The following is a 144,179-nucleotide window of genomic DNA, read 5'->3' on the forward strand; positions in this document are numbered from 1 at the left end:
CTCTATTTTGCACTGAGCTTATGGGAAACTGAAGCCTAAACAATTTAATTATGGTCATAAAATGTCACTGAATAACATGATAACACAGCTAAGCTAACTATTATGGAAATCTAAAAACACTATAGATTATGATACCAAAGAGATAGGGTGGTGATCTACATCAAACAAAACAGTCACTGGTTAGAACAGTTGTATTTTGATTCAGATGTTTTCATGGAAAAGGCTGGAGTAAAAGGAGACCACCTAGATTTATCAATGTAGAATCAAGAACTTAGCAAAACTCAAGGGAGGTTGCCTACATTAAGTGAATAAACACATTAATTTCCTACATTCTCATCTAACTTTGTGAGACAAAACCAACCCCCAAAACTAAACAGTAACTGGCAGACATCCTTGTTCAGAATAATACTTTTAATATCAAGAGGAACAATAAACGTTTGGATCTGTGGGCTGCAAGAGACAGAGTGGTGTTATCAGACCCCACTCTCTTTCTCCAGGAAAAGAAAACAAAAGAGCTATTTCAGCCAAATTGGAGTTAAACTCCTTGCCTAAAACAAACAAACAAATTAATTAGTTTGATATAATTAAAGTAAAAAATAGACAAAACTTTTAAAGGACACCTGTTAGGATATCCTTCCTTTTATCTAGTTTCCCATATTGGTTATAATATCCCTGGTTCCTGCTGATACTTTCACCCCCAAAATGGAAGCAGGAAGGAGACTGTAAAAGTGTATGGATACGGATATGTCATTAGAACTGATGCACTTAACCTGAGTTACAGAGACGAAACTCCTGAAGAAAATGTGCTCACACCACAGCCGTGACCTGGACAGAGATGACTTACAGGCTCAGCTCTCAGCCTTGAAAGCTCGTAAAACTGATTTGTCAGCACACCATGCAGCATCTCACTCATCCAGCTCACAAAAACTGACGTATAAACTCAAATTCAAGCATATACCTTTGTTACCTATAGGAACACTACATGGGAAGTTAAATTATAATCCAAAGTTTTCTTGGCGACTATAACCTTGGAATGAATGGTGTTATTTTTATGCAATCTCTAGGCCCAGGTCCCTTGTCTCTAGGCACAGTCAACCTTTGCCCCTGTGATTTTTCTCTTTCTGAAATTTCAGGGCTAACCAAGTCCACACACCATCTGACTGACACATTCTTTCTTTAGCTACCATTCAGTCACGTTACAGTTCAACGTTACCTGCTGGGCAACTGTGCTTCCTCTTTAGAGAACATTACCCCGAAATATTCACAACACATAGTAATCTTAAAGTTCACAAATTCTTCCTTCTTTAGCCTTTGTTACATGTCTCTTTAGTATCATTTGGACAAAATATTGCTTTAAGCAGAACTGCATTTGTAAGGGAAAAGGGAGGTAATTAGGAAGCATTAGTAACGATGTGGATACAGTCCCCAGACCAACAGGTCAGAAGCTCAGTTAACATACACAAGGAAGTAAGGATAAGAAAACCAAGAAGAGTCAGAAACTAGAGAAGCAACCAGAAGTCATGATTCATGAATAATGAAACCAGAACATAGAGTCAGTAAGAAAATTGGTGCAAGCAGGAACCGAGTCAGGGTAGGACTAGGGCTGCCCCATTGGACAATTCCAGGGGGCACCTTTCCTCTCACTGCCTATGCGAATTGTGCCTGCGGAAGTTTTGCCTGCACTTGCATGGTATTTACAGAGGCCCTGAACAGGAGAGTAAGATCAGAGATCTAGATAGTCAGGAACAAGGACAGCAAAGGGGATTGAAGAGGAATGACAAAACAGGCAGGACAGAAGATGTGACGCCACGGCACAAAGAGGACTTAAAAATTCAAATTCTTTGTCTTAGTTAGGGAGCTTTTCTATAGTTCTGCCAATGGAGGAAAGGCATTCCCTAAGTATGATTGGTCTGTAACAGCAAATTGAAGCAAGCTACATAACCTGCTGTAGTGAGGAGAGGTTGGATGAGGAAGACAGAATATCCCAATAGGAAGAGTTGTTCCAGTTAAGATTTCACTCTAAGTTTTACGCTTGATCTAGAGTTGTTTCCAAACATATATTCTGATCCAGCCGGATGCACCATTGAGAAAAAGCTTCTGCAGATGAGAAATATTTGAGAAATGAGTAGAATGTATTCCCTTCATGGGAATTTACAATTCCCAATAATTTACAATTATTTGTACATAAAAGGTTAATCTAGTTTATGTGAGTATGGAATAACTTTTTAGGAGGTAACATTAATATTCCGTGGAATACACCTTAGGAATAGTAATTACTGTCATGTGAGATAACTACTTAATTCTCCCTCATAGGATTGATAGCACACTTAGGTTTAGAAATACTGTACTCCTAACCAGACAAGATGAGAGAAAAGGAGATCAGGGGAAGTATTATCAGTTAGGAAATGGTTTGGGCTGCTGAGGCTCAACTACAATGACTTAAACCCATTAAGATCTGAATCTCTTTCTCACTCCGTCTCTCTTTTTCTCCCTGTCTGTATCTCTCTCTCTCTCTCTCTCTCAGACACACACACACACACACACACACACACACACACACACACACACACACACACACACACACACACACACACTCTCTCTCTCTAGAGGTATATTCAGAAATGCTCTGTGATTCTATAAAGTTATAAGGAACTTAAACTTTGCCTTTCTATTTCATCATACTTATCTCAGGGCTTTCATTTGTGATGGTTAATTTTATATGTCAGTTTGACTAGGCCATGGGGTGTGCTCAGATTAAACATTATTTCTGGGTGTGTCTGTGAGGGCATTTATGGATGAGATTAGCGTTTGAATCAATGGATTTAGTAAAGTAGATTGCCCTTTCCAGTGTGGGCAGGCATCATCCAGTCTATTGAGGGCCTGAATGGAACTTGAATTTACCCCATCTGCTCCCCTGGTTCTCAGGACTCTGGACTCAAAATGAATTATAATAGTGATTTTCTGGGTATCCAGCTTGCAAACAGCCAATCGTTGGTCTTCTCAGCTTTAATAATCACATAAACCAATTCTTCATGATAGATAGACAGATATAGATAAATCATCTCCTACTGGTTCTGTTTCTCTGAGAACCTTAATACACATCTTCAGAGTTAAATGATGGTTGCCAGAAAGAAAGGCTAAAATTTACATACAGTGAAATGTACAAATCTTACATTTGCAGTTCAGGGGTGTACTGTATAACTAACATGCCAATTAAAAGATAAAGTATTTTCATAATGGCAAAGCAAGTTACTGTCTCCTTCCACTAAATTCCAGCCACTGCTGATCAATTAGCATAGTTTAGTTTTGCTTATTCCTGACCGTCATATAAATGGATTCATGCAGGGTATTCTTGTCTGTATTTGGATTATCTCATTCAACACAAAGATTTTTTTTTTTTTTTTTTGGCGGCCAGCCAGTAGGGGGAACTGAACCCTTGACCTTGGTGTTATAAGGCTGTGCTGTAACCAAATAAGCTAACCAGCCAGCCCCCTTCACCATAATGATTTTGAGATTTATCCGTGTGGTAGTATATATCATTTGTTCTTTCCCTTATCTTTTTCTAAAATTTTTTCCTAAGCAGTATTCCATTGTATGAATATGTACAATTTTTATGCACTCTCCTGTTGAAGATATTTGTGCTGTATCCAGCTTTGAGTTTTTATGAATAAAGCTGTATAACTAATCCTTGCACAAGTCTCTTTGTGAAGATACATGTAAAGTTCTTTGCATTGAGAGGGCTTGGGAATAGCGACATCCCAGTAGTAATGACAATACCTAGTGCCTAGTTCTTTATGTCTAAATACCATTCTCCACTAAAAGGAAACCAGGACTTCTTGGAGAAATGACTGATTCGAGAAAGTACAAGATGAGCCTGGAACAAGAGATTTGTTTGTTTGTTTCTTTCTTTATTTTATAAATAGCAATTTAAAATTTTATTTTATAATCCATAAAAAGCCATGAGTCCATTTTTTAAAATAAAATATAGTTTTATTTCTGCCTCAAACAACATAAATGTGGAAATAAAACTACAAAACTTATAGAATAAAAATGTTAAGGAATATCTTTAGGAACCTAGGGTGGAGAATGAGTTCTTAAATAAAACCATGAGTCCATATTGAACTAAATGAATAAATAAATGGAAAGGTCTGTTAAGGAATGGGATATTTACATAGTCCCAAAGAATTTCCCCCATAAAATTTATTAATACAGTGAGAAAAAAACTTCACAGCAGAGGCATCAAATGGTCAAAGTGAACATTACCAAAAATGAGTACGGTAGGCAGAATAATACTCTCCCAAGATGTTCACATTTTAATTCCCAGAACTGTGAATATGTCACCTCTTAGGCAAATGAGACTTTGCAGATGTGATTAAATTAAGGATCTTGAGGTGGGGAGACTATCCTGATTATCCAGTGGGTTCAGTGTAATCACAAGTATCCTTAAAAGTTGAAAAGGAAGGCAGAAAAAGGAGTCAGAGGAAGGGATTTAATGAAAGCAGAGTCTGGAGTAATGTGATTATTGGTTTGGAAGATGGGGGCGTCATGAGTAAAGGAATGCAGGTAACCTATAGAAGCTAAAAAAGGGAAAGAACCGACTCTGCCACAGAGCCTCCAGAAGGAATACAGCCATGCTGATACCTTGACTTCAGCCCAGTGAACCCATTTCAGCCTTCTCATCTCCAGAAGTATAAGATAATAACTTTGTGTTGTTTTAATCCACTCAAGTTGCAGTAATTTGTTTACAGCAGCAATAAGAAATGAATACAATGAAATAAATCACAATCTTGTGCCACCTGATAGGATGCAAAGAGAGAATTGGCATTATTCCTACGATATTTCTGACAAAGGCACAAAACCTAAATTTAGTCGTGAAGACATGTTAGAAAATCCAAAAATGGAGGGATGTTTTACAAAATAACTGGTCTGTATTTTCTTAAGTGTCAAGGTCATGAAGGTCAAGGAAAGACCAAGGAGCTCTTCTATACTGAAGGAGACTAAAGAGACATGACAACTAAATGCAACACATGATTCTATATTGGATTATTTTTCCTTAAAGGACCTAGTATGGGACAATTGAATGAGATCTGAAGATTAGATGGTAGTAATGTATTGATTATATTATGCAGGAAAATGTCACTGTAGGAAATATACACTAAAGTGTTCATGTTTGACACTGCATTACCTCAACAACTTATTCTCAAATGGCTTAGGAAAAAAATTCACTATACTGTAATTGCATCTCTTCTGTAAGTTTGATATTGATTCTATTTTGAATTTTAAAAACACCAGTACTGGGAGAAAACCTACATACACAGATTATGTTTAAGTCTTCAGACCCTTATGAATGAGGAAACTGACTTTCAAGTGTGAATTAGTTACCTACCTAAGGGCAGGTAACTAGTAAATGACAGAATGTAACTTCAAATAACAGACACAAACTTCTGATCCAGATTTATAAAGATTTTTTCCCTACAGGAGACAATTCTCTTATATTATTTTGGGCCATTTTAAATTGTCCAGTTCTTCATCTCAAATATTTCAAATGTTTCTGTCTTCAAAGCTGAGTTTAAATCTAGTTTTTGATTTTATCCTCATTGTATTGTTCAAAGCAGGCACATAGAGATCTTTAATCTTTTGGGGTTAAGGTCACCCAAATCCAGTTCTCCAGTGATGGTGGGGAGAGGCTGGGGGGGTGGGTGAGAGATGGGAAGAAAGGGAAGATATTCTTTCTCTATAATTTAACTCTGTCTCTGCTCTGCTTTTCACAGCATTCTTCCCACCTTCCTTTATCTATCATTCTCCCCAAATGAAAACCCCAAGTGAAGGAGGTACCAAAATGTTTGGGGAATGTAGAGTATTGTGGGAGAAAGAAAGAACCATTACATTTCCTTCTCCCTAACCTAAGAAAGTGTAATGACATGGCCCATATATCATTCCATACTCTTTTCACATACTGTAAAAAGTAATTCACATTATGACTTTTCCACTTGAATATTTAAAGTGCCGGTATTTCCACAGTATTCTCTAAGTGCATTCTGCAAGATCTTGGTTCTAATTTAATATCCTTCCATTTTTATCAACAGCTCATCTAAATACTGACAGCTCAAACACACAACATATGCTCTTCATTCATTCTTGTCTCAAACAATTATTTGAGCAAACTATTACTACTAATTTACCATTTATCAGAAGCTATTCTTATTCATTTATTTAATTGACAAATCCCTAGTCTGGGGCTTTCGAGATATTGTAACTTCTTATAAGTACCCTTTTTATGGTTCATGGAGCTAAATCTCCACCTTCTCCCTCCCTCTTCCAAAGTCCTCCATGTCTGCCAAGCATTTTACTAGTTCCTTCCGTTGCATTCTATTGCATCTCTGTTCAGTTGTTAAACTCTGCACCCTCAGACTTTTCTGAAAGTGTTCTTTCAGTTGCAATAATATACTCAAAGTCTGGATTTTCCCTACTGATGTCTTTAGCCTTGAAACCTGCTATAATGAGATAATTTTTATCTCCTCCAAGTCATATAAAAAGAGGGTTAAGCCTTTCCCTGCTTCACACTGCCCTTTAATTGCCCTCATTGATTTCCTCTTCTTACCTTCCATGCTTTATGCCACCTGCTCCTTATACTTGTGTTGCCGGGCTTTCTAGGCTACGTGATCTATGTACTAGATTTTCATGATCTGGGCTATATCTAGGCCTATGATTATAAAACAATGTCATGATAACTCTGGATATGCCCAAATTACAATAGTTTGAACCACTGCTACTTTGATTACTGGATTTCATTTTCCCTTTGTAAAATGTTCCCCAGTTAGTTATTTCGTACATGCCTACCACTCACCATGACTGCTACAGTTACCACATCATGTCTCCCATATTCTTCTATTTTTCCTTCTCTACTTCTCCCCAGGAGAGATATACTGCCCTTGAAACTGCTTAACATGACAATATTTTCCAGTTCCTACCTATGAAGTTTCTAGGAGAAAAATCCTGGGATTCATTTAATATTATGGACTCATATCTTGACCACCAAATTCCACTCTATCCATAAGCACAACCATATCAAAAAAGTTGCCTTTTAGTGGAATTTCTCTATTGCTACAATCTCGAATTCTGAGTTTCATCTCACTGACCCTTCTTGTCCACTCTTTCGATTCATCTTTATTCTCTGCTTCCCAAGAGACATTACGTTCAGGCAGAAAATTTAATTACAGATGAAGAGGTCTCAAGTTCAAAGTAAATTATTTCTCCCTTGCCTGAATTTTTATAGGAGACTGAGATCTTCAAGGACAGAAACTATACATTTTATTTTTCATCTTTATATCTACTCTTTACTCCTTGAAAGATGATTAGCACATACTAGATGCTCATAAATATTGGATGAATGAATGGTCACTCCTGAATTATTAAATATTGGACATTGTTGACAGGCTTGCTAGATATCCTTCACAAAGCATTGGACAACCCTTATAATTGGCAGGGGAAGGGGGCAAAGGAGGGACAATAAACAAAATCTTTCTGCAAAAATGTTCCCTCTTTTCCTTTCTCCGTGAAATTTATTTACATTATTAAACAAAATCTAGTGCTTGCTTTGGCAGCACATATGTTAAACAAAATCTAAAGCATTAGTACCTTAACACTTATGTGTAAACTAGTGCATGATCAGTATTAATCAAAGAAGGAATTCAGAGGACAGAAAAGCATTAATTGGTGAAAATAAAAATGAGGTAAGTTATTAAATTCAGGAGAAATTATACAGGTCAGTGAGACCCTGTGGAGAAAAAGACAAAAAAATTTAAAAGTTTAAGGCAGAATTGTATGGGGTTTTTCTTTTCTTTTTTTTTATTTTGCGATAATCCTAATATATTACAAAGCTAGAACAATTTGACCAAGAAAACAAAATAAACTAGTATCGTATTATAATAATGTATATGATGAATACCTATGAAGTTAAATTGATATAAAGTGATTGAATATATTAATAAATGGGAAAAACAAGTTTTTCATGTAGAATAATTCCTAATAATTTAGGTAGAGACTCCATCCTCATTCCTTAAATGTGGGCTTTGCATAGAGAGTTCTTTCCAAAGAGTACAGGAAAGGGAAAGAAGTGTGTAACTTTACAGTGGACAAACCTGACAAAAACTAGCTTGGCTAGGTGATCAATATTTACATTAACAGTGGGGAGCCGTATGGATAGTATGTACCTTTGACATGATGTGATGAAACTGGCACTTTACCTCTGTGGTCTTCCTCCTCCAAACCCATAATCCCAAGTCTGATCATGAGAAAAACATCGTACAAATTCCAATAGAGAGGAATCCTTTAAAATATCTGACCAGTACTTCTCAAAATAGTCAAGATCATCAAAAACAAGGAAAGTCTGAGAAACTGTCACAGCCAAGGGAAAACAGGGTACTGTATATGAGGGTACTTCAAAAAGTTCATGGAAAAATAGAACTAAAAGATAATATGAATCTTTCCGTGACCTTTTTGAAGTACTCTCAATATGCCTGGATGCAAAAATTAGAGGAAGAGAGAGTCATGATAATATGAACCCTGAGATCTTGCAGAAGACCATGGAAAGCTTTGAGTGTAACTGGATTTTGAAATTGGGCATTAAGAAAGTCTAACATTGATTTCGTGAGATAGGACATAGGAGACCCTAGCTGCCATCTGAGTACTGCTAGCTTCTTTTAAAATCCACAGCATTCAAACAAACAAAAAAGGTGCTAAAAGCAGGATTAAGCATAGATGAAAAAAACATGGCTTCTTTTTTTAAGAAATCAGTGTAGAGTTCCTAATCGTGCTTCTTATAGCAACCACAAAGTTAGCAATTTGAGACCTCTGTAGTTAAGCTTAACAGTGTTAGTTTTAGCTACTGGAAATAGACAAGAAGTATGAATCACTTTCTTAACTGAAATGTAGGCTAAATGTAACCATCACAGATTTTAAGAATGTCACCTAAATTTCTTCTTGGCCACATTTTGTGTACTGAAACTGAGGTATCAATAAAGGAGACAGAATGAACTGGTCAATTTTCAGTCTTTCCAAAAGAGCCCAAATGGACTATAGTTCATAAGGTTAGTGGAAACTACATAACAGGTGGACAACAATGCACTTCTAACAGATTGCAACATGCCTTATTACAAATAATTCATTGCTGAAAAGGCCTCATTACCAGTAGAAGCTCTCAGGAGGAAAGTTTATTTAGAACCAAATAAATATAAACTGAGAATCATCAGGAAACCCTAGGTAAGCCTCAATGTGTCATCTTTCACAAAAAGTGATCTTTTAGATATTAACCAGGCACAACACAAAGCAACCCTCTTGGAAAAAATTCCTTGCTGAACAAATTAGTCCATGTAAGCTGTGGGAGAACAGAAGTTGAAAATATCTGGCCAAGTAGGAAATGCAGGACATTACTCTCAGTCCTATTTGAGTTATTAGTGGGTACTTTCGTCTTCTGTCCAGATATTCAGGTAACCTCTGTGTTACTAATTACTGACATATAGAATTCACATAATTTCTATGAATATTTTATTTTATTAGCAATATAATAAGTATGAGATTATCTATTACATTGACAGTATTCCCTTTCTGCACACACAATGGTTTGCAAGAGCTTGTGTCAGTTATATAAAAATATGTTGTACTTGGGAGAGCATGGTGCTGATAACACCAAGGTCAGGGGTTTGGATCCCCATACCAGCCAGCTGCCAAAAAAAAAAAATATATATATATATATGTTGAAAGTAACATGCAACAAATATTTTCAGCTTCAAAATATATAACATTTGCAAATTCTAATCTTTTTAGCTTGTTCATCTCCTGTGGGAGGGTTCAACATCTCTGAATTGTGCACTATAACTACTTCTGGTCTTGTCTCTCCATCACTGTGAAGGACTCACGTGGATCCTCCACTTCTAGTCCTTTTGGGACCCAGCGGCATCTCTATAGTCTTTGGAATACCCTCAGCTGTGTTGCTTGTCTCCTAAAATTATTGGTAATTTTAAGGTATATGTTTTCTCCAACTTCCATTTCCTATGGCACAATGTTGTAAACTGGAATTCCAGTCCTGGGTATCCATTCCATATCTCCCAAATTCCAAAATCTATCACACACACACACATATAAAAAAGATAATGAATTATAACATACATACATATGTAGTGGATTGAATTATGTCCCCTCAAAACACCCTGAAGCTTGAATTGTGTCCCCAAAGTTTTATGTATTAGAAACTTAACCCCCACTGTGACTGTTAAGAGGGTGGGAAATCCTATTATGGTAATTGAAATGTGGAGCCTTGGGCTGGCCCGTGGCTCACTTGGGAGAGTGTGGTGCTGATAACACCAAGGCTGCGGGTTTGGATCCCATATAGGGATGGCCGGTTAGCTCACTTAGGAGAGCATGACAACACCAAGTCAAGGGTTATGATCCCCTTACCAGTCATCTTTAAAAAAGGGGGGGGGGCCAGCCCCATGGCGCACTTGGGAGAGTGCAGCACTTGGGAGTGCAGCGGAGCTCCCACTGCGGGTTCGGATCCTATATAGGAATGGCCAGTGTGCTCACTGGCTGAGCGCCATGCGGGCGACACCAAGCCAAGGGTTGCAATCCCCTTACCGGTCACAAAAAGACAAAAAAAAAAAGGAAGAAAGAAAGGCGGAGCCTTGAAGAGGTGATTGGATTGTAGGACCGTGCAGTAGTGAATGGATTCATAATGGTGGTCAGGTACATGGTTCTGAGGGCTTTAAAAAGAGAGTGAATGAGGAGTTTACTTTCTTGCATGCTCTGCTCCGCCATTTTCACAATGTGATAACCTGCCATCACTGAAGCCACCACCAAAGAAAGCCTTCACCAGATGTGTTCCCTGGACTTAGGACTTCCCAGCCTTCAAAATTGTAAGCAATAAATTTCATTTTCTTATAAATCACCCAGTTTTGTTATAAGCAACAGAAACAGACTAAAACAACATACTGTTCAAACTTTCATTAATTATGTAAAACCAATTACTACTTAATATAAATGCTATGTGTCAAATATTCTTTTAGCATAGTTATATATATATATTTTTTTTAATATTTTATTTTATTTTGTCGATATACAATGTGGTTGGTTGTTGTGGCCCATTACCCATACTTCCCTCCCTCCTCCCACTACCCCCTCCCTCCCAACAATGTCCTTTCTGTATACTTGTTGTATCACTTCAAGGAATAGCAATTGTTTTGTCTTCTTCCCTCCCCCCCCCAAGTTTGTGTGTGTGTGTGTGTGTGTGTGAATTTATTTATTTATTTTTAGCTCCCACCAATAAGTGAGAACATGTGACAACTCTTTCAGTGCCTGACTTGTTTCACTTAATGTAATTCTCTCTAGGTCCATCGATGTCATTGCAAATGGCAGTATTTCATTCTCTTTTATAGCTGAGTAGTATTCTATTGTGTAGATATACCACATTTTCCATATCCACTCATCTGATGATGGACATTTGGGCTGGTTCCAACTCTTGGCTATTGTAAAGAGTGCTGCGATGAACATTGGGGAACAGGTATACCTTCGACTTGATGATTTCCATTCTTCTGGGTATATTCCCAGCAGTGGGATAGCTGGGTCTTGTGGTAGATCTATCTGCAATTGTTTGAGGAACCTCCATACCATTTTCCGTAGAGGCTGCACCATTTTACAGTCCCACCAACAATGTATGAGAGTTCCTTTTCCTCTGCAACCTCGCCAGCATTTATCGTTCAGAGTCTTTTGGATTTTAGCCATCTTAACTGGGGTGAGATGGTACCTCAGTGTGGTTTTGATTTGCATTTCCTGAATGCTGAGTGATGTTGAACATTTTTTCATATGTCTGTTGGACACTCATATACCTTCCTTAGAGAAATGCCTGCTTAGCTCTTTTGCCCATTTTTTAATTGGGTTGCTTGTTTTTGTCTTGTAAAGTTGTTTGAGTTCCTTGTATATTCTGGATATTAATCCTTTGTCACATATATATTTTGCAAATATTTTCTCCCACTCTGTTGGTTATCTTTTAACTCTGTTGTTTCCTTTGCTGTGCAGAACCTTTTTAAGTTTGATATAATCCCATTTGTTTATTTTTCCTTTGGTTGCCTGTGCTTTTGGGGTCATGAAGTCTGTGTCCAGTCCTACTTCCTGAAGTGTTTCTCCTATGTTTTCTTTAAGAAGTTTTATTGTTTCAGGGCATATATTTAATTCTTTAATCCATTTTCAGTTGACTTTAGTGTATGGTGAAAGATATGAGTCTAGTTTCATTCTCCTGCATATTGATATCCAGTTCTCCCAGCACCATTTGCTAAAGAGGCAGTCTCTTCCCCAGTGTATAGGCTTCGTGCCTTTGTCAAAGATCAGAGAGCTGTAGGTGTGCGGGTTGATTTCTGGATTCTCTATTCCATCGATCAGTGTGTCTGTTTTATGCCATACTGTTTTGGTTATTATAGCTTTGTAGTATAGTTTAATGTCAGGTAGTGTTATGCCTCCAGCTTTATTTCTTTTTTGCTCAGCGTTGCTTTGGCTATAGCATAATAATATGTTTAAAGCTATTGCTTGCTGTTCCTTCCTGCATTTTCTTGTACCTATTATTTTTCCCCCATCATAAAGGCAGCTTTTATAATTTTCTATACATTGCCTCAGAAGAAGAGCATACATACAGGCTAGAACAAAAAAGTGAATTAAATTTTCAATGGATTTTTATAAATTTGTATGAGACAATAATATTAAAATTCAGAGCTTGTGATCTTTAGGAGCTGGGAACTATGGAGAAAAATGGGATTTGGGGATTCTAAAACCTTTTATGTAAAAACTAAGAGAAGGGCTTAGACCACCTAAATCAGAGTCTATATCATGAACCAGAGCACAGGGAGAATGCTAATTACATAAGAGCAGTTTTCCCAACCAAAAGCAAATGAAAATTTGACAAGCTAACAAGTACTAGTAGGTACCTGAGAAGAAACCTTTTTATGTAAAAACTAAGAGAAGGGCTTAGACCACCTAAATCAGAGTCTATATCATGAAACAGAGCACAGGGAGAATGCTAATTACATAAGAGCAGTTTTCCCAACCAAAAGCAAATGAAAATTTGACAAGCTAACGAGTACTAGTAGGTACCTGAGAAGAAACCTCCATATGCTGCTCCTCTCTTGGAGTCAAAATCCTAGGATGAAGGGAGAGAAAGGAATAGAAACCCCAGGTATGTTTATAGGGATCCCAGAAAAGAAGTGACCACTTTCTGACTTTTCAGGATTTTGTCCAGAAGACTCCATGTTCTAGTTAATTAGTGCTAGGGGGAAAAAAAATTCCAAAACATAGTGGCTTCAAACAACAATAATCATTTGTTTATTGCTTATAGTTTCTGAGGATCAAGATTTTGGGAAAAGCTGGGATAAGCAGTTCCAACTAGTGAACTAGTGGGTCCCTCATGCCTTTGCAGTGAGATGATAGTTGGAACTGTAACAGTGGGTGAAGGGTGTCCACAAATCCCTTCAAAAGATGGAGCCTAATCTCTGTCCCCTTGGCTATAGGCTGGCCTTAGTGACTCACTTCTAACGAATAAAGTGGAAATGACAATGTGAGGTTCTGAAACTAGATCATAAGAGGCATTGCAGCTCCCTCTTTGCTCTCTTTCTTGGATCATTTGGTCTTAGGGAAGCCAGCTGCTGTGTTGTGAGGACACTCAAGTACTCCTGTAGAAAGGCCCATGTGTGAGGAATTGGGACCTCCTGCCGACAACCATGTGAATGAGCCATCTTGGAACTGGATCTTCCAGTCTCAGCTAAGTCTTCAGATGACTGCAGCCTCAACTGACATCTTGGTTGCAACATCAAGGGAGTCCCTATGCCAATCACACAGCTAAGCCACTCCTGAATTCCTGACTCACACAAACTGTGAGGTAATAAATGCTTTCTGTTTTAAGCCACAACGTTTTGGGGCAATTTGTTATGCAGCAATAGATAAGCAATATGGAGGGGAAGATGGAGCAGCTAGGTTCTCTCCAGTCAGCTCCCTCTTTTCATAAGTCTCAGGGCCTCTCATGTGGTTTTTCTGCAGGGGCTAATTTGGGCTTCCTTCCAGTATGGCAACTGGACTGTGTATATGGGGACTGATAGGCTTTTTTGACCTATTTTCACAAGTCACATAGTACCACTTCCTCCACTCTCTTTGGGTTAAGATAGCCACCAACACTGTCCAGTTTCAAGAGTAGGGAGTCAAACACCCCCATCTGTCAATGGTAGGAGTGAGAAAGTCACTCTGTATAAAAAGCTTGTTGGATGGGCAATAATATTGCAGCTATCTTTGGAAAATACAATCTGCCACATTGCAAGCCTCATAGGGACGTTTCAGATCCAACAGGGCATTTGAATAATAGATTAGCAGAGTTATAAATTTAGGAGTCATCAGAGTATAGAGGGTAACTGAAGCCATTGGAATGGATATTACTTAGGGAGAGAGAGCAGAATGAGAAAGAGATATAGGCCTATGAGGTCATCATGAAGAACTTTGAAATTTAAAAGCCAAGGCAGCAAAGAACTGTTTAGAGAAGTAGAGTGCTGTTTCACAAAGCCAAGAAAAAGGGTATTCGAAGGAGGGACAGGTGATCATTTCAGGAGCAAATGCTGCTGACTAAGTAAAATGATCACAAAAAATTATTCATTGGATTTAGCAATGTGGAAATAATTAATGATCTTCAGCGGCAGGTAAGGGGTGGAAACCAGACTACAGTGGTTGAAAATATGGAAGAGATAATAAGCACATTGAGGGGTGGGGGTGTGGAGGAGAGATGAGCTCAAAAGTACAAACGAAGGGATTAAGCTTGAATAAGAGAAGGAACATCTCTAGTATTGGAGGGAAGGAGTTTAGGATAAGCACAGATGAGTGCATAAGTGTTGCAACAGGCTATTGAGGAAATGTATGTTTAAGTCTCTGTAAAGGTCTTTTATTGAGAGAGGTAAAAGGAATAGCCATCAAGGTCTGAGGAGCACACTGAAGGCTCCTAACAAAAGAGAATACAGATATATTCCTTGCAAACCTATAGTGTATGATCCATGACTTAAGATTCCATAGGAACCAAATTTCACCTTTTACTTGCTTAAACAACAATAAAAAGAAATAGAACCAACTATGTTGCTTTCTATTTAAAATGTGATAAAAATAAAGAATTTAAGAACATCAGATTCTAATACCAAGTGAAAATGGGAATGGTAGGAAAACTGTGGTCACTTGTCACATCCTACCATCAGATACAAGCCACCTACTCTAGGGAAATCTAATTTTTAAATTTTCGTTCAATTTATTATTTTAGCAAAATGTTTCTGTAGTAGAGAGAGGTAGAAAAGGCCAAAAAGTAAAAGGCTTCAGATTTATTTTCATATTTATTTTCAGTTTGCAGGGGACAGATTTCTTATAGAATACTATATTTACTACAACCTTTCCAAATAACATAGTTATTTATACTACTATGTATGAGTCATTGTTGTACCATATGTTTCTCCTACAATTGGTCTATAAAGGTAAAGCGGCATGGGTTTCTTCTCAGGGGAGATCCTGGTGAAAATTTATTATAGGCTCAAGATCAAGAGTGTTCTCTGTAGAGAATGACACCATGACAGATGGCTCTTTGGCAAAGGGAAAAAAGAAAACACTGTAGCATCATGTGAAAAATGGACTCCTGTTCAACAAAAATAGAGTTTATCCAACTATAATGGAAATAGAGAAAAGAGATTCATTCACCTTATTTCGGACAGTGACTGTAATAGCCTTATGTATTACTATATATAGCAGGTTGAACCAACACAGACCAAAGTTCGGCAGAAATGTAAACTTCTGGTAAGAAACGTAAACAGACACAGAAAAAAAGACATCAATAATACTGTCACTGCTAAAGTCACATATCTTCCTTACCCTAAGTTTGCTAAAATAGAACTGCTGCTATGGCTATAATTACAAGATACGATTACATATAGTAATGTTATCCTCAAGTCTAAACAGATGACCCATAGTAACTTCTGCTTTTCTAATCCCGTCAGTCCCAATTTTATTAAATTAAAAGTTATATATTACATGTCTTCACTAGGTCTGCCCACTTAAGATGCAGTCATTATAACAAAAGTATTATGCTCTGGAATTTAATTTGATATAGTTATATTTAATACAATATAGATATTCTTAAATTAGATAGGTATTAAATGACTGAGTTGATATTTCTGGCAATTTGGGGAGAAGAATAACCTGTCTTGACAAATAGTGGTTTCTGTTGGGTTTAGATTTTAACTCTAACAATTTCAGGTCAAGAAAGACCTTTAGCGTGCATGTGTTTATATAAATCTGTTGCATATATATTAAGGGTATCCAGTGAACCCCAGTAGAAGGGGATTCCTTAGCTAAGAGGCCATATCTCTTTCTCTAGTGCATAAAACACCTTGTCCAGAAATGTGAAAACAGGGCAATTTCCAAGAAGAAACAAAAAAAAATTTTAATGAAATTTATAATATCCCCTTCCACTGCCATTTTGAAATGCAGCTTAAAATAAGTTAAAAATATATCTAGACATAGACTGTCTATTATTATTAGATAACTGTCTATTATTAATACATTAAAGAAATTTTTGATATCCCAATTCTCCTCACTGAAATAGAATTGTCCCCTAACAAATTACACACAGTCAAAAAAACAACAGTTCTCTTTTCGTGTTATTCATTCTTTGTTGTTAAGGGTAAAAATAAGTAATATCTAACACTTCAGGGCACTTACTATTTGCCAGACACTGTTCAAAATGCTCTAAGCAAAAGCAATGGCTCTTGGTCCATCTTTCCTAATATTTGCAGTTTAGCTTAATCTGCTGATACCAAGTGATTTGATTCATATTTTATCTTCATCCCTCATTAAGTCATTAATTACAGGCAAGTTTTAAGGGCAGTTGCCAATAACTGAGTAAACTGGTGCTTTAACCAAAAAAGTTTGGTACAAAGATACTTTGAATATACTACTATAAAGTAAGCTCCTCCACTAGAATATATGTTCTTTGACAGCAGAAATCTTGTCTCTCTTGATCTCCACCATATTCCATGTGCCTAGCATAGTGATCAGCACGAAGTAGGTGCTCAGGAAGAACTGATAAATGAAATGAATAAATGAGTATCACAAATGTGGAAACTCCTGAAAGTTATAAAGATTACAGGGGTTCCTTGTTTCTTTCTCTGTCACTGCATTTTCTGTGCAAGGGAATTAGATGTATACTGAATAGAAGATAAGGGGATTAATCTATAACATCTTTTAAATGCAAGAAAGCTTTTTCATATTTGAATTTTAATGCATAATTCCTATATCTTTGGTTTTATTGTTGTTGAGACTTGCCTTTGATCTACCATAACAAATCAAAATTTCCATCAACTATTGGAAGCTACTACTGTAGAAAGAAAAAAAAAATCTTGCTGAACAATAGAGACATCTACTGGTTAAATAACGTGCTTCTATCCTTAAAATAATGCATCTTAGATGGACAAGATTTGGGCAGTAAGGTTTAGAGTAACACTGAACATGTGGCATTGTGTTAAAATAAACTCTTCCCACTTGAATAATAATAAAAGGTAACATTTGTTTGTTTTATTCCAGAATTATACAAGTAGTGACACTATCTGAAAAAAGGCTGTGGCTCTCCTGTAGTCAGTAGTTATTGCCAAAGTATTGAAATGGCTAGCTTCCATATCTCCTGTCTTAAGACAATTATCTTAGATATCAACAAATATTTAAGAGTCTCCTAAGTTAAGGTACCATGCCATATGCTAACTGAAGGAAACTGAAGCTGTGACATGGCAGAGGTGGCAGATGGCCCATCTCTGCTCTGTCTGGGCATGTGCTGAGCTCCGGCCTTAGACTGGTAGAAATACTATCCAACCTTCTTTTAAAAAAAAGGGAATTCCACAGTATGCAATAGCATGGATGAATCTGGAGGACATTATTCTAAGTGAAATAATCCAGTCACATAAAGACAAAGACTACATGATTTTATTTATATGAGGTATCTAAAATAGTAGCATTCATAGAATCAAAGAATGGAATGGTGGTTGCCAGGATTGGGCCACAGAGAAATGGGGAGTTACTAGTCAATGGGCATAAAGTTTCAAGCAAGATGAATAAGTTCTAGTGATCTGCTGTACAACACTGTACCTATAGTCAACAATAATGTATTTTACCCGTAAAAATTTTTATTGAGAAGGTAGATCTCATGTTACGTGTTCTTACCACAATAAAATAAAATTTTAAAGAATATATATTCAGTTAACATCTGCAAGGGACTTAGCCTACCACTTGGCAGTGCTGTACTTTCACCATTCTATAAGTATTACATTGACCTACTGCTTTCTAAAATTTCACTCCTTCCTGCGCTAGCTGGAGAAATGCCTTCCCACCTCCCTCTCCCTACTATGGTGCTGTCTTCTCACCTTTGTAATTTCTGCTTAAATATCTCCTCAGACTTGCTCTGCACTCCCTACATAAAATTCATTTTCAGAGCACCCAATTTGTATCTTTCTTGGAACTTATAAAAAATGGCAATTATTTCTTGGCTTACCAATAAATTGTTCCTCTCTCTTCCATACTAGATTATAAAGGAACAGGTCTCTGAGTCTGGGCCCTATTTTAGTAAAGTAACAACCGTTTTGCTTTGCATACCAAAATTCAAGGGCAAAATGAAAACTTCTATCCTCGTTAGCTGGAAGTAACTGAAGCTGTAGCTTCCCATTCCCCTAACTGGAAGAGGAACCAATTTTTGCTAATATTCCATTAATAGGTCTCAGGAAAAGATCTATTGCAAAAGAAAAAAAGTGAAAAGAGTATGGAGAGATGGTAACCAGGTTGAGGGGTTAAAAAAAAAGTGTGGAAATGAGACACAGACACAAAACGGAGAGCGGGGAAAAGAGATAAGATAGAGTGCTGTAAGGCCCAGAGGAAAGCCTACAGGAAGAATCTAAAACAGGAGACACATGGGAGAACCTGGTGTGTGGGTCTAACTAGGGACAGTTTATTCATTCCTCTATAAGCATAGGAATTCCTATCAGCTCTCCAGAAGTTCTGGAAGAACTTCCAGGGTATACTTATCAGCTGTATTAACAGACTCAGAGGCTGTGTAGAAAGAAAATTACTCAGTAATCATATTTTTCTTTTACTTTGAACAAAAACCTTTACATATTTTTTTCTGAATCATACCATTTAGTACATGAGATGCTCATGAAACAACAGAACCTGCTTCTCAGTATTTGAAACACTTTCATATCCATATATCAACCTTTCATAAAAGAAAGGTAATTTCATCAATATTCAATCACTGATGATGTTACTGAAGGTGTTATAAAAAATCTTGAGTCCAACAGAGTTAATCATAACCAGAAATGCTATAATTACTTTTCTAATATAATAACTTCTGTTTGGGATAGAAATGTTTCTCATTTTTTTTTCTATAAAACATTTGATTCCTAATTAGGTAAATCCTATGATAATATTCAAAATCTCACACATTCCATAGATACACATTGACTTAGTAAGGCAGGATAATGTAGAAGTATAACTGCAGAAATTTGCTCCAGGATTTAATTGTGACATGGATAGGCTGTACGTTGATTATTCAAGTTAAAGGTATAGAAGTGTTATTATGACAATAGATTTACTTTTCAAATTATATATAATAAGCTAATATTAAAATATACTTGTCTTCCCCAAGTAAATAACAACTGATCATGGGAAAAGTTAGTTAACAAAGAAACTCTCCCTGAAAGGGAGAATTTAATTATGAGGATGCAGTTGACATTTTTAGGGAATTAACAGCACAGTGCAAGCTGTTTAAGATTTTGCAGAAGAGAATGGGTAGCCAGACTATAATTTAGTTATCACTATTTTACGCCTTAGTGAAAAGAATCCTATAAGGTTATGCTTTATGAAAAATGTGGCTAATTAGGAATTACTTTCTCATAAATGTTAACATCAGCAATTTTGCATATATATTATTTCATTAGAACTACTGTGAGTAGCTTTATTGCTTTCCTTGTTTAGGGGTTTATTAGTTTCCATTTTTAATGCTTACTGTGTATGCTGTGCAAAGCATGTTATCTATTGTATTCTGAAAAGTAGATCTTATTACTTTCTTTTTCCTAAGGTAAATAAAGTTTGAAAAGGTGAAGAACCATACCTACTCTTAAGAAATGGAGCAAAGATCCACACTCGGGTCTGACTCCAACGTTTATACTGTAATACTATCCTGCCTCATAATCTTGCTTACATAAACATTACTTATGTACTCACTAAAAGACTGAATATGTCATAACTCCAGTTGGATGCAGAGACTAACACAAATTGGTAATAAAGTTACCAACACAGTAAAATGCTGCTTCTATCATTTATTCTTGAAAATCAGTCAGACATGTCCATCTTCTAGTTAAGAATTGGAAACTGGTTGTAATCATTTGTTTTCTTTATGAAAATACTATTACCAAAGTGTATTTTGTGAGCTGCAACAGCATACTTCAGAACATAGGCTCTGGAGCTGGCTTCAATTATGATTCTACCACTTACTGTGTCCTCTTGAACACATTCCTTCGCTTCTCTTTGGCTCATGTGTAAAATAGGATTCATTTGTAATAACTGTTGTGATGCATTTGACACTTGAGAACATTAAATGAATTTAATATATGTAAAGCATTTAACTGAAACATAAGCACTCAAAGAATGTTGGCTCACATTGTTCAAAATCCAAAGTCTTATTTAGCCCTTTCATATTTATTTTAAAATAGAAATTATTTTTTAGAGCAATTTTAGGTTGGCAGCAAAACTGAGCAAGAAGTACAGAGAAATCCCATATACCCTCCTGACCGCACACACGCACGTGGTCTCCCCCACTACCAACATCCCCCACTAGAGTGGTACATTTGTTAACAATCAATGAACCTACATCAATACACAATTAACACCTAGAGTCCATAGTTTACCTTAGGGTTTACTCTTCACGTTGCACATTCTATGGGTTTTGATAAACCTATAATGGCATGTAACCACCTTTATAGTATCACACAGAGTAATTTCTTTCTTTCTTTTTTTTTTTTTTTTTTTGTCTTTTTCATGACCGGCACTCAGCCAGTGAGTGCACCAGCCATTCCCATATAGGATCCGAACCCGTCCCTGCACTCCCAGCGCCGCACTCTCCCGAGTGCGCCACGGGCTCGGCCCACACAGAGTAATTTCAATGCCCTAAAAATCCTCTGTGCTCCACCTATTCATCTCCCCCTACCCCTAACCGCTGGCAACGATTGATATTACTGGCTCCATATTTTTGCCCTTTCCAGAATGTCATAAAGTTGCAATCATATATAGCTATTTCAGAATGGCTTCTTTCACTTAGTAATATGTATTTAAGATTCCTCCATGTCTTTTCATGACTTTATAGCTCACTTCTTTTTTTAGCGCTGAATAAAACTGAATTGTATGGATGTACCAATTTATCCGTTCACTTACTGAAGGATATCTTGGTTGCTTCAAGTTTTGACAATTACGAATCAAGCTGCTGTAAACATTGCGTGCAGGCTTTAGTATGAACATAAGTTTTCAATTCATTTGGGGAATAACAAGGAGCAACTGCTGGATCCAAACTGTCTTCCAAAGTGGCTATACCATTTTGCAGTCTCACCAGCAGTGGATGAGAATTCCTGTTGTTTCACAACCTTGTCAGTATTTGGTGTTTTGGCTTTTGGCTGTTCTGATAGGTGTGCAGTGGTATTGTTGTTTTACATTTTTAATTTTTATGAGATGCAACATTGGTGAGAATGTTACTCCCAAAGAATTGCATGGACTGGTGGAAACTATGTACATTTGGCTGAAAACCTAAGCAAACACTTATTTTCCTAAACCTATTTGAATGTGTAGTTTGCTTATTTTTCCCCAGTGTGTGTGTGATGAATTAGTGTCACTTACACTTAGTCTTACAATTACACGTTGTATTTTTTAAAAACCAGGATTGCACAAAACAATCCAAACTGCTAAAACAAGGCAAAAATATCCTGTCTTAATTTTCATCAGTTACTTAAAACCATTTTAGGATGTACATATTCACATATTCCTGACAGTCTTCGTTTGACCTACACAACTGATACTGACTAAAAACCCACTGTGAGTCTCTACACAATCGTTGGATGCAAGAATATTAGCCAAGTCAAACTTTTAAAACTTGTCACCCGAGTAAAGAAAGGAAAGCTGAGTACAATACATCTAATTCTATAAACAAGTAAAATGAGGTTGGAATCATAAAAGGAATTGTAATAGGACTCAGATCACTCATCTTCACACTTCCAAGGCCTGCCGTGGAACTCCAAAAGTGAAAGCAAATGAAATCTCCGCCCGTGTCTCAGAAAGATTTTGGAATATTGGCCTGGGGATGGGGCCCGAGCACTGGTCTTCTCTAAAAGCTCTCCTGGTAATCGAACCTGTACGTTAAGAGACTGGACACAACAGAGTAGCATCTTCCTAGTACAGTAGCGAGATCATACGCACAGAGGATACTTTTCACCAAGAATTACATCACACGCCCAACCAGAAAACGCCTCATTTCAAGTGCCTTGGGCAAGGAAGACCAAGCCTGAAGAACCAGACACACTCTCCCTGTTTTCTTCTGCATTCAAGAGCCCGAGTTCAATGCCTTCCACAACGCGGCTCCCTCCTCTCCGATTCAAGGGAAACACGGCCCTCATGGCCTAAGTATTCCCAGAGCCAAATGGACCATAGTTGCACCCGAGGAGAAGGGCCTTCTTTATAACGTTAACAGCGTCATAGTCGGTGCCAAGATTCCCTAATAAGAATAAAGGAGAAGAGCGGCAAACATCTACGGCCACACAGACGAGGTCTGACGCGCCAACAACCAAGGCCCTTTTTCACCGTCCGACTTAGCCGGAAGTGACACCACAGCCGGCGCTTAGGACCGCCCCGCGAGAGAGAAGGGCGGGAGGGGGAGCGTGCGGGGACCTGGGGGCGGGGCGCGGCCGAAGCTCCGTTTCCGGTGGCTTGTCGCGCTCGCTGGCTCCAGCTGCAGCCACTCTTGCCCGTGGCTGCTTCCTCCATCCTGGTATTTTTTGGAGCCTCCATCCTGGTTCTTCCAAAGTGCCCGGACCCAAAACAGGAAGTAAGTGCGATGGAACCTTCAGGTCCCAACTGCCGCTAGGGCCGCTCCGCCCAGTGGAGCCTGTCCGGCCCCCTTGTTGCCCGCTAGCTCCCGCCGATCGAAGGAAGCTGTCGGCGCTCGGGCACCGCGGGTAGGGTCGGAGCCGGGCCTTCGTGACGCTGAAGCTTTCGTCCCTGCACGCTCAGGCCAGGGCCTTTCTCTCAGGGCCGGACTGGCGGCTGTAGCAGAGCAGGAGATCGAGCGGCAGTCGACGCACAGCGGCGAGCCGGCGGGGGCGGAAAATGGCGGCGGCTTTGGAGGAGCTAAATGGCGCCAGGACCCCTGGGGGGTGGGGTGGGCCGGGTGGGCCGGGCGCTTTGGGAGAGAATTGGGTCGGGGAGTGGGGATAGGGAGGAAGTCTCTCTTGTTTTCTTGTGGGTGTTTTAAAAATTTTTTTGTTACCTTTTTCGGTTTTGTTGTGAGGGTCAACGAAAGAGAGGTGGGATTGGGTGGGGTTGAGAAGTAGGGGCGGGTCTCGCCCCAACTGATCCCCTGCCCTGTTTTTTTTGTTTTTTAACCTCGTTTGCGTCTTAGGCTACGCTTCTCCGGTGTTTTGGGGCTGAGACTCGCTCGGCGATTCACCGCCCAGGCTGGGGAAATCGGGATTGCTGGCCGAACCGTCTCTGTCAGCAGGAGTCTCTTTAAAGGAGTCCTCACCGGGCGGAAAAAATGTGTCTGTAAATTAATAGTTGTTGTCATTGTGCCGAGTTCCGAGGAAGTTTTTACATTTTAAAAATAAAGTGGACTTTGCTTTGAGAATCTCTTCAGGGACGTAGGTAGAGTGTTTTACCCCAGGCTTCAGAGTGGATTTGAGATAAGTGGCCAAGTGCTGCTCTGTACAATTGAATGATACAGCATATGTTTTTATAATGAAAATATTCGGTGTAGATAAGGAAAGGGTGATAATTCTATGAAATGTAAGTCAGGATTCCTTCTCCCTTTCCCTCATTGAATTTGTGTGGTTGCTTCTCTCAGAACTTGATTGATCGTTGTGTACCTCCTTTCCGACAGTAGGCGAGGCTGCTTGTTGGAACATCCGACAATATGCACATTCCGTAGGATTACTTTATAATATTATGTCTGAGATTAAAATAGTGCCACTTGGAAATTTTTTCTTTATTATACCTATTTTTTAATTCGTGGAAGAAAACCATATGTAGCTTTTAGGCTCCATTCCAAGTGAAAATATTCTTCCATTATGTTGAAAGTTTTACAAAGTCGATTTTTCTTCTTCAGTTAAGGATTTTCATATATTTCCATTACTTGAGATTTCTTTCTTTATACTGGGTTTAAATTTGTTCCAAGCACCTTTGAGGATTACTGTATTGTAATTATTTTAGTAATTTGAGTAATTTAGCACAACTTGGCGTTTAAAGATCCGACGCTTAGCTTTTTTACTTTGGTATGGAAGCAATGATTTCATGTATTTGGTTAAAATTTAGAAATTTAAGATTTAGAAAATAAAAGGTCACGTTTACATTAACCTTACCATAATTGTCATCCTGAGAGAATACAACTTGGCATGAAAATAAAATTTTTCTTACAATCATAAAGCACAAAAACAGCTTGATTCTGTCAAAAACAAACAAACAAAAAAACACCATTACTCGCAACAGTTACAAAGAAAAATGCATCTCATGATTTATAATAAATTTATTATTTTAACTCCCACATGCTAGGTGCTTTTATGTGCCATCAAAAAAGCTAACTTTATATTTTATTTTATTTTGCTATTTTAGTTGATAGGCTTACCCAAAAATATTCTTTTGGGGACTGATCTAGAACCTGCATAATTCTATGTGAATCTCTTTAACTGATTGCATTTGAGCTAGATGGTGGAGCCAAATTGCTATTGCCCTATCTTCATCAGCATTGAACCAGTAAGTACTGGGTATTGCATAATTCTTAGAACTTTTAAGTACATACTTTCAGTTGTTAGGTGAATAAATAGATACTATGGAAACACTTTTTTCTAGGTGTTCAAGTTTTAGAAGTATTTTGAGGGGAAGAAATCACAAAGCTTTGGAGTTAGGATTTGAGCTTTCAAAGCAGAGCATGGTTGGGAAATAGGTTACCGGTAGAGAATCATATCAAAAGTAGGTAGGTGTGTTTTTTCCAGGTGCTTAAGAAAAAAGACAGGAAGGTTATCCAAGTCCACCCTAAGAGTGCTTTCAGGGGGTGGGGATGGAGGACAAGTGTTTATATAAAGTTAGTTAGATACCACTAGTTAGTATTTAAATAAGAACAAAAAAACCCTAGCCCTTACCGTCCCCATGTAATGCTTACCCATTAGCTTCATTTATCTCCCCAACATCTACAGACTCTAATTTTTATTAACGGCATAATAAACTTTTATTGTCCTAAAAATAACATCTCATTATCTTTTGTCATGCTCCATTAAATACATTGGCTTAAATTAATACTTGTGAGGATGAATAGGATAATGCAAAACAAGTGTTCCTAAGGATTTACAGCTTCACACGTTAAAATATCGAGAGTGCTTAGTGTTTTCAAAAGCATTGAGGTCCTAGATCACTTGTATTAAACACACACATCTGTGACAAAGACGTCAAAACTTTAGTACAGCAACGAAGTTTAGGAAGGGTTTATTCCACTTTTTTTTGTTGTTTTATGTATAGAGGCTGCCTATTTAACACAGATGTCATCCTGCCTTCTCAAGATAGACTTTAATAGTCTATTTTCTCTTAGTGTTATTTTCAGCACTTTTTTTCCCATATAAAAGGATTCCCTAGGAATTGGTACACTTTTAAATGCTTTGCAATTTCAGCTCCAAAAGCTTTTTTTAATTTCTAAATGATATATGATGATCTGAGAAAGTGATAAACCTATTGCCAAGTGTTAAATATAAAATACAGGCTGGTTGGTTAGCCCACTTGGTAAGAGTGGTCCTGGTAACACTTAACGTCAAAGGTTCACATCCTCAGACCAACCAGCCACAAAAAAATATATATCAAATGTGTGTGGCATTTGTTTCCTTTCATGTCATTTCTCCTTTTGTCTTTATGGTGTTTGTGTTTTTGTTTTGTGAAAATTCTTGTAATAGAAATTACAAATAGGTTTTGTGTCTCTTTTGATTCCGTAAAGGTAAATGATAAGTTTAAATAAAAGGAATAACCTGTTGATTGTGTCTGTTTTTTTAAGTTTGTGAAAAGATAGCCCATTCCGTGACTGAATACCAGAAAGAAGTTGTCAAGAAAAAGCATACTGGAGAGCTCTTTGTGAACAATCTTTTTTTTTAATGCCATCATTTTTTTTTTTATATCACTTTATTATATGCACTGTTGTCAGGCCATTCTTCCAAGCACTGGTGGTCAAAGCTACGTATTAAGTTAAAATCAGGTTTATGCAGCAGAAGAAATGCTCATTAGGTTTATTTACTGCCTGTGTATGTTTTAGTATCGGCTGAGGAAGTGTGCTTTAAAAATTAACTTCAGTGTAAATCAGAGGAATATAGTGATAATTTTTATTTCCCTTTAAAGATCTGATGGTGCCATGCATGAAAGTGCTTAGTTTTGGATGGATGAAATCTTAAAACACACAATATAAGCTCTTGAATCATGCACTGGGTGAAAAATAACATATTTGCTTTATAACATAAGCTAAACCTAATGATATGACTTTATTGCCAAAGCAGGTATGAAATGCTGCACCTTAAAATGACACATATTACCAAGTAATTTTCTTTAGTCAAATAATTGAAATCAACACTTTAAGCAATTAAAGCTATTAGACTCCATTAACAGCTTTATTGGCATGGTGTACAGTCATATTTTTCAATCTTAAAACGAAGCCATAATGAACATTAGTTAGGTACCTTAATTCATTGTGCTTTATTTTAACTTATAGCTCTGCTTTTGCAGTTTTTCCACAAAGTATAGAGTCCTCAAATCCCCAGGGGCCTGGGACCATAGTCCAAAGCATTCTACCTCAAGTGTGAGGTATCCTATTCCCTGTTCCTATATTGAATAATATCAATGCCTGTGAAGATGTTGTTATGTGGCCTTGTCGGTCTGTTATCTGACATCCCTTTATGTACGCATGTTCAAGATGAAGGAATTTATTATCTTCCACTAAGATTTTCTGTTTAGCAAAGAGTTTCATTCTTTCAAAATAAAAATATTTTAAAACATATCTTTCAAAGTTTTTATTATACATTACTAAGCAAATCTCCTTTTTAGTATTTCCTAAGGCATTTGTTATGGATGTATGGTGGTGGTCAATATGGAGTTTTTATAATAGCATAACCTCAAAAATGTTCGGTAATAGTTACTGGTTAGATAAATTTAGATACTCTGTACCCATTAAAACTGTGGAATAAGTAGTAATATTTGGGGCTGGCCAGTTAGCTCAGTTGGTTAGAGCATGGTGCTGTGACACCAAGGTCAAGTGTTCAGATCCCTGTACCAGCCAGCTGCCAAAAAAGAAAAAGAAATAGTAATATTGGAAAATGCTCCTGATACAGTAAATGTGAAAAACAAAAGATGTGACAGTATGATCTCAATATTGTAAACACAATAAAAAGTAGGTGTATTGATATATGGATAAAAGACATGGAAGATGATCACAAAAAAGTTCAAAGATTATTATACTATATTGGGTCAGGAAAAAAGGTATCTGAAAATTAAATGTGTCCTTACTGCCTTATTAGTTGAATTATGCTAGAGACTTTGCCTCTAAGTGTTTCTCAATCATTAACTCCCCAATAAAATAGTGGTGCTATATGTTCAATAACTTGCTAGATGTCCCATTATAAGAGTATCTTAAAATACTGAATGTTTTTTGTACTGTGTAGTCTCATCACATCCTCCAATTTAGAATCACAGCTTCAGGCATCTAGAGTCAGCAAATGTGGGCTCCTGTGCTTCTCATGATCACAACTGATGGCATCCACTCTTCCACACTGTACTAGTGCTGTGCTTGGGAACTGACAGAAATCTATTTACAGAATTAGCACCCCCAAACTAGGAAGTAGTGTAACTTCTTTCCTTGGTTTGCTCTGGCTTTTAGAAGATGCTTGACAATTAATTGTCCAGAAAATCAGGACAATATGTAGACTCAATTGATGGAAATACCAATCTAAGATAACCCATTGAATAAGAATTTTACATCAGTACTGGAATGGAGACTGGCATACGAATGACTGGTTTAAGTTCTGTGTTAGATTCAAGAGTGGTTTTTTATGCTTACCCTTTTCTTTTTGTTCTAGCAGGTTATTGTATATTAAATAGGGTCATCTTGTTCTTTGGGAGCTATAAATGAAAACAAACGTATTTCTTATTTGAATGCAAAGATATGTAAGAACTCATAAATGTTTTGTACCACATTTCAGGTATTTTAAAAGATTTCTTAGTGTATTATTGTTTAAAGATATCCACCAAATGATGGAAACGTGCCACAAGGCTACTTCACCGGTTAAAATGGCTGTTAAAATTTTATTTTTCTTTCCTCCATTATATCTTCTTATTTTTAGTAGGTGTAAAAATAGTAACATATTGTATAACCCATTACAAAGGAAGAAGGGAAAATGGAAACAGGTTGATGGTGTTATATTTGTTCCAAAAAGGACCAAAAACTTGATGGTGTGGAGTTGGAGATCATCTTGATGTTTCCCTGATAAAGCAAATGGAGAAAGGCTCCAGAAGTTGTTCAGCGTGGTTTCATGTATAATGAATTAGAAAAAAGGCACTAAATTACTCAACTTTTTGCCCTACTGTCTTAAGTTGATTTATGCACCATTTCTCAGTCTTAACATCAGAATACTGATATATTCTTCTAAATAACTGTCTTGACCCCACTTTCTCTCATTCTACTTATCTTCAAAGCTAAACCTTGAGAAAGAAGTGTCTGTGGTTTGTCTTTTCTTCCCTACTTTAAATTGTATATTCCAGTAGGGCTTTTGCCCCTACTACTACTATACTGAAACTGTTTTTGTTAAAGTCACCAGTTTTTCTCCATATTGCCAGATCAAATAGTCACTATCTATCCTCTCAGCAGTATTCAGCACAATTGACAACTTAATGCTCATTGAAAAACACTGTCATCCTTCTTAGTTAACATGGCTTGGTTTTCCTCCTACATCACTGGCTGGTCCTTCTCAGTATTTTGCTTGTCTTCCTGTTGACTTCTAAATGTAATAGAGTGTTCTCCAACTGGAATCTAGACTATCTTCTCTAACCTCTCTAAATAATCTTTAAAAACAGTTTGCATGCCACTGACTCTATAGGTCTGATCCTTACCTTTTGAGCTTCAGTTTATATATCCAACTATCAACTTGACATCTTCATTTGGATGGCTTATATCTTATATTTAAGTAATATTAAAAATATTTAATAAAATATCTCTAGGAAGTACCTCAAAATTTAACTATTCAAGCCAAAAGCCTAGGAATCATCTTGAAATAGCTCCCCTTCTCTTCATCTCCAACCTTTAATTCAACAAATACTGTGGGCCCTGCCTCCAAAATGTATCTGTCCAGCCTCTCCTCTTTGATTGCTGCTACCTTTCCAAACCACAATCATCTCTTAGACAATAACATGTCTTCATAACTTAACTCCTTTATCCATTCTTTCTACTGAAGTATAAGTGATCCGCTAAAAAGGTAAATTATATTTCCCAGTTTAAAACTCTTCAAAGATTTGCAAGGCCTCGCATCACCTGCCCCTATGTCTCTGACCTTAACTTCCCTCTTGCTCAGAAGGCTTTGCCATGCTGGCTGTGTTTTTTTGCTCCAGCAGGCCAAATCAGGTTCTATCTTAGGGACTTTTGCTATTATTTATCAGTAAGCTGACTAGCAGTTATGTGCTTGGAGTGGTATCTCATCATCTTGCTGTTGAGGCAATGTAAAGTAGCCAATAAGGCACAGTTAAGTGTTTATTAGTACGATGCTATTTCTATAAAAAAAGTGTGTGTAACAGGGAGGGATATATACATATGTTGTCTTATGTACGTATAAAACAACTGGAAGGAAACCTGAGAAAGTTATAACCATTTACTTCCAGTGAGGAGAACTGAGTGATTGAGAAACTAGAGTAGGAAGTAGATTTCACTGTACAAACACCTTTACCTTTTGAATTTTGAACCATGTAAATGTGTTACCTATTAAAAATAAAACTAATTTCTTAAATAGATGTACTGACCATATAGCTTTAACTACAGAAAAAAAAGAGTCAAGCATATCTAAGATGACACTGGAAAAAAAAAAGTGGCCACTATATCCCCAGTGCCTGGCACATAGGAGACATATGATATACATTTGTTGATTAAACAAATATGCTTGTTAATTTACAAAGCAGTGTAGAATCATTTACTAACCTATTATTTCATGTGTGTGTGTCAGTGTGTGTGTGTGTGTGTGTGTGTGTGTCAGTGTGTGTGTGTGTGTGTGTGTGTGTCAGTGTGTCAGTGTCAGCTGGCCAGTACCGGGGTATAGAGCCTTTACCTAGGTGTTACAAGACGTGCTCTAACCAACTGAGCTATCTGGTCAGCCCAACCTATGATTTTTATAGTTTTTTTGTTTCTTTGTTTTGTTTTGTTTCATTTACTAATCTCTAACATGAGTTGCAGAACTTTAAAAAAAAAAAAAAGGAACCAAGGATTTCTGATTTAAAGCTGCAAACTGCATGGAATCACCTCTAACCAATGCAAATTGTCATGTTTAGGTATTTCATTCGTTTTTTCCTAGTACTTTTAAATGTCTCACCACATCTCAAATCTACCTTTATTTTTCCATTTTCCCAGAGTTTTATATTAACTTGGGTCCTGAGATGATATTCATTAAAATGCTGAACCAGTAACTATTTTGCCCCTACCAAATGAGAAGTTGTGTTGTTTTTTGCTTAGAAGTTTCTTTTTAAATAAAAATGGCAAGGTTACCAGGAGTAGAGTTGACACCTTGATGTTTGGGATATAAATTTGTACAACCTTGTAAAATAGATTGCAGTATGATTTAAGAGTTTTAAATTTTGTCATATCCTTTGGTCTAATTCACTTATTAATGTTGCTTCAGGAAATAGATTGTAGAAGTATATCTCAGTATGGTTTTTAAAGAAATTAAAAACTGGAAAAAACAGTGATGAGGAATTGATAAATAATGTCACATTTTTTATGTAGCATAAGTTTAATGATACAAAAAACTGCCTAGCTTGGTTTCCGTCATACTTTTCAATGTGAGTGAACTCTAAAAAGCAGGATATAAAATTGCATATACATTATAGTCACACACACCCCCAAGGGTGTAAGACTGGAAGGAACCACATGAAAGAATGTGAAATTCATTTTTCAGTAAGTTAATGGATGATTTTAACCTTTTTTAAAAAATATTTTTCACACCTTTTCCAATAGCTATTACTAACTAGTTTTTTTAAAAAAATTTAATGGATTTAGAAATAACGTGAACTGTAATAGCTGACTGGAGGTTTCTCTAGCAGGATCTCTATCTCTTCCACTGCAAATTTATTTATGTACAGCAATTCTTAAATATAACTTGGAGAGGAATTCTAATTAATACTGAAAAAATGGGGATTTTAATCCCTAATTTTTGCTAAAACATCATTTTGAACCTCAAATCCTGTGCCTTTGAGATAAAGATGAGAAGCTGGTTGAAAAAAACTTTTAAAAACCAATCATTTCAGATTTTGTAAGGTTTCACATTGCATTCAAGAGCTTTTTTGTGATTTATCTTTTCTGTCCTGAATCTTCTTCCCCCCCCCCCCCCTACAGATTCCTGGCTAGAGTTGTTCACCTGTCATCTTAAAATGGTTTCTGAATAGATACTATATAATTTTTTTTTTTGCAACTGGCCTGTACAAGGATTGAATCCTGGACCCTGGTGTTATCAGCACCATGCTCTAACCAACTGAGCTAACTGGCCAGCCCTAGATATTATATAATTCTAATGCTTTAAGGTAAAATATAGTATTACTAAGAGGTGTTAATAAATCATTATAAAGAAAAACTAGTTACTGGTGATATTTATGGTACTATATTGGTTGATGTACACACCAGATTATTTTACATAATAGTAACAAGGCCTACAGTTCATAGAACCACTAGCATAGCTGAATCTGTTTTTTCAGAGAAGGTTTGCCTGATGAGGGACACCTTGGGATGGGAACTGCCTATGAACTTAGTACATACAGGATGTCACCATTTCTCTCCTTTCCCCATTGGGGAACACTTTTACAGGCCCATTTCTAAAAGGTCTACTTAAAAAAATTCTGGTTTTGTCTTACTCTTCTAGTTGAGACATCATAGAGGCTTGAGGCTAGAGTGTCATCAGCATAATGCTAGCACTTAATTGTTTTGTCTTATTAAGCCTAATTGTGTAATGCTGTTACTTTTTCAGAGTGTTGCAGAGATAGAAACATGGGGGAGAAACAATCTGGATAACATGAAAGTGATGCTGGTGGCCACGGGAATGCGACTTGACTCTGGGAAGGGCTATAGCTGATCCATCTGTTGTCTAGGTAAGCCTTCCTTTGTTTCAGGGACCTCACCTCATGATTTGCCAATTTTAGTCTTAACTAGATCATGATTTCCGTTTATCTTTATTTTGGGAATGGCGTCATTACCATTGTAAAGTGAATGATGTCCTTTTCAAACAGTAATTTGTATCATAAAATTTTAATGAATCATTGGATCTTCATTGTGTAAATGTTAATATATTTAAATTTTTCTACCAAAGGAAAATATATTGATTTAAATGGTAGACATATGAATGTCTTGTGCATAAGAGTCAAATAACTATTGAGCGATTAATTGAATACACATCAAAGCCTATGTTCTCTATATTATTTAGTTGGAATAAAGTGTGTAGACAAGACCAAAAGTGAGTATTGAGATAAGGACTTCATTGAACATTATAAAGTGATTCTGAAGACTTCGACTAGGCCATTGATTGTAATCCAATATATTTCCCCCTGCCAACCATGAGATATTGTATTCTAAGACTCTGATTATTTAGTCTGTCTGAACAAGAGGAAAGCAATACTCCTATATGTGTAAAGTAGCAGAGAAAGGCGCTTTAAATGAGATCTCTATTTCAAAAGAAGGCCTAACTCTGTATCTGTTAGAAAAGCAATCTGATCAATGACAGATGTATACACTTATTTAATATTATGAAAAAAACAGCAAGAAGAATGACTTAGTGTTTCTGTGTTTCAGATAATAGAGCTTAAATACCTGTAAAAAGTGTTTTGGAAAAGTAATTCTTAGATCAAGATAAAAATTTTGATGAATCTTCTGCTAAAGACCCCTTATTTGAATATATCATGAAGCTGCTAGCAAAAACTTAACCAAAGAGTAGTAAAAGATTTGCTGATAGGACAAGTAACTTCAAACAGATTTTTTTTCATTGGATGTGGTAAAAACTACTTTTTAAAAAGTAAATGCAAGCTGGTCATTTAGCTCAGAACAGTTGGATTCTTGCAGATTATTAAATCTAATTCTAAATAAAGGGTATAAACTTATGAAAGGCAATTTTTGAAATCTGAACTCTCATTGCAATTTCAAATTTATGAGTTACTGAGGGTCAGGCAGGTCCTTTATGTTTATATCTGGAAGTAAGTTTTTTAAATCCTAATCTGAAATCTGTTCTTGTACAGATTTGAGTATGAGCACAGCTGAAGAGGATTCTGATACAGTAACAGTAGAAACTGTGAACTCTGTGACTTTGACTCAGGACACAGAAGGGAACCTCATTCTTCATTGCCCTCAAAATGGTAGGAGAACTTGCTGATGTATATATAATTGTGACTCTTTTTGGATTTCTGAATTCCATGTCACCTTTGACTCCTATTACCTAAACAGTTTAGGCTAGCACAGCAGAAAAGGAGGTTATCTCTGGATCATGAATTAATCTTAATTAATATTCTTTATTTTTATATTTTTAAAATATACTTTTATGTTTGTAAATTTATTATAAATTTTAGCCTTTATCAGTGTCATTGCTCTTATAAAAAGGATCTGTGGAGCCTCCAAAGCTAATGATGAAATAATTATAATATACTTTTTCTTTTATAGCATTTGGTGCCATCAGTATATTTAGTACATTAGAAAATTGGGGGCGGGGGGGGTTGGGGAACGATGGTAGACCTGTACAAAGTAACAGTTAGATAGGAAGAATAAGTTCTGGTACTCTAGGGTGACAATAGCTAATAATATTGCATATTTCAAAATAGCCAGAAAAAAGGATGTTGAATATTATAACCACAAAGAAATGATAAATGTTTAGGTAATAGATATGCTAACTATTCTGATTGGATCATTATACAATATATGCATGTATAGTAACAACAAACTATACCTCATAAACATGTACAGTGAAAGAAATTTTAAAAAACAGTGTAGAAGTAGTCCTGCCAATGTAAATAGACTTTTTTTGTGTGTTGGAACCGGTGTTAGAGAATTTTACACAACTATCTGAATAAGATTTAAAATGATCATCTGTAATGAATTAAGACTCAACTGCCTTGAGGCTTGTGTTTTTATTGTAACTCCTCTTCCTACTCTATATTATTTATTTTGCTTTTATCTTTACTTCACCTAGGTTCTGTCTTCTCTTTTCTCTTTGTACATAGTACCTGGGTTATTGTATTCAAACTTGTGGTTTTAGCTATCATCGCCTATTAAGATGTCTTAATTCTGAATTTTCTGTGCTTCTTGTAGGCACCTTAAATTTCACATGTCTCAAACAGTTCTTTCACATACTTCCTAAACCAAGTTCTCTGTTCTCCTTTCTCAGTTAATTTCGTTAGAGAGTGTTCCAGATCATAAATGTGATTAGGAATAAATTCCTTCTCTTATCTCCCATATTCATTCCATCGGGAAGGCTTGTTGATAGTACTGTTTCTTAAATCCATTCCTCCCTCTGTTTCAAGTCCTGCTTTCTTAGTTCGGATTCTCTTTTATTATCTGGGTAGCTTTAACTCGTCTCCCACCTCTAATCCATCTTTCAGACTGCTGATGAAATTGGTCATACTCAATAGCATAAGGTTTTTGTTTTTGTTTTTTTAAAGCTTCCCATTGTTTTCAGAATACAGTATGGGTGCTTTAAATTGGCACATAGGCCTCCCTTCATTTCAGCTTTCTTCTCAGCCTCACCTTCTACGACATTTTATATATCTTTGTTCCATCAGTTTACAGCTATTATTTTCCTAACATACCTTGAGCTTTTCATACCTCAGGACCACTATACATATTGCTTCTATGTCAGGAGGAGTAATTAATTTTCCTCTGGCTTCCTTTTTCTTGCAAGTTTAAGACACCTCCTCCAGGAAACCTTCCCTCATCTAACAGTCTAAATTAAATGTGTGTCCTCTAAGCTCCCATAACAGCCTCTTCATTCTGCTATCATATCTCTTATTACACTATATAAAAATTGTTAGTTTAGTTATCTCCATCCACTACACTTGAGCTTCTTGACAGTCAGGGTAGCCTTCGTTATTCTGATCCTAGCACTTAATGAATAGTAGGCATTAAATAAATATTTGCAAATGAATCAAATAACCAGCCCTTGTCTTTATATGTAAAACATTTAGAAAGCCAAGCCTGATGCTTTAAAAGGTGGCACCTTGGTTCGTAGTTCCTTTTCATAAGAATAGGAGCTGAGTACTGCACTAGGCATAGAGAACACAATGTCCTTTTGAGTCTAGTTTTTACAACTGGGTTTAGCTAAATGAGCAAATGGGTAAGGAGATTGTTTTAATGGGTAAGAAAATTGTTGTAGAGTCATTACTACTTTTAGAGATTTCATTTTTTTCCTCATTGGTTTGAAGTTCCTGAGATTTTTGTTTAGATTTGTTTGTTTGTTTTTTCTTCTATTAGAAGCTGATGAAATAGACTCAGAAGATAGTACTGAGCCTCCACATAAAAGGCTTTGTTTGTCCTATGAGGATGATCGGAGTATTGATGATTCTACTCCTTGCATATCAGTTGTTGCACTTCCACGTAAGTCACTATGTATTAAGAATATAAGGTTCTCCTTTGAAATCAAATTTTAGCTTGCAGGAGATTCATTTGGCATTTCTAGGTAGCCTTGGACTCATTACTTTTCATTTAGCCAAAAAAACTCTTTTTTAAAAAAAATTTTTATTGAATCAAAATAGATTATACAAATTTTGGGAGTTCAACATTGAGATATGTTGATCAAATCAATATTACCAATATATATATTGTTACAAATTATAATTATTATTTATGCCCCTTGTTCAATCCCTCCCCATCCCCCTTTCCCTCCCCCCCAGTCACCCTAGATTTCTTTTCACCCTCTCAAAGAATAATGGTTACTCTGTTGATTTGCTGCCCAAATGATCTGTCCAATGCTGAGAGGTGTGATGCCAGTACTATCATAGAGCAGATGGCTCTTCCATCATTCTGAAATGGGCTCTGTGGAGGGAGACATCCTCCTCCTTTCTTTATCTCTGCTGGTGACTCTCCTTGTGTCAATGCACTCCAGTGGCTGGTGGATCGTCTGCGTGGTGGTTGTGGTGTCTAGCTGCTTTTGCGGCAGCCATGGTTATTGGGGTGGCTGTGGTGGGCCACCCACATGGAGCAGATGTTTTTGGCATCCTCCTTGGTGCTGGCGGTGTGCCTGGTTGTGAAGAGTGTCCAATCCCCAGCTCCATACCCCAGGTCCCCAGGTGGGCCCCAGGGTGCTGATGCAGCGTACCTGGTTGTGGCAGGGGGGTCCAGTCCCCTTCTCCATACCGTGGGTCCCAGGTGGGTGCCAAGGCACTGACAAGGTGTGCCTGGTTGTGGGAAGGGGTTCAGTCCCATTCTCCATGCCCCTGGTCCCCAGGTGGTCCCCAAGGCGCTGGCGTGGTGAGCCTGGTTGGGTGGGGGGAGGGTCTGGTGTCTGGCTCCATGCCCCGGGTCCCCGCGCAGGCCTCGAGGTGCTGGCATGGTGAGCCTGGTTGTGTGGAGGGGGTCTGGTCTCCTTCTCCATGCCCCAGGTCCCTGGGTGGGCCCCGAGGTGCTGATGTGGTGAGCCTGGTTGTGTGGAGGGGGTCCAGGCCCCAGGTCCCTGGGTGGACCCTGAGGTGCTGGCGTGGTGAGCCTGGTTGTGGGAGGGGGGTCCAGTCCCCTTCTCCATGCCCCAGGTGCTGACATGGTGAGCCTGGTTGTAGGTGGGGGGTCTGGTCCCCTTCTCTATGCCTTGGGCCCCCGGATAGGGCCCTGAGGTGCTGTCATGGTGTGCCTGGTTGTGATAAGGGTATCCAATCCCCAGCTGCTAGCCCTGGGTCCCTGGGTGGGCCCCAAGGCATTGGTGGTGTGCCTGGGCTGAAACTATTTTTTTGTCCTTTGCTTATTTCTAACATGGGGGAACTTCCTGTATGAACCAGTACTCGAGCTGTGTGGTTGACCTAAATTGCTGCTTTGCTCCTGTTTCCCTAGGGAAGACTTTTTGTGCAGCTCAGGGTTTAATGGTTGACCTTATAGGTCCTTCTGGCTCTGATACTCGGTGCACCTGGGTATCTGATCTGGGCCTGAGTTTTTTCATTTAACCACACCCCATGCAATTCTGCATTCCTGACCAGTCTCCTCTGAGTGGTCCTGCGCTGATTGGGGAGCAGATCGGCTGTCCTTGCTGTGTCCCAGTGTTCTCCTGGTGGGACTGTCTCCTCCACTGCCTGTGCTCCAAACACTTCCCATGGGACGGGCCTTGCACCAGTCCCCTGCGTTGACTCACTGGCCTCTGAATGGCTCCCCTTTTTCAGCTATTCTCGCTCCTTGCTCCTGCGTGGGTCTAACAGGAAACCTATTAGTGGTCTTGCTGGGGGGCAACCAGAGTCCTCTTCTCCTCTTCCGCCTCCAAGTAACTCCATCTAAAGGGCACAGCTGCGGCTTCTGCCTGCTCCTTGCGCTCCAGCATTAAAGCGGCTGTGGGCCAAAACACTGAGAGCAGTTTTTTCTTTCTCTCATTGTGGTTTCTCCTGCCTTTATGAGTTGCATAGGTCTTGCCTCCTCGAGCCCTGAGCTCCAGCCGCCCCAGCTTGGCTGATGTTACATTTTTATAGTTGTAAATTCGTTGATTTTTGGGAGAGAGTGACGCTGGGGACTGTCTATTCTGCCATCTTGACTGGAACTCTCCAAAAAAACTCATAAACTAATACTTATTACTGTTTATTATGTACAAGGCATAACTCTAAATGCTTTTACATATACTGCCAAATTTAATATTCTCAACCTTTTTTTTTTATTATTATTGCTCCATAAGGAGCCTTTTTAGACATTTTTTCCTGATTATACTCTCCCCCATGAAAAAATACAGTGAACTTATATAAGGTCATGTCCAGGCATTCTGATTCCTTTGTTACATACTCTTAACCCCAGTGCTGTACTGCCTCTTTGATGTGGTATATGACTACATGGAAGTTAGATAGAAGCCTAATTAATTAGTTGTTCTCACTAAGAACCTTCTTAACGTGCTTATATTCCAAGGTCTTTTAGAGTAGACTGGATTCTAGAGGAGGTATAAAATTTCAAGTGGACTACTATTGGCAAAAGACTACAGCATACCAACTGCAATGTTAGGTTGTATTTCTGATTTGCTTAGCAAAGAATATGGAATCTTGTTGAGTGGTGACCCACAAAGCCGAAGTTAATGTCTTAGTCCATGGCAATAGGCCTGGCACATGGTTGGTGGCACTCTTAGCATGAAGGAGAGTTTTCCAGATCTGAGAACTTTGATTTTGCATTCAGCATCAGGCAGAATCACATCTTCATCTAGTGAAGGAAACTAAGACTGGGTTTTCAGCATAGAAAATCATGTCTTAACATATAGATATATACTCAGTATTTAAGGTTAATTGCTTGTTAAATTGAACAGAAGCAAAACTTTTGTTTCAGTTTACTATGAGACTTCATTAAAAAATAGTGTTAATGTTAATATTGCATCCAGTTATGGTGTATGCAAGCATAACATATTCCTAATTAAATGATCTTTCCTCCTAATAATGATTCATATGTTTTTTAAATCTTTCCTAATTTGATTGTCATTATGTTGTGATTCAGTGTTAAAACCTGATTGGCCTATCTGTAAAGATATAATCGTATATGGACATTTTCTAAAGTAAACTTTCAAGTCTGCTCAAAATTATGACTGGTTAATTCATTTGGTTAAAGTAGAGTGCCATAAGTTCAAACGCACTTGGTATTTTGTTCTATTTTATGGTGCTAAACCAAATCCTTCATACCCTCATTTACTTAAACTGAGAATATGAATATGTTAACATGAAAGCACATGAGCTACTTGATGTTGGTTCATAGCATCATCACATGTTCAAGACATTCTGGAGCCTAATATTTAGCAATAAGACTGAATTTATAAAAAGTAGGTTCGAAGTATTTACATGTTCCCTGGATTTGTGAAAAGTGTATTAATAACATCAACTTAGGAAAGTTTCTACATGAAGAAAAAACAGTCATATTAAAAGCATCAAGTTCTACATGCAGCACCATCATGTAGAACTAAGCAAATCATTTGCTGGACAGTCACTTCATGGAGGTGAATTTGTTTTTTAAGATTTAAGTATGTTTAATTTCAGTGTTCAGGTTTTCTTTACATGTTTTATAACACTGATAAAATTTATCTGTCTGGGCCTTAAAAATTCTCTCAGCATCCGACCTTAACTCTCATGTTTGTCATTCTAGCTCACTTACTGACCACTTTTTTTACAGTCATCTACCACTACATTTATTCCATCCCCTGTTCATAGTTATAACTATATGATGATGATATTCATTTAGATGGTTCTTTCAGTACTTTAGCTTCTTATTCCTTTTGTTCTCTATCACTCCCTTTACCACTCTTGCCATTACCTATTACTGGAATCCATTTGTGATCTGTTTCAGACTTACCATTTTCCTACCACTGTTTATCTTTTCAGCTCACTTCCTCTAGTACTCTAACTCCTGAAATTCTTTGCTCCACTAGGACCCGTTGACCTTATCACTTTTTCCTTCTCCACTTGTATTTTTTCTTTCCCCTTACCCTGTTTCAATTTCAGTTAATCATTATAATCACAATCTTGCATTTTCCTTCAAATTCTTTTTCCATCTCTCACTTCATTGTTCTTTGGTGAAACTATAATCCTATCTACCTACCAGTTCAGCTAATTGAAGAGGATTAGAGAAAAACAGCACAAGCAAGCTGACTGGTCTCACTTCAAATTCCTAATTGTTAACCTGAAGTGGACTCACAATGTTGCCCACAAATCATACCATATTTCTCCAGTGTTTTTTCTCCCACTCTGAGATGACTATTTTGTATGTTCTGAAACCTTTAAGACATCCTCCACCTTTCTTACTCTCAACTGGTAACTTTGTTTCCTACTTCACTGAGAAAATTGAAGTAACCAGAAAATAATTTCTACAAATTCCTACTACCACAACTACACACCCTCCTGCATCTGTGGCCATATATTCTGTACTTTATCCTAGCTGAGGCCTGCTCTTCTGTTTATAAGATTTCATCCCTTTTACCTACTCAAGGACACTGTTCCAATAATTCCTTCCCCTCCCTCCTGAATCGTTAATTTTTCCTTCTCTACTGGACCATTCCCCCTGTATTACAGACATACTGCTATTTTTTTCTTTAAAATTAAAAGTCCCTTTAGTCCACTTTTTTTGGCTCCTGTCCAATTTCTCTCTTTGCCTTTAGTGGAATACTTTGAAAGAATCACCTGTGCTTGCCTCCGTGTCTTCTCCCATTTTTCTTTAAACCCATTGCAATCAGGCTTTGACCCCTTAATCAAAATTCTTTTTCCCAGGTCTCCAGAGTCTTTCTTGTTGCTAAATCCAATAGTCATTTTTTTAGTCTTTGTCTTACTGTCAAAAGTTGCTGGCAGATCATGTATTTATCACTCCCTCTCCTCTCTGAAACATTCTGTCACTTGAATTCTAGGAACACATTCCTCTGGTTTTCTTTCTACTTTTCTGTTCATTCCTTCTCAGTCCCTTATGCTGACTTGCCCACATTACCTGAACCTCTAGACATGGAGTGCCCCGAGACTCAGTCCTTGGACTGCTTCTTTCTGTTTTTACTCACTTCCTAGGTGATCTCAATTCATGGTTAAAAGCTAACTCTAGTGATGACTTCCATATTTATTTCAGCCCATACTTCTCTTAGATTCCAGACATTTAGTAGATATCCTAAACTAATGTGTTTAATACTGAGCTCCTGAAACTTTCAAATTTCCTTAAATTTGCTTCTTCTACAGTCTTCCCTATCTCACAAATGGCAGGTCCATTTATCTAGTAGTTCGAATAAAAACTTTAGTGTTATCCTTGAGTCTTCAATTTTTCCCATACTTGGTTTGTCTGTAAATCATATTGGCTCTACCATCAAAATAGGGCTGGCCAGTTCGCTCACTTGGTTAGAGTGTGGTGCTGATAACACCAGGGTCCAGGGTTTAATCCTGTACTGGCCAGCTGCCAAAAATATATATACATACACAACACACACACACAAACATATATATATTTCCACGATTTGAACTACTTACCACTTTTACTTGCCTTCATCCTAATGTAAGCCACTGACCTCTCTTATTTGCATTATTGTGTTAGCTTGTTAACCGATCTTACTCCAGCCCATGCTGCCCTTCAGACTATTTTCCCCATAGCAGCCAGAGTGATCCTGTTAAAAGTCAGTTTATATCACTCCTTTATTCATAATCTTTCAATGGTTTCCCACCTCAGAATCAAAGCCAAAGTCTTTAAGGTGGCCTGCAAGGCCCCACACAATCTCCTACAGTTCTTAGTCTATTCTAGCCACACTGGCCTCCTTGCTATTCCCATGAACACTCCAAAACATGCCTCTTCTCAGAGTCTTTGCACTTGGCTGTCCTTGAAATGCTCTTCCTTAAGGTACCTGCATGACTAGCTTTCTTCCTCACTTTGTTCCAAGTCTTGGTCATTTTTCTTAGCCTCCTATTGAAAATTTTAAAGATCTTCTCCTACCAGCAACACATTCCTTTTTCCTGCTTTATTTTTTTCTCCTTACTACTAATCACCATCCAACATAGTAACTTGTTCATTTTGTGTCTTTTCTCACTAAAATATAAGCTCCAGGAAGGCAGGATTTTCATTTCTTTTGCTCACTGCTGTATCCTCAGCACCCAGAGCAACATCTAGTATTAATTACATGCACAATAAATATTTGTTAAGCAAATGAATATATACATATGGAGATGTATTGACAAGGAGTATGTTAGGAAATTAGATGTTCACATTCTTTTTTCCATGAATAATTTTAGAATAATTAGAACTTGCCATTATTATTCTGGAGATAAACTATTCCTTTTCTTGAAGTTTCAGAAAATGATCAGAGCTTTGAGGTGACCATGACTGCGACCACAGAAGTGGCAGATGATGAGATTACTGAGGGAACTGTGACACAGATCCAGGTATAGTAAATCTTTTAACTGGCCTCAGGAGGGTGATCCTTTACACATAGCTTAGGTGATAAAATAATGAGAATGTATTTTGTCTAAACAAAATAGCAACTACAAAATTAAGGTAAGACAGACTTCCGGTCAAGATGGTGGAATAGATGGCCCCAGTGTCACTCTCTCCCACAAATCAACCAATTTACAACTATAGAAAAGCAATGAGAGCCAAGCTGGGGCGGCTAGAGCTCAGGGGAAGAGGAGGAGAGACCTACGGAGTGTATGAAGGCAGGAGAAGCCACAATGAGAGGGAAAAGAAAAAAACACCCAAACCGTTTTAAGCCCCAGCCATGTCCAGGCCGGAGCTGCTGAGCACATGGAGCAGGAGCCAGCAAAAGCCACATCTGTGCCCTCCAGATGAAATTGTTTGGAGGTGGCAGGGGAGAAGAGGGCCTTCGTGGTCCCCAGGCTAGCAAGACCAGTGATAGGGTTCCTGTGGACCCACATAGGAGCCACAACAACTGAAGAAAAGAAGCCACTCAGAGGCCGGAGAGTCGTTGCAAGGGACCAGTGCATGGCCTATCCCATGGGCAGTGTTTGCAGCACACGCAGTGAGGGAGACAGGCCCACCAGGAAAACACTGGGGCACAGCAAGGACAGCTGATCTGTACCCCTATCAGTGAAGGACCACTCAGAGGAGACTGGTCAGGAATAAAGAATTGCATGGGTTGCAGTTTGATGAAAAGACTCAGGCCCAGATCAGAGTTTCGGATCTCTCGAGAGCTGGAAGTACCTATAAAGTCAACCATTAAAACCTGAGATGCACAAAAAGCCTTTCCTAGGGAATCAGCAGCAAAGCAGCAATCTAGCTTCCTGTGACTCACACAGCTCAAATACTGGTCCCCACAGGAAGTTCCCCCATTTTAGAAGTAAGCAAAGGACAACAAATTAGTTCCAGCACAGAGTTTAAATGGTGGGAACAGAAAATAATCCAACACAGAACTGAAAGAACAAAACAAAGTACCTGCAAGCAGAGACAAAGTTTCATATTAACTAGTAAAGGTCTCATTTCACCAAAGAATGCCTATAACACATAGAAGAACCAAAAGTCCCTTGGGATACCAAGCCAGAAAGGGGGAGGGCCGGGGGCGTCAGCAATTCTCCCCAGCATCCGCAACCAATCCCAAGGGTGGGGGTTGAGGGCCTCAGCCACGCCACCCTGACACCTGCAGCCAGCCCAGCAGTGACCACTGAGCCACCACAGGAGTATCCCAGTCTCTCCTGACCTGGGGTGGTGGAGGGCCGGGGACTCGGCCACTCATCCCCAATGCATGCAACCGGCCCAGTGATGACCACCAAGCCACTGCAGGAAGCGCCCCAGGCTCTCCCTTAGCCACCGCCCCCCCATGCAGTCAGCGAAGCTACAAGCGACAACCACCAAGCTGCAGCAAAAAGGGCCCTGGGTTCCCAAGCTGGGACAGTGCAGAGTGAGGGCTTTTCCACACCCCCCTGACATCTGCACCCAGCCCAGCAATGACCAAGCCATGGCTGGAAGCTCCCTGGTCTCCCCTGCCACCTCCAAGCAATTTCATCTGGAGGGCACCTTCCTCTTTCCATCCCATTTCCTTTCCCTTTCCCCTGTCCCCTCCCTCCCAACTGTTCCGCAACAACATCCTAGAATGTAAAAACTGATATTAATGAAATTTCATTTTCTTTAAAAAAAAAAAAAAAAAAATTAAGGTAAGACTATTACTTCATTCAGGTTTCCAGTCCCCACATAGGAGTCTCAGTTGTAAGCAAAGATAGATTTTTAAAATTCATTTCCCGTAGAGTGGAACTGGAGATGATGCACATGTATTCATTATCTACATGTTATCTTACTTGAGCTGTTAAATAACAGTAGTTGTAGTTGTGGTAGTACTCTTCATTTTGGTGCTTGTAGGAATAGATACATTTTACCACATGTTGAGAGGTTGGATAGAAATCGGGCCTTACTGTTCCTTAGGCAAACTTCTTTAATGGTCTCATATAAGCCCTACCTACATTACTTCTGCCAAAAGTAATCAGAATTGCTTGCGCTGTTAGATACCCTGAAACTTAAATTTATTTTACTTGTACATTTTTCTCTGGGTGATTCTGCCTTTCTTTTTTAGTAACTTCTCCTAAAGAGTTGCTTCATCTCTTCATTTAATACAATATTTAATAAGATATTTTTGAAGTAGAGCATTGTAGCATTTTTCTTTTATGAAGCATCACAATGACCCTTCATTTAAAAAGTATAATAGTTGCAAATTGATATGTAACATCAGGGACTTAAGGACTCCTCAGGGATGGGCATTATGAACCTTTGGCCAGTAATGAGCTTCAAAATAGTTCCAGAATCATAGGATTTATAGAGGAGTGAGTCTCAAATGTGGCTCAGACAGGTTTGAGCCAGGCTATAGATCCTCATAATCTGCCCTTGGATTTCAGTGGGTAATTTGGATGGGAATTTTTTCCAAGCTGCTTAAAGCAATAGAACATATTTTTCCTTCAAATTGGAGCTTGCCAAAATCATTTCATATTCAAAGAGTATGTAGTCTCACTTCTATTCAATTTTCAGCACAGTTAAAAATAACTGTAAATATATGCAATTTGGTTTACAACGTAATTATATTGAGCAGTGGCAATGTTAGTCTTTATTATAAGTTAAATTTTAAGTTTGTTTTTGTTATTGTGAAAGAGTTAATGAATTATAATGTAATATTTAGCCTCTTAGTTTGTTATTACCATTTTAGTGAATGAAAAACTTAATAATATCTAATTTTCTAACATTCGTTGCATAAGATTAACATTAGGTTGTGAATTGAAAGTTAGCATAGTTAAAAAGCTCAGAAATACTCTGCTTCTTACTGTACTTTTTAAACCAGGTGCAGCTCTTTGACATAGTTTAGTAGTTAGTGTACTACGTCTTATTTCAGTGATAGGAATAATTTGAAAAATAATTAGAAACCATAAAAAGTCCCAATACATGCAGTACCTTGTGGTTGCAAGAGATCTTTAGTGGATTGAATATTTGCTTTTGGATTTCTAAACCTGTATATATTACAGACATGAAATCCTGCAACGGGTCACAAAAGCTTCATTTAAAAAGCAACAGCAGGGGCCGGCCCCGTGGCTAACTCGGGAGAGTGCGGCGCTGATAGTTCTGAGGCCGTGAGTTCGGATCCCCCGTTAAGATCCCCTTACCAGTCATCTTTTTAAAAAAGAAAAGGCAACAGCATACTAAATAAAGCCTGAGTAATTGTAAAAGATGTACACATAAAGTACTGAAAAGGGGTTAAATACTGTAAAATGTACTAAGTATAGATAGGTACGATTTGAGGTACCTAAGTGTCCTGCTGTACTCATTAAACTCATGTTATCGGTAGTGTTTAATATTACTGCTACCACTTAATTATTTGCTCATTTGATGACTATTTACATGTTTGATACTATATGACTAAAGTAATAAGTGTTTGCCCAAAGATAGCAGTTAATCAGCATGATAGGCTTAACTCCTAAGGTTCATGGAGTGGGCTCTGCTGTATAGTTAGACACATTTTGGGAAATGGTGATTTGATTATCTTATCTAACTGATTAAAAGATCATCTGAGAGTATTTTCTACATTACAGTTCTTCAAAATGGATATTGTATGTATCAAGGTCATTTAATAGCTCTGTGTTTTACCTCTTACTGATATATAACTCCTGTGTCAAATTTTATAGAATTGTGATCTTCAGAATACAAGGGGCCCTAGACATCATCTAGTCTGTCTCAGTTCTCAGCTTTGTAAAGGTCTCTCTTGATCTTTTTTAAAAAATAATCTTAAAAGTATGCCATATAAGTATAGGTCTATAAAATTCTTCAGACTGATACCGGTGATTTCTAGCTTTTTGCCTCTCGATTTAAAAACACTTTCATAAATACATTTATTGCCACCAGATATAAAAATAAAGTAGGCAACAATAGAGACATGGCTGTTCACATGCTTTGGTTTTTCACTGACAGCTTGTCTCTTTCCAAGTGTGATGGGTTTCATTTCTTTTTCAAGTTAGAACTTCAATTTCTGCTCTATTCAGGAAGTAGTCCAATCTTTTTTTAGGACTTATCTCCAGTCAGTGATATTGCTTAGTAGTTTATCCAGCCCTAAGACTAAATTAGGTTGAGTGGTCACTAAACATGTGACTCTCCCCTAACACTGGTCTATGATAGGCTCATACCTGATATAGTAGCAATACGGCCAAGTCTTCCTCATTTACACTATAGCTTTCTTTTAAGTGAAAGGAAGATACATTAATAAGGCTATGAATCACCTCTAGAGGTTGGCTAAAACAAAGTTGTCAGTAAACAGTAAGCAGACCATGATTTTGCAATAAGATCTTTTGATTTAGCTTGTTAATCCTTTAAGTTTAGTAAGAGATTACATTACAGATGACTGTTTACTCAGGCAGCAAACTATTTGTGAGGATATTAACCAGTCAGTCCTAACAACCAACCCTAGCATTTCTATTTTCCTATCTGGAACTGATTAAAACTGTATGAGCTCAGTTTACACATATAAATATACAAATGGCTTTGAATATCATGTATTGATTTAAATACTTAATGGAATCTTAGCCCATATTATATAAAATTGAAGCCACTAGTACAGTTACTTGCTTAAATGAAAGTCATATTATGTTAATGCAGATAATTTTGTTTTTATAGTGCCATAGTAAAGATAGGAGGAAATACTGTCTTTCTATAAATTGAATATACTTTTACTATATCTAAACCAAATGAATTTGATATTACTATATTAGAGTTTTATAATGCTTAGCATTATAAACAAAGATGAATTAGGTTGGGTATTAAATCAAGCTGCTACTTTTTTTTTAACTGTTACCTTTTCAAGATTTTACAAAATGAGCAACTAGATGAAGTATCTCCCTTGGGTAATGAAGAAGTTTCTGCAGTTAGCCAAGCATGGTTTACAACTAAAGAAGATAAGGATTCTCTGACTAATAAAGGTAAGATATACTGTGAATTTTAGTGTCCAGTGGAAAAAATGAAGATAGAAATGGCTTGTAGTCATCAAGATTCTGAGTTGGACCTTCATCGTTGTGATTTAGTCATTACAGTAATTGAGCTTTTCTAATTGAATTAAATTTGACCCTGAATGACTTTGAATGAGGCCATGAAGTCAACATTTGTTTTTCAATAATTAGTAATTATTTTTCTCTTTCTGATATGAAGTAGATTTTGTCTTGTTAATTTTTGAACAAATGAATACCAGCATTTAAAAGACAATAGTTATTGCCTATGAGAGTAAGAAGTCAAGACTTTTCAAGGGTCTGCTAACTCTGGTCTGATAAATGGCCTTAGAGGCTTAAAGAAACATAGTGTTTATGGTACTTCCATGCTCATAAACATATCTGGGGAAGCTGATACCAAAATAGTGGGAATTCATATATGCTATTCTGAAGTAAGGAAGGGAAGTAGGAATAAATTGTTTTCAACTGCTGTATAGTAAACACTCTTTAAGAATACATTATTCTCAGAGCTGGTCTTTTGCTCATTTGGTTAAAGTGTGGTGCTGATAGCACCAAGGTCCAGGGTTTAATCCTTGTACTGGTCAGCCAACCCCCATACCACACCCAAAATACATTATTCACTTAGTATTCAATGTATTATTCTCGCCCTAGAATCTTTTGTACGTGGTCTTTTGAAAAATTTATTTTTCATTGGAAAAATTTTTCAAACAAGTTTTGAGCATGATTTGGCTTTTCTTATTTTTAGAAATTTCTTTCTAGCAGTTCTATACTAGAAAGGATAAGAGAAGTAATATTTTTTAAATCTATTAGTCACCATTGTCTGTCTTTAATATTCAAATATATTCTTACTTAAAAACCATAGGTTACCGGGCCGAACCCGTGGCTCACTTGGGAGAGTGCGGCGCTCAGCGCAGCAGTGCTGGGAGTGCTGAGGCCGCAGGTTCGGATCCTATATAGGGATGGCGGGTGCGCTCACTGGCTGAGCGCTTTGTGGGCGACACCAAGCCAAGGGTTACGATCCCCTTACCGGTCACAACAACAACAACAACAACAACCCCCCGCCCCCCCCCCCCCAAAAAAAACCAACCATAGGTTACCAAAGCAACTTGGCCTGGGGATCTTTCAGATTTCAGATGAGTGAGAAATTAAATTAGCTATATTTTATTCCCACTAGTAATTTAACCACAAGGGAAATCTTCAGTATTTTATTTCTCTCAAGGAGTAACATTTTTTATAACATTACTTTTTTCTTTTAAAGGACATAAATGGAAGCAGGGGATGTGGTCCAAGGAAGAAATTGATATTTTGATGAACAATATTGAACGTTACCTGAAGGTATCTTATGGCATATTTTTATGTTTCACTAATTTGTTTAGTGACAATTGCAAAAATATCTAAGCAGCATGTTATATATTTATTAGGAGCTTTTCACTAATTTTTCCAACAATGATTTGCTAATATGTTGTAGCTTAAGTCTAACGTATATGATTATATTATAATATTTTTAAACAAATTTTGAATTCTCAGTTTAAAATAGCTTTATTGCTTTAGTTACCACCCTGAAGTTTAGACATAATCTTAACAGCCTCTCAACATCTTAAACTCTTGTATTTTCAAACAGCCTATCAATTAAATTTATATTGTCTAAAGCCTAAGATATGCATCTGTTTTTGATGAATTTACATCATAGTAATCCTTCCCTTTTAAAAAAAAATTAAAAATTTAGTGCATTTTTATTTTTAGGCTTATTTCTTGTTTAGTCCTCTTCATTAAATAGCATTTGAACATAGTATTTTTGAGGCACTAAAGATATGAATTGCCTTAACATGCAGTATTTGCTTTTGGGAAGGCTGAAAACAGGTGAAGAAGGGTGATACAAGGCTTTATGCGTACCATCTGAGTGATGCATTGTTGTGAGTTTTGCAGGAAATCAGAGAAAGGATAGTTTATTCTCAGAGTTAGGACAGTTATGGAAAATTTTTGAAGAGCAAAGATTTGAACTGAACCTTGAAGTGTTAGAACTTATGCTAGTGTAGGACTTGAGGGAACAGCATTTGAGTAAATGGTGAGTGGCAAGAAATCAGAGATCAAAACCAGGACGCATTAAATTCACCCCATTAACTTGAACCGAGATAAATAGCCTCTGGAAAACAGGGTTTTGAAGTCCAGGCCAAAGAATTAGAACCTAATCCTACAGGAAATGAAAAGCATTAAAAAGGTTTAGTTAAGTGAGAGATTAGTGGGGTAGATGTCTTTCTCTTCTTAAGGAAATCTTTCTAGAGACTTACTGACCATCCCTGTAGTGGAGTATTTGGAGAAGGGGGGTGTACAGTACTTATTTAACCATTCTCCTATTGTTGAATTGTTTATAACTTTCCACTATTATAAATACATGGCTGCCTAGAATGTCCACATTCTTAAGATTAATTTTAACTGCTGCCTTCCCAAGCTAAGCTTTGTAAGCTATGGAGAGTTAAAAAACTTTAATTCTTTACTAATTAATACAGATCCTTCCATGAAGTTTATTGTTTTAAGAGAAACAGAAATACAGTGACCATTGAAAATGTATACAGAAGTGAATTAAAGTTTTCTACTAGTCACATACACTTTAGTTAAAACTGGAAAATGCTATGGGTTTAGGTAACAAGTGGTGAGAACACTGAACTTTGGAAATTAAGGAGCTGGTTTCTTATCTAGGGGATTGGAGTAGATGATCTGCAAGGACCCTTCCAATTTAATGATGAATAAGCAGGAGAGTGATTAGAATTTGAGACCTTTTAAAGAACCGTTTTAGTAGACCCGGTGAGAGTGGCAAGAAGTTAAACTACAGTGGTAGGAACAGAATTGGCAGGGAAAGGGCAGATGAGCAAGTAGTCTATAAGGAAGCCTGGTGACTAGATGTTGGGAAAGAAGGAAAATAAATAGTTGGAGTAACTTAACAGTTTTTATTTTGGGTGATTAGGAGAATGATGATGGGATTGTCAGGAATAGGAAAAGATGCGCTGATCTTGGAAAAAGATAATTTGATTTTTTTTTAAATTCTCAAGTAATTTAATTAAATTACCTAAACCTTAAAATAAAACATTCCATTAGAAGTCAATAGCCAGAATTCTCTTTTACCTACCACATAGTCTATCCAACTCAAATCCTCTTCAGATCCGTATTTTCCTACAAAACTTTCATGATGTCCTAAATCTGAAAGAAATTCATCTACTTCTCTTTGGAGTTCATTTCCTTCTAAATTCTTTAATTTCTTCAGTTCATTCTATAGAAAAAATTGGAGTTCTGTAGCTCCATTTTCAGTCCTTCTTAGGATTTCAGGATCGTTCCCCAGACGATATCTGGTTTGTTAATTGTAATTTTTAATCTGTTCTTTGACCTTAACAACCTGCTCTTCTAAAACACGTATGCTTCCTGTAGCTGGCCCCTGATCAGTGGGGCCTTCTGTTATCCAGAGAGATTCAGCCAATCGCCTCAAGTCTTCATTCTATTGTTTTAAGCCTTCAAGCTCTGCCAGAATCTTGGACAGTTCTCTGCTAGAGTGATCAGGGTGGTCATTATCTTGTACCAAGTGACCACCTATATAAAATAGCATGGTCCCCCAAGCAAAAAGAGTGAGCATAATCCAATGCCAGGAACCAATCCATGGCCACATTTTCAGATTTTCACCTCACTCCCTGGCTTCTGGAGCTCAAAGAATTAAAAATATTGTAACTATTTCTAGTTAGTGCACAGGTGAGAATAGACTTCTGCTGTTTCAGCACATGATGCTTCAGACAAATTAGTCTCTCTAGTAGTCTTGTGGTGAGTCTTTGAAAGAGATCTTTCTGGTGATAAGAGCAGGAAGTTTTATTGTCCTGTGCTTCATGGACTTAACATGCTTCCTTCCCATAGAAGGAAAGAAGCTGATGAAATCACATGATATTTCCAAAGGAAGGTATTATTGCTTAGATTTGGGTCACTAAAATTATTAGCTGAATTTGTTCAGTTAATCGATAAAGGCAATAAAGCACTTTATCTTGAATGAAAACACCATTAGGGTTGTGGATGCCCTCTTAGCAAAAGTAGCAACCTGATTTGTTTCCTGTCTCTCAGGGATCAGTGTCTTTTGTTGCTTGATGGCAAATGTCTTGAGAACTGTTGTTTCATTCTTTTGTTCAGTCCTTTAGTTATTTCAGATGGAAGGGTGCTAATCCCTGCTAGTCCGCTTGGCTGGAAAGAGGTTTACATTTTCCTCCTCAGTAGTGGCTCCAGCTCACTTTCGTCTCCTAGGCTTCTGCTCCGATAAGTTGGGATTCTCTGTCTGACTCTCCTGTTTGGGGGGCATCCTTTTGCCCTGTGACTTCGATTCTCTCATGGATCCTTTGACCTAGCAATTTCACTTCTAGGAATTTATCCAAGGCAGGAGGAGTGGTGGTCTCTGCTGTCCCTGTCACTGCTGCCACAGCCCTCCCAGAGAGCTGCCCCGTGCAGGGGAGCAATTTGTTAGATTTTTGACCAGGCTTTTTATTATGCGGTACTCTTCTAAGAGCACTGTAGAGCTATTTTTACACTTCAGAGAATTCCAGTTAGTTAAATATTACATATTCCATATTTTGAGTAAAAAGGTAAATGACAGTAACTGGCACAAGCAAGAGCACGGTGGGAGGTGGGAGTGCAGAAGAATCTTTCATCTCATTAATGGTCATCCTACAAAACAATGCCTTGCATGTGGGTTCTCAGTAAATATTTAGGTTTAATCATTTACAGAATTGGAATGGCATAAAAATTTTAGAAAACATTCTAAAATTTAGCAACTTTACTATGAAGTTTTATACATTCAAAAGTGTATAAAATGCATACCCGTGTAGTCTCACCTGTTTTTGAAATTTATATAAATAGATTCATTCTCTGGGTATTCTGTAACTTGCTTCTTTTGCTCAGTATTATGATTTTGATATCCATCCCCTGTTGATTTGTTTAACTGTATTTCATTGTGCAAATATACTGCATGTTACTTATTCCACAGTTAATGGTCATTTGGGTTCTTTTTAGTATTTTTGCTATTAACTTGTACAAATCTGGTGGGGATGAATGATATTTCATTATCATTTAAATTTTTACTTCTCTGATACCTTTTTTATGTGTTTGTTGGCCATTTGTGTTTCTTCTTTGAAATTCCTGTTTGTCTTTTATCAATTTTTCTATGAAGTTAACCTTTTTCTTTTACTAGACATTCTTAATGTATGTGGATACAATGCTTTATTGGTCATATGTGTTAGAGATATCTTGCCCCATTTTAGTAGCCTGTCTTTTCCTTCTTTTTAGGTGTCATTTGATGAACAAATATTCTTAATTTAAATGTCAAATGTATCATGTTTTTAGCACACTTGTTTAAGAAATCCTCCCCTACCTCAAAGGCATGAAGATATTCTCATATATTGTCTTATTAAAAAGTCTTGTAATTTTGCCTTTCGTGCTGATTTTTTTTTTTTCTATAGATGTGAAATAGGGTTTCAATTATATATTTTGCTGTACGGATGACAAGTGTCTCAGCATTGGAATATCTGTCTTTTTTTCCAATCTACAATGTCTGTTCTGTCCTAAATCAAGCTTCCATAGATTTGTTTCTAGGTTTTCTAGTTTGTTTCCAGGTTCTTTTTGTTGATACCTGCACCAGTACAGCACTGTCTTGAGAAGTTCCAGTGTCTGATGGGGCAAGTCTCTTCATGATTGTCTTAGCTGTTCTTGGCCCTTTGCTCTTCTCTTTTAAATTTAGAATCAGCTTGCAGAGAATGAAAAACTCTGATGGAATTTTTATTGGGATTGCATTGAATCTGTACATCAATTTTGGGGGAATTAACATCTTTACAGTATTTTATCTTCCCATTAAAGACATGATATAACTCTTCATTTTAGTTAGTTCCTTTTGAATGTCTTTTGATAAAGTTTTATGTTTGACTCCATAAAGGAATTTCATAACTTCCGTAAGATTTAGTCCTGAAGCTTTTTGTTTTGATGCTATTGTAAATGATAACTTTAAAAAAAATTTATAAGCTTTATATAGAAATGCAAATGATTTTATGTGATTTTGTATCCAACAACCTTGCTAAAATGTTTTTTTAAAACAAATAATTTTTTCATGGATGTTTGAGTTTCTATTTATATACCATTATCTACCAATGATTCTTTTTTTCCCAGTCTTTATCCCGTTTGTATATTTTTCTTTTATCAGGTTGTCAGCAAATCCTAATTTCCTAAGAGTTTTATCATATATAAACACTGAATTTTATGAAATGCTTTTTCCACATCTATTGAGATTTTACATATTTAGGGGCTGTCCAGTTAGCTCAGTTGGTTAGAGTATGGTGCTGATAACACCAAGGTCCAGGGTTCAATCCCTGTACTGTCCAGCTGCCAAAAACAAAGAAGATTTTACATTTTTTCCATAAATATACTGATGTGATTAATTGTATTAATGATTTTTCTGAAATTAACACAAACTTTTATCCCTGGGAAAAACTCACTTTTTGCATTCTTGTGTTAGCTTTTTTATACATTGCTGAGTTCAGTGTACTAAATATTATCAGGATTTGGGGATCTGTGTTAATGAATGAACTTGGCCTGAAAATTTTTTTCTGAGACTGTTTTGACTGGTTTTGCTATTAAGGTTATACTAGCCTGATAAAATGAGCAAGGAAGTATCCCCACTTTCTTTAAAGATCAGAATTATGCATCTTTTGACTGTTTGGTAGGGTTTACCTGTAATGTCATCTGGGCCTGGTGTTTTCATTGTGGGAAGATTATTAATAACTGATTAAATTTTTTGATGGTCTGTGCCTATCTGAATTTGTATCTCTTCAAAAGTCAGTTTTGGTAAGTTGACTTTTGGGGAATTTATTCATTTTTATCTAAATTCATGTTTATTGCCATAAAATTGTTCATAATGGTATTTTATTAACTGTCTAGTCTCTGCAGCATCTCTACTTAGGCCCCATTTTTTCATTTCTAATAATGTTTGTCTTTTTTTTTTTGGCCAGAAGTTTATTGTTTGAAGTTTTGTTGATCTTAATGGATCTTTTCAAAAGAACCAATTTCTAAGTTTGTTTATCCTTCCTGTGTTTTATTGATTCCTGATTCTATTAATTTTGCTTTTATAATTTTCTTCCTTCTGCTTTTAGATTTATTTTTAATTTTTTATAATTTTTAAGGGAGTTGATTGAAGTTGTATTGAATTTGGTACATTTATTTTTGGAGTACTTAATTAAGTATCACTTTATTATTTCGTGCAACATTTTAAAGTTTATATTTGATTTATTAGTAAATTAACAATATGTTCTTTTTTCTAAATGGTTTGATGACCTTTAACACTAAAACAAGTTTTAAAAGCACAGTATATTCATATGCATTTTATCAGAAACCCTAAATCAAAGAAATGTAACCCATTTAGGCACGCGGAATAAAAGATGCTACAGAAATCATCTTTGAGATGTCAAAAGACGAAAGAAAAGATTTCTACAGGACTATAGCATGGGGTTTGAACCGGCCTTTGTTTGCAGTTTATAGAAGAGTGCTTCGCATGTATGATGACAGAAACCATGTGGGAAAGTATGAAAACTTGTAATGCTGCATGTTTTCATGTAATTAGGGGAAATATTTAAGAAATTGTCATTTTTTTAAAAGATATGATCAAAGCTTTAATTGGAGACAGCTATGAATTACTGTTAATATTTTTATCCTCCTGGTCTGTGTTGTGAATATGGTGAAACCTCATTATAATATAAGGCCTCTTTTAGAAATGAGAATCTAAATTACCTTATATAGGTTAGATTTAAGACTTAGCTTAGTTTATATGTCAAAGTCTGCTTGGTAGTACAGTAAGTAGTAAAAGTAACATAAAAAGTATAGTAGTGGTTAAAGATTTAAGAAATGTGAAAAGAACACTTATTCACTGGTAACACTTTTTTTCTGTTTTTGAAGTAATGCATTCCTACCTACATCAATGAGTCTTTTTCCACTTTGGTTTTATTTAAAAAGTAAAAATAACTGCATTTCTGGAAACAGTACATGGATTTTTGTTACGGGTAGCTCTATGGGAAGGCATCATTAAGATTTTTTAGTACAATGATAATATGGTGTTACTGCTAATTTTTAATTTCTCTTTGGGAATTTTAGGTGGTGGTAGTATGGTTTACTAATAAATATTGCCAAGCTACTGGTGCTGCTTTTGCTGTAGCTCTACAGCAGCCTACTAATAAGAAAGCTGAAGGGAATTAAATCATATATTTATGACAGTGGAAAGACAAATATTTTAAAGCAGAACACGAATTACTTGTTAACTATTCATAAACTTTCTATGCAGTTACAAAGTGAGCGGCCTTTTATAATTATTAAATGGGCATTTTTAAAAAGAACATTGCATGAGCTGTATTAAGTACTTCCACACTAAAATAAAGAACAAGAATATGTCAGATGTCCATGCCAAGGTACAAGAAATGAAGATAATTTTAATTTTTTCAATGCCTTGAGAGAATTTTCCGTAGATTTTAACTCTGATTTACAGTGTCATCTATTGAGTCTTTTGGAATAGTAATTTCAGAGTGCCTGAACCTAACTTTGAAATAAATGAAGAATTAGGTAGGATAGGAGTAAATATATGTTTTAAATGTTGAATTTTCCTAAAGAAATTGTGCAGTGCTATACCTTTATTATAACTAAAAGTATTTAAAAAAAAAAAAAAAAAAGCATTTATTAATCCACTTTAACATGGGTTATTTAGAAAATAGCATCAGTATGCTAAGTGACTTAACATTCAACTCCCTAAATTAAATTCTGATTTTTATTAAGGTTTTTATCATGCCTTGTTGTAATTGATTTTTTTAAATCTCTCTGAATTTCTAGATATACACCTGAAGAAATTGAGAAGCTCAAGGAGTAAGTTTTAAAGTTTTTCTCATTAATTCTAATTGTTGCTTGTTTTTTAGTTTTATGTTTTTAAACATTTTACTTAGAAAACATCAAGAGATATTTGGCAGACTGGTATAATTTAATCCTGCTATTAAGCATGGTCAACCATAAAAACAGCTTATCAGATCCATACCTGCACAGAGTAGCTGTGCCCATAATGTATACATTGTCACCTGTTGTTAGTCACCAAGTGCTTCCTCAGACCACTGATAGGGGTTGCAGAAGAGATTAGATGGCCATTTTTGGTGTACTAAAGATTAAATTTGGAAACTGATATATCAATATCAAAATCAAGGTTGTGCTTACATGGCTTAGTTTAGAATGGTGACTTGGCAAATGTTTCACTGAATATCTGGGCTGACTCTGCCTTGTAAATAAGGGCACATAATTTTTCTTCATTGAGTTAGAGCCATAAAGTGGTTTAAAGCAGTGTACGGATCATGAAAAAAGTTGAGGGTAGATCCTGTTTATGTTGATAAGGACCTGTGAAACTACTTCAGGTGTCTGAAGATCTTGTTAGGTATATGTTCAAAAGGGAACAATCTGGGGCTTGCCTGGGAGATGTGTCAGTAACCTAAGGGGAAATTTGGTCTTTTTTGAACACATATCCAAGTTACTTATTTCTTCTCTGACCCAGGAAAAAGGCAATTGCTGCCTGTTTTTTTTTCACCCACAGACAACTGTGGACCCCAAAAAAGGCCACACTTTCAAACTTTGGCTCTCAAAGTATTGCTGCCCACAACTTCCAAACCAGTCAAATGGGAAGAAGAAGAATGAAGAATAAATGGTGAAATTAAAAGGGAGAAAACAGTTGAACCAAATGCTGATTGGCAGACTCTTGTTTTAGGCTCCGGATAAAGCATGGCAATGACTGGGCAACAATAGGGGCGGCGCTAGGAAGAAGTGCATCTTCCGTCAAAGATCGGTGCCGACTGATGAAGGATACTTGCAACACAGGTACTGTGAGTGCTGCTGGTGGGGTTTTCTTGTCACTGTTTGAGCCTCCTGCCCCTTCAGATCCTGCCTGTGAAAAAATTTGTCATTCACTGTAGTTCAAACTTTATTTTCTAGTCTTCCTTTTTCTTCAGCTTAATAGATAGACCCAACTAATCATTTACTTTGTTTTTGTGCTTTTGTATAAAGTGTCATTGTTCACAGAGACACAACATTGTCCTCATTTCAAAGGGATCTAGGTCTAGCATGTTACGGTTTCATACCAATTCAGCCCCAGTTGGGAAAGTATTTATTTTTGTGGCATATATACAGGAAATAATTTTAATTTAGATCCATCTAACTGATGAACTTACATTAACAGCAGCTTTTAATAACTCATGTAAGTCCTAAATTAGGAAGAAGCTGTGTTCCAGAGGTTTGTATGTATTTAGCTATTTCAAACTTGAAGTATGTTTTTCCTAGAAAAAATTTATGATTGGTATTTCAGTCCCCAAGCCAGACCACAAATGCCTCTTAATGTATACAAATGTACTGGTGATACTGTTAAACCTAACCTTTGTGACCAACAACAGTATTTAGGCACTGTGATTTACTGTCATTTAACCTTTCTGAGCCTCAGTGTCCTCTGTAAAATGAAGAGGTTAGAATAGATGACATCATGGTTCCCTTTTACCCCTTATGTTCCCTGAAGGATCCACATCTATGTTCTTTCAATAAAAAAAATTAGTTCTCAAGTGTAGCTTCAGCTTCTAGGGCATATATTTTTTATCCTCACCACCCCCATCCTACTAAAGTGAAATCAAGAATGTTTCCTATTTAACTACTCCACCATCACTGTTACCTGCAAGACAGTGAACATAAATTCCACCAACTCTGCCATCCTGTGGCATGCCTAGCTTAATGAATGAAGCAGGGACCCCAGGACTGATCTGCCTGCTTCCTTTTCATGTTGCACCATCTGGCTTCTGATCAGGAGTTTTCTCCTGTGTGCCACACCATGAAACAGCACAATCTCAGAGTTTTTTCACCTTCCTTTCATATCATGCTAGAATAGGAAAGTAGGACTCTGTCTGGAATCCCTCCACACTTACCGGAATTGTGCCTAGCACATAATATATATTCAGTAAACATTTGTTGAATGAATGAATCCCTGAAGCAAGCACATAGACTCTACAATTTTCTAGAAGTTTTTAGCTACTGGTAACAAAATGGAAACAGAAGTAAAGGAGGTTTAAATAAGAGTCTCTTTTTTTTCCTTTCTGTTTTTCAGCTCATGCTCCATAGGAAACATTTGATATTATTTATTGGTGGGATTTATGGGTTCAGAAAAACCAGGAATAAAAATATATATAAATACCAGTGTCAGGCTTTACTGATAATTTCATCACAGGTTGGAGTTGGGATACTGGGGAAAGGAGAGGATATAAAACTAGTTTTTACTAAAACAGTGGAAGCCCATAGGTGTTATTCCACTTGTCCCTCATCATTCATTCCTGTAAGTAATGGCCTCTTGAATTTACGTACTTCACTTCTGCAGAGCAGGGAACTTAGGTGGGAGTAAGAAAAATATGAGCTGCTGTAGCCATCAAGCCATCAATGAAGATATTCCTACTTACTTCACTATTTATATATAAAAGACTTAGTGTAACTTGAGAGTACATAATTATTTGTGGTCATATTTTGGGTAGTTTTTCTTGCCTTAAAGAGTCAGTCACTGCTTTCCTTTAGGATTCCATATTTTCTTTTGTACTGAGAACCTTACATGGTTAGTAAAAATGTAGCTGTCTTAGTAGGTACATGTGGTTTCCCACCAGAGGATCATTCAGAAATAAACTCTTAGTACTACTGCATACTTCCCATCAGTCCTTGGAAACACAGGGCTGAATCAGGTTTGTAAAAGAAGAAGATAGCATTGGTAGTCTGGATTATTTCCTTCTTTCAGGGAAGTGGACAGAAGAAGAAGAAAAGAGACTTGCAGAGGTGGTTCATGAGTTGACAAGCACTGAGCCAGGTGACATAGTCACACAGGGTGTGTCTTGGGCAGCTGTGGCTGAACGAGTGGGTACCCGCTCAGAAAAGCAATGTCGTTCTAAATGGCTCAACTACCTGAACTGGAAACAGAGTGGGGGTACTGAGTGGACCAAGGAAGATGAAATCAATCTCATTCTCAGGTTTGTATCTTAAATCTTTTATTGACAAAAGCTGCCTAGTTACTGCGGATGTCTTGACTGACTTTCCTCTTTTGGTTTCCCTAGATGCCTAATGTCTGAAAACCATACTTTCCATAGATAGCCACTCTTTAAGGTCCTAAGTATTTCATATTGAGCTTTTTTTTGTTGTTTTGTGTTCATTCCTTTTTAGTGGATTTAGTGCTCGTGCAAAGTACCAGATTGAAGGCGTGGAGACTGGAGTCCTCTCTATATCCACAGAACAGGTATGGCACAGGCAGCGGCAGTGCATCTTTTCCACTGTCCCACCAATGTGCCTCAGTCCTAGCCTAGGGGGAACATGTTTAGGGTAAGAGGGCTATTCAGTCTCCATGCCCTTCAATCCTTGGCTACTGTGCTAAGATTGCCAAAAAGTGGGGACCAATCTAAGCTACTCCCTCATCTTCAAAATGGACCGATTCAAACACTTTAATTTCATGCAAATTCAAAAATACCTTTAATAATCCTAAGCTTATTTTTTTAATTAGTTGGTTTAATTATTAAGATCCAGTGACTAAAATGGGCAGAAATCAGCAAGAAAATATTTGGCACTAAAGTAAAAAGACTGTCATTGTGGCTACTCCCCAGTGAAAGTCAAAAGTCATCACTACAGTTAAAGCTAAAAACAAATACTTTTAAAACCCCAAATTTAGTTGTACTGTTGTTTTTATCATTTTGTTTAGGATTTTACTTTTTGTTCGTTTGTTTTTGGTTCTGGTGGCTGGCCAGTACAGGGATCAAACCCTGGACCTTGGTGTTATCAGCATGACACTCTAACCAACTGAGCTAACTGGCCAGCCCTTTGGATTTTACTTTTAATACATTTTTCCAACTAGTCATCTTTATCAATAGCTTATTTATAAACATTGTTTTACAAATGGAAAAGCTCAGATCCAGAAAATAACTGACTTAGTAAAGGCCAAACTATGAAACATTGCAGAACACTGTACAACTAAACCTGTTCTTATCCTATTTTAACCTTTAGTCTACTCCCTTTCCTTCAGTGCTTCATCTGGTTCTAACCATTTACAGTTCAGCCCATTGGTTGTACCTTTAATAAAAGGCTATTGCTGGTGCTATTTCTTAGTTCTTAGCTCTGGAAGCAGGTCTGCATTCCTGGAATCTTTTCCAGTGCAATGTAACAGTAATACCTCGTTGGCATAACCTGCCATTTCCTTTATTGCCTATGCCATCCGTCACCTGTAGCCAGAGGAGGGATCTTATGGAGAAATAAATTTAATGTCTAACAAATGCTTATTTTGTAACCTGTAGGATAGCGGAGTTTGATGTAGCTGATGAAAATGACATAAACTGGGATCTGTTAGCTGAGGGATGGAGCAGTGTCCGTTCACCACAATGGCTTCGAAGTAAATGGTGGACCATCAAAAGGCAAATTGCAAACCATAAGGATGTTTCGTTCCCTGGTAATGTATTATTTGCTTTTTAAGTCCTTCCCTTCTCTTACCATATTACTCCTTAGGAATGAGAGGTTAGAAGTTCTTTGCTTTAGGTAAAGAGATATAGCAGATTTTCGTTTAAATTTGTGTCCTATTTCTTTGGGTGATTGATTCTTTTCTTCTCTAGAGAAGAGTTTAATGTGATATGTAATTCCCAAAGCCCCTAAGTTGAAAATATACACTTTACACATATTCTTATTATTTCACATAATCTATGAAAAAAGAAATGAATTTTTGTATAAAGATGTACTTCCAAAAACTTAAGTTGAAATCAACTCGAGTTGAATAATTTCAAGTATTTTAACCGGTTATGTTATTTAGAGAAATTCTGTGATAATTTATTTTGTGGAACAAAGATTCTATTAATTTCTAATTTCATTTGTTATGTAAATCCAGAGAGCTTAAATTGGTTTTTCATACTTTTCATTTTGTTGCCTTGTTTTGCATTTAGGCACTAAACTAAGTTGTACAGTCTTTTTGGTTTAGGTTACAAAATCCCTTACTATAGCATTCCAACTTCCATTTTTCCAAAGTAAAACTAAATGCTGAGGAACTCCGGCTTAATGAAAATGTGACTTTTAAAAATTAAACACCCAGTAATAGAGGATTAATGTAGTCTATGAATAGTAGAGTCCAGTGTGGCCTCCCTTTGCAAGAGCTTGAGGAGGCTACATATTACTATTTGGAAAAGATATCTGCTACCTCTGGAGTTGTGAGTAGATCCACAGTCAAGTGCCCTTGAGTCCTTGGGGGAAAAAATGTGCATTATCCATTTAAAAAATGAAGATAGGGTACTTAACAATGCTATCTATCAAGAAGCTCTACGACATAGAAAATGTTCTATTTCCATGTTCTTCACAATGTTCGCTTTTTGTTTTTTAGCATTATAAATCTTAGATGGCAAGAGCAACAATATTACCTTAAGAATTTTTAAAGTTTGTTATGATGGATAACGTTTCCAAAATTTCAGGATAGGTTGTGGTTTTAAAATATTTTTATTGTTATTCTGATAATATCTCACACCCAATATGCAATTATTTATTCCAAATACATTTCCTCCTTGCCCCCCTCCCTGTCAACCTTGCTGTTTAGATTGTGGTCTGTCAGAGAATCAATGTTCTTTTTGTCTACCCATCTCCCTTCAGTCTTAATAAAAGGTCTTAAACAGTTACATGAGAACCAAAAAAACAACCCAGTGCTTTTGGAGAATAAATCAGGATCTGGAGTTCCAAACAGTAATTCCAGTTCCAGTGTACAGCATGTTCAGATCAGAGTTGCCCGCTTGGAAGATAATTCAGCCATCTCTCCTAGCCCCATGACAGCGTTGCAGATTCCAGTCCAGATCACCCATGTCTGTAAGTGTTTGGACTACAAGACTCCTTGCTATTTGAACTATGTGATTTGGTTAATGGATCTGACACCTCCCAGTCTTTTAGAATGTTGATAAAAATGTAGCCATGTTGATGAATTAAAGGAGATCTAAGGCATTTTATGTTTATCTCAGTTAATATATGCACAAAGAATGAATGTGAGACAGAGGAGACTTCTAACCAACTGCCCAGCCATTATAAACCTTTCAAACTGTCTTACTTTCTAGGTTTCATAATTAATGATTTAATAGAAATTAATAGTTCAAATAGAAGTTAGAATTAATTTTAATAGAAAACTACCTGAAAGGCAGTCAGTCAAGCAAAAAAACAGACTTCACAAAGTAGCATGTCACTTGTAGTAATTTCACCAGAAAACACACAAATTAGAGATGGATTTGAGGTACGTAAAAGAAATGGGTCTTGGTGAGGTTCAGAAAGATTTTCTTCCGGGAGTTAACGGACAATTTCCTATGGGGAACTATTTGTTTTTTTAACCTTTCTGTTGTCCTTAGCCTCTGACAATTTTGTGCTTAATGAGATTATGGGAACCCAGCAGTTGTTACAGAAAAAGGAATTTTTTTTTTCTTCAGATCTAAGCCAAGTTGATCTATTTCCCTTTCTTTCCATCAGTCTTAGATTATAGTAACAGAAAAGGAATGAGAATGCAATTCTCAGAACCATATTTTTTACCTACTTTTATCTCACTTTGGTTGCTTTTTTTTTTGATCTACATAATGCTATTTGCTTGTGAAAGGGTCATTATTCAAAAGTATACCAATCACTGTGTTATTTTTAACCAGGTGATTATTGGCATTTTGAATGAGACGATTCTTTGCAGGATTGTCCTTCTCATTGCAGGATGTTCAGTGTCTTTTGACCTCACCCACAAAATGCCAGTAGTGCTTTCCAATATGATGACAAACAGAAACACCCCACACATTTCCAGATGTATCCTGTGATCCTCTGGTTAAGAATCACTGGACCACCTATTGGTGTTAACACCATATACCTGTATATGCAGTGTCTGTCAAAGTTGCCTTAAGAGACATTTAAACTAATCACACTTTATTCTTAAAGTCCTAATTTGAGTTTGGTTATTTGCTTTACCTTTCTACCAGTGTAAAAGAGCATGAAGAATTTATTTTCTTTGGCCCTGCTTGTTTTCATTTTATAGTCTGAGAATTGCAAAACAACTGAAATTATTAGCCCATATAAATATGAGAGCTACAGTGGACTATAAATTGATTGTGCACAGAGACTGTTAACAGTTTTCCTTGGTTGTTGGGTTGACAATATCTATTGGGAATACAGCAAATACTTTATAAGTAGTACCTTAATATTCATTCACAACCCTGTTTTTTGATAGTATTTAGAATTCCAGCAAGAAATGTGAGCATAGTAAGAGTTATATAATCCACCCATTATTCTTAGCATTCTGATCAAAATCTCTTAATTATTTCTTTTTTTAGGTGAGAGGACAGGGATTAGCAGACATTTTCTTTATGTAAAAGGCCAGATAGTAAATATGAATATTTTAGGCTTCGCAGGCCACATAGGTCTCTGTGGAATATTCTATTTCGTTCTTAAACAACTCTTTAGGAATGTTAAAACCATTCTTAGACTTGAGCCACATTTGCCCCGACCACAGTAGCTTGCTCACCTTGATTTAGGTTATTTATTTGGAATCACTTCAAATTATTCTAGCTGTGATCTTAATAATCCATCAAATAGTAAGAGGAAAAACACGAATCAAGAGCTTTTCTATTGGTAAGGGTGTTACATTGTTTTCAGACAACTAAGAAACGTTGTAATCAGAATGTAAAATACCAAATAACAATAAACACTACACAGTAAATGTCAGTTCCAAATCATTTTTCACATGGATTTACCTACACGTATGACCAAAAGCACTAAAAGAGATCATATTTCTTCTAGTTATTCTCAGTCCTATGTAATTTAAAGCAGACATTGATCAAGTCTGAGCCTCAGTTGACACACCTATGAAGAGATGACACTATCCACTCTCTAAAGTGCTATTCAGTCCCCTGCATGTGATCTTCTGAAATAATACTGTTTTACGTTTACTTCTTGTTTTTACAAGTACTTTTCATTCTCACAGCCATATGAGGTAGGCAGGACAGATAAAATCTCTTAACATTAGTTTGGATTAAGTTACTTGTCCATATTTACATTGCTAAGAAGTATCACTAGAATTAAAGCCTAGTATTTTGGTACTACCAATCCAGACATCTATGCTACTTACCAGAATGTCCAGGAAAATTAGTTTTTACTAAGTTCCTGTCTCTGCAGGGTAGCCTTCATGTTTTTCTCTTACTTTCTAACCTTAGAAACATTTTATGATAGATACTAGTGGTTAGCAAAGCTTTCCTATGATGGGTTAGATAATGTTTTATGGGCCTTATGGTGTCTATCACAAGTATTCAAATCTGTTCTGATGTGAAAGCAACCACAGAAAATATATAAATGAATGGTCACGGATGTGTTCCACTAATACTTTATTTATAAAAAGCTGCAGCAGGCTGGATTTGGCTGTGGGCAATAGTTAGCTGACCCCTGATCTATATGCCATCCCAAACAAATCTATTTTTTATCTCATAAAAACTTCAAATTGAGGTTTCCATGTGAATTATTCAAAATGAAATTGCCTTCATGACAGTTGAGTATACTGTAGAAATTTAAATTTACAAAGCATTTTATTTATTGTCTTTGTTCTTACCACAGCTTCAGCAGACTCACCTGCTGCTACTGTTGATTCGGAAACAATAACACTAAACAGTGGAACACTACAGACATTTGAGATTCTTCCAGTGAGTAATACTTCATAAAATAGTAATTGGACATTTTTATGTATGAGAAAGATGAGTTGATATCATTTTTAAAAACACTATCATAGAAGCAGATGAAATATAAAAATTTGAGGCTAGATGGATAGGAGACTAGATGTAAATCAGACTTCTACTTAAAAGTCCCTAAATAGCTTAGCTGCTTTGGAAAAGTCTTGCAATTCCTAGAAAGGTTAAACAGAGTTACCAAATGATCTGCCAATTCTAATCCCAGATATACCTAAGAGAAATGAAAACATCTGTCCACATGCTTACACATGAATGTTTGTATTTATAGCATTATTCATAATAACCAAAAAAATGGAAACAACCCAAATGTCTATCAACTGATAAGTGGATAAATAAAATGTGCTACTGCCATACAAATTATTATTCAAGAATAAAAAGGAATGAAATACCAACACATGCTACAACATGGATGACATTATGCTAAGTGAAAAAAACCAGACAACACAAAATATCACATAGTATATGGCTCCCATTTATTTGAAATGTCTAAATAGGCAAGTCTGTAGATATAGAAAGTAGATTAATGGTTGCCTACAGCTGTAGGGAAATGGGGTTTCTTTTGGAAGTGATGAAAATAGAAAAGAAAATAAAAAAAGTCCCAATCCTTGTCCTGCTTTCTAAAATAAGTAAACCCAAAATTAGTTCATATTTCATTAAGAAAATATAAATTTTATTTAAATTACATCAAGATTTATTTACTATGAGGAACAAAGGAGTGTTGGTGCAAGAGTATTCATCTTCTCCATAGCCGTATCCCAGCAGGATGGCCAGCACAGCAAAAGGTTCTCTTTCTTTGGAACTTCTGCTGGCAGTTTAATTAACATAAGTCTCAGTTTCCTAATCAGTGGTCTCCAAAATAGAGATGTGTAAGACAACCATTCGACACAGGTAGAAAACAGAACTTCACTTTACACTTATTTTTTTACCCCTCTCCCCAGTAAACAAAAAATATATATTTTGGGGGGGTATATGTTCAGGTTTTTCCTAATGTCATAATCAAATATTTAGAGACTTCTCTCAGTTTATTAATGGGGGATGATAACAGTACCTCAGCTTCAAAATATTGATAGTATATTTAAGTATATTAAGTAAAATACATATATAATATACATGCAAACATAAAGCCTTTACAATAATGCCTGACCACAGGTGATTAATACATGCAACCTTTAGGAAAATGATTAGCTTTTACTTTTATGGAAAGGAAAGAAATTTCAATCCCCACTGAGTACTAGGCACTTTCGTAATCATTTTTAATCCTAAACAAAACCTTTTCATAACAGGTAGTTATTATCCCCACTTTAGCAGGGATTCTCAGTAAACAGGAGAGTTGTTTTAGTTAAGTCAGCATGACTACATTGGACTAAAAAACAGGCTACCTGATTTTAATTCCCACACTTGTTTATTAAGTGCAAATACATTTTCTTTACCTAACTCAAATTTTTATATAGAAGCTTATGGTTGTGAAAAGTTTATTCATTAGCAAATAATTTTGTTATGCTTCCTTTAAAAATCTCAAAAGGTGCCGGCTGGTTAGCTGAGTTGGTTAGAGCACAGTGTTGATAACACCAAGGTCAAAGGTTACCAGCCAGCCACCCCCCCCCCAAAAAAATCTCAAAAGATAAATGTATTATCAGTTAACTAGTTTTTCAAATAAGAATCTTTTTCCTTTGGCAGAACATTGCTTATTGCTATTTCTGTACACTTTCCTTTAATATAAGAAAATTTCCTAAACTTATACTATGTAAGCACTGCTGTTCTGCCTTTTCAAAAATGTGAAGCTTTTTTAAAAACTGGGAGACTGTCAGTTTTTATGTGCTACAGAGAAGGGACAAAGAGGGATGATTGGGTGCAGAGAAGGGACAAAGAGGGATGATTGGGTGTGCTCATGAAACTGTCATGGTGCACCTGCATGACTAGTAAGTACATTTGTGGCTAGTAAATTAAAGTCAGTCCCTGTTTGGGGATGTAAAGGTAGATTTAATCATTCTTGAACTATTTTATTTTTCTTTTTCCTTTAGTCTTTCCATTTACAGCCCACTGGCACTCCAGGCACCTACCTACTTCAAACAAGCTCAAGCCAAGGACTTCCCCTAACTCTGACCGCCAGTCCCACAGTAACCCTGACCACTGCTGCTCCTGCTTCTCCTGAACAGATTATTGTTCATGCTTTATCCGTATGTTACATAAATTACTTGATTTTTAAGTACCTGTTACAGACCAGGATTAGTTGATAGAAAATAAGTCCCAAAACTATAAGGTAGTCCAGCTATCTAAACAATTTTTCCTACCACTGTTGTCCCAGGCCAGTGTTTTACACCATCACTCTGCCTCACTGGGGTCTCTCATCTCCTGTATCTCCATATGTGAGATGGACATACACTAGGATAGGGACATTAGGAGAGGAGAGCAAGGGACCCAGTGAGTAAAGGAAAAGGGTTCTAGAAAAATAGTGATAAAAACACTGTAGTTCTAGAGGTGAGGTATGGGAGGGGGCAGTGGGGTAACGCCTCTGAATGTTGTTATGTAACTTAAATCTAATGGGTACTTTATCATTTTGCCATTGACTTTTTCTTTAACATTTTATAGCCAGAACATTTGTTGAACACAAGCGATAATGTCACTGTGCAGTGTCACACACCAAGAGTCATCATTCAGACTGTTGCCACAGAGGACATCACTTCTTCCATATCCCGGGCAGAACTGACAGTAGATAGTGATATTCAGTCATCTGATTTTCCTGAGCCTCCAGATGCCCTGGAAGCAGACACTTTCCCAGATGAAATTCATCAGCCTAAGATGACTGTAGAGCCATCATTTAATGATGCTCATGTATCCAAATTCAGTGACCAAAATAGCACAGAACTGATGAATAGTGTTATGGTCAGAACGGAAGAAGAAATCTCCGACACCGACCTTAAGCAAGAGGAGGAATCACCTTCTGATTTAGCCAGTGCTTATGTTACTGAGGTAAGTTGCACATAAAGAAAATAGCCTGATGGGTTCTTGCCTTGAGCCTCAAACATGCAGTTTGGAAAGAGCTTAGGAATCATTTAGAGGGATATGCTCTGGTACTTTGCTTTTTTCTTAAGACTGGCAAAATAAAAGTACAGACCCCTACCTGTGACCTCACAAGTATCAGTAAACTGACAGTGTTATTGCTGACATTAAGTGGACAGGCAAAGAGATCTTTGTGGCAATCAGAGAGAATAAGAAAACTATGCTGTCTTATCACAGTTTCTCACTAAAATTTCCCCCTGTCCACCTGCAATAGATTAAGAAATGGTTGTTGGAACCCAGAGAAGCATTTTCCTGAGAGTGGTTAGTCATAGATCTTTGTGGTTCATTTTAGGAACCTCATCCCACAGCATAACAGCATTGTTTCTTCTCTATTCAAGTGAACTATAACTGAAGTGGTTCTTTTAAGTTCCTTTTTGTTAATATATAGTAGATTATGAGGCATTAAAGGTAACTTTTGTCTTTTTTTTTTTAAGACCGTAACCTTTCATTTCTTTATATTCTAACTATAAAACAAGATATGTCTTGAAGTCAGGTCTGGTTATGTCAAACCTAGACATGCTTGAGACCTTAGAAACTGAGAAATTTGAGTCAGAATCTCATCCCTTTTTTTTTTTTTTTTAAATATTATTTAGGGTTTAGAGTCTCCTACCATTGAAGAACCAGTTGATCAAACAATTGATGATGAAACTATACTTATCGTTCCTTCACCACATGGCTTTATCCAGGCATCTGATGTTATAGATACTGAATCTGTCTTGCCTTTGACAACACTAACAGGTACTCTAATACAACTCACATTGTATGCCTTAAGGGGAAAATCAGTCAGTCAGACATTTAAATTCAGGTTTTAGTCTTTCTTGATCCAATAATAAAGATATTAGTCTTCTTGCTAGTTAAATCCTATGCTATTGGTAAAATACTTAAAATTCTTGACATGGATTAGAGCATACATACATACATACATTTAAGACTAACCTGAAACTTAATTCAATTATTACAGATCCCATACTCCATCATCAAGAAGAATCAAATATCATTGGATCATCTTTGGGCAGTCCTGTTTCAGAAGACTCAAAGGACGTTGAGGATTTGGTAAACTGTCATTAGGTAATTCTTAGAAACGGGCAGCTCAAGAAGCCACACTGTTAATTACATCTTCAGAGAAATAGGAGCAACCCCCAAGGGGCTTAATTACCATTTAAAATAGCTGCAGTGCTTAAGCCACACACACACTGTTGCTGCTATGACTTTTTACCTCCTTTACATCACCTAAGGTCCAGTTTTTTGGCTGTAGTCGAGTGGAGTATGGGAATTTTAACTGCATAGATCCCTTTGTTTAGTATTATTTGTCAGTAGGGAATTTTGTTCACTTCACCTATTGAGAAAAGTTTAAAATTGCCAAAGCTTAACTGCTCTGGTTTAAAGCAGTAATATTCATCTCTAAAGAACAGACATGGCGCTCTATTTTCAAGTAGGCCTAGATATATATTTCATATCAATATGAAGTCATATCAGTATGGTCTAGGGCTTATCAGTGACCTTAAAAAAGATTAAACACCATTGAGACTTAACCAGCATATAAATACAGAGACCTAGGAAGTGATTATGTGGCGGTTACTTTTGAGTAACCCATTGCTGGCAGTGGGAGCTGACAAAGAGGAAAGCATTAAGAGTCAAAATTCACTACAGGTTTTTTATTACTTTTAAAGGGAATATGGATACGAGTAGTAAGAAAACCCACCAGAAGCTAAGCAGTTTCCACCCCCTCAGAAACCATTGTCAGTAGTTCACAAAGTTAGCACTTTGAAGTAAAATTAAACTGAATGGGGAAGGGGAGGTAATAATATTGCCTATCCTTGATACCATGACCATTTATTACATGTTTTGCTATATAAATTACCCAGAAAATAATTGTGGGTATTATTGGGGGTACAATAATTGTAACTTATCCCTCTCAGGCAATTTTAAGAAACAAAACAATTTGCTTCTGTAACAACAGGAAACAAATCAAGAGTCATTCCTATACTAGAGAGGGTTAAGCCAAAACTAGCTTCTAGGGCTTTTAATGAATATGACCCCTATAGAAAAGTCACCAAAAAAAAAAAAAAAAAAAACCAACCTTGTATAAGTTATTTTATTTATTGTTGTAATTAGATCTTCACAATCAATTGTCTTTTCACTGTCTGTTTTGTTACCTTGAACTTATAAGCAAAAGTTGGTTGCCTAGGGAACAATAATTGTATATTCAGTTTAACAGAAATAAAAGAATATTTGTCTTAAAATGCAAGATTTTGTTTGTTACACAGCCTTCTGCCATGCAATTACATTTTAAAAAATTTTAATTTTAAAAGTGAAAATTACTTCTGCTGTTTGAACTTTAAGGGTTGTAATGTTTTAAGTGCAACATCAGCTCCTTAAAGAAAAAGCAAAGTGATCTGTCTCCCTCACAAAAGGGAATTCAGATTTACAATTAACGTGAAAGTCATGTATCAGACTTCTGGCAGGAGATTCTTCAGCATCCCTTATCCAACAATTCACTGTCCTAAATAAACCGTTTTGAAGAGTCCTGGTAAGTATTTTCTCCTTGGCAGCCTCACCTTCCCACATCATGGAAATACAGGTTCGCACATATACATAACATGACGATAGAAAATATGATATAGTAAATAAGCTTTCTAAATTTCGGTTCTAAGTCTCCTTGTTGATACCAGTAGATCTAAAAGAAGAATTAAATAAAAGTTTAATTAATAGCCATTGGGCCAACTATTAAAATTTAAAATACAAACTAAAATAAAAACTAATTTTTTCCCACCAATTTCAATTTCATCAGTATTTATTCTCCTAAATGAGACAGTCTCATATTAATCTTATGTTCCTGAGACCAATGCAGCCAGAATTTCTTATTCTTTATATTATAGTACTACCATTTGAGTTTCCACATCCAAGATCATAATTCCAACTGTATTCTATGTTCAAACCTGTATAGTCACGCCTTTCTTTGGCAGGCTATCTAAGAACATATACACCTGGTTATATTATAAATATATCTGAGTAAAAGGTATAACTTTTCTAGAGACTGGAAGGGAAGACTACCTTTAAATTCATATATACAATTGGATCAAACCAGCTCAGTTTGGGGGAACAGGAAGTCTCCCAAAGTGGGATGTGCCATTTCTTCCTCCAGGTCATAGGAATGTAGCAGGATCAGTTTATTACAATACTTGGAGATGTCTCCTCGTTTAATTTTAACTCAACTAAACAAATTACTATTATGACTTAAGCCCTATATGAGTCAAAACAATTGTTTTTAAGTATTTACTGTTTTGATTCTGCCTCTCAAGGGACATGAAACAATAGTCAACTAATAAATGACAACACTGAGGAACCACCACCTTTGTTTCTTTACCATAAAAGAAGGGCCTATTTGTAATAAAATTAAACATTCTTTTGACAAGGACACAGCACAGCTTTAAGTTTTCCAGGAGATTTGGGTGTTAACTACCTCCATTTTGGGAGAACTACCTCCACTGGGAGATAAGCACATTGATTAAAATAGACTAATTTTGTAATCATTAGAAAGCGAGAGTGCTCTACTTTCCCTAAAAGCAGTAACTGGCATCTCCCATAGCCTGAGCCTATTATACAGTTCTTGAGTGAAGATGAGTAAATCTTTGGCCACATAGTCTTTTCACTAATTTTATTATTTCATATTTTCTCTCTCAAGGGAACAGTTTCCCTTTAGGGTTATAACTTTGGGATTTAGGGGGAAAAAAGGAAACTCAGGTTCCAAAAAAAGTGAGAATTCTGACATCCTTTCGGGAGGAGCAGGGTGTGTAATCAAAGATACCCTTTTATATAGACCAAGGCTGAGTCTCCTAAACACTACAGCAACATTAAGCCCTCAAAAACACTCCATTTAAATTCTAAATAGTACTCACAAGTATGCAGGCAGTAATACTACTCAAAGAGATGCAGACAGCAAAAAATATATTCAACGGTTTTGGAGGTAGTTGAGGGAAAACAAAAGCACTGATCAGCGTTACCTGTATGAAGAGAAATTATATAAGGCTTTAAACAATAATTCTAAGACTTGGTTAGAGTATAGTCTAGGCAATGTAATAAAAAATGCTTCACATTATAAAATTACGTCTACTACCAGGTTTGCGTTCTGGAATGTTAATACAACATTTAATAAAGTATTTGTAAATATGTTCAAGTTATTTCTTTTAGTACCTCTTCCTTTTCTAACTTTTCCTTCACTTATGAAAGGAGATAAAACATCAGTAAAGCTAGCTAATCTCAAAATAACCTCATTAACAGATGAGAAATAATTTAAACCTCATTCCCAGGATTAATGATTATACTAGAAAAAGTTCTAACCATTTTATTTTGAATACTGTTATCAAAAATGAATATAATCAAAGCTGGTTTTGCTTTAGCATTACAAAAAATGCCAGAAGATGCGTTTCTAATGCCCTATTAGTTCTGTTTCTACCACAGATTAAGCATCATACCCATTCTTTTTATTAATCAGCCATGGAAAAAACTTTACTAAAATTCTTTTAACAAATTTAATGAAAAGGTGCCAGACAAATTCATTATCAGACTATGGAAAATTTCTATAAACTGACCAAATCTTTTAAAACTTGACCAAAGAGTAATGGATGTTTTTTAGGAACAAAATTAACTTGAGGGTATTAACAAAAATGGGGAGTTATGGTGGGTTATGACAAAAGGGAGTTACTGGTAGCCACTGACTAAATTTAACAAATTAGTGGACAACCAAACAGCAAACTTGGTTATCTGAAAGTCAAACTGTCTCAGTGGTGCTATTTCACATATTTGACTAGGGGGTAGGAGTGAAAATTAAATTAGCTACTCCAGTTGCCAATTGCGGTTTTTTGGTAATTGAAAACGTTAACTATAACTGGAACGCTTCACATGTTCATGTATTAGCCCTTTAAGTTTGTTTTGTTTTGTTTTGTTTTGGAGAGTTAATTGAACCACAATACTAAAGTTTTTATAACTTTGGCTAAGAGCCTGAGTGAGGCACAAAATACAGATACTTACTAGAATCAATAAAGATGTTAAGCTGCCAACAACTAAATTGATGATTCGGTCCTGAAAGAGAAAAGAGTTTTTAAGCCATATGTCTTGGATCCATGGCACTTTCAGAATGGTATAATGCTAGACATTGGGGTGGTTTAGAATGAAGAAACCAAGATCTGAGCTTTATACATTCAACTGCCAGACAAAGCAAAGTGTATTGAGCCATAGAGTGGAAAAGGTACTTTGGGAAAATGGCCAACTTGGGGAAGGTCTCTTGAAGGGACAGAACATTTATACTACAGTCCTGAAAGGGTTGGACTGAAGGGTGAAGGGAGGCTTAAAAATAATCCACGTGCTGCTAGGAATAATATGAGCAGGAGAGGGACAGGGAGGCTGGGCTGGTAGGCTAGAAGTCTTAGGAACCAGACTGTAGGTGATGTGGAGTACCGTGATACAGCATAGGTGTCCTCCTCAAATCTGAAAACAGATGCTACTGCTAGAAGGGATCATAGTGTGCCAAGGCTGTCCAGTGATTTTTCCAACTTATCTAATAGCAAAAGCCATCTATACATAAAAGTAGAACCATTTGACTGAAGGGCCTGGACTCCTAATCACAGCTTTCTTGTCATTCCCAACCAACTCCACAGAATGTTTAAAAAACTTCTGATCCAATCCTAATTTTACAGGTGAAGGTAAATTTAAGCCCATTGTGGTTAAATCATTTGCTAACAGTCATACAGCAAAGATAGAAGTAACTTTGAAACCAGGGATTCCTAAATCCAGGTCACTGGTTAGTAGTAGTTTCGGGTATGAGGTCTAAAAAAGTAATATAGGTTGATAGACATTATTTACAGAACTACAGAATAAGGTAAGAGTTTAAGACTTGATCTGGAAATACTACTTTAAAGCCAATGAGAATGCTAAGTCTTATTTCTGAGAAGTCACAGCCAAGTCTTTAGTGAGTCAGTAGTCTTAAAGGCTAAGCAGAGAACAGCAGGTTATGAAATGAGAGCTGCCAATAAACAAAACCTCAGAGGTGGGAAGGGCACAGGAACAATCACAGAGCAGCAACTGAATTCTCATTTCCAAGTCTGCTTTTAAAGATAAGAATACAAAGAAGTTAAAAGTCAGACAGGCACAGCTGGAAGGGGAAGAGCATAGGAAAGCCAAGTATATTGGGTGTGCCTGATCTAACCAAAGACAAACCACAGCTCTCCAGACCAAGGCCACTGCAATTCAAAGATTACAGGACAAAAGAAACTGGACACCCACACCCTTACTAAACTTAGAGGACTAAGAACAGATCTTATCACCACCTCAGCTAGAGAAATCAAATGAGGACCATTTGTTTGGGAAGAGACCCAGGGGATAGAGCACGGATCACTTAACTTATTCCCATACAAGACAAATGTGTGTATGCATGTGTTTAACACAAAATGTGTATAAAGACAAAATGTATTTATGGGAGCCGCACTGTCTTTGCCTTGTGAAAAAGGTTCACCTATACTCTTCTGTCTACTCTGAGAAGCAAGAATATCAGCTCTCATCTCCTTATGGGTTCCAGAGATGTGCTCCAGAGATGTGCAGAAGTTTACAAAGGTATACATACCACACAACACGTCTCCCACCAAGAGCAGCCAATGAGGAAGTTCAGGTGAGAGGTAGCCAAGATGAATCACTAATTGCCAAATGGCACACAGCAAGTTGCCCACCAAGATCAAAGCAGGGGGGAAAAATAATGGTAAAGTGATAGTAACTACGCTAAGAACTTTCACATATCTTTTCTTCTTAAAAACCCTGGGATGAAATGGTAATATGACCACTTTACAGGTAGCAAAGCAAAACAGGCACAGGGAATTGAGAACTCGCCCAAAGTCTCAATACCAGTAAGTATTGGAGACAGGATTCAATGCCAGGCCTACTTTCCTCAACAGAGAAGATTCCATTTATACTCCTCACTGGAAGAGCAACCTAGAATGCTACTGTTGGTCTAGACAGATGTCAAGTGGCAGATGGCATCTCAGAAAGCCTATTTGCAAAATACTATAGTACATGCTTATCTTTCAAGAATGAAGATTTCCTCATAGTGATTTTTCCAAACTGTTCAGTTATTCCATGTAAGCATAACTGGTTTTAATCATTCTGATAAAAATATATCTGAACTTTAATGAATACTTCCCTGCCTGCCTTCTAGACAGTCACTGAACAGAATTCAAAGTCATCTTCATGAATATCAGTTATTGTTATAATGCAGTGGTTCCCTCTCAGACTCCCAAGATGGGATGAATTACTTAGGATACGGTAGAAGTGTTTCTCTCAATATTTTTTCTCCAAGCCAAGACCTTGGCTTCAAGCTTTCTGCTATCAATATAACCATGACTCCAGGTCAAAGAAACAGCACAGTTAGCTTTCAAAGAGCTCACACTTCTAACTGCTCTCTCTCCTAAACTCTTGCTACTCAAAGTGTGATGTGTGGGCCAGCAGCATCAGCCTCACTTGAGAGCCTGCTAGAAATGAAGAATCTTGGTCCTTGCTCTAGACTAACTGAATCAGAATCTGCATTTTAACAATAGCTGGTAATTTGTGTACACATTTAAAATTGAGAAGCATTGCTCTACAGTTTAGCGTCAAGTTCAAATCATAGGATGGAAATCCTTCCCTTGGCCCAGAGATTATTTTTCAGGGCCTTAGCAGCTCTTCCAGTTCCTAATTTCCAAAGAGGATAATAGAGAATAATTAAACAGCTAGTTAGTCGGCATTTCAGAAGGTAGTTTGGGGACTAATAAGCTCCAAATCAGAACTAAAGTACATGGAGAAAAGTGAATGTTGCATTTAAACTTTGCATCGCTTCTCGGCCTTTTGGCTAAGATCAAGTGCATTTAAACTTTGCTGTTTATGGAATAAACTGAAACTCAGGTTATTTTACAGCTAGCTGGTCTCTATAAATTCAGTTATTTATTTTTCGCAGAAACAAGCTCTGTCTCCTCGCTAATTTTATTTTTACCCTAGTTCTACTGACTAAAACTGTTTTCCCCTACCAGAGTTTTAAACCTTGTACTGCTGCTTATTTTTACTCCCCAAGGAACCTTACAGGATCAGAATCAGCCTGGATCCTTACCTGCTAAGATGACTTGAGAAGGGATTTAGGATCTCCCTTCCAAAGACAAAATATCCAGCAACAGGTTTAGAGATAGTCTTAATTCAAATACATATATATATATATATACATGAACATAAACATATACATATGTGTATGTACATATATGTATATATAGTATAGTTTTGAGAGAGATTCCACATGTTACCTCATAAGTCATTTATTTATTCATTTAAACATTACTATATTTCAAATACAACAATGAATAAAACCATCTCTACCTTCCAGAAGTTTACACTATACAGAGCTCAGGAGGGCACTAAGGAGAAAGGGAGTGAGGTATCTTGGGCAGTCAGAGCAGTCAAAAATGGAAGAACTAGAAGATGAGTAAGAAGGAAAGGAAAGGGAGTTCATGAAGAAGAATTCCACAAAGACCCACGGGAGAACAAAGCACTTCTGTTACAAAAAAAGAAATGGAGCAATGGAGACAGCTGATAGTTGAGCAAGTTTCATGAGAGCTGAGAGGAAAGGAGCTGGGATGCTATGCACAGGAAAGAGATCGGCCTGAGCCTGAAGGAGTCACATTTTTGTCTTCCTTTGAAAATGGGGAAGAAGAAAAAGATAGATATACATGCACATGATTTGTACCTGGGATGGCAGAAGGTAACCCATGAGGCAAGGAAGGAATACATTATCTCCATTTACCAATGGGTAACTAAATTCAATGAGACTGAGTGATTTGCCCACGGTCACAGAGGTATGGCAAAAGTCTCTAATCCAATGCTCTTTGTAAAATGCAAGTCTAATCAGTTCAAAACGTCTTAGACTAATACATATGAACCCTGAAATTAGAGTTGGGAAATAAAGGTTCTCATCTCATTCTGCCACTGGCTAGCTAACTATGTGACCTCAGGATACCTTAACCTGTCTGGGTCTATCAAATGAGAAGACTGGGCTAAATGATATGTGGTCTCTCCCAGTTTTAACAATTTAGATTCTGAGTCATCAGCTGCAGATTGCACTTGGGCCAAAGAAGAAGGCCTACTCCCCCTAGTAAGCAGGGGAGCCCCCAATTTTGCCTGGTCAGTCATTAGCCAGTATCTTCATACAAGACAGAGAACAGAAAACTCATTTCAAATGCTCAGGTGGTAAGGATGGTGCTGGGAGCAGGTTGGCAATAATGTCCCAAATAACCAAAAGCCAGCATCTGTCCTCAGCTCCCTGGAAATATCCTGGTTCTACAGTTTGGAATGCCAACAAGTGACTGTGTTCAACCTTCCATTTCCATGGCCATTTATGTTTTGGCTACCTTCAAAATGGATTTGAAGGGCTTGTACTACTGTTATAAAACCCTAACCCATTTAAGCAACAATAAAAAGGCCAAGGCAAAAATTAAAGAGTTTAGGGGAATGGGGAGAAAAAAAGAGCAAAAGAATTTACCAGAAAAAAATTGGCTAAAGAAAACATTTCTGATTTAAACTCAGATGTTAGTACCAAGATTCCTGGCAGCTAAGTGGAAAGTACAATAGGATTTTAAGTTCTCACTAATAAAAGTAAGCATGCTGGATCATTAGAAGATGTAAATTTCTCCTGGCTCTAAAAATTTGTTGCATAAGTCCGTATAATAAATACAGATAGAGAAAATATAGTTTATTTCATATACAGTCATTTTTTACATTGGTCATAGTTCCCTAAAGAGTGAGCTGTGTTTTGGGAGGTAGTATGGTTGAAATGCCACTCCAATTTGGCTGCTCATCCTTCAGAGTTCAACACAAACATCACCTCCACTATAAAATCCTTTGTGGACACTGTCCCTGGCAACTCCCCTCAGGAGAAGAAATGTTCCTACCTCAGGGCTCCCAGGTCACTTCACCCCAACTTTACACTTCTACACCAAAATAAAATGTACTGCTCATGTCCTCCACTAAGACTGGCAATTAATTAATGGTGGAGAAGAAAATCTACTTGTTTTCCTTCCCTATAGCATGGCACGCTGTTGGCACTCTGAATGTTGGTTAAACAAGAGAATCATGAAGCAGAAGTGGCCAAAAGCATATTCCTTAGAGTGCCTGTCACCAATAGACACTACTATTCATCACTCACTTTGAATCTGACCTGTCAGAACAGCATACAGCCTCGCTGAAGCAGGATGGGCACACAACAGCACAGCAGAAGCTGTGGCCTAGTCCTGCAGCGCAAGAGGCCCTGCTTTTGTCAGCCACAAAGGCCATTCACACTGATGGGTGCTTCCTGGGCTAGGCTCTGTTGATTCTAAGGAAATATCAATAGTAAGCCATGGGACTCTCTGGGGTCCAGGTTTTTGTAGCCTGAGTACAAGCTCAGTTATTCACTTTCTGCTAGAGCAGGACCAAGCCTCAATTTCCAAGGTATCACAGTTCTTAATTCCAGCTGAGCAACTTATCCTACAGCAATGCTCCTCAACACTCCCAGGGGAAGAGCAAAGCAAAACAGACAAAGCTCCTTGCAGAAAAGGAAAAAAACCCTGGATGGTCAATGCTATGAAGACATTTCCCTTTCACACTCTTGAAGAAGGTGGGGCAGAAAGTAGAGGAAGACTGAGAACTCCACTTTTGGTGTTACTTTGAACTTTCTATGTGACTCCACAAAACTCATCCTCCTCAGCCTCGCAGGTAGCCCTACAGACACACATCCCTTCCCAGGTGCTCTCAATCCTATCCAGGTCAGGGCTGGCCCATGGCTCACTTTGGGAGAGTATGGTGTTGATAATACCAAGGCCACGGGTGTGGATCCCTATATAGGGATGGCCGGTTGGCTCACTTGGGAGAGTGTGGTGCTGACAACACCCAGTCAAGGGTTAAGATCTCCTTACCGGTCATCTTAAAAAAAAAAAAAAAAAAAAAAAAAAAAAAAAAAATCCTATGCAGGATAGTCTTCACACTCCACACCTGCAGGTGTCTTCCTCTGTCAGCACCCCACGTACTCATCCCAGGCTCACTGGGCCAGGAAGGAGTCGGACGGCAGGTCATTCCCTGCTCCCCAGGCCAGCCTGAGAAGGCAATGTCAGTACCATCCTCTATTTGTAAAATGTATGTCCCTGGGCAGTCTCGTATCAACCTCTTTCCTTCCTCTTCTAGTTACCTCAATTATTTCAGCACCTGCTATGCCAAATTACTCTTTCTCCAATCCTCTACCCTTCCCCCTTCTCCTCTACTGCTCCTGAATCTGGTCTTCATCCATTGACTAGAACATTCCCAGCCGGTTACACCAAAGCTCTGACTTGAGAGCCTCCCTACCAATCTCTGACCATGGGATCAGCATTTTTAGCAATGCACAGAAGACTCTCTGGTCTGTTCATCTGTTCTGATGCTTGCTTTGAAAACCCAGCCTTAGCTCAACCACCTCTAGGTGTCAGTGCTAAGCCTTGCTCTTAAGACTTTAAACTGTCCTAACTATAAAGGCCAGTTTACAGTCTGTCTTCTCCTCTATGCTATAAAGTCTAGGAGGAGGGTAAGAACCACGTCTTCCTTGTACACTGTTGGATTTGGGGCCACCGCACATGGCTGTTTGGCTTATAGTCCAGCCCAGTGCTGCATCTTCCAAGCTGGGTGCCCTGGCACTGGCATGCCCCCACCCAGAGGCAGGAGCACCTTTGGCTAATATAGACAAAGCCAAACCACGTGCCCATGGGGGCTGCCCCTACCCAGAATGGAAATAACCTCTTTCTGATTGTACAAAGGTGCCACTGTATAGGTGGGTGATAGCACTAGCCATATCCCTCTGCCAACCACCATGTCCAGCATATATCAGATGATCAAATATTAGCTGAAAGAACTAGGTTTACTACAAATCATGTTTTCTGCCCATGGCTGGGCCTTCACTGTATTTCCATGGCTTTGATTCTGGGTTGACTGTTCTTCTGTCTCTCCAGAAAGTAGTTCAAAGCTCCACCTCTCCTCAGGTTCCCAATCCCATTCTTGAAGCCTCTAACATCAGTAGACATCCTTACAAAACAAGATGCCAAAAAAGAGAGGCAAGTTCATCCTCCCCAATCTCCATTCCTTCTAGGCTAAAAAGGACCAAAAAGAGACCTGTTTCTCTGCCAATCCTGCATCCATGTCCTGGCTCAATTCATTATCTCCATTCTCACCTCTATATTGAATCTCTCCCTCATGGAGTCCTTCTCTTGCCCAAAAGTCTCAAGTCCCTCCAACATCAGAAGAGCCTTCCACCCATCCCACTTCCCACTTAGATGTTAAGCATTCATTCTCCACTCTTCCTACATGCTAAGTGGTAGGAAGAAAATAAAACAGGTTAGATGAAGAGTGACCAGGGAAGGCTATTTTTAAAAGGGAGGTCAAGAAATCCTCTCTGAGGATGTGACATCTGAGCCAGGGCTATTATTAAGAAAAGAGAAGAGTACTGCAGACAAGCCAGTGCAGCAAGTGCAAAGGTCCTGGAAGCAGGAATGAGTTTGGTGAACTGTGCTTTGGTCTGAATGATGGTGTCTTCAAAATTCAAGTTGAAACTTATTCCCTAATGCAACAGTATTAAGAGTGGCTTTTGGGAGGTCATTAAGTCAGGAAGACTCTACCCTCATCATAAATGGGACTAGCACCCTTATAAAAGAGGCTCGCAGATGAAGGAAGCACACTCTTGAGTTCCTCCCCTCTGGAGTATGCAGCAACAAGGCACCATCTTGCAAAGCAGAAAGCAGCCAGTTCTGCCAGCACCTTGATCTTGGACATTCCAGCCTCTGGAACTGTGAGAAGATAAGTTTCTGTTCTTTATAAATGATCCAGTCTGTGGTATTTTGTTGTAACAGCACAAACAGACTAAGACAAATTTGGAAAACAAAAAGATCGCCAAGGTGACTAAAGCTTAAGAAAGAAGAACAAAGATTTGTTTAATGCCTCTTTCCTGCAGTACATATGCTGCATGAGAAAAGATATGCTATCCAGCACATTTCCTGGGATGTAGTATGCACTTAATTAGTAACTGAATGAAAGAATACATACATTCACAATCAACAACCTGCAACCTCCAGAAGAAAATCCAAACTCCTCAGCACAGCATTCAAGGCTCTCCATCCAGCCCAGCCTTTCCTCTGAATATTCCTCCCACGTTCTAGGGTCCAGTCACCACAGAACACTTATAGCTCCCTTACCACTTCCTGTACTTTCCTGCTCCCACCTCTCTGACTCAAGCTGGACTCCCTGCTTAGGATTCCCTGTCACCTCATCCTGTCAAAAACCTTACTCCTGCTCCTAGGTCCAAGACTCGCAAGTCCTCTGATTTGACACCCCCAGGAGAATTACCCCTTCCTCCATGCTCCCCAGCATTTTGCTCATCTTTATTTTTTTGCAGCTGGAAGGAATGGGGATCTGAACCCTTGACCTCAGAATTCTTGAACTTTGTGTTATAACACCATGCTCTAACCAACTAACTAGCCAGCCCCTGCTAACCAGCCAGCCCCTGCTCATCTTTTTGTATTTATCCTCACCACCCCACAGAGTCCTCATGTCACTGAATACAGTGATTATCTTCCCCTGGGAGGGACAGAGAAGCAAGGCAACACAGTTAGCATGTTTTAAATACCCAAAGGACACTACTTCCTACCGTTGTTTACCTGAGTGATTCAGACCCTTGAGCCACATCCCACAATTCTGACTCCGAAGTTTTGCATTTCTCAATCAAGGGTTTCCAATACCATAAATAAAAAGTTGATTCTCAGAAATGACTTTGCTTTTCTTTTTCCAAATCACAGTGTAAAACTTGTCATGAAAGTTATGGAAATAATCCAGTCAGAAGCCTAGGGAGCAGCCCTCCAGAAATAAAGATATTGAGAGGATGCAAAATGCAGGAGAAGGTTTGTTTTGGGCCCAGCAGAAGCAAGAAACCTCAGGCCCTGCCCAGGGGTTTAATTAGGTTCCCCCAGAGCTGCACAGCTCTGCCTAAAGAGCTTCCCCTCACACTGCCACCAGAGACAACCAGACGGACTGTGTTGACACAGGTGGAAAGTCAGGAGACATCTTACCTCATTGGCTAACTGTAGGGTGTGGTGAACTCTGACTACAGATACACTGTTCTGAGTTGTCCTAAAGAAACATGGGACTTTGAACAGTGCCTGGAGCAGAGGATACATAAGAAATGACATGAGAATGCAGGCATACCCAGCCTTTACAGCTCTCACACTCTGCACTCTCTTCTCAGACCCATGACCTCTACTGTTATTTGGAGATCTGAACGCCAACTTCCCCCCTCATTTCTATCTAGAGAAAGTAATTTAGACATTTGTTAGTTTTTCCCTTCACAGACTCACATTTTTGTTTGTTTTTGGGTGTTTTTTATTTTGGCAGCTGGCCAGTAAGGGGATCTGAACCCTTGACCTTGGTATTACCAGCACTATGCTCTAACCAAGTGAGCTAACCAGCCAACCCCATAGATTCACATTTTGAAGCATCTTTCAGTTGTATTTTTGTACATCCATCCAGATTCTCCTTCTCACAGATATAAGCACATGAAATATATTTTCACTGAAGTGCCATTTATGGAAATCAGATCACAGTAAAAACAGAAAACAAACCTGCTCCAAATGTTTAAGAAGGAAAATGGGGCTGGCCTATTAACTCAGTTGGTTAGAGCACGGTGTTGTAACACCAACATCAAGGGTTCAGATCCCCTTACTGGCCAGCAGCCAAAAAAAAAAAAAAAAAAAAAAAAAGAAGGAAAATACCCCTAGAGTTGGTATACACAGGCCCTTATCTGACATGCTCCAAGATTCAGAATGGGAGGCACAGTGCAAAGACTGCGAAGTAGGAGCCTGAATACCTGGACAGACCTAACAGACTTTCTCTCCTGCCATATACCTGCCTGTGGCCTTGGGTAAGTCACTTAACTGTTAAGCCTTAGTTTCTTATTTGTACAATGGCCTAACATACGGGGTTGTTTTATAAAGCCCTTACAACAGAGTACCTGACATTTAGTAGAGGGTCGGCGAATGGTAGCTAATAGGGAATCTTAATGAAAGATTTGGCTCCTCAGAGATAAGAAAACTGACCTGGCCCCATGCCCTGACCCCAAATTCTAGAGCAGCCCCAATTTTAAATGCATTCCATTACTCCCATAGGGACGCTCAGGTTTGTCAAACCACGTGTTCCTACAGCAGCTCAGAAAATATGGTCACTATACCTGTATGAGTACATGGCCTATGGACTGACCACAAGAAAAAAGTGACTCAATTCAGCAGACCCAGTCTACTACCACAGACCAGCAAAAACATCTACAGAGAGGAAATCTCAGTAGACCATCAGCTTCAGAGGGGCCAGGCCTCAGTTTAAGTTTTTAAAATATAATATTGTATTACCCGTTTCCTACCAGCCTCTTTGCTATATAGAGGGTACTTCAAAAAGTTTGTGGAAAGATTCATATTATCTTTTAATTCCATTTCTCCACAAACTTTTTGAAGTACCCTTGTATAGCTCAGCAGAGAGAAGAGAGAGAGTGATGACTTTATTTGCATAAGAGCCTAAAGCACAACCTTCTGTTTTAATATCCAGCACATTCAGGTTTCTGAACACCATTCCCTGTCTTCTACTGTGGGTACAGAATGTCTCAAGAATGCAAGTTACTTCTTGGTGATGTTAAATTCTCACTTCACTTAAAACTTAATCCACATGAAATTGAGAACTAGGTAAGATATTATACCTAGTGCTAAAAAGGTTACAGAAATGAGGAACCTGGCACCTACCAACAAAGAGCTTACTCTATTGTCAGACAGGCAAGATCTATACAAGTCCCTCACCGTACAAGGATTAAGTGCCAGGGAAACATGAATAAAGGCTGGGTAGTAAGGGAAATTCTAAAGTGGAGATTTAGACTGAGCAGGATTCAGATGTTTGGAGAAAAGAGGACACTACAGAAAGGAGAACAGTATTTGCAAAGAGCCAGGAGGCAGCAAAAGGAAAGGGGTTAGTGGAGAGGTGGTAGCCTGGACTAGCCTTACACAGAGAAAGGTTAAGATAAGTGGATCTCAACCCCCCCTACACACCAACATCCCCTGAGGAGCTTTCCAAAAATACCAATGCCTGAGCCCACCCCCAGAGATTCTGGTCCACTGGTGGGGTTGGGGGAGAGAAAACTTATATAGAGCAGAAAAGAAAAAAGTCATGGCGTCTGTTTGTCCTGAATTGCTTCTCTAGCACAAGGAATGGTAACTAAACGTTGTTTGGTAGGCTGGGTGAGAGGAGACAACTGTGTTCAGTCCCTTGGGCAACAGGCCCTCCATTGAGGGAGACAGGAGCTGTGCCCACAGGATCACCCAAAAGCTGTCAAGAGAAGCTAAAAGCCTGTACCCTCAGTCTCGGGGATCTAGGTAGGGAGAGGGGCAGCAGGCACACATGGCAGGCAAAACACGGCAGTTTTAATCACAGCTGTGTTCTTAATTAAGCAGCAAAAAAAATTTAAAAAGAAGAGCATGAAGTAGCACTCTAAATCTTACACCATTATTTACAGAGGCCAAATACTCCAAATCTGAATTGCTTGACTAGAAATACTGTCATGGAAAGACCTTTTTTTTAAAAAAAAGATGACCAGTAAGGGGGATCTTAACACTTGACTTGGCGTTATCAGAACCACACTCTCCCGAGTGAGCCATGGGCTGGCCGAAAGACCTTATTTTTTACCATTTGTTTGCTTTTTTATTGGGGGAGAGGGGGATGCAGGTAGATGCTTTTGCCTTCGAAACCAAAAATCTGACCCTCAGAGCCCACTAACTTGGCCCCTCCACAGAGGTCCTCCCTCCCCTATGTTATCTGCTGGGAAGTTCAGTGCATGCACCTTCTCCCCAACTCACACTTTTCATACATCACATCCAAGAAGGAATAAAGGGACAAGAACTGTTACCACCCTTCTTGGAGGATAAATCACTTATTTTCGTGATGAGTGAACATTAATAGAATAGGCTGGTCTAAAAACTGGTTTACACTACATCCTACCACGTGTGGCTGTTTGGCCTTCTCCCATTTGCTCTAGCTATGGGATACCACTTTGCTTTCTCCCACTGAGAGAACCATTCCCCCTTTCCCTCCAAAGTCCACTAGCCTAGACTGGCTGAAACTGATTTCAGATGATTTGGCAGCCGGCTAGCAAGTCAAGAAATCAAGACTGACTCACAAGCTCTGAGAATAACTTAATATCCTTCCATTACGAAGAAGAAAGACTGCTCAAACTGTGTGTTGTCCTAAAGAAAATTTAAAGTCAGCTGTGGGAACAAAAGGGGGAATATCTCCAGGTTTTAGTTCACACTAGGGGAGGGAAGAGCAGAGGAAGGAGATTCCTAGAGTCACGTTTCCCAAAGGGCATCTTACAGAAACGTTGTCTCCTAAATGCTCTTAGGGAGGTGGAGGTAAGAACTGTGTAAGGCATTGTGCTAGGGCTAGAAAGGCCACACCACCAAAATAGCTACAGAAGTACTACTTACCCACCGTCACCAGCTAGAGTCACAATGAAAATCAGCATATTACAACTTCTGAAAGTCCCACAGTAAAGAAAAATGTTTCAGAAACATGATTATGGAACCTCCATAACTAATACACTTGCTTTAGAACTGTGCTCTCCAAAACGGTAGTACTAGCCATACGTGGTTACTGAGCAGCTGAAATATGTCTAGTATGAACTGAGATGGGCTGTAAGTGTAAAATACACAATGGATTTCAAAGGCTCAGTATGAAAAAAGAATGTTAAAATATCTCAGTGTTTTAAATTGATTATATGTTAAAATGATAGTGTTCTGGGTATACGGGTTTAAGTAAATTAAAATTAATTTCGTCTATTTCTTTATACTTTTTTTTTTTTTTGGCCAGTACAAGGGTCTTAACCCTTAACCTTGGTGTTAGAACACCACCCTCTAACCAGCTGAGCTAACAGGCCAGCTCCATTCTTTATACTTTTTAAAATATGGCTACTAGAAAACTTAAAATTACATATATGGCTCACATTATATTTCTACTGGATAATGCTCCTTGAAAAAATGCTAACCTGAAACATGGGCTTAGAAACTTCATATATATCTTATTATCCTGGTACCTACGCCATATTTGCTTTTTACCTGAAAGAGATGTCCTATATAGCACAGAACTTAGGAATAATTTAAAACAGATGAAAAAAGCATCTGGACATTCTAACCAGGATTCATAAGATAGCCCACCTAATATGTACTTCCAAAGGCATCAAGGAGTGAGGGATATATTTCCTACAAAAAAAAGAACACCTTTCCCTATTGTTAATAATCGCTTAGATATTTATGTAACTACAGAGAACTGTTTCACTTTGCTTTTTGCTCCATGGCTGGATCTGTAAAGTTATTCCTAAATACCATGCTAAAGACTGAATAAATTTGGGGTTTCAGTAACTGAAATCACCATGCACACGCAGTACAGGTGAACACAGATGTTCCTTCAGGGATTGCTCACAACAGTGGTGCACACTGGGTTATATTTTTATTGTTCTGCAGTAGATTTCAGTATCTTTCACTCACTACATGACTTGGGGCAAACCACTTCACCTCCTATTTCCTGCGGAAGGGCAACAGGTATGTGAATGTCTACAGTGCTTTAAGAAGCATGTGGCACAGACTGCATAATTTACTATTTACTATACTATTCAACTCACAAAAGGGAGTTGGTAAAACACTACCAGAGCACTAGTTATATGACTGAACAAGTAACCCTCACTGACGTGCGCTTCCTTAGTTTTAAAATAGGAATAACAACATCCATCTTACAAAGGAATCTGATGATCAAACAAGGGTAAGCTGAATGTCCAGCATGTTGCCTGGCACTAAGACTCCTTCTCTCCAGACTCTTCTCTGTGCTTTGGGCTCCAGCCCTCACTGCCTTAAACTTAGGGGTTGTACCTAAAATTGAGAGGCTGTATGTCGTCAGTTGTTATAAAGTAAAATTAAATTACTAAAAGCTCAGAAAATCTGTCAAGACTATGACAGGGAGTAGGCTTTCCCCTTTCTGGATTTTCTCCTCAGAAGTGGTAATTCACTAACACCAAGTTTCCACTGTAAAGTGGCTATTGTGTCCAGTTTCCTGGCATCTTTAAGAGAGCAGGCTAGGGTCACCCACACACAAGGGCCAGTGATGGGTTTCTCAGGGCCCACAGAAATCTACTTGCTCTAGCAGCTACTGTCCTCCATGGAAATGGCTCAACTGTAACATGTCCTAACCTTTCATTATTGAGGCCCCATTCCTGTGCCTCACCCATCTCAGGCCCTCAAATAAAATCTTCCTTTGCTGGGAACAAAGATGGCTGCCTCTCCTCCCTCAGATGTGGCATCTCGATTTGCAAGAAACATGATTCTTTTCTCACACCCTCAGACCAGGGATCTCTCTCCTTTCTCAATTCTGTGGAATTTCTCTCTTCCCAATTACCCTGTCAGCCTCCCAGAAAGAGCTAAAGGGAGAAAATTTGTGAGATTTAGAATTACATAGTATTCTTAACTTTTTCCTCTGAGTAGTTAAACCTACTATTATAATGCACTAAAGTTGCTGAAGTAATACCAGGACCACATACTCTTGAACAAAATAAATATGCAACAAGCAGAGATACACTTGGAATACTAAAGTTATTTGGATGGATTTCAAATGTATCATAGGCAATAGGAAACTTAGTCTTTCGATGTTTTGGCCCAAGCTGTTCAGAAAACATCGGTATTTCCAAGTGTCTACATAAATCAAGTCCATTACCAAGTTATCTACCTCTGTTTTACAAGGCTATGGGGTTGAAAAGGGTCAGAGGTCTGGTTCACCCAGAACCCCAATCTGTGTGCCAAAGCATGTGGGGGAAACACTGAATCTCTTAGCTGTTGGGACAGCTGAACAAACTTCCCATATAAAAGCAACCAGTTTCTTCTCTGTACCCCAACATGTCCCCTCTGTGTCCCTGTCATAGCACAGATCCAACCACATCACATTTGCTTACATATTTTCCCTACCTGACTGGTCTCCTTGGATCCCCAAGGCCGAGCACATAATGCTCAAAATGTTTACAGAAATAGGAACATCTACTGCAGTAGGGCCATGCTTCTTAAACCAGGAGCACTGTGGGATTATGCAAAGCCACAAGATGAATGAAGTGCATCTTCCTGAAGGTCAAGCTTAAAACGTTTTATTAAAACGTTTTCTTATTAAAACACTTTGAGAAAGCAAAATCCACGTGGAGTTTAAAATATAAAGTAGTATTGTGACAGGCTGGCAGCTTCCAAATTCGGGACTATGCTCAGACTGCTAGGTGTACAAGTTCCCTATCCTGTCTGCTAGAGGGCTCCTGACAAAGCTAAGAAATCCAAGAAACTCTGGACTCTATGTGCCTTACCTTTTGAGTGGCTGAAAGCACTTTATCAGGGGTCAAAGATCACCAAGCCACTTTCTAGATGAAAGAAAACAAACAAACAACCCCCCCCCCCTCAAAAAAACCCCAGGCTAATCTTGCCCGAACTACTCAGAAAGTTAATGCTGAAGACAGGAAAAGAGTTCTCAAGTGTTGGCGCAGGACATGACATAATTAAGCTTTTTAAAAGGTGTTATACTTTTAAAAGCCTCGAATAATGTACTACAGCTTGCTTGAGCCCATGAATCCTTTGATCTCTTCCTGGAATGGAGACCATCAATAAAGAAGCCCTCATTTCACGCCTCTCCCCTTCTTCCTTGCTTGGCTGCTTCACCGCCTGAGCAGTAAACCATTAAGGGCTCTGCGTAAACAGGAATCAGAAGTACCTCTCCTTGCCTTTCTCACAGCAGCTCTGGGTGCACACCTGAAGCCTCTAGAAGGTCAGTACGCCTGCTGGAGGTGCGGTTGTGCAACCACTGCTTCTATCTCCCCACTCCCCACAAAAAGCTTCCAACAGCCCAGAACTTTCTGAACTTTTCGCCACTCCCAGCCTTTAAGGCTTTTGGCCAACCTTGTCCCGAAGTAGGCGACGAGCGGCAGGGCAAACATCCTGAGAGGGAAGCGGTTCTTTCTACCCACAAGTGCCCTCGGGGACCGCCCCAGGACCCAGCCGAGACTGGGCAGGAGGGTCGCGGGGCGGACACATTCTCCCCCCCCCCCCCCCCCCCCCCCCCCCCGGCGTGGAACCACAGCCCGCACTCACCTTGGCTGACGTCTCCCCGAACAGAGGTCTGTTGTCTAGGCCACTGGTGCCGTAGGTCCTGGTAGAAAAGTCCTCCATTTTGGGGCTTCTTCACTTTCAAGCCACTCAAAAGCGAGCCAGCGTTGCCTCAGGCCCGCGACTGCAAACGCCTCCCGCTCGCGGCGCACGCATAGCCCAGACCCGGGGGTCCGGAAGTGGTGGCGGCGAGCGCTCACCCCCCGGGGACACGGCCGCTGTGCCCCGGCCCCGCTCTCCTCCTCATCTCGAGTAGCTGCCGCAGGAAGTGAAAGAAAACTACAGCACGTGGCCAACTCGGCGGGACGCCCCCAGCCGGGCAGCGCCCCCTTCCCCAAATCTCGGCCTCAGCGCCGCACGCTGCCAGCCCCGGCCGCAGCCCTCAAAGCAAATCCATTTCCCCTCCGCCCCCATTTCCTCCCAAAGTAATTTCCCGTGTCTGCCACATTTTCCATAGGGAGCACGTACACCTTCATCCTCAACCGGGCGGTGAAAAGTTTCGGCGGGCGAAAGCCTTCCCAGCCCCTCCCCCAGCCCTCTGCCCCGCCCCCAACTCCCGAGCGGCGGGAGAAGTGAAGTTGCCGCGCGGGGCCAGCAGCTCGCGCCCTCGGCCGGCCGCGCTCTCTGCGGAGTCGCAGCGGGAGCACGGCCAGGCGCAGCCAGCCAGAGTCCCGCCTGGGCCCTGCACAGACGCCCGCCCGCCCCTCGCCCGTAGGCCAAACCTGGCGTCCCCAGCCGCCCCTCGCTGAGAAGTCCCCGCTCCACACACCCTAGCCGGATTCGGGGCCGCCGGATTCGGGGCCGCCGGATTCGGGGCCGCCGGCTGGGCGCCTGGGGGACGGAGAGGCCTTCCGCGGCGGAGGAGAGCGGGCGCGCGGGCCGGGGCTACGCTACGAGGCCCCTTAGCTCCCTCGACCGAGACCCGCGGCCACTGTCGCAAACCGGCCCGGCCCGCCCAGATCGCGTCACGACCGAGGCCTCCAATCCCGCAGGCCGAGGCGCCGCATTGGCTGCGGCCCTTCATTTCTAGCGATGCTAGATGAATCCCGGTGGGGCTGTCAATCTCCGCGGCTACGCGTCCCTCCGCCTCTTGGTAATCAGCGTCTGGCTATCCCCGTGGGCAAAGCACGTTTCTGGAGATAGCTTCGCACTTGGCCGAAAGCATCTTAAAGACAATCAGCCCGCTTTAACTATCCCCGTCCTTGCACAGCTAGGGCAGAACGGGAGTCATTGGTAATTTTGATTTAGGGTTGTTTATATATGTTTGTCTTGGTTTGTTCTGTGATAGGGGTCGTGGGTTGTTTACAGAAGCAGTCGGGAGGGGATACTGCCAGGTGCTTCTTTGACTTGCCCACCCATTTGTCCGGTGATGGTACTAACATGTTTGCTGCTGCGGATCCAGTGCTTCGCGTGTCAACTTCCCTGGGTTTTAGCGCAGAGAACTAGAGGCAGACAGACCATTAAAGGTAACATAGCGTTGCTTTGCATTTGGAGGCATTTATAAATATTAGGAAACACGGCCACGCTGGATTCTGAGGACACTATATAGCACCTAGATAGAAGCTCTGAAGACGTTTGTGTTCAGGTAGAGTCTGAGTCAGAACATTTTAGTCATGCAGCACTTAGAATCCAAGCCATGGTTCGAGGTGGTCATTCAACAGTTTAGGACAAGAGATTAGAACAAGGAATGGAGGAAGAATCACATAAATATACAGATTTGGAATTTGCAACAGTCAGTAGAATTAGGTACGGTGCCCATCTGATCTACCAGTTATATATTTTACAAATGATCTCTTTCCTCAGGACTTTTTGTTAAAACACCAGTGCTACACAATCCTGCACCCAGTTCTATTAGAAGGTTGATTCGCCCTACAAATCATAGTCAGCCACATTCAACAAAATACATTTGAGAATCTACTATGTATCTGGCAACTACCAGACAGGGTAATACTCATACAGTGATCAAGACAAAGGCATGGTCATAGTCTCGAAGCGAAAATGGAAGATGGAGACGCATGATTAAAATCTGGAGAAAGGAGAAGATACAGTGGCTAAGAGCACAAGCTTGGAAGTTGATCATATCTGCCATCAAACCCTGATGCCACCATCAGCAAGTGATCTTGGGCAAGTTATCTAACCTCTCTTGAACTTCTCCATATGTAAAAAGTAAAGATGATAATAAATGAAACTATAACATCTAACTTCAACTGGGGTTTTTTGTTGTTTTTGTTTTCTTTTTGGTGGCTGGCGGGCACGGGGATCCAAACCCTTGATCTTGGTATTATAAGACTGCACTCTAACCAACTGAGCTGACCTGCCACCCCTTGACTGGTTTTTAAAAAACATTTAATAGAGTGCTGGCTGGTTAGCTCACTTCGGAGAGCGTGGTGCTGGTAACACCAAGGTCAAGGGTTCAGATCTCTGTACTGGTCAGCGGCCAAAAGATAAAAACAAATGGTGGTTGTCATAAATGATGGCCAGTGCTGTGAACTGGACACTATGGGTGCTATGAGGATATATGGGTGGGTGCCCACTAGTTTCAGGAGGCAGGGAAAGCTTCCTTGAGAAAGCTTTCTAAGCCAAGACCCAAAAGAAGAGTATTAGGTCATATGAGAACACTTTCGGCCGCGCCCCATCGTGGTGCTGGCTACCCTTCTCTTCCGCCTTCTCCCACCAGTGCCACAATACCTTCCCACCGCCGCGAATCGCATGCCAATCAGCACAGGCTCCCTGCTCCTGGCCCCTTAGCAACGCAATCCATCCAATCCCTGAACGCCCCTTGTCCTCAGCAAACCTATCAGCTCTCTTCTAACCCTATAAAAGCAGATGTGCCGCTGAATAAAAAACCTTCTCCGGCGAGCTGCCTTGCTTTTGTATCTCATCCTTTAACTGGTGCTGAATTTTATTCCTTTCATTGGTGCCTAAACCCGGAATGGGATTGTCCACTGTGGACCCCATCTCTGTCTCAACCAAGGCGGCTCGCCCTCGTCCACCTTTTCGGGCACTGGCTCTTCGCACTCACCACTGCTTCCACCCTTAGGTAAGTCTCCCCTGTAAGGCTCCCACCCTCCTCTGGGCTATTGCGGAGCAGTTATCAACCAACTAGACTCCGACGCCCTTAAGATGTGTAAAGTTACACCCCATTAAGACCTTTACGGTCGTGATGGACCCTCCAGCTATCCACTCCCTTCTCTCCAGGAGCCTTTGAGCATGAGGGTTCAGGGTGGAGGCTCCTTTCTGCTTCTCTCTCTCTCTCTGGACGCTAAAACGGGTTCCAAAAATCCTAGTACTAGGTTCCTCGTGCCCTCCAGCACTGTGCCTCCTGGGAGCTTGAAGTGTGGGTGATGACCCTCACTCTCCGCCTAATCCGGTTCCTATAGAACCTCCGTGGCTCACAAACTCCTCGGGGGACACCTCCTGGATTTTGCTGACCCACTTCCGGCCCGGGGATTCATTTCCTCATTTTCTCTTTTTCTCTCCCTCTTGATTTCCTTATCTCTGTCCACTTCACAATGGGGGCCTCCTCATCCCTTCCGGAAACCTCGCCCCTCAAATGCTTACTCAGAAACCTTACTGTACTCTCCCTTACACCAGATATTAAGCCAAAGCTCTTGATCAGATTTTGCACTCAAGATTGGCCCCAGTACCCCCTGGACAACCAAAACCATTGGCCTTTTGAGGGATCCCTAGACCCAGACCTCCTTCGTGACCTTTTTAACTACTGCCAGTGCCTCAAAAAGTGGAAGGAGATCCCCTATGTGGAGGCCTTTCGCCTCCCCTCTCCCTCCAAAGTCCTCCTGGCCTGTAAGTCTCCACCCCTTCTTGACCTCTCCTTTTCCATCTCTGCCCCCCGTTTCCCCTCCTCCCACAAAACCTTTTAGTCCTCCACGGACTAGATCACAGGGGCTCCCTCTGGTCCCTCCCACTATTGCACTGCTTCGAGAGGTGGCTGGCCCAGAAGGGGTAATCAGAGTTCATGTACCTTTTTCCATCTCTGATCTCACACAATTAGAGAAGAAACTGGGCTCCTTTACCACTGACCCCACCACCTATATGAGGGAGTTTCAGTGGATCCTGCAGGCTTACAGTCTCACACACCATGACATATACATGTTGATAGCTAACACTCTCCTTCCTGAGGAGCAAAGGCGTGTATGGGAATTGGCCCGAGCCCATGCAGATGAAACACACAGGACTAATCCTAACCACCCTACAGGTCCCAATGCAGTTCCAGAACAGGATCCCCAATGGGATTATAACACCCCTATTGGCATAAATTCCCGTGATGTTTTTGCTTCCTGCCTTGTAGCCGGCCTCAAACAGGCTGCTCGAAAAGTTGTGAATTTCCAAAAGGTGCAGGAAGTAATACAGAAAAAGGAAGAAACCCCTTCTGAATTTTTAGAGAGGTTAACCAAGGCCCTTCAACAATATACCAATCTAGACCCAGAAACCCCAGATGATCGTCATGTTTTAATGACCTATTTCCTAGCCCAGAGCTACCCCGACATTAGGGCTAAATTAAAAAGCTAGAGCAGGGGCCCACTGCTCCTCAGACTGAAATTCTTACGGTGGCTTTTAAGGTTTTTCATAATAGAGAGGAGGAAAAGGAACACCGCAAGCAGAGAGCTGATCAGGCAAATTTTCAGATGCTTGCACAAATAATCCAAGGACAGCCGCAACCCAGGTGCCCACAAACCCATAAGCCACCCCCTGGAACCTGCTTTAAATGTGGAAAAGAGGGACATTGGGCAAAAGCCTGCCCCTCTCCTCGGCCTCCAACCACTCCCTGTCCCAAATGCCACAAAAGGGGCCATTGGGGATCTGATTGCCCTGCCACCCGAAGGGGAGAGGGGCCAATCACCCCACAATCTAAGCCCGACCTGTCGGGACTAGCAGGAGAAGATTGATGGGGCCTGGGGTCTCTGTTCCCGACCATGACCATCATGACACAGGAACCCAGGGTGTGGCTTGTGGTGGATGGGCACCCCATTTCTTCCTCTTAGACACCGGAGCCACTTTTTCGGTCCTGAGGGAGTTCTGGGGCCCAACTATACCTTCCACCTCTCCTGTTGTCGGGGTAGGAGGTAAACAGATTTTCCCTCATAAAACCCTGCTATTAACATGCACCATGCAAGATGTTTCCACACCCTTCTCACACTCCTTCCTTGTCATGCCCCAGTGTCCCATCCCTCTACTGGGAAGAGATATTCTCTCCCTTCTCAGGGTTACGATCAGCATCACCTCCCATGCCTCGCCTACCACACAGTTTTTTATAGCACTCCTGGCCGACGACTCGGACTCACGGCCTCCTTTTCCAACATTAACTGAGCCTGTCAACACAGTTGTCTGGGACACGTCAAGTCCCTCCACTGCGAAGTGTTCCCCAATACACATTAGGCTTAAGGACCCCACGAAGTTTATATGCCAGGCCCAGTATCCCCTGACCACCACAGCCCTTATTGGCCTTTGCCCCATCATTCAGGATTTACAAAAAATGGGCCATCTCCGGCCCACTCACTCGCCTTTCAACACCCCTATACTAGCTGTAAAAAAACCTAACAGGACCTATCGCTTGGTGCAGGATTTGCGCCTCATTAACTCCTCAGTCATCCCTATCCTTAATGCCCAATGTCTATACCCTCCTTTTCTAACATCCCAGCTACCACAACCCATTTTTCGGTTTTGGATTTAAAGGATGCTTTCTTCTCTATACCTCTAGCGTCAAGCTCTCAAGATCTTTTTGCTTTCACTTGGACTGATCCTCACACCCGACACTCCCGACAATTTACCTGGACTGTTCTCCCACAGGGATTTCGGGACAGTCCTCACATCTTTGGCCAGGTTTTAGCCCAGGATCTCACTGATTCTTATGCCAACCACCCCGACTCCATGCTTCTTCAGCATGTAGATGACCTTCTCCTGTGCAGCCCCTCGTGGGAGCAATCTCAAACAGATACCGCTCACCTATTAAATCACTTAGCTAATAAAGGATATCGGGTCTCCCCACATAAAGCCCAAATTTCCCAGTCAACAGTAACCTACCTCAGCTTTCTCCTTTCCCCAGGGAAAAAGTCAATTATGCTTAACAGAAAACAACTTCTCATGGACCTTCCCATTCCCCAAGCAAAGGCTGAAATATTGTCATTTTGGGGATTAGCTGGATACTTCAGAGCCTGGGTCCCAAATTATTCCTTCCTGGCCAGACCTCTGTATAACCTAACTAAGGGTCCCCCTGATGAACCCCTACTCTCCTCCCCCCGCCATCCCTTTTTAAAATTGCGACAGACCCTTGTACAGGCGCCGGCACTTCATCTCCCTGATCTCTCTAAACCTTTCTTCTTGTGCATCCATGAGAAGGGCGGACAAGCACTCAGGGTGTTGGGACAAAATTATGGACCCACCTTTGCTCCCGTAACATACCTTTCTAAGCAGTTAGATCCCGCTGTCCGTGGATGGGCACCCTGCATAAGGGCCCTAGCCGCCGGATAGCTCTTACAAAAGGAGGCATACAAATTAACTTTCGGGGCACCATTAACTATCCTTTCCCCCCACCACTTAAAGGATCTCCTGATATACAAGGGACTTCAATCCCTCCCTCCATCCAGGATTTTTTCCCTTCTCACCTCCTTCCTCAAAAACCCTGACATCACCTTTCTTCCGTGCCCCCCCCTTAAATCCTGCCACTTTACTTCCCATACCTTGTCCTTCAGGTATAGGCACCCCTTCCCATGATTGCCTGGAGGCCCTAGAAAACTTCCTGCCCTGTCACTCCTCTATTTCAGAAGGACCTCTCTCTCATCCCGATTACATTTGGTTTATGGATGGTAGTTCTTTCAGACAGGACTCTGCCCATTATGCAGGATATGCCGTAACCTCTCTCACCAAAATCATAGAAGCCAAACCCCTACCCCCAGGCACTACCAACCAACAGGCTGAGCTTATAGTAGTTACAAGAGCCTGTATTTTAGCCCAAGGTAAATCCCTCATGCTTTACACTGACTCCAAATATGTTTTCCACATCCTGTTGTCCCATGCTGCTGTGTAGAGGGAATGGGGCCTACTCACCACAAAAGGAAACTCAATCACTAATTCATCCCTTATCACCAAACTTATAGAGGCCTCTCGCCTGCCCGTCCGGCGAGGGGTAGTTCACTGCAAGTCTCATCAGAAAGACAACTCCCCTGTCACACAGGGCAATTCCAGGGCCAATGCAGCTGCACGAACAGTGGCCATGAATCCCGAACATAAACCTGCTCACCTTTTAGCTGCCCTCACTGACATACCCCCCTGCGGACAATACGGCCCTGTTCCAGCTTCTACATGCTCTCTTCCACACTAGCCCCCAACTTTAACAATCTTTTTACAAACTTTCTTTACACTCACCCCTTTAGATAAAGCCCTCCTACAGGAAATTTCCCTTACTTGTAAAGTCTGCCAGCGCTCTAACCCCAACACTCCTTTAAAACCTAAACCTTTCCCCTCCCACCAGGCCAGAGGTCACATACCTGCAGCTGATTGGCAGGTAGATTTCACTAACATGCTGCCTGTACGACGCACCAGATATCTCCTAGTGTTCGTAGATACCTTCTCTGGACGGGTAGAGGCCTTCCTCACATCTAATAAAAGGGCTATTACAGTGGCGTCCATCCTTCTCTCTCAGATTATCCCTAGATTTGGAATGCCCACTTCATTACAGTCAGACAATGGTCCTGAGTTTATCTCTCAGATTACCCAGAAAGTTTCCCAAGCTCTCTCTTTTCAGTGGCACTTACACTGTCCCTATCGTCCCCAGGCTTCTGGAAAGGTAGTGAGATCCAACAGAACTCTTAAAAATATTTTAACAAAATTATCCTTAGAACTACACCTGGACTGAGTTCAGCTACTCCCGTTGGCCTTACTCAGGATAAGGGCTCTTCCAAAAAACCCTCTCTGTTGTCTCCTTTTGAAATAATGTACGGGTGTCCCCTCTTACCTCCAGGGCTCACTCCCTCACAGGGTCCAATACCACCAGACCTCAATTTACCTCTCCTTTTCCATCTCTGCTCTGAACTTTGGAAATTTCAAGATTGGCTTCTTCCTGACCCTGCTTCCTCTCAATACTTCTTGCCTCTCCACCCTGGACAACTAGTATATTACAACTCTCTGGAAGGAAAAGGACCTCTCACGCCGAAGTGGGAGGGCCCCTACCCAGTTATTCTGTAAGAGAAAAGAAATTGTAATAGAAAAGTGTAACTTTAACCTACACTATTTGCCTATGTAACTTTAACCTGCACAAATTGTAATAGAAAAATATAGCTCTAACCTGCACAATTCTGCAAACGCTTGCTAAAACAGGGAAAACATATCTAAAGGCATTTTAAGTAAAGCAGCTTCTAAGAGTTCAAGAAGAGGTCAGGCAGACTTAAACACACATTCCAGGAACCAGTTGGTCCCAAGGACTAAACCAGCCCCCCCTTATCTTCAAGACACATGGTTGGACCAGGGAAGATAAACGATTGAAAAATGTATCATCTCTTATCAAGGTGCAAGCCTGTTAAGGCGCCCCAGTTAATTAGCAGTTATTTCTGTTATGAAAAACTGTCTAAAAAACTGTATAAAAACCTTGATGTTAAAGAACTAGGGGCAGCTTATGACAAAGCGACCCTGCATGCTGAAATAAACTCCTCTTGCTTAATTACAGCGATCTCTTGTCTCGTGGTCTTGGTGAAGTGAGCCACCCCTGAAGTGTGGGATTTGTGCTTAGTGCATGGGTCTTACAATTCTTTACACCCCTACAGCCGCCAAACTCCCTTTACCTGGTAACCATTTTACTCCCTGGATTCACATTTCTAGATTCCCCACCAGCGTCCAGGATATCTCAGAAGAGTCCCAAGGCTCCCCTCCATCTACTCCTTCTCCCTCTTATTCTTGTACTCTGGACCCATCTAATCCCCTGAAATTGTGATTTTCCTGCATTCCTGCTCTTCCTCCCCTCGATCACAAGGATGCTCCCTCTTAGTATTCTTAACACTTTTAACATTCTCCTCCTCTTTCTCTTTATACTTCCTCAAAATTCCTCTTCTTCTCCATCTTACATATGGAGATTTAAGGTGAGAGAATCATACACACACACAACAAACACCAAAGTCACCCATTTGGCCGCTACTGTGGACTGCTCCATCAAAGGTTGCTCCGAGGCTGTCACTATCACTCTTTCCAATTCCAAGTTAGTTGAACAAGCCAACTGCCCTTACCTTTGCTTCCTCTTTGATCAGACCCATGATTACTGCCGCTGGTGGCCTGACACCTATGGTGGCTGTCCGCATTGGTCATGTAAGATCCACTGGGGGTTAGGGTATATGGGACAGCCTACTGGTAGGAGACTTTTTCAGTGTGATGGCAAATGACAGTGTTCTTTAACCATCCAGGACCCATGGGAGAGCCGATGGGCCACCACGGTCCTTGCTTCTGTTTACTGTAATGGCTATGCTTCACACCCCTGCAGAACTTTTGAAATATCCCGTGAGTATGTTCCTCTTCACGACCCTATATCTCTTGTCTCTACAGACATAAAACATCATGAACAGAACATCAAATCCTCTTTAGAAAATGCCCCTTCCCTTCATGCCCCGGGCTCCCCTATATATACTTGGTTACAGATCATCTCCAATACCCTGTCCTTTTTAAACCAGACTGTTCCATCCATTTCCCCCGGAAATTGCTTTTTGTGTGCCTCCTTGGCTCGCCCCCTGCTTGCCGCTGTCCCAATCAATAATACCAACTCACTACTTCGTCCAAACCCTTCCCAGGCCCCACTGCCCTCTTCACCCCTACCCAATGTTCCTTTCTGGGAGCCTGAGGATGGCAACCACACCCTCCTCCCTAGAACATTCCTTTGTGGCCCCACTATTTCCAAATCTTTCAATGACCCCTTTTGCCAATACAGTCTTAACCTCACAAATACCACTCATGCATCGCCTGGAACCTTTTTTTGGTGCAATGGAACCCTTATCACCACTTTCCTCCCCAACGTAACTTTTCCTTGCCTTCTCACAACAGTTGTTCCCCAGCTCACCCTATACATCAGCTCAGAAATGTTTCACCTTCTTAATCCCCCAGACCGACAGAAAAGAGTGGCTTTTCTCCCTATCTTGGTTGGTATGTCTTTAACCATTTCTGTTGCCAGTGCCGGCCTCTCAGGAGGAGCCCTGGGCCACTCTCTGTTGGCTGTTGAAGATATTAAATCCAGGTTAGAAAGGGCCCTCACATCCACGGCAGAGTCTCTAACCTGCCTACAAAAAGAAATAACTTCTTTGGCCCAAGTGACCCTCCAGAACAGGAGAGCCCTTGATCTGCTCACAGCGGAAAAAGGTGGCACCTGCCTCTTCCTAAGAGAAGAATGTTGTTATTATATTAATGAATCGGGTGTGGTAGAAAATAACATCATTAAACTCACTGAATTAGCTACCAGCCTGCGTGCCCCACCCGACTCCAGCCCATTCTCCTCTCTAATGTCCAACCGTCTCCTAACCTGGGTTTGGCCCATCCTCAGCCCCCTCTGTAATCCTTCTGGTATGACTTTTTTTGCCTTGTATACTCAAGTTTTTACAAACCCAAGTGGGCAAAATTTCTAAACAGTCTTTTAACCAGCTTTTACTTAGAAACTACCAACTCCTAGCTACTGATGAACCCTCCACCTCTTCTTGGAAACTCCTCACCACATGCTGATGAAACATACAGGATGGGATGGATGCCTTCCTAGATGCCCTTTCCTCCACACCTGGCTACTACACCCGGTTTTTACACATCAGGAATGGACTCAACAGATTATTGACTTATGGCTGCAGGGAACTTTCATCCATTTCACCCCCCAAGAGGTTCTTTTATATTCCACCATATTCCTCCCTGACACTCTAACCCCTTCGCAAATGACTCCCCCTACCAGCAGGAAGTAGCCAGAAAGAGAAACGTCACCCTTTTCCTAACAAAAAAAGAAGGGAGGAATATTAGGTCGTATGAGAACCCTTTCAGCCGTGCCCCATCATGGCGCTGGCTACCCTTCTCTTCCACCTTCTCCTTCCTGCCGGCGCCACAATACCTTCCCTCTGCGGCAAATCGCACACCAATCAGCACAGGCTCCCTGCTCCTGGCCCCTTAGCAACGCAATCCATCCAATCCTGAACGCCCCGTGTCCTCAGCAAACCTATCAGCTCTCTTCTAACCCTATAAAAGCAGATGTGCCCACTGAATAAAAAAACCTTCTCGGGTGAGCTGCCTTGCTTTTGTGTCTCATCCTTTAACTGGTGCTGAATTTTATTCCTTTCAAAGAATATGAGTTAGCCAAGATGAAGAGGAGAGGCAAGAAACCAATCAGAGAGAACAGATAGTCATTTAGGGCATATTTGAGGGGGAAGGTTGAATCGTGGATAATGACCTCATTTTAAAGCTGCTTATTCTCCTGTCTCATCTATTTTGGGGGGCTTTGTGCCATTCTTTTTCCTAAAAACCATCTTCCTCTGCTTCCTCATGATTACTACTCCCCCACAACTTCAACTTGCAAATGGCTTTAGCTTGTTTTTGTGCTAAACTCAAGGAAAACCACTGCTTGGCAGGCTCAGCCTCTGTTTTTCAGTTCAGATTCGCATGAGGAATTTCGATTGTCTCAGTCCGGATTATGGATTTCTTGTTGCATCAGGGTCCTCCACCCACAGCCAGCCAACAGGAGAGACCAAGTGGAACATGGCTCCCGCCCCTTCAGGAGAGTGGGATAGAGGATTGTTTAAAAGAACGCAGTATGTGTGGAAGTCATTGCCACTCAACATGTGGGTCTCTGGACCAGCCGCATCGGCACCACCTAATAACTTGTTAGAAATGCAGAATTTCAAGCCTCACCCCAAATCTACTGAATCATAATCTACATTTTAATTAATACCTGGGGGATTCATATGCACATTGAAGTTTGAAAAGCACTTGTTTCATACACCTCTATTTTTACAAACTGGACCAATGCCATATAGTTGACCCTTCCAATACTGTGGCTTCTCAGTTCTTTATATTCTTCATTCTGCTTCATCCATTCATTCCCATTTCACATTCTGGACTTTGTCAGCATCCAGAATTTTACCGATGTCAAAAGTAAGGCAGACCATTTGGTAAGCCTTATCCTCCAATTCTCTCACTCATGAGCTTCTCTCTTATGGCTAATATATCATCCTTTTGGCCACTTTAGTGTCTCTGATCCTTTGGTCTCTTGACTTTCTCCTGGTGGTTCTACTTCCCCATTATCACTTTATTCCAATTTAGATTCTATGTTTTATCACTGCTCTTGCTCTTTTGATAATATTTTCAGTTTCTTTGCCCCATTTATTTTATCACATCTTTATTTTGTCACATCAAGAAAGTCCCTTAAGATATTAATCCTTCTTCATTCTCAACACCTGTGACCTGTCTAGTGCAGCTGGAAGAAAAAAATCATAAATGCCCCTGATTGGAGTAATCTTAAATTGAGGGCAGCCAACAACAACTGTGCCCTTAGAACCATCTAGAAGTCCTGTGTTGCTTGGGCACCTGTGTCTTATGTTGTTTACTTTCTTCAGACTCTGGTCCCTCCCCGCGTCTCCCTTACTCTCAGCAGATGACTAAGTCACCTACTTCACATGGAAGAACAGAAGCCATCGGATGGGAATTCTCTCAACTCCCCAACAAGCCTGTTCATCTACATCCACCCTTTTCCATTACTCCTTCCCTCCAATTAGAATGAAAGAGAGCCTGTCCATCTCTCATATTTTACATCCCATTGCATCCCAGAGGTCTCATTATTCTGATTATATTTTTTCTATGAAAAGCATCTAAACATGCTCAGTTCCAGCCATGTTAAAAACAGCAAAAAACTTGCATTGAGGGCTGGCTGGTTAGCTCACTTGGTTAGAGCATTTTGGTGATACTACCAAGGTCAAGGGTTTGGATCCCAGATCCCTGGATCTACCCCCATGTCTCACCCCCCACCCCGTAAGGCCAGGTGTCCAGCTAGGGCTGGATCTGGAGCTCACAGACCCCTCAAGTCCGTTGTCCAGACTGGGTCAAAAACCCTTTATATGCCAGGCTGGGTCCCCAGACCCCTCACACGCAGGTCTATGAGCTAGGTAACTGGCAAAAAGATCCTCGGAGCCATAGGTTGGAGAGCATGGCTGTGTGGGGCAGACGCCTGAGGCAGTAAACACCAGACAAGTGGCAGTGCCATGCATGTGTACTAACTCCACCCACACACAACTTATTTACAAAGAATGTGCCACACCACCCCCAACCGGACCTAAGGTGAAGGGGGCTGATTAAATTATTCTATTTCCCAGCAATCCACCCCTTCAGGGTCCCTTGCAGTAAAATCTACATGTTCAGAATATTCTGCTATGTTCCCTTAGCAAGGATAAATGACCCTTACATTTACATAACCTACTGTCTGCTCAATATGCCTTAAGGCTTGTAGTTCTGTCCTTTTAACTATTAGCCACATACGTCCAGTTAGTAGTCATCATTGGTGTGATTTTCCATGAGAATCTTGCAGTCATACTGATGGGAAGTTCAATGCACATTCAGTAGGCTGACACATTGATCACGCGACTGTGGTGCAGTGCCTGCAGCCAGAACACTATGGGCAAAAAGACAGAAGAGTTATTGGTACTAATAGGGGAAGTTCTCGCCCCTCTGGTAAGATACATGCCAGTTTGCCATCCTGAGAAAGGACGGTTGCAGGAATAGGTATCTTACCTGGCTTATGATACCATACTTTATCTGCTAACACTATTAGATCTGTAGGTTCTACATGTAACAGTATAGGGGAACTCATAATTGGCTGTGATGATAACACAAATGTGCCGTTTGGAATAGAGTGCTTATCTGTTCCAGGCAATGTTACCTTTACTCGAGGAGGCCAGATACTTGTCACCCAAGGTGAAACTTGGAAGTCTTCCTCTAATCCTTTTCGCCAAGGCCCTATTAGACATACCCAGCATATATGGAGGGCTCTTATTCTCCTAGGCCATTCCCATTGTACTGTCTGTCCCTGTTACAAACAGGTCGGGGTTGGTAAGAGAATATTTCCATTCTTGCCATATCCTGGCTTCAAAAGCTTATCTTTAGTGGTGATTTGCAGCTGCATAGGTCCTGCAGCCCTATGCAACAGAGCTTCCACTCGAGAGGGTCCACCCTTGCGGGGTCTCTCATTTAGAATTCTGACTATCGGCCATAATCACCATGTCCACCCCTTCAGGGATGGGGGTTGGGTAGATAGCCTTAGTGCCTTTTTTAAAAGACCATTGTACTGTTCAATCATTCCCGCTGCCTGGGGATGATATGGCACATGTAACTTCCACTGAATGGACAACTGGGAAGCCCACCTCTGAACCTTTTGTCCAGTAAAGTGGGTTCCATTACCACTCTCTATAACTACAGGCCAACCATACATAGCCATAAGGCTATTCAATGCCTTCACAGTATTTACCTGGTCTGGGTCCTTACAAGGCCATACAAACAGAAGACCAGTAGCCATATCAACAGCAGTGAAGATGTATCTGAAATTCTCTGACCATGGCAGTGATCCAACAAAGTCCACTTGCCATCAAGTCAGGGGCACCCTTCCTCGAATTATTTGCCCGTTTGTAGGGGGCACCACCAGGGGTATGAACTCTCTTGAGCACATACTGGACAAGCATGACAGGCATTCATTACATCTTCCCATTTTATAGGCAGGGCCCATCTTTGAGCCGCCATCCACATGGTTTTACTGCCAGCATGCTGCATTCGTCAATGTAACCACTGGGCTACATCAGTAGCTGGGGCTCTCTCCAGCCATCTTACCTTAGCCAAGGAATCAGCTTCATCATTTCCTGGACTGGCTAAGGGAAAGTGTCCTGTGACATGGAAAAGAGTTACTTCTTTCTCATGTCCCAGTTCCCATAACTCTTGCCACATGGCTTGTCCCCACAGGGGTTGGTGGCCTACCATCCACTGTTGATACTTCCAAGTAGAAATCCAAAGGGTTAAACCTTTGTACACAGTCCAGCAGTCAGTATAGATGGTTAATGGCCCAGGCTCATTTTTTATCACCATCCAAACAGCTCTCAATTCTGCCCATGGACTGCTTTGCCCTTTGCCATTTTCATACCACATGGTATCTGTTAAGGGCTGGACAGCAACAGTTGTCCACAAAGCTGAAGGTACCATGCTAGACCCATCTGTATTCCAAGCTTGCTCTGTGATAGGTCCCTGTCCCTCATGGAAAGGTGTAGCCTCCACTTCCATGGGTAAGGGTTGTGCCAAAGTTTCCTCCACGACCTCTACTGGGCCTAGCACAGTTTGCAGTTCTTTAGACAGAGGACTAGTTGACACAGTGCTCCTATGTTCTATATATGCTCCCCATTTAGACAAAGTGGGAGTCTGAGCTACACCCGTTTTAGGGTTGGTGGCCCACGTGCACAGCAAACTTATTATGGGGTATGTCATCCTTACTAGGACTTTGGCAGTTCCTGTGATAGCTTCAGTGGCTATCAAGGCAGAATACACAGCTGCTAACTGCTTTTCTATTAGAGCATAACGCATTTCCTCACACTTCCAGAGCTGAGACCAGAATCCTACAGGTGTTCAGAACTGGTCCTATCTCTGCCACAAACCCCATCCTAACCCCTCCTGGGTTATATGCACGTCTAACTCAAAAGGCTTAGTGGGGTCGGCCACTTGCAAAGCCTGTACTTGCTGTATTGCCCTTTTTGTAGCCCGGTAAGCCTATTCTACTTCCTCAGTCCAATCCTAGGGGGCTCCTTTCTTTGTTAATGCATACAGTGGGCATGCCATTTGGGCCATATGGGGTACATAAGCTCTCTAAGACCCCCCAAAGTCCCAAATATATATGTAGCTGAGCTACAGTTGTGGGTCGAGGGTATGCCCGTATCTTATCTATAATAGCTTCTGGGATGTCCCACATTTTACCTGACCAGACCACTCCCAGGAATTAGACTGACAGCCCAGGTCCTTGCACTTTGGCTGTATTCATGGCCCACCCACATTGTTCCAAGTGACTTAGCAGCATTGGAGCTGCCTGGGTTAAATATGTAAGAGAATCAGAGGTTAGTAACACGTCATCAGTATTATGAAACATTGTAACTGTGCTGGGCCTAGTCCACTTGGCTAGGTCCCCAGCCACTAAACCATGACAGATGGTTGGGCTATGCAGATAACCTTGGGGCAATACTTGAAAGGTCCACTGTCTTCCTTCCCAGGTGAAAGCAAACTGATCTTGGCTATCAGCCAAGATTGGAATAGAGAAAAAAGCATTTGCAAGGTCCAATACATAATGATAAGGCCCCAGGTGAGTCATCAGCTGATCCATCAAGTCATGAACTGAAGGCACAGCTGCATGCAAAGGAGGTACTACTTTGTTCAGTTCTTAATAATCTACAGCCATTCTCCAGGTACCATCAGGCTTTTTCACTGGCCATACTGGAGCATTAAATGGGCTCTGAGCCAGATGAATAATGCCAACTTTCTCTAATTCAAATACAGTGGCACTTATCTCTGCATGTCCTCCCAGTAGGCAATATTGCTTTACATTAACTACACGTCTTGGCTTGGGCAACACCTGTGGGTCATGTTTAACATATCCTTGTAACACAGGCTTTACTGTCCATATTCGCAACCTAAACTATCCAACTGTTGTTTGCAAGTGCAAACCATACATCCATACCCAAGATGTATTCAGCTACAGGGGATATATATACAGTATATACATGAGGAGGTAATCTTCCTATGTCCAATGGCAATGACACAGCTTTGACCTCAGTAGTATATCCTCCATAGCCATCTATATAAACTGTGGCTCCTGGAAGTTTATCTGGATTGCCATATATCAGGCTACATTCTGCACCTGTATCCGCCAAAACATGCTGCACATTTGTCCTTGACCAATATACTGCTAATTCAACATGAGGCCTCTGGTCCTCACCTCGCGCCAAAAGACGAGTACCTTGGCCTGCTCCCTAGTCGAAATGGAACATTTCAACTGCCTCCTTGGGAGCAACCAAAAAATCTTTCAAATCCACTGAGCGTACCTTGCTACCTGTTCCCGGACATTTAGTAAAAAGCTGTTCAGGGCACATTTGCTGCCACAAAGCAAATAGGACTGCATTTGGCTGCCAGTCAATTTTCTTTTTATCAATCCCTGCTGCAAGCAAGTCAAGCCACATCTGCTTATGGCTAGTCTTGCTTGGTCCCTTTGGAATAAAATCCTGAGCATTTCTTGGCGGTTTGGTCTTAGCCACCTTTCGGACCCCTTTTGCTTGTCTTCTATCCTCTACTTTACCCAGGCTGGCTATCACAGTCATTACCTTATGTATAGGATGACCAATGTATGGGGCCAGTATGGCCATCAGTGACCCAAAGGATGTTGATGGGGCATTCTGCAGCACTACATCTCTCATGCTGCCTTTAAAGGTTTCATCGTCCAAGCCATGAGTGTTCACATTAAACATGGACTGTCACATCCCCAGCTCTCAAGTGATTTGGACCAGCTCAGCATATGTTTGCCATTTACTAACAATCTTGGGCAGTTCTCCAGCATTTGCCCACATGATTCAGGCAGCTGTATTCACCCAATCCATCAAGGAGTGACTACACGGCCCTTGTGCATATCTGTGGCTATTCTGCAGCTGCTGCCTCAGGGACAGGTGTATGGTGATGGAGCCCAATTTCTCCACTTCCTCACCAGAGCATACCACACTACCCACCCCTAGGTCCCATAACCATAACAGCCAAGCAGCCAGGGTCTCCCTGTGTTTCTTCCTGAACTGTCTCCCCAAGTCAACTAGTTCAACCTGGTTATACGGGACATAGGTGAACTGGGTCACCTGTGGGTCACCCACCAGTTGTCCATACAGTCCCATAGGCTGCTTGTGTTTCAATTTCTCATGCACAACAGGTCGTGCCTGAGGACACATGGTTTCCCCCAACTCACCACTGGGTTGGTCATCTTCCCTGGTGTGAGAGGGAGGAATGGCCAGTCGCTGCACATCATCCTCCAGGACATTTATCCATGCTTCCAACAACTCTGCTTTCTGTCACAAATCTTGATCAGTTTGCAGCATAGTGAGCAGTAGCCAGGCTCCGGTCAGCAGAAAAGTGGTCACCAGGCTCCACATGCTCAAGGACAGCCACATTTCCTCCCCCTCCCAAGGGGTTTTCTGCCATAGTGCCTGGTCTATGCTGCCTTGCAATACTGCGAGCAGCAACCAGATCCCAGTCAACAAGGTGGCAGAGCATATTCAAAAGTAGCCACATTTCCTCCTTCTTCCAAGGGCTTTTGGCTCCTGTACCTGCTCAGAATCCTGTCACAGACTACACCAATTATCGAGCTAGGGCTGGGTCTGGAGCTCACAGACTCCTCAAATCCATTGTCCAGACTGGGTCACAAACCCTTTACATGCCAGGCTGGGTCACCAGACCTCTCACATGCCAGGCTAGGTCACCAGACCCCTCACATGCAGGTCTATGAGCTAGGTAACCGGCAAAAAGGTCCTTGGAGCTGTAGGTTCGAGAGCATGGTCACGCGGGACAGACATCCAAGGCAGTAAATGCCAGCCAAGTGGTGGCACCGTTCATGCACACTAACTCCACCCACATACAACTTATTTACAAAGAATGTGCCACACCACCACCAACTGGACCTAAGGCAAGGTGTGCTGATTAAATTATTCTATTTTCCCAACACCAGCACCAAAAAAAACCCAAAAAACTTGCACTGAGCTCATGTCTCTCTCTCGCTACCACACTCTCTCCACACTCTCTGTGGAACTCTTGGCTATATAGCCACCTTTCTCCTCCTCCTTGTACCAGGCTGGTACAAGGAACTGAACCCTTGTCCTTGGTATTATTAGGTCTTGCTCTAACTAACTGAGTTAACTGCCCAGCCAACCCTTCTTCCCTGAAAGCAGAGCCTACCTTCCAATTAAAGGGGAAAAAAGCCAGATACTTCTTGAAACTCTCTTGCAGCTGGTAGGGAGATTTGAGTGTTTAGGCCAATGAGTCATTAGGGCACGTCTGCTGGGAGCTTTCAGGAAGGTTTCCTCCCTGATAAAAGGAGAGAGGTGTATGAGAAGGACTACCACTGTAGATGTTTTCATGTGAGGACAAGATATTTGGAGATGTTTCCAATGTCTTATGACCATGAAGAGTGGCCAAGAGTATCCCAGAGAAGCCAACCAGAGTCTAAGCCTGTGAACTGCCCACCTCTGGCTTCTTGTTATATATTTATATATTTACTTATTTAGATAGATAGATAGATTGTGTGTGTGTGTGTGTGTGTGTGTGTGTGTGTGTGTGTGTGTGTGTGTGTGTGTGTGTGTGTGTGTGTGTGTGTGTTGAGTATGGGGGGTTCTATTGTGTTAGTCACTTTTATTAGGGTATTATCATGCTTACAGCTAAAAATATATTGATAACATTTTTAAAGTCAAAATTTCTGTAAGTAGGTCCATACACATTATATCCACTTCCTTACCTCCCACATTTTCCTCAACTCACTGAAATCTGGCTTACCCCCCACTGCCCCATAAGTATTCTCCCATGAAGAGCCCAATGAGGGCTTATTCCCGAACCAAGTGTACACTTTTCAGGCTTTCTCCTATATGGCCTCTCAGCAGCTCTTAGCACTAAAACACCCAAAAGTAGCCTTTACTATAGCTCTTCTGTGTAGAGGGTTAAAAATCTTGATTCTCGTTTGATTTTTAAACAGGGCTCTTTAGCTAAAAAACTTACGGGACAAAAGTCTTTAGCTAGGGGGCAAGAGCCCACCGTTAGCAGGGCAAAAGCCCATCTAATGAATTTTAATCAGGTATATGTTGATTCTCAGTTGATTTTTATATAGGATTTTTAGGTAATGCATGTATGGGACAAAAGTCTTTGGCTAAGACAGTCTTTAGCTGTGGGCAACGGCCCATCTAATCAACCCTAACTACTGTTTAGGGATGGGATTATGTACTTTGATTATTTAACATACTGATTGTTGTTGAAAGAATTGCTGTAGGGAAAAATGTGAAAAAAATGTTTGCTAAGGGCAAGCTGTTTGTTAGTGGAAACTTTAGAGACCATTATACTTGGATTTAATCATAAGAATGTAACTTTTGCTTAAATCATTTAAGAAGAGGTTATATTTTAGATTAGATAATGCCGTTAATTTAAATGATGTTACTAGTTTCCACTGTTTAAGCTATACTTAGCCATAGATAACTTTTGTCATGTTGCCCATGTCTTTGTGTCCTTTTGAAATGATTGAGTCAACTGATTTTTCATGTGCAACTTCCTTGTCTTTACAATAAAAACTGAAGCAAAAACCAACTCAGGGCTGTACCCAGTTTCTCCTTCTAACAGAGGAGTTGCTGAGGTGCAGTCCCTTTGGGCTTCTCATTGCATTCACGTTGCTTTGAGTAATCTTTTTTGCATCTCTGTTACACAGCGAGAAGTGTAACACTTCTACTCTTCCTTTGCACATCTTTTAAACATTGTCTCCCAGGGTCTGATTCGTGCTTTTTCTTGACTCGTTACATGCTTTGCAAAGGTTAATCATCTACATCCATGGCCTTAATTGATATCTCTATGCTAATTTCCCAAATCTATATGAATAGAATTCCACAACTTGGCAGGAGACATATAACTTATAAAACCACTTTTGAAGTTAATGTGCAATTTAAGTGTGTTTCTTTGCTTTCATTTGATGAAAAAGAAAAGAGCCAGGAAAGGAGAATAAAAGAAAAAAGAACCACAGTGACTCCATTTTCTTTAACTTAATTGACTTGTTCTTTTCTAGTCCAAGAAGCTGACCCTCCATTAGAATTTATTGCTTGACAGAAGTTATCACCAAGATACCCATTATGATGATGTTTAGAGAAATCCTGGGGAAATGGGATGATTGTTAACCTGTTGTATTTTAAACAAGTGGCACTTACTTATGAGTTGAGTTTGTAAAAGGTCTGAGAAACCATTTGTTCAATATGTCATAGACAGTTATCTATTCCTGCTTCACACAATGTTTGGAAGTTGTTTTACTGCTTAGAATTTCCTGAACTTGCACTATTAAACCTCCTCAGTTTTTCTGCTTGTTGGGTAGACTTACTTCTCATGCTGAGAGGTGGTCTTCTCCAATTTGCAAATCTAATAAAAGCCTCATTTAAATTTCCTTAGAGACTGAAGTGTTTTGCTTCAACACATTGTCTCTACAGTAAAGCTGTCATAGTAGAGAGCAGTGGCTCTCAATTCTGTCTGGATATTAAAATACTTGGGGAGTTATCTAATAGCCTAGGGCTATACTCCACACCAATGAATCCAGAATCTCTGTAGATGAGACTCAGGCAGCAGTATTTTTTTTTTTTTTTTTTTTTTGTCGTTTTCGTGACCAGCACTCAGCCAGTGAGTGCACTGGTCATTCCTATATAGGATCCGAACCTGCGGCAAGAGCATCGCCACACTCCCAGCGCTGCACTCTACCGAGTGCACCATGGGCTCGGCCCAGGCAGCAGTATTTTTTAAAGCTCCCCAGATGATTCTGGCATGCAGCCAAGGCAGAGAGACCCACTGGTTAAGCATGGAGTTCTACTCTGAGTCCTCACTGTATTTATTATATGACAAGTCAATAACATAGACTTTGGAGTCAACAGACCTTGGTTTAAATCCTGGCTTAACCTCTCAGTAGATGCCTTAATTTAAGTAAGCTTCTTAAACCCTATGAGCCTCAATTTCTACTTTTGTGAAATGAGTAAAACAGTACTTGCCATGTAGAGTTCTGTGAAAATAAAACAATGTATTTTAAACACCTGACACACACTTAACACTGTAAATTATGCAAGTTATACCTACTAAGATGAACATAATGACGATTGTAACAAAATGAAAAAATGCATGTGATTTAATGTTAAAGGGAAAAGTAAATATAAAGTAGAATCTATATGGTATAATTGTGTAAGATAGCTATGTACATTGTGACATACAAGAAATACATATTTGATCTCTACCACCAGTTCGTGACACAGAGCTCCTAAAACCCTGGGAATGTCCTCACTGACAGGAGCATCTTTTGTTCTAATGAGTCAACTCTTGGTGAGCCCCTAGATAGCTTCAGGGTAGGGGCTGGTTACCAAAAAAACCAAGCCATGATTAGAAGCTTGGAACTTTCAGGGAGAGGGGCTGGAGATTGGATTAATAATTGATCATGCCTACATGATGAACCTCTATAAAAATCCCTAAAAGATGGTGTTCATAAGCTTACAGGTTGGTGAACACATCCATATGCCAAGGGATGGCATACCCCAACTCCATAGGGACAGAAGCTCCTGCACTCAGGACACTTCCAGACCTTGCGCTAGGTACCTCTTCATGTGACTGTTTACCTGTATCCTTTACAGTAATCCTTTATAATAAACAAATAAATGTAAGTGTTTCCCTGAGTTCTGTGAGCCATCACAGCAAATTTTCAAACCTGAGGGAGGGATTATAGCAACCCTTGGTTCATAGCCACGTCAGACAAAAATGTGAGTAACCTGGGGACCCAGTACCTGCAACTGGCATCTGAAGTGGGAGGCAGTGTTGTGGGACTGATCCCTTAACCTGTGGGATCTGCACTAACTCCAGGTAGGTAGTGGCAGAAGTTGTGATATTGCAAAAATATATATTTGGTCTTCATCCCAGACTCCTGACCTGTATGTCCTAAAATCCTTAGAATCTCCAAGGTGATGAGTCTCTTTGGATGCTATTGATGGCTTGCAGACTCTAGGCAGCTTCAGGAAGGGGGCTTTTCACAGGAAAGACCAAGGCTGGACTTTCGGTCCCATCACCCAACACCTGGGGAGGGGAGAGGGACTGAAGCTTGAGTCGATTACCAATGGCCAGTGATTTAATCAAGCATGCCTATGTAGCAAAGCCTCCATAAAAGCCTGAGAGGCCTGGGTTCAGCAAGCTTCTGGACAGCTGAATACATGGAGGCTCCTGGAGGGTGGAGGGCGCGGGGAAGGCATGGAAGCTCCATGCCCCATACTTTACCATAAGCATCTCTTCATCTGTCTCCTTTGTAATATCCTTTATAATAAACAGTAAATGTAAGAACGTGTTTCCCTGAGTTCTGTGAGCTACTCAAGCAAAGTAAACAAACCCAAGGAAAGGCACTTAAACAAATTTTACATATCGATCTGTATGTACTCCTAAGTGTAGGTAGGATCTGTGGGCCTACTGATAAAACTTTCTAAATAGAAGGATGAGATTTCTCCACATTGCTAGCAAATCAGGTAGATGTGTGGAAGAACCACCTCAGTAATTGGGAGACTGTTCTGAGCTATGGACAATCAGCTGTTCTGAGTCTGTTCTGAGTCTGTTCTGAGCTATGGACAATCAGCTTGGGCACTAATTTCCTCATATGTAATAGGAAAGACTACTCTGCCAGATCTAAAATGCTAACACACAATGAGAATAATTACAAGACCTATGTTAAAAAAAAAAAATTAATACTTTTAAATTTACTGAAAAGCTGAAGAGACAGTACAGAGGGTATGGTATACCCTTCACCCAGCTTCCCCGTATTAACATCTCATACAGCCATGGCACATTTAGCATAACTAATAAATTAACATTGGTATGATAATACAATCTAAGCTACAGATTTGATTTTATTTTGGTTTTGGCAGCTGGCCAGCACAGGGATCCGAACCTGTGACGTTGGTGTCATGAGGCTTTTTTGCTCTAACCAACTGAGCTAACCTGCCAGCCCAACAGACTTTATTTGGAGTTCCTTCTTTTGTATAAAGCTGATTTGTGGTGAGAAGTGTGACCTTGAGCAAATCTCAGAGGCTTTCTTTTATATCCACTAATAAATAAGGAAAATATCTTCTCTCTTAGAGTTGTGGGAGTTAAATGAGACATAGTAGGTAAAATGGATTTTTATACTCAATTACTATTCACTGGAATGAGCCATAATGAATAAAAGGTAATTTTTAGATGTTTTAATAATTGACTTAGCACCGCTACTGAAACAGATAAAATCTGCAGCACTGATCTATCATACATTGCTGAAACACTGCTCTCAATTAGAGAGGGCAAAATTTGCACCAAGAAATTAGATTAAACAACTATGTTCATTTAAACCAGTCCTCTCAAATATGACTAAATAGACTCTGGACCAGATAAAGAGTTTATTGTATTTTCTGCAACAACTTCTGGGTTTTTCATTTGTGTGTGTGTGTGTTGTTTTTAATGGATTTCATGAGTTAGAAATTTGAAAATAAAGATTCAAGGACAGATAAAGGATTTTTCAGGTTTTGAACTCTATGTCTTAAGAAAGCTTAGGAAAAAATAATGGGAATGACACCAGTTGTTGTTTTGTTAATACTTCACTCAAGATCTAGAATATTCCTGATAATGAGTTTGAGTAAAGTATTTAAAATTCAGGCATAGCTTTAAGAGATATGTGTACCAGGCCCTGGACTTTTTCTTTTTTTTTCAGTTATTCATTTAAACTTAAGAGTTTCCATTTCTTTATTGTAAAATGAGCACAATAGTAGCTTTTTTAGGCTCTCTGACACTGAAATCATATGACTCTTTGGCCATAACAGAGAAAGGCCTAAAGTTAAAGAGGAAAAAGAAAGAAAAGACAAAGTAAATGTATTTCACAGATGCAGATTAGTTACAGCAGCTCTTTACAAAGTGATACTATTGGCCTTTGTGTGGGCGTGTGTGGATGGGGGATGGAGTTTAAAGTCTTTTCCACAAAGGTGTTTGTTTTCTCTGGTGGCTGGCCTGTAAAGGGATCCCAACACATGACCCTGGGGTTACGAGGCTGCACTCTAACCAACTGAGCTAACTGGCCCGCTGATAGTTAAAATTTTTAGTATTGTAAGCACAGCACAGGCAGCACACACTCTAGACCAAACCCGCCATCCTTGCTGGGGGCAACCTTCCCGTACTATGTAAGTTGTTCTCTAAATAGATATTAACAATGGGATAATTACACTCCCTTTCTTAGAATAATGTCACTCTAATTTTTTTAGAAAGACTAGACAGGGATCGGGCGGAGCCAGTGGTGCACTCGGGAGAGTGCGGCGCTGGGAGCGCGGCGACACTCCCACGGCGGGTTCAGATCCTATATAGGAATGGCCGGTGCACTCACTGGCTGAGTGCCGGTCACGAAAAGGACAAAAAAAAAAAAAAAAAAAAGAAAGACTAGACAGGGATACAATCTTATCGCCTAAAAATTCAGCTTCACAGTGAAAAATATCTGAAGAAGTAAATGGTATTGCTTAACATAACTATGATGTCTCTTTATAATGATGGGCAATATATCCAGTTAACTTTTCAAGTGTAAAAATACATCAAAATAAATGAACAAACAAACCAAAAAACCAAGAATGACAAAGTTAACATTATGTCATTATTACTTCTGACTTTTTTTTAGAAAGACATTAGACTGGGAAGAAAAATTAAATAAATAACAACCAACCTACACTGGCCAGTCACAAAAAAATTAGATAAAATAAATAAATAACAACTAAGATAAAGAAATTCTTTGCAATTTATCCATCCAACAGCACACATATTTTTTCTTCTTAGGGAATCATCAGTATCCTCCCCAGTGAAAATATTAGCCCTACCACCTCTTGGCTGTGTTCCTTGACAATCCCCGCAGTGAGGAGAGCCATCTGTTACTGAGCATCTATTTAGGGAAAAGGTATTAACTCTCAGAAAACACGAAGGAAGAAATCTCATCTATGTCATCCAACATGGCATTTTTCCACCGCACCATCCAAAAGAAAGAGATGAGCAGAACCTCTGAATATCTAACACAATTAACTTCTCGTGACAACATGTCTTCTGTCACCTCCTCTAGTGGGTTGAATTGTGGCTTCCCAAAAGATATGTCCACCAAAACCTGTGACTATGACTGTGTTAAAGAAAAAATTATTTAATGATACTTAAAGCACATCAAGAAAACTTCATTGAGGAACCATCGCGATAGGTATAGGGATTGCCCCAATGGGGTCTTTCAGTGGGAAAGAGAAACTGGGCTCAACTCCAAATACAGCATAGTCAAGTGGGAATTGATAACCAAGCAACAGGGTGGGACTCAGTGGATGGAATGTTACTGAGAGGAAACATCAGGAGTAAGGGAGATTCTGGCTAAACCAATCTTCTTTCTGAAGACAGGCCAGAGTTATCAGACATCACCTAGGGGATGGTGGAGGATTAGGAACCTGATCAGATATCAAGGGTGATAAGATATTGAAGGCGGGGGTTCTAGTTAAACTGACTTAGCAGAGGTCTTTACTAATACTGGATTTTACAAGGAAGTGCACGCAGATGAACCTAGGAGGAGGTTCAGGAGCGTAACTAAAGTTTGGTCAAGCGGAGCATTTGTCAGCTGCTATGGATTGAATGTGTATGTCATCCTCAAATTTATACGTTGAATCCCTTATATCCAACGTGATACTTGAAACGGGGCCTTTAGGAGGTAATTAGATCATGAGGGTGGGACCCTCATGAATGGGAATAGTGCCCTTATAAGAATATGTGAGAGAGTGAGAGAGATGATCTCTCTCTCCACCGTGTGAGGAGATAGCAAGAAGACAGCAGTCTGCAAGCCAGGAAGGGTCCCTCATCACAACCCAACCATGCTGGGACCCTGACCTAGGACTTTCAGCCTCCAGAACTGTGAGAAATAAATGTTCATTGTTTACACCACTCAATCTATGTTATTTGTTATAGCAGCTCAAGCTGATTAAAACAGTGAGCTTATTTGGAAAGAAGAGTCTTTGCAGGTATACTTCAAAGATCTTGAGATGAAACCATCCTGGATTGGGGTGGGCCCTAAATTCAATGACCAGTAACCCTATAAGAGAAGAAGGCCATGTGAAGATGAGGCAGAGATTGGAGTAGCATAGCTACAAACCAAGGAACACCAAGATTGCCTGCAGCCATGAGAAGCTAGGAGGCATGCATGGAAAGGATTCTGCCCCAAAACATCCCAAAGGAACCAACCCTGCCTACACTTTGATTTCAGCCTTCTGGCCTCTAGAACTGTAGGAAAATAAATGTTTGTTTTTTAAAGCTACCCAGTTTGTGGTAATCTGTTAAAGCAGCTCTATGAAACTCCACAACTTTTCTTTTTTGAACTGCTTCTTCCTTCACTAGAGATGTTGCAAGAATTATTAATGTTGACAAAGTTTCCCCCAGTGAAAAGTCCCCTAGAAAAACCACTTGTTCCAAAGTGAAAAGGGTTCTAAGAGTACAAAGAGTCCTCTTATTGCATAAGAGTACAAAGTAGGAAACCTGTCACCTGTATAGTATTTGATCTACCTATTAAATAAAGACACTGCATTTTTAATAGACAGAACTTGTGCCATCCTTTGATGTCATCCTTAGACCATACACCTAAATCAAGTTGCCACAGTCACTCACACTTTTCAAAGTCTTCTTTTGTATTCACTTTAGAACCTGTTGGAAAGATATGCAAGCAAAACAGTTTCATTCATTTGTAGTCACTACTCCAAGTATTATTATCTAAACTTTATTTTTAGGCAATTTAAATTACAGTGGTACCTGATCAATGGAATAGAATAGAGAATCCAGAAATCAACCCACACACTTACTGCCATCTGATCTTTGACAAAGGCACCAAGCCTATTCACTGGGGAAGGGACTGCCTCTTCAGCAAATGGTGCTGGGATAACTGGATATCCATATGCAGGAGAATGAAACTAGACCCATACCTCTCACCATATACTAAAATCAACTCAAAATGGATTAAGGATTTAAATATACACCCTGAAACAATAAAACTTCTTAAAGAAAACATAGGAGAAACACTTCAGGAAATAGGACTGGACACAGACTTCATGAATATGACCCCAAAAGCATGGGCAACCAAAGGAAAAATAAACAAATGGGATTATATCAAACTAAAAAGCTTCTGCACAGCAAAAGAAACAACAGAGTTAAAAGACGACAGACAGAGAGAGAGAAAATATTTGCAAAATATATATCTGACAAAGGATTAATATCCAGAATATATAAGGAACTCAAACAACTTTACAAGAAGAAAACAAGAAACCCAATTAAAAAATGGGCAAAAGAGCTAAGTAGGCATTTCTCTAAGGAAGATATACAAATGGCCAACAGACATATGAAAAAATGCTCACACTGAGATACCATCTAACCCCAGTTAGGATGGCTAAAATCCAAAAGACTCTGAACGATAAATGCTGGCGAGGTTGCGGAGAAAAAAGAACTCTCATACATTGTTGGTGGGACTGCAAAATGGTGCAGCCTCTATGGAAAATGGTATGGAGGTTCCTCAAACAATTGCAGATAGATCTACCATATGACCCAGCTATCCCACTGTTGGGAATATACCCAGAGGAATGGAAATCATCAAGTCGAAGGTATACCTGTTCCCCAATGTTCATTGCAGCACTCTTTTCAATAGCTTAGAGTTGGAATCAGCCCAAATGTCCATTATCGGATGAGTGGATATGGAAAATGTGGTACATCTACACAATGGAATACAACTCAGCTATAAAAACGAATGAAATACTGCCATTTGCAACAACATGGATGGACCTTGAGAGAATTATATTAAGTGAAACAAGTCAGGCACAGAAAGAGAAATACCACATGTTCTCACTTATTGGTTGGAGCTAAAAATTAATATATAAATTCACACACACACACACACACACACACACACACACACACACAAAACCGGCGGGGGCGGGGAAGAAGAATATAACTACAATTACTTGAAGTTGATACGACAAGCAAACAGAAAGGACATTGTTGAGGGGGAGGGAGGAGCGGGAGAAGGGAGGGAGGTTTTGGTAAGGGACAACAATAATCAACCACAATGTATATCGACAAAATAAAATTTTTTTTTAAAATTAAAAATAAATAAATAAATAAATAAATTACAGTGGTACAAACAAATACTGATTTGACTCCACATGCTTTTAGATTTAAAAAATACACACAATATTATATATTGTATAATATATTTATTATACAATAAATATAAAATAAATATAAAAGTATAATTTATATATTTCAGTACATATTATAAAAGTATATATTTATATACAAGTATATATTTATATTATATATATTATATATATAATGTATATATATATTCTTAAAGGACAAAGGACTTCTACTATTTATCATTTTATACCTGCCAGACTAGCAAAAATTAAAAGCCTGTCAATAGCATGTTTTGACAAAGATGTAAAATATTAGGAAATCTCATACTCTGTTAGTTGAGGCTGTAACCAGAAGAACTGCTATACTCATTAGTTGGTAAAGGTTAAAATACAAGTATCTCCTACCTCAACAATTCTAAACCTAGGTGTGTAGGAAAAACTCTTGCACAAAGGCACCAAGAGATTTGTGCCAGAAGGTTCAAGCCAGCATTGTTGTGGTTACAAAAAGCTGGAAACAGCCCAAACGTTCATTAACAGAAGAACGAATAAATATATGGAATATAGCAATGAAAATGAAAGAACCACAGTTATATGTATCAACATACCAACAAGGGTAAATCTCACAACCATAATGGTGACAATAATAACCAAAAGAGGAAGCTGCAGAATCTCGTGGGGTTTGCAGCAGACACCTGCTGTGCCCTCCCTATTCAGATCCCCTAGGGCCTGACCATTTCAGCACAGGCCAGTCCAACCTCTGACTGCCAGTGATTGCAACCCTCTGCTAGAGGGGTTTCTGTCTTCTGAAAGCTTCTCTGCTGCACACATCCAGGCCAGAAGAGCCTGGAACATGCCTGCAATGTGTATAAATATTCCAGCACCTCTACCCTTGGCTGAGATAACTCTAAGGTATATATTCTACTCTGGCTCCCAGAGCTCCTTGGTGTGATTAACATAAAGTTGCCCACAGTGACAACTTCTTTGATAACAACCCTGTACTGATTGCCTTTCCTTCCCTGTCTCTGTTCCCCACCACCCCCAATGGGTTTTTGTCACTCACTTTCTAACTAAGCCACTTGCATTAGAATCCAATTTTGTGCTTGTGGGTACACAAAACTGAGACAGTATGATTTGTCTTAGTCTGTTTCACACTGTTATAACAGAATGCCACAGATTGGGTAATTTATAAAGGACAGAGATTTATTTCCTACAGTTCTGGAGACCGGGAAGTCCAAAGTTGAGGGGCCCACATCTGGTGAGGGCCTTCTTGCTGCATGATCCCATGGAAAAGAGTGGAAGGGGGCTGGCCTGTGGCTCACCCGGGAGAGTGCAGCGCTGATAACACCAAGGCCATGGGTTCGGATCCTGTATAAGGATGACCGGTTAGCTCACTGGCTGAGCGTGGTGCTGACAACACCAAGTCAAGGGTTAAGATCCCCTTACCGGTCATCTTTATAAAAAAAAAAAAAGAAAGAAAGAAAAAAAAAAATGAGTGGAAGGGCATGAGAGCACATACAGACACAAGAGAAAAAGGGGCCGCACTCATCTTTTTATCAGGAACCCACTCCCGGGATAATAGCATTAATCCATTCATGAGGGCAGAGCCCTTGTGACTTAATCACCTCTGAAAGGTCCTCCCACCTCTTAACACTGTTGCATTTGGGATTAAGTTTCTGACACATGAACTTTGGGGGACACATTCAAACTATAGCATCATTCTATGTATATTTGATTTGAAAATAAAAAGAGCAGTATTATACTCTTCAGAGGAAGTAGACAGCTTAATGGTTAAGGGTACAAAAGCGAGAGCTGCCTGGATTTGAAACCACGGTCTGCCACTTATGAGCTGTGTGACTTTGAGCAAATCACTTTACCTCTCTGTGCCTCACTTTCCTCATCTACGGAATGCGGATGATAACAGTATTTACCTCATATAGTTGTGAGAATTAGAGTTAACATATGAAAAGGATTTAGAATAGTGTCAAACCAAGAGCAAGCACTCAAATAATGTTAGCTGTTACTATTATTAAGGATGCATTCATTTGCAATAAAACTGTAAGGAAAATGTTAACACAAAATTAAGAAGTGTGATCACTTCTGGAAGGGAGGGACCTGGCTAGGTTCAGGGAGGGGCATAGGATGGTCGAAGGTATTAGTCATGTTCTATTTTTTAAGCTTGGGTAAAGGATATAGTGTTGTTGTTTTATTAGTATGCTTCATAACTTACATATAAATCACATAATTTAAAATATTAAATATTTTTTAACTTTCAGAAGTCTAGGAAAAAACAATCTCTACCAAATATATTCACATTTTATATTCTTTTAAGGAGAGTGCTCTCTGCTTTAGCTACAGCTGGTTTCCCACTGTTTTCTCAGCATGCCCTAGAGGTACTAGCCTCTGACTCTGCTCAGGGTGGCACCTTTGGGGAAAGTTCCCTGCAAGACACCTCCACCTTGCCAGTCCTTTGGGGCCTAGCCGAAATTACAGATTCTACTGGAGACCTTCAGCAAGTTGTGCTGTTATCTTTAAAAAGATCTTGGTTTTTTAAAATTCTCTCTTTCTTTTTAGTGAGCATTGCACTTAAAACTCTTATGACATTAAACAATGAGTATATATTTTTTAAAACTAAAAAAAGAATATTGTAGTAAAAAAAGAAAAAAGTTATACCGTTCAGATATAACTAGTGAATATCTTGATGTATATCCTTCTAGATTTTAACAATATACTAGGAACATCTTTTTTTCCCAATTATACTCCTTTGTAGGAATAAACAGAAGAGACTCAACTGCTGCTAGGTCAGCAAAAGGAGGAATAGTTTACTATGAGGATACCTGGGAACTAAGAAATACAGTACAGGGGGCTGGCTGGTTAGCTCAGTTGTTTAGAACACGGTGTTGTAACACTAAAGTCAAGTGTTCAGATTCCCATACCAGCCAGCTGCCAAAAAAAGAAATACAGTACAGGGATCCATATGAAACGTAGAGAGAGAACCCAAGATTGACCGGGCCTTACAGAGCCTGGAAGCTCTAGGGACGCTGGCAGCGGGAGTCTGGGGTCTTCACTCTGGGCTTCTACCACTAATGCGATTGAACATTAATATATACTGCTGCCCGTCTTCAACCAAAAGGCTTCCCCACCTTACATATCTTTTCCGCCTTATGTCTTCATAGTACTTCCCCATAACTTCAACTTATTAAAACTTTGGCTATTAATGATCCATTATTACCATTCTAACCTCTCCTTACCCCATGGATTTTCACCTTTTGCCTGCTCTGTCAACCACCTAAATCTTTCTGCAGTCCCTTTCACATTTATGACACTGAGACTGATGAACCCTGATAATCTCCATATGGGCAGGGCCTTTTGTGTTATGTTTTTGGGGGGTTTTTTTGGCAGCTGGCCGGTACAGGGATCGAACAAACTTTGGGCCTTGGTGTTCTCAGCACCCTGCTGTAACCGTCTTAGCTAACCAGCCAGCCAGCATCAGGCCTTTTGATAGAAAATTGGTCAAGATAGAGGCTGCTACCAATAAGCCAGGTGCCCACTCCTGATCCATTTGGCTCTGCCTTACAAAAGACAACATCCCTGCCCTTTCTTTCTCTCCCCAGTGGCAGTCCCTTGCTATCATATGTATATGGCTAGAATTGTGGTGTCCTCTCATGGACACTTTAGGTATTACATGAACCATAATTTTCTTCCAGTTTTCGTTCTTTTCCAATTTTCTTTCTTGTTTTCAAACCATGGGTACATTAAGTTAAGGTGATGAAATCAGTGAGAGATTGACAACCAAAACTTTAAGAATGGAGTGAAACTGAATGAAATGAAATAGAACAGAATAGAAAATATGAGTGCATCACATTTACTGAGATTATTATTTCATGAAATGTTTGTTTCAGAGACATGGGTGTGTATATAAAATAATGTATATGATATTCAAAATATTTAACAACTGACATGACATAGGAATAGACAGATGCCCACCATAAACAACTAGCAAAGCTGTACAGAAAAGAATTCCTTTACTAAGAATTCTTTACTAAATTATCCACCTGGAAGGACCTTCTACCACACGTGGCTAAGAGCCCTTTTCTCCAAATGCTAGTCAACGCTGAATGTTATGATTTAAAACAAAAATCTTTCCCAATTTGATTAGGGAATAATGATACTAATTTTATGTAAATTTTGCTTGTCTCTGATTGCTAGTGAGGAAGAACAAGTTTCCAAGGGCTTATTTGTCATTTATGTTTGACCCTCCAGGAAGCATGCCTTGATGTAGCTACTCTTATGTGTGATTACTTCCCAGTTAACTTGTGAGGCTCTCAGTTTTTAATCTTCCACTCTGGCCAAGTCCTGCAAGCTATTGGCCCTAATACATCTTAGTTGAATTAAGTATCACAGTTACCACATCTGATCTCCGTAATGAATTTTTGAGCAGAATTATCTGGCAGTCAGAAAAAGGTAAGACATCAGGTGGATCTACTCCCCACTGTCTCCAAATGGCCTTGAGGTATCCTTCCCTTGTGCTTCTGAGAACTGGATGATTACATAAGAATATTTAAGTGCATTTTTTTTATTACTGCTTCTCTTTGGTGGTTATATGTTGAAATGTTTCCCTTCTTAAAGAAAAAAGAATCGTTTTCATATATGAGACTGCACAAATATTCTGGTTCCAAATGGGACTGCCTTTTCATCAGCAGGAAATATTTATAAAGCACCTACTGCATGTCAGGCATGGGGAAGGAATGGGGGCGGGGAGGAAAGGGGTATGTACACAGAGCATAAAACACTTTCCCTTCCTGCAAGGAAGTTAGCCTTTAGTTAGCGAGAGAAGCAGCATAGTGAGGGTAGAAAGCTGCAGAAGGGGCACCCGGAAATTGGTGTTCTATACCCAGGCCTTCTCCAATTTACAGTGTCACCTTAGTTAAATCCTTTAACTTCTGTGTGCTTTTCTTTACCTGGGAAATTAAAACATGAGGTTATAGTCCGGCTGGTTAGCTCACTTGGTTAGCCTTGTAACATCAAGGTCAAGGGTTCAGTTCCTGGTACCAGCCAGCCACCAGAACAAAAAAACCCCACGAGATTATGTTTTCAACATCTTCACAACTGCATCATCCTGTGAGATGGATGGAAAAAGAGATAGGGAAAGAGGGAGACAGTCAGACTCCTAAGTGGTTGTTGCCAGGCAGTGAGAGATAGGCCAGACAACAGAGAAACTTTTAAAGGGAGAGAGGGCACGTGCAGTTGAGGCAATCTAGGGGGATGTGTAATACTTACCTGGCAGGGGAGATACCATGATCACGTAGGGGGATGTGTAGAAGTTAGAATCTGAGCTGGACCTTGCAGGGAGAAGGGTTTGATAGGTAGAGAAGATGATAAAAAAAAGCAAAGTTGGGGAGATAGCAAAGAACAAAAGCCAAGGTAGGAAAATGCCAGACATGTTCTTGGAATCATGAATAGCAGTTTGGCTAGTACAGAGGGGGCATGCAAGTATCCACCAAGATTTTCCATTAAGAATGAAAACAATTATGGGGAGGGCCTTGACTATGCAGCGCAGGAGTTTACCCTCAGGACGCTAGATCCTGGGGCTCTAGTTCCCGATGCACGTAGAGTGTCTCCCGTGTGCATCTCTGACTTGGTGGGATTTTCAGGGTCACTGAGTTGAGAGAGGACAGCACTGTGGTCTGTTAGTGCTGTGCGCTGGGATAAGAGTGAGGGGTGGCAGTGGGGCATGGAGGGGCTCTTCTGTGACGGGTTTGACATTCCAGCCAAGTCATAGGATGACGATAAGATGACTTGAAGGTTTTTGAACAGAGTCAACACAAAGCAGTGTTTTAGGGCAACTAACCTGTGTGAAACACAGAGCAGACTGGAGAAAGAAGAGACTGGAAGAAGGAAACTGGTTATTCAAGGCCTCATGCCTAGTACTGGGTACAGGCAGTGGGTATGAAGAAGTTACGGCCGCAGACATGGTTGCAGGGAACAGCCAATAAAACATTCCCAGAAGGAAGGTGGGGATGTAGGCCTTGAATATGGGGCAGGTGAGGAGAGCCCAGCAAACCACAGACAGTGGAACCATAAAATGGGAAAGGGGAGAGGACAAACATTTCTTCCTCTGACTAAGGTGGAAAGAAGAGATGTCAGAAACTTCCAAATGGAGGGAAGAGAGCTTATGCCTTTGCCTTTTTTCTTTCTGTTTAGTAAAGTGTGGTGCAGTGACATGAATTTTGCAACAAGACAGAATGATTTTTAGTCATTGAATTTTAGCTAGTGGCTCCAGCACTGGTGGAATACATGATTATCAACAGCTTCTAACTTACCCAAGCTTCTGCCTCCTCCTCAGTAGACGCGATATTGATGATGCCTACTTAACGGGCCCATTATGGGGATATTCACCTGGGACAGAGCAAAACCAGTAAATAACAGCTACTGGTGAAACTATTATTTTTATTTTTACATGTTTATATTTTTACATGTACTGAGAGTAGAAGTGCCAATGTTGTGGTTGGAGACTAAAAAGTGAAGAGGAGACAACCCTTAGAGGGAACAGGAAAGGGAGCCATTTTGTGATCAAATACCTTAAACATCCTGATTCTCCTTTTTTCTGTCTCTTTAAACATTTTTATTGTGGAAATTTTCAAACAAACACAAAGAATAGAATAATGAACCCCCTTGCACCTATCGCTCAGCTTCAATATTTTGCCGATTACGTCTGTATTTATTTTTAATGGAATTATTTTAAAGCAAATCCCAGATATGATTTCATGTGATTATTTTTATTTTTACTTTTAATTTTTTACGTGTATGAAATGTTACTGGCATAAAAAATACACATATTTGCTTGTAGGTGCAGACTTCTCTGGAAGGTGGTGTTTGTTGGTTACTCAGAAGGGCAGCTGAGAGGTGGCTGGAGACTTGTCACTGTGGGCCCTCAGCAGTCAACCAGAGCACTCTATTACTCAAAAAACTAGATGGTGCTTCTTGCCCTCATTTTAAGACAGAAGCGCTAAGCTTGTGACTTCCACACTCCTCTGATTCTCAGGCTGCTGGCAGCCCAGAAGACCACAGGGGATGGGGGGGCGGGCAGCTGAATCAGTGGCCCATCAGTGGCTCCCCAACTCCCTTGCCGAGGGCCCTGGGGAAGCTAGGAATCACCTACTCCATGCCCACAAACCCATTCTCTTCTGGCTCACCATGGTCTAACTTGTTGGCTTTGACGATCTTCATGACATACTCAAAGATACTGGAACGCTTGATCCCAATGACTTCGCAGGCCCCGGCCTTGGCAGCAAACATACAGAGAGTCCTTGTGCCCAAGTCCATGTCTAGCACCACCCTGTCCTTGAAGAGGTGACGGTTGTGAAACAGGGAGTTGTGGTCCATGAGGGTACGAACCTCAGCCTTCAGCATCTCCTCATGGATGCTGATGTGGGCACAGGAGTCAAAGCAGTAAGCTTTGGATGTCATGTCCTCAGCATTGCATTTCTTGCTGCTTTCTGCCGGGCCACTGGAAACCATCTCTCCAGTCTCTCCGCCCAGTCTCTAGCTCAGCCCACAGCTGGAGGGGGGAGAGGAAGGCAGAACAGGGGGCAGACCAGGTAAGGGCAAAGGGGGTTACTTCTTCAAGGGGTGGCTGGAGGCTCATCCCATTAGCCAAGGTGGCTACAAAATTCTCCATGATGCCAATGTAATTCTTTTCAAAAGAACATGGGAGTTCAATTTCCAGCAGTATCACAGATGAGATATTTTTAGGAAACACCTCACTAACGAAATTTTTTTTCTCACTAAAATTTAAAAAGAAAAATTGCTGGATTAAATTAAGGGGGGAGAAAACTTTTAAAATGTATTTAAGAATTGGCAAGAAAGAGGAATTCTCAGAGACAAGAACTTGAGTGAAAGTAAGAATCAGAGAAGTAAGCAGAGAACTGAAACCAGCTTTTACCTTAAAGATTTTAATTTAATCCAGGTGAATTTGAGCTTCTATTCTTAATGGTTTCTATGAATGCACCAGACAGGACCCTAAAGCCAGAATCCACCCGGGGGGAGGGGGGCAAGTATAATGAATGATTCCCACACTTCCACATTTAAGTTGGGGCCCCACAGGGCTGCATCCTCAGTGAAAATGTAACTAGAAATAGTCAGCTTCTACAGGGAGCAGCAAGGAAAATTGGTCATCTCAAATGTTGATATTGGGTGAAGTAAGAAAAAAAAAAAATCCACAAGAATTTATAACCACAAAATGACCTCACTATAGATTCTCAGCCTCAAAACAGCACTATCAGGGTACTTTAGAAAAAGAATAATCCTCGGGGCAAGATTTTAAAGTGGCTCTGGGTTGGCAGTGCTCTCAGGCTCATGGCTGACACATTTATTCTCCCTGGAGGAAAACATCTTAAATTCAGGCCTCCAAGAATTCCCACAGATAATAAATAAATAAATAAATAATAAAAATAAAATCAATCAATAAATAAAAGAATTCCCACGGATAAAGATTCAAGAAATTTGAACTGTCAAAAACCACAATACACAAATAAACAGCCATGAATGAGAGCTAACAGAAAAACAGGGGCTGGCCATTTAGCTCAGCTGGGTAGAGTGCAGCCTTGTAATGCCAAGGGCATGGATTCAGATTCCCCAGCTGCAAAAAAAAAAAAAAAAAAAAAAAATTTTTAAAAGGCAAGAAGAAAGCAAAAAAGGTACCAGACACCAGAATCAGAAACACAAAGAATTATGACAATGTACTGGCCATCTGCCAAAAAAGAAAAAAAAAAAGTATTATCAGACAAGTATTAGAACATAAAGTATGCATATAAAGCACCTAAAGCACACCTAAAGTTAGAGAGCAGCTAAGTGACAGAGCCAAAGTTTTTAGCCACAATGTGAAATCAGGTCTGCCAGATGCTAGAGTCTTTTTTTTTTTTTAAAAGGTAACACTTGAGGTTTCTCAGCATTCCTTCATCTAACCAGTTGACATCTAGAATTAACCTTCACAACCAGTAAGGGGATCTTAACCCTTGACTTGGTGTTATTGGCACCACGCTCTCCCAAGTGAGCCATGGGCTGGCCCTCTGTTGGATATTTGGCATAAATGGTTTCAGGCCGGCATAAAAGAAGATTCCTGGGAGCACCCGAGCCGTGCCGCGGGACCGAGCAAGCAGCCCGAGGCGGCGGGAACCGAGAACAAGGAAGGCAACAAACCAGAGGAAGAGAGTGAGCACCCGACATGGCACAGCCCTGTGAGTGACCCCAGGCCCGACCCTGCTCGGGGGGCTGACGCTGACCTGGCTTCCGCCTGCATCACCGGGCCACTCACCGCCCCGGAGCTGCCTCCATTTTCTCAGGTGGTGGCAGCTCCGGCCAGCTCGGCTCCTCACTGAGCCTTCCCACTTGCTTGCCCCGGAGCGGGGCGTCCCGGGGCCTGCGGACCGGCCTCCCCTCCCACTCCCTCCATGGATCTCTGGCGGGGCTGGTGGCGGGGGGCGTCCCCGGCCAGTGTTGGGAGGGCAAGGAAGTATGGGTGGGCCGACTGTCACTCCACCACACCCTGGACTCCGGCCCCCAGTAAACCTCCTGTTACTGGGAGGCAGATACCATCTCTGCGGCCACCAGTTTGGAAAAACGCCTAACCAATTTCTGGTTGGGAATAGTGTGGTAGGAGAGTTCCCAAGTCTGCTTAAACCTGCCGGAGAGCTGACGGCAGGTGGGCACTGGACTCAGTTCGTGCCGGGGGGATACAAAGGTGAACCGTGTGCTGTGGGCTCCTCCCCTGAGGAGCTCACGCTCTGGTGTGGGAGATAAGACAAGTACACAAATAACCGCGATACCAGGAGGAAGGTGATAAGTCCCGAGTAAGATCTACACAGTGCTACAAAGGCACCCAGGGCAACCGGTCGTCTGTGCCTAGCAGAAACCTGGTAGTCTTCCTGGGTGAGGCAGTGCCGAGCAGGGTCTTGAAGGCCCAGCTGATAGACGAGGGTCGCAGAAGACGCGTCCCAGCCCAGCCCAGTGCGCACAGAGCGGGGAAACGTGTGGCCAGGGAGGCGGAGACTCGACAGAAACCACACACCCTGTGGGGTCGCCACTGCACAATCCAACAGCCCGGGCCAGAGCACACGGAAGAGGGAGAAGTCCTGCACGGGAAGAGAAAGCTCAACAGAGATCACACACCCTGTGGTACGTGATCCACCAGCCCAGCAGAGTCCAAGCTGACCAGAAAGGTGGCTCCCCGGAGAGGCCCAAGACCCAAGGCAACCATACACACAAGGCACTAGAGGCCAACTGAGCAGACACCGAGGTAGCCATACCAAATTGGCAACCACAGCAACATCTTAGTTAGTCAATAGTCTCAAACTGGTGGACTGTGAAAACCCCTGCCACAATGAATAAACATCAAAAAAAAGATACCAGAAATACAAAAAATCAAGAAAGTACACCACCAAAAGTTAATAAATCTCAAACTCTAGATCCTATAGAACAAGAAACCCTTGAAATGACTGACAAGGAATTTCGAGTGATAATTCTAAGGAAACTGAGTGAGATACAAGAAAACTCAGCTAGACATCATGATGAAATGAGGAAAAGTATACAGGACCTGAAAGAGGAAATGTACAAGGAAATCAATGTCCTGAAAAAACATGTAGCAGAACTTGCTGAACTGAAGAAGTTATTCACCGAAATAAAAAACACAACAGAGAGTTTAACCAGCAGGCTTGTTGAAGTTGAAGAGAGTACCTCTGAACTTGAAGATGGGCTGTTTGAAATAACACAAGCAGACAAAAAGAAAGAAAAAAGAATCAAGGACATTGAAGAAAATCTGAGAGAGATATCAGACAACCTTAAGCGCTCAAATATCCGAGTCATGGGTATTCCAGAAGGAGAGGAAAATGGAGATTGCATTGAAAACATATTCAACAAAATAGTGGCAGAAAACTTCCCAGGTATAGGAAAAATCACAGATCTTCAGATCCAGGAAGCTCAACGATCTCCAAACATATTCAACCCAAAAAGGCCTTCTCCAAGACATGTTATAGTCAAATTGGCAAAACTCAGAGACAAAGAGAGAATCTTAAAAGCTGCAAGAGAGAAGCGTCAAATCACCTATAAGGGAGCCCCAATCAGGCTAACATCAGACTTTTCATCACAAACCCTAAAAGCTAGAAAGGAATGGGATGATATATTCAAAATACTAAAAGACAAAGATTGCCAGCCAAGAATACTCTACCCTGCAAGGCTATCCTTCCGAAATGAAGGGCAAATAGTATATTTCTCAGACAAAAAAAACTGTGGGAGTTCAATACCACACGACCATCCTTACAAGAAATCCTCAAGGGAGTACTGGGTTTGTTCCTGAAAAATAACTACCACTGCCATAAAAACCCAAGAAAAATCAAAACCCACTAGTATAATAAAATTGGCATTCGTGAAGACAAAACAAGCAAACAAAAACGCCATCTACAACCTAAGGAACCAACAAACACAGAAAACAAACAGTAAATCAGAAAGCAAGGAACAAAAGACACCTAAGACAACCAAAGAACCAATAAAAGGCTAGGAATAAATCAACACCTTTCTATAACAACTCTTAATGTAAAAGGCTTAAATTCCCCAATCAAAAGACACAGACTGGCTGACTGGATCAAAAAGGAGGACCCAACTATATGCTGCCTACAAGAGACCCACCTCACCCATAAAGATTCACATAGACTAAGAGTGAAAGGATGGAAAAAGATTTACCAAGCAAACAGAAAAGAAAAACGAGCTGGAGTAGCTATTCTTATATCTGACAAAATAGACTTCAAACTAAAAACCATAAAAAGAGACAATGAGGGACACTACTTAATGAGAAAAGGACTGATCCATCAAGAAGACATAACAATCATAAATATGTACGCACCCAATGTTGGAGCAGCCAGATTTATAAAACAAACTCTATTAGACCTAAAGAAGGAAATAGACACTAATACCATAATAGCAGGGGACCTGAACACCCCACTGTCAATATTAGACAGATCATCTAGGCAAAGAATCAGAAGAGAAACACAAGATCTAAACAAGACTCTAGACCAATTGGAATTGGCAGATATCTATAGAATATTCCATCTAACAACCTCAGAATATTCATTCTTCTCATCAGCACATGGATCATTCTCCAGGATAGATCACATATTAGGTCACAAATCAAGTCTCAAAAAATTCAAAAAAATTGGAATTATCCCATGTATTTTCTCAGACGACAATGGAATAAAATGAGAAATCAATAACAAACAAAACTCTGGAAACTATACAAACACATGGAAATTAAACAGCATTCTACTTAATGACATATGGGTCCAAGAAGAAATCAAGCAGGAAATCAAAAAATTTATTGAAACTAATGAAAATAATGATACATCATACCAAAACCTGTGGGATACTGCAAAAGCAGTATTAAGGGGGAAATTTATTGCATTAAATGCTCACCTGAGAAGAATGGAAAGATGGCAAGTGAAAAACCTAACACTTCACCTTAAAGAACTAGAAAAATAAGAACAATCCAAACCTAAAGTTAGCAGATGGAAAGAAATCATTAAGATCAGAGCAGAACTGAATGAAATTGAAACCCAAAAAACAATTCAAAAGATCGATGAATCAAAAAGTTGGGTTTCTGAAAGATAAATAAAATTGACAAACCATTAGCATGGCTAACAAAAAAAAGAAGAGAGAAGACTCAAATAACAAAAATTAGAAATGAAAAAGGCGATATTACAACTGATTCATCTGAAATACAAGGAATCATTAGAGACTACTATAAACAACTATACGCCAACAAATTTGAAAATCTGGAGGAAATGGATAAATTTCTGGACACACACAAGCTCCCAAAACTGAACCGTGAAGACGTAGAAAATTTGAACAGACCAATAAGAATAAAGGAGATTGAAGATGTTATCAGAATGCTCCCAACAAAGAAAAACCCAGGACCAGATGGATTCACAGCAGAATTTTACCAAACATTCAAAGAGGAATTGACACCGATTCTTTACAAACTATTCCAAAAGATTGAAACAGACGCAAATCTCCCAAACTCATTCTATGAAGCAAACATCATCCTGATACCAAAATCAGGTAAAGATATGACCAAAAAAGAAAACTATGGGCTGATATCTTTGATGAATATAGATGCAAAAATCCTCACTTAAATACCAGCAAACAGAATACAGCAACACATAGGTACAATTATTCACCACAATCAAGTGGGATTCATCCCAGGGATGCAAGGTTGGTTCAACATACGCAAATCAATAAATGTGATACACCATATTAATAAACTCAAACACAAGGACCATATGATCATCTCTATAGATGCTGAAAAAGCATTTGATAAAATTCAGCACTCATTCTTGACAAAGACCCTCTATAAGTTAGGTATAGAGGGAAAGTGTCTCAACAGAATTAAAGCCATATATGCCAAACCCACTGCCAATATCATCCTGAATGGGGAAAAGCTGAAAGCTTTCCTTTAAAAACAGGAATTGGACAAGGATGCCCACTCTCACCACTCCTATTCAACATAGTGTTGGAAGTACTAGCCAGAGCAATCAGAGAAGAGAAGGAAATAAAGGGCATCCAGATTGGAAAAGATGAAGTCAAACTGTCCCTCTTTGCAGATGACATGATCCTATATATCGAACAGCCTAAAACCTCTACAGAAAAACTCTTGGAATTGATAAATGATTTCAGCACAGTTGCAGGATACAAAATCAACACACAAAAATCAGTAGCATTTCTTTTCTCCAATAGTGAACATGCAGAATGAGAAATCAAGAAAGCCTGCCCATTTACAATAGCCACCAAAAAAATAAAATACTTAGGAATTGAGTTAATCAAGGAAGTGAAAAATCTCTATAATGAGAACTACAAACCACTGCTGAGAGAAATTAGAGAGGATACAAGAAGATGGAAAGATATCCCATGCTCTTGGATTGGAAGAATCAACATAGTGAAAATGTCCATACTACCCAAAGTGATATACAAACTCAATGCAATCCCCATCAAAATTCCAAAGACATTTTTCTCAGAAATGGAAAAAACTATCCAGACATTTATATGGAATAACAAAGGCCACGCATAGCCAAAGCAATGCTGAGCAAAAAAAATAAAGCTGGAGGCATAACACTACCTGACTTTAAGCTATACTACAAAGCTATAATAACCAAAACAGTATGGTACTGGCATTAAAACAGACACACTGATCAATGGAATAGAATAGAGAATCCAGAAATCAACCCACACACTTACTGCCATCTGATCTTTGACAAAGGCACCAAGCCTATTCACTGGGGAAGGGACTGCCTCTTCAGCAAATGGTGCTGGGATAACTGGATATCCATATGCAGGAGAATGAAACTAGACCCATACCTCTCACCATATACTAAAATCAACTCAAAATGGATTAAGGATTTAAATATACACCCTGAAACAATAAAACTTCTTAAAGAAAACACAGGAGAAACACTTCAGGAAATAGGACTGGACACAGACTTCATGAATACAACCCCAAAAGCATGGGCAACCAAAGGAAAAATAAACAAATGGGATTATATCAAACTAAAAAGCTTCTGCACAGCAAAAGAAACAGTTAACAGAGTTAAAAGACAACCAACAGAGTGGGAGAAAATATTTGCAAAATATACATCTGACAAAGGATTAATATCCAGAATATATAAGGAACTCAAACAACTTTACAAGAAAAAAACAAGCAACCCAATTAAAAAATGGGCCAAAGAGCTAAGTAGGCATTTCTCTAAGGAAGATATACAAATGGCCAACAGACTTATGAAAAAATGCTCAACATCACTCAGCATCCGGGAAATGCAAATCAAAACCACACTGAGATACCATCTAACCCCAGTTAGGATGGCTAAAATCCAAAAGACTATGAACGATAAATGCTGGTGAGGTTGCGGAGAAAAAGGAACTCTCATACATTGTTGGTGGGACTGCAAAATGGTGCAGCCTCTATGGAAAATGGTATGGAGGTTCCTCAAACAACTGCAGATAGATCTACCATATGACCCAGCTATCCCACTGCTGGGAATATACCCAGAGGAATGGAAATCATCAAGTCGAAGGTATACCTGTTCCCCAATGTTCATCGCAGCACTCTTTACAATAGCCAAGAGTTGGAACCAGCCCAAACGTCCATCATCAGATGAGTGGATACGGAAAATGTGGTACATTTACACAATGGAATACTACTCAGCTATAAAAACGAATGAAATACTGCCATTTGCAACAACATGGATGGACCTTGAGAGAATTATATTAAGTGAAACAAGTCAGGCACAGAAAGAGAAATACCACATGTTCTCACTTATTGGTGGGAGCTAAAAATTAATACATAAATTCACACACACACACACACACACACACACACACACACACACACACACACACACACACACAAAAATCCCGGGGTGGGGGGGGAGAAGATATAACAACCACAATTACTTGAAGTTGATATGACAAGCAAACAGAAAGGACATTTTTGGGGGGGTGGGGGGAGGGAGGAGGGAGGGAGCTTTTGGTGATGGGCAACAATAATCAGCCACAATGTATATCGACAAAATAAAATTTTTAAAAAAATAATAATAAAAAAGAAAAAATAAAGGTAACACTTAATTATTATTTATATACTCCTCCCAGCTTTGTCAACACTTTATCATGTTTGCATCACATTTCTTTGTAAACAAATAAAACATATTTTATTGTCAGATGTTTTCATTCTTGCCAATATTATGAGTATGAAATCGTATTAATCTGCATTTTCCTGAGGACCAGTGAGACTGAGCATCTTTTGAAATATGTATTGGCCTCTAGGTTTTCTCCTTTGTTACTTGCATATTCAAATCCTTTGCCCATTTTGCTATTGGCTTGTTTGCCCTTTTTCTTACAGATTTGTAGGAGATCTCTTATATACTCTGGATACCAATTCACTGATAATAAGTGCTGTGAATATCTTTTGCCAGTCTATGGTTTGTCTTTTCATTTTTGAAAAGGTGTCTTTTGCTTGGTTTGTGCAACACACTCTCCCAAGTGAGCTGCCAGGCCCTAAAGGTATCTTTGATATACTGAAGTTTTAATTTTGACACAATTTATTAACATTTTCCTTTATGGTTTGTTCTCTATATATCTTTAAAAAGCATTTTTTTATCCAAGATCATAAAGATACTCTTCTATATTTCTTTCTAGATGTTTTAAAGTTTTGCTCTTCACATCTAGATCTTTAATCCATCTGGAATATATTATTGTGTCTGATGTGAAATAGGGACCTCATTTTATTTTATGCCATAAAGGTAATGAAGAACCTAGCTTTTCTCCACTGATTTTAGTTTATTTTTTTTAAAGATCACCAGTAAGGGGATCTTAACCCTTGACTTGGTGTTGTCAGCACCACACTCTCCAAGTGAGCCAACTGGCCATCCCTATATAGGGATCCGAACCCATGGCCTCGGTGTTATCAACACCACACTCTCCCAAGTGAGCCACGGGACGGCTCTCTCCACTGATTTTGTAATGAAGGAAAGGAAGATAATATCTCACAACCTCACCAATAACCAGGACGATTATCAGAACATGGAAGAAATGTTAACTAAGTCCACTAGAACTAGACTAAAAGCATAATTGAGGACAACAAGACTGCTTTAAACAGAGGGAATGTCTTTAATTTTTCTGTCTCTGTTTGCTCTCCATTCCAGAAAGTCTATTGGCCATTCATGGGTATTGCTTTTTGAGGCAGACACTGTATTTTTCCCATTTTCCCTACTGCCACCCCCATCAATGTACTTTTGTTAAAAATCCCTTCTTGCAATATGCCTGTCCTGTTTACTTTTGTGTCTCCCAAGTGCCATTTATACTGATTAACTCATACTCTCTGCTTGTTAATAAATTTTACTGGAAAAGAATTTGGAGGTAAAGGAGCCTTTATTTGGCAAACAGTTTGCAAACCACAGAGATGCAGCCGTCTATACAAAACAAAAGTGGACTCCACCAGAACAAAGAGAGAGAGTGTCATATAGCAAAAGTTCCCACTCAGGTTCCCACTCAGGTCCTCTTATACAAATGAGGGACTCAGTCCCGACTGGTTTGACCCAATATGCAAAAGAGGGATTCTGATTGGCTGAGTGCTGGTTTGTAAACACTTGAGAGGTTACAGTCCATTAATTAAGCTTAGATAACAAGAAGGCAGTCCCGAACAGGGTACGTGTGTAACCTCTAGTTAGCAATGGCTACTCCACTCCATTCAGAAGTTAGACCCAGTTAGCCACTCGGGATCCATCTGAAGGACTGGCTCTTTCAAAGTTTCCACAGTAAATATTTCCTGCATGAATGTATTAAATGAATCAGTTCCTTTGTGCTATATCCATCCAGGGATTGCTGTGCTTAGAAAACAATTAGGCAGAAGGATTATTTGCGGTCACACAATACATGCTGGAACTTATAGTCCCTATAGTAAAAGCTAAAAACAGGGGCAGAAATATTCTGGGAACTATTTTTATTTCTCCCATTTGATGACCAAGATCTAGGCAGTGGCGGCAGAAGGCTCCATTTCAGTTGGCAAAATCACACGGGAGTGACTGCCAGACACTGAGCATCAGGAGAGAGGCACACAGCTAAAAACAAGGGAAGGGTATCTGCCAATTCAATGTGTTTAAAGACCTATAAAATAGTACTGTCTGTGTTTTATACAACACCTGGCATCTAGCAGGAGCCTCATAAACTGTAGTTTATCATTGTAGTTACTACTGTTATGTGCCAGGCACTTACAAAATAGAGAAGAATAAGATAAGGTTCTCACCCAAGTACATTTAAAAGGGTGGTTAGGATGGGGCGGATGAGGAAAGCCAGATTACAGAGAACTGGGAGTGAATCTAAGGGACAGATTAGACCTTGAGAGAGGAGGAGAGTAAAGGATATTTGTTTTGTAGGACAGGAGAAATTTCAGCATGTGTGTAGACTGAGGGGAAGGAATCTGTGAAGAGGGAATAACTGAATCTAAGAGAATCAGCATGTAATTAATGCAGAAAGGTAACAAAACAGTCAAGAGCTGAGGTGGAAGAGTTACACTGGAAAGTGGGAAGCTTTCCTTCTTAGAGAAGATGGACAAAGGTGCCAGGGAACTACAGTAGACTGAAGATCTACTGGGCCTGCCCTGCGTAGATTAAATCCTAGTGACCATGGGCAAGGAGACAGCCACATAGAGAAAAGGGACATTGGGGCCAGATGGATCCAGTGTTACATCCTAGTTTCACCACTTACAGCTCTGGATCTTTGATCAAGTTCCTTAATGTCTCTCTTCTTTATTTTCATCATCTGTAAAATGGAGACAAAATAAGAGCACTGAGGTGAGGGTTCACATGAAATGTACATAATCCCATGTAGTGTGCACAGCACTGTGTTGGGCACATAGTAAGTACCCCATGAATGGCAGTAATTATTAACATAAGCAAAAAACACAAATCTGCACTAAATTCTGACCAAGTGAGTTTACAGCTTTGTGTGTAAAAAGAGTTTCTTGGGCTGGCCAGTTAGCTCAGTTAGAATGTGGTGCTGATAACACCAAAAATCCAGGGTTTGCTCCCTGTACCAGCCAGACACCAAAAAAAAGTTCCTTGACTAGGAACCTCTTGGACCCCTTTGTCCACCTGCTTGAGAAAGTTTCTCTATTTAAACAAATTCCAAAGTAAGCCTTCTCACCAGTTTTCCTATTACACTCCAGCACAGTACTAACGACTAAAAATCTTTTCTCCACACAAATGTATTCAACTAATATCAAAGAAAGACAGGTTTTGTGGGGTTTTTTTTTTTTTTTGGCAGCTGGCCTATCCGGAGATCTGAACTCTTGACCTTGGTGTTATAACACCATATTCTAACTAACTGAGCTACCCTGCCAGTCCCAAAAACAATTTTTAAAGTCAGATATTTATCAAGGGTTCAGATCCCCTTACCGGCTAGCTGCCAAAACAAAACAAAGAAATAAAAAAGTCAGATATTTAAAAGAAACTTTTTAAAATAAAAAATTATAGAAAATATTTATTATAGATATTATATTTGTATTACTGAATAGTCATTTGGGGTAAATATATAATTTAATAAAATATTATGTTATATTATTTGTATTTTATATTATAATTTATTTATTTAAATCAAATATAGTATATATAATATTTATAGATTAATTTTTAACATTGAATCCCCAAATTTGGAATGATTTATTTTTACTTAAAGAGTATAAAATGATTTATTTTCTTATTAAATAAATCAGCAGTTAGACATATGGCATGATAGAACCATCCAATCACCATTGTATCAAAAATTTCTTTAAAATAGTGGAGAAGAGCTCACAATACAAACGCAATAGTCCCCCGCCCCACTTCTCCCCACCTTGGTTCTCACCCCCAGAGATAATCACTGCTACTCATTTGCTTTTAGTCTTTTTGGCATTACCATCATATCTCTAATAATATGCTTTCTCATACTAATTTTTCTCTAATTCTTGCCATCTGAAAGTAATCTTATTTCAATACAAAAGCTCAAACAAAATAATCAAATAGCAAAGACAAATTTAACAATCTCATTCGAGATCACGTAAAGTGTGCTCAGTTTCTGAACAGAAAATATCTAGGGCTGGCTGGTGAGCTCAGTTGATTAGAGTGTGGTGCTGATAACACCAAGGTCCAGGATTCGATCCCCATCTGGCCAGCCACCAAAAAAAAAAAAAAAAAAAAAAAAGTGAACTGAATAGCAGGTATCTATACAAAGAACATTCTTTTTAAACATATGGGGAAGTTTCAGATAGGTTCTGGGCAGTCCTTGTTCAGGGGTGAGGCTCCATATGCAAGCGTTCAGCCCTTGTTCTGGTGGCTTGCTTTGCCCTCGGTACTACTGGAAGGTGGGTGGCCTGATGTGCTGGCTGTGACGGAACTCACTCTACTCCAGCTGGGCACAGAGTCCCTGCACTCTGTGCCCTGACTCTTGTGATGGACCATCTTTCTTCCTTCCCTTTCTAGGACTCAGGTTCTTTACACTTTCCTCTCCTCCCTTGTCCTAGTCTGTCTTTTCAGTCTTCCCAGTCTGAGTCGCATTAGTTTCTGGAAATGGAGAATTTTTCTTTGTAAGAATGCTTCTAAAACAAGTGAGTTAGGTCTATTGGTTTTTGGGGTGAGAGAAAGAAAAAGCAGATATTACAAAGAGCAGTAGGAACAGTAAACACACAAGGAACAAGCTTACACAGTTACACACATGGACCCAGCATGTGTGTATTATGTGGAAGATATTTCAAATGTGATTGTGAAAAACAAAAATATCTTATTATTGCAATCCTTTATAATTCGCTACTTCTTTAAATTGAAAGCAAAAACTTTGTATCTTTTCTACTGTCAGTTCCTGGTCTTGCCCCTATTATAGAATTTTTGCCTTGGATTCTTTAATTGGAAGCAAAAGTTGGTTTTATTTGAAATGGAAAATAGTACTTCATAAACTTAGGTACTTCTGAACATGAAAAAAAATCCATGGTTTTTATATTTTAAGACGACGATTTTGGAGATTTTTTAATAAATCTGGTTTTCCAACATCTGTCTCCAATTTGGTTTTTAGTATCATATTATACCACAATAAAATAGCTTCCATTTTTAGCTCTCATTCACAGCGTCAATATTAGTTACAAAAAGAGAACACAATAATGTTAATTCATTTTCCTCAGGTTTTAAACCAGAGAACCTTTCTTAAAGTCTATTCTTCGACGCTACAATTTTCGGAATGTAGCTGCCTCAGACCATCGCTTTCATTTCTGGGAGCCAACTTCAGTGTAGGAAAGTGGGACACATTCTTTCTTGCCAAATTGGTGAATCAAATTATACTTTCATGCAGCTATTGTTAATGCCCATGCAGAGAAATATGTTTTGATTAACGGAAATTTCAATCCCAGAGGCTTTGGCTCATTCTTTTCTGGTGAACTGAGGTAGGGATTTTTCTCTTAGATGACATGAACAATCTGATTTAATTTTAATCAACAAAAAATTGCTTTGCATTTTCTTCTGTTCTAAGTTCCTTTAAAAAGTAATATGTAATAATTAATTATGCTCTAAATCATCTAAAAACACTGCCTGTTTCCTTGCACAGGAGTGGATTTTGTTAGCAGTTTACACCTGGTAGAATTCAGTATTATTAAAAATGTTTTACATATTTTTAAGTATACCAGCTTTTGACTCAACAGAGATACAACTTCAATCTGCCTAGCAAATTTATCTACCAGCTTCTGCATTTTTTATAAGAAAGAAACTTATGATTCAATTGATGTATTTTTCAATGTTTCTATTTTTCTTTGCATATTAGTCATGGAGCATGAGTTCTTTTTATCTTTACCATCAAAACAGCATCACTGGGGCTGGGTGGTGAGCTCAGTTGTTAGAGCATGGTGCTGAGGACACCAGGGTCTGGGGTTAGATCCATTGTACCTGCCAGACACCCCACCCTCAGAAAGAAAACAGCATGATAGTTACCTTCTTCACTGTTGGGCAATATATTTGGTATGCCTTAATATCAGCTTTTCTAGTGTACCTGGAAATGCTGTTGTAATCCTTTTAATATAATGACTCCCAGAATGTAAAAAGCTTTTGAGAAAAATGCCAAGTGCCCTGTACCAGCCAGCTGCCAAAACAAAACAAAACAAAAGAAAACAAAACTGCCAAGTGAAATTTGGAGTACCAACTAAGGTACCAGAGAAACACTTTTAAATTTTATTTCATTTATGTATTTATTTATTTTTATTATTTACATTCTAAGATGTTGTTGTGGAACAGTTGGGGGAGAAGGGAAAGGGGAGGTGGTTAGGGTGGGAGAAGGAGGAAGGAGGGAGGGGGGCATGGTTGAGGCCCATGGAAATCCCCTCATTCCAGCAGGGTAGCCCTGGGAACTTCCAGTCGTGGCTCAGTGGTCATTGCAGGGCTGGATGTGGACATCTGGGTGGTGTGGCTAAGGCCCTTGGCCCATCACTGGCCCTGGGAACCTGGGGGGCTTCTGGCACTTCTAGGTTTTATAGGTTGGAGGTGTTAGACCTTTACTGGTTAATATTTGAACTTTGTCTCTGATCTGTGGGGTTTTTGTGCTTTCTTTCACTTCTTTGTTGGATTATTAGCTACCCCCACCCCTTAAACTCTGTGCTAGAACTAATTTGTTGTCCTTTGCTTACTTCTAAAATGGGGGAATTTAGGCCGACCCCGTGGCGCACTCGGGAGAGTGTGGCGCTGGGAGCGCTGCAGCGCTCCTGCCGCGGGTTCGGATCGTACGTAGGGATGGCCGGTGCGCTCGGTGCGGCCGGTCACAAAAAAATAAAATAAAATAAAATAAAATAAAAAAATAAAAAAATAAAATGGGGAAATTTCCTGTGGGGACCAGCACTTGAGCCCTGTGGTTGAACTAAATTGCTGCTTTGCTGCTGATTCCCTGGGGAAGGTTTTTTGTGCAGCTCAGGTTTTAGTTGTTGACCTTGTAAGCACTTCCTGTTCTTGTGAAGTCTGGTACATCTGGGTTGTGTAGAAACTCTGGTCTGGGACTGAGTCTTTTTAGCACACTGTACCCCTTGCAGTTCTATATTCCTCACCATCTACACTGAGTGGGCCCGTGCTGATTGGGGTGCAGATCAGATGTCCTTGCTATGCCCCAGTGGGCCTGACTCCCCCACCGCCCATGCTTCAAACACTTCCCATAGGGTGGGCTGCGCACCAGTCCCTTGCAATGATTCACCAGCCTCTGAGTGGTTCCTTCTTTCAGTTGTCCATGGCCCCTCGCAACTATGTGGGTCAACTTCATATGAAGGGCACAGCAGCAGCTTTTGCCAGCTCTTGCTCCATGTGCTCACCAGGGCCAACCTTGAAGTGGTTGGGGCTCAAAACAGTCAGAGCAGTCCTTTTTTCCTCTCATGGTAGCTTCTCCTGCCTTCATGCACTCCGTAGGTATTTCCTCCTCTTCCCCTGAGCTCTAGCAGCCCCCGTTTGGCAATTGTTGCTTTTTAATAGTTGTAAATTGGTAGATTGTGGGAGACGGTGATACTGGGTACCATCTATTCTGCCATATTAATTGGAAGTCCCCACACTTTCAAATTTTAATCTTGTGCTTTTACATAGATTTATTAAGAACACTTCTTAAATTGTGTTACAAATGAAGTAATTTTTTTCGCAAGAAGTAAAATAAGATTAATTATTGTTCTGCTGTAGCTATGTTAAACGTTTTTGTTTTTTTTTTTTTCCTTTGGCAGCTGGCCAGTATGTGGATCTGAATTTGGTGTTACAGGGCTGCGCTCTAACCAACTGAGCTAACCATGCAGCCCTGAACTATTTTCTTTATGGTTTAGTTTTTCAGTAAGGACATGAAGTTTTGATGACTGATTCTACAAAGTAACAACTACCAAGAAATAGTCTAGGCCCAGATTTTAGAATTTATGAAAAGACATTTGGCCAGTTAGCTCACTTGGTTAGAATGTGGGACTAATAATACCAAGGTCAAGGGTTTGGATCCCACCCTGGCCAGCCACCAAAAACAAAAACAAAAAAATCTATCTATCTATGAAAAGAATGTAGAACCAATCAGGCAGTAAAGAAATTAGTTGAAATGTTTATCGCAGCACTCTTTACAATAGCCAAGAGTTGGAACCAGCCCAAATGCCCATCATCGGATGAGTGGATACAGAAAATGTGGTACATCTACACAATGGAATACTACTCAGCTATAAAAACGAATGAAATACTGCCATTTGCAACAACATGGATGGACCTTGAGAGAATTATATTAAGTGAAACAAGTCAGGCACAGAAAGAGAAATACCACATGTTCTCACTTATTGGTGGGAGCTAAAAATTAATATATAAATTCACACACACACACACACACACACACACACACACACACACACACACACACACACACACAAACCGGGGGGGGGGAGAAGATATAACAACTACAATTATTTGAAGTTGATACGACAAGCAAACAGAAAGGACATTGTTGGGGGGGGTGGGGGGAGGGAGAAGGGAGGGAGGTTTTGGTGATGGGGAGCAATAATCAGCCACAATGTATATCGACAAAATAAAATTAAAAAAAAAAAAAAAGAAAAGAAATTAGTTGAATTCTTAGTGAAGGAAATCAGCAGCAAACTGAAAGGGATGAGGGTACAGAATCTATTAAATAAAATCAGGAAATAGAAGAATAAGAGTAGAATAAAACCTTAATATGATTGAAACTAGGAGATACCAGTGGATCTATGATGTTTTGGGATTGCCTAAGTCTTAGCCGAAATGTGGTTTTGGGATTCCCCATTTACCCAGATGGTCATCTGCAACTGTAAGAAAGGGCTTGGCATGTCCACCTGTAGCTCAGTAAATTTAACCAGGAAATATGCAGTACCCATGTCTTATATTCTGTTATTCAATTACTGCTCCAAAAGTGAAGAAGATGAACTGCCCCCTTGTCCTGCTGCCACATCAAGTACCACAGTTAGAGAAAAAACAAAGTACTTTGTTATTTAAAATTAAATTTTTAAAAAGCTGCTAGCTCTAGCTCTAGGTGAAACTGAGTCTCTAACAAAAACAAATTAGACCTTGAAATTCACATAGCTAACATCTACAGATAGTAGATCTTGCAGATATAATAATCATGTGGAGAAAAAAAATGCTGCTTTCCTGCCAGAAACAGACGAATCTTGATAATTTTTTCCTTAAAGTACTGTTGTGTTTTTTATTTGGTGAACTAATTCTTTTAAAATCTAACTCCTTTGCAAAAGTTTGTAAGTAAACCTCATTTTACTTTCTTAATATTTTTTATTCTGAGTCTTCCGTTAACACAAGTAATTATTCCATGTTCCAAAACCTCCCGTCCAGCAACCCCAGCCCATCAGAGATGATAATTCTGCTCATAAATTTTGAACTCATTGGGATGAACCCTGCATATTTTATGTAAGGTGTTTGAAAGGTAACTGGTTAGAGAATCTGATATTCTAGATATGTGATTTTTATCTGAAATATGTAATTGATATTACATTTTTTATTTCAATTTAGCATGTGTAGAAGAATTTGATCAGATTAGTAAACTAAATTTGAATGTTTAAGAGAACTTGATTTACAGGAGTTAATTACTAATAAAGATCTTACTTATGTGTCTTGGTTGACTGCCTCGCTAGATGTTTACAGTGTTTAAGAAAGTCAGATACACTACATCTGTTCTTGTTTTAAAAAAAAAGATCAAGGCTGTGGTTCTCAATGCATAGTCCCTAGACCAGTAGCATCAGCATCGCCTACAAATGTGTTAAATATGCATAATTGGGGCCCCACCCCAGACTTATTATATCCGAAACTATAGGGGTGGGGTCCAGCAAT

General features: G+C 39.7%; 2 protein-coding genes across 3 annotated transcripts; one reads left to right on the plus strand and one right to left on the minus strand.

Annotated features, from left to right (window-relative positions):
• Window positions 1-23,094: 23,094 nt before the first annotated feature.
• DMTF1 (cyclin D binding myb like transcription factor 1) lies at window positions 23,095-70,737 on the plus strand. Its single transcript, XM_063098958.1, has 18 exons — window positions 23,095-23,179; window positions 32,583-32,703; window positions 33,841-33,957; window positions 36,062-36,184; window positions 42,551-42,645; window positions 47,544-47,658; window positions 48,941-49,017; window positions 55,112-55,269; window positions 56,563-56,595; window positions 57,476-57,585; window positions 59,525-59,753; window positions 61,062-61,213; window positions 62,392-62,601; window positions 65,359-65,444; window positions 67,511-67,666; window positions 68,079-68,459; window positions 69,143-69,287; window positions 69,511-70,737. Exons 3-18 carry the CDS (start codon window positions 33,849-33,851, stop codon window positions 69,615-69,617), a joined length of 2,286 nt encoding a protein of 761 aa, XP_062955028.1. The 5' UTR covers window positions 23,095-23,179; window positions 32,583-32,703; window positions 33,841-33,848; the 3' UTR covers window positions 69,618-70,737.
• TMEM243 (transmembrane protein 243) lies at window positions 70,648-90,747 on the minus strand. Of its 2 annotated transcripts, none has more exons than XM_063098960.1 (5): window positions 90,579-90,747; window positions 89,795-90,065; window positions 73,581-73,631; window positions 72,449-72,553; window positions 70,648-71,226 (listed from the first exon to the last, which is right to left on the minus strand). In XM_063098960.1, exons 2-5 carry the CDS (start codon window positions 89,870-89,872, stop codon window positions 71,104-71,106), a joined length of 357 nt encoding a protein of 118 aa, XP_062955030.1. In that variant the 5' UTR covers window positions 89,873-90,065; window positions 90,579-90,747; the 3' UTR covers window positions 70,648-71,103. The 2 variants fall into 2 exon arrangements, with proteins under 2 accessions (XP_062955030.1, XP_062955029.1); XM_063098959.1 differs by having other exon boundaries at window positions 90,532-90,747.
• Between the last annotated feature and the right edge of the window lie 53,432 nt (window positions 90,748-144,179).

This window comes from Cynocephalus volans, chromosome 6, assembly GCF_027409185.1.
Source record: "Cynocephalus volans isolate mCynVol1 chromosome 6, mCynVol1.pri, whole genome shotgun sequence".
In the NCBI taxonomy this organism is placed as follows: domain Eukaryota; kingdom Metazoa; phylum Chordata; class Mammalia; order Dermoptera; family Cynocephalidae; genus Cynocephalus; species Cynocephalus volans.

Excerpts from the sequence above, each read along its gene's own strand:
- TMEM243 (XM_063098960.1), bottom strand. The coding sequence starts at position 89,872 with ATGGAGGACTTTTCTACCAGGACCTACGGCACCAGTGGCCTAGACAAC. Across the intron at positions 73,632-89,794 it reads TCGGGGAGACGTCAGCCAAG|GACCGAATCATCAATTTAGT; the intron begins GTGAGTGCGGGC and ends TTTCTCTTTCAG. Across the intron at positions 72,554-73,580 it reads TAACATCTTTATTGATTCTA|GTAACGCTGATCAGTGCTTT; the intron begins GTAAGTATCTGT and ends CTCTTCATACAG.
- DMTF1 (XM_063098958.1), top strand. The coding sequence starts at position 33,849 with ATGAGCACAGCTGAAGAGGATTCTGATACAGTAACAGTAGAAACTGTG. Across the intron at positions 36,185-42,550 it reads ATCAGTTGTTGCACTTCCAC|TTTCAGAAAATGATCAGAGC; the intron begins GTAAGTCACTAT and ends CTTTTCTTGAAG. Across the intron at positions 65,445-67,510 it reads AGACATTTGAGATTCTTCCA|TCTTTCCATTTACAGCCCAC; the intron begins GTGAGTAATACT and ends TTTTTCCTTTAG.